Here is a 144,179-nt window from a genome sequence, read left to right as displayed (position 1 = left end):
AAACACACGCCCGACCCATGATATTGTTTCACTAGCAAATATGACCCATATGTTAAAGAAGTCAAGTGTGGATTTACTGCATATACCATCTGTAGTTTAGCGTATTGAGATGTAAGACCTGCTGATGAGCAAAGAAAGTAAAGGATACACACACAGTCAGGGACATCCAATGAGTCCTGTGGTCTGGTTAATGAGACTCAGTAATTACAGCGCAGCTCTCTATCCCTATCTAAACTGATAACTCATTCCCCTCCCTCATTACACCAGCCTCACGTCAATTAACTCTGTTTCTCCACCTTTCTCATGCATATTAACTTTGTCTCTCTTCTTCTTAATTTATGTTGTTAGCTTAGTAATACATACTTAAAAAGCCACAGACATTCTGTTACCTAGCCTGCTCCAAATGCAACCCAACTCCAGATAAGCAGTAGAAAATAGATGGATGGATGTTGTCCAAAAATAATTAAACACATCAGTGAGCCATACCATTGCACTGGGTGATTGTTCCACCATTACCCTGAGCACACACACACTGGATTATTTTGACTCAATCCCACATATATATCGTCCTGCTGTCCAAACTACTCACTGCAGCAGGGGTTCTCAACCTTTTTTGATGTGGGACTGGCAAGCTGATACAGAGTGGTTTTGCAGAGTTGGAGTGCGGAAAATCTACTTTAAAAGATCCTCTCCAGACATGTTTTGAAAAATAATATATATATATGTATATACATACATATATATATATATATATATATATAAATATTCTTCTTAGAATAACATTTTCTGTCCAATTAGGGTTTTCCACATTGTTCTCCTTCATTCAAAAATCCAGAATCTACGAATTTGCAAATGCGTTGGACACCGGATGTCTGCTACTTCACTGAAAAGTCTATTCTCAGAAAAGGTGCACTGAGTCATCCCGTTTTCACACCATAATTGTGAAAATTGCAGGTATTTAAGGTGAGCACAGAGAAACATTTCCCCTTCAGCAGATTAATATGAAAACGAACTCTGCACATACATCATGCGGCACAATGAAGCTAAAACATTACAGTGGAGAAAACAATAAAACCACATTTTTGACTGGAGAAGGACTTTAGCAACAAAAAAAAATGCATTCAGTTAAGACAAGTTATCAAAATAATAAATAAATCCACAAAACAAGTTGAAATCTATTATTATATAATATATTAATTGTATTTCAAAAGTAAATTGATTCCTTTATTAGCTTTGTCTTTTTTCGACATTACAGCTGTCATGATAAATGTGCCCAAACCACCATTAGCAATGGGAGGAGAGAAAGCAACAGAAAACAGGGCACTGGTGTGGATGAGCCACAGCAGAAAAGCACATACATGGACAGACAACCCTGTGTCCTTGAAATTACATTTATATTCCTGTAATTAGTAAGAGTAAATAACGGAAAACATTTTCTATTATAATTATAATAAATAAATAAATAAAATATAATTCTATATAATGAATGTTTATACTGTATCATGAAATTGCTGACTGGATCATGTTTAAAGGCAACATTTCTTTCAGTGAATGAAGCACTACATTTCTGAACTGCACCAGAGTCACTGGAATGTGTTTGGGGTGGATGGCAGGCATACAAGTGCAGACACACCAGAGACTAGGGTTCACATCCACAGTTCCATGGTTAGGTGGTTAGGTTTAGGCAACAAAAACACTTTGGTTAAGATTAGGGAAAGATTTTTGTTTTGGTTAAATAAACACATTGCACCTGAATCCACTGTGGACTTTTTATGCATTAAAGCAGACCAGTCTGTAATGGAAAATTTAAATACTATTCACATTTTCCTATTCACCTGTTAAGGTGTAGTTATATTATCTATGGAATGCACTGATTGCACACTGTTCAGTTGAAAGGTACAGCCTGAACCTCAGGGATAAAACGAACCAGTTGGTACCAGGAAGTTGTCCTTCATCCCCAAGCTGCAATCTATTTTACCAATGAATTATGAAACCAAGTATATGTGTGTGTTTTATTTGTTTGAACACTTACACAGCAACCTTCTCTTCTGTACTCACAAAGGGGTATAAATGCTCTACTAAGTTTTGTGCTTTATGCTCATTGCCATACATTGCTCATTGCTTTGTGACCTTTGATCTCTTTATGCTTGAGACCATCTGCAGATGCTGAATTAAAACTTACAGAAAGACAAGAGTTAACTCTAATTGCTTTATTGAACAGAAATTACCACCACAGGTCTTTCCTTAACTTTAACTAAGTGCTGCTAGTGCCTAAGCATTACCATAAAAAAAGTTTAATAACGATGTAGTCACTACCAGAGGATAATGTACTGCAAGGTTGGACAATTTATCAGAGAGAGAATGTTTTTTCAGTGAACATCTTACTGATATGTTGAGTATGAACATATCTGTTGTATTTGCCAAATACATTAATTAACATCTCCTCATGATAGTCATAGAAGATGTAATCCTATCACAAATTACATTTGCTTCTAAACACATTTGCTGTTGCAAATTAGTTGTATAGAAAAGTAATTTCTAAGAGACAGGGTTGGGACAAAAGGAGAGAAGTGTGAAACTGAAACTCTAGTTAACTACACTAACTGAGCACTTTATTAGAAACAACTTTATACCTCCTTATTCATGCGATTATCAGTTGATCATGTGGTAGCTGTGCAATGCATAAATTCATGCAGATGCAGGTCAGAATGCTTCAGTTAATGTTCACATCAAACATCAGAAGATCTCAGTGACTTTGATCATGGCATAATTGTTAGTATTGAGTATTTCTGAAACTGTTGATCTCCTGGGATTTTAACACATGGAAAACATCTCAGAATGCACAGCAAATCTTGTGGATGGGCTACAACAGCAGAAGACCACATCAGGTTCCACTCCTGTCAGTCAAGAACAGAAATCTGAGGATGCAGTGGGTACCAGTTCACCAAAACTGGACGGTTGGAAAAATGTATCCTGGTCTGATAAATCTTGATTTCTGTTGAGGCACACAGATGGTAGGGTCAGAATTTGGTATCAGCAGCATGAATCTGCGGACTCTGCCTTGCATCAACAGTCCAGGCTGATGGTGGTGGTGTAATGGTGTGGGGAATGTTTTCTTGCTACACTTTGCGTCCTTTAATACCAATCAATTATTGTTTGAATATCACAGCCTGTATGAGTATTGCTAGTGAACAAGTGCATCCCTTTATGGCCACAATTTACTATCTTCTAATGGCTACTTCCAGCATGATAATATACCATGTCACAAAGCAAAAGTCCTCTCAAACTGGACAGACAGGCCAACATTGTTATCCCTAAGGTCATGCTGCTAGCATGGCTAAAAATTACAGTGCCCAGTGGTTTTATAAAAAGTTACATGGGCTCGCTTCAAAAGAAATTCCTGAATAAACAAGCAGAAAATCATAGAAAATTCAGATTCTTCAATAAAAATGATAGAGCTCACTGAATGGTTTGAGTATGAAAAATGATGTGAATTCTATGCTATGGCCTTGACATTCACTAGATCTCTATGGGCTACTAGATCTCTACTGAGCTTCTATGGGCGATTTTGGAGTGACATGTTAGACAGCACTCTCCACCACCATCATCAAAACACCAAAGAACAATGCTCTTTTTTACTAAAAAGCACTGACGGGCATGTTGAAACAAAATAGGCAATTTTTAAATTGACCATGTTGGAAACACTCACCTGTGATAACACGTACATCAAAAAAAAAAGTAGCTGTTTTATCGTAGTTATTACTTATTATTTCATAATAATGACATAGCGGCTTGCCTTATTTCAAGTACATCATATGCTTTTCACATTAGGTCAGTCTGGGGGCAACAGCTTTTAGCTCTTAGTGAGAATTGCTTTCCTTTGTTCACAGTCTGTGAAAGAATCACATCATTCTGGACACATTTATCACTAATTGGACTCTCATGTACTCCCACAAGTCTAACACAAGTATCTGTGGTTTGATCTAACATGGACCTTTAATAGAGGTTTTTAAAAAAAAAAGTTCATTCACAAAATCAACAATGCTAATACTGAGGCTTTTGGAAATATTTTATATTATTATATTTTTTTTTTTGCTATTTTTTTTCTTTCAATTGTTTTTTGGTGTTTTGTCTTTATATGACAGTCGACAAACTAGAGAGAGACAGGAAACAAGAGGGAGAGAGACAGAGGAGCATGACATCCTCCAACGGTCCTCTGAACAGGAATCGAAACGTGGATGTTGGAGTTATGTGGTATGCACCCTAAGCCTTGAGCAGATGATGAACCTCTCCATTCTAAGTAATCCTTGGTCTATCTTTATAGGTAACATGGTTTGAGCAAGCACAAACCCAAAGACAAAGTATCTAAAGACAGTACATACATCTGGACTCTGCACATGACATTTAAGATTCTACATTTGATACATGAGTCAAGCCATAAAGACTGGTTTGTTGATTTTTAAAATTTAATTCATGTTATGTGATTTAAGGCTACAGTGCTAGAACAAGCAGATACAGAATATCCAGGATGTACTTTTATCAGATGTTTTTTTCATGACCATCAAAGGTAAATATTAGAGGTAATTTTTGTAATTTGGGTGAACTGACCCTTCAAGACTTTAATTAAATAGACATAATGATGATTCTTTTTTCACAGACCACCAAGCACCACACTGTTTAAACTTTTTAATAATGGCCATAAAACCTGTAGCACAGAGCAGAGGAAAAAGTATATTACTATATATACTAAAGGGAGAATTCTCATATGATTTGGGAGAAAAGTTCTTACTATATACTATATATGCAAGGAATACAATATGCAAGGAATGGTTCACTCGAAAATGAAAAATTGGTTATTAACTACTTGCCTTACCAGGTCTTTACACAGTCAATAAGCTATGACCTCTGACAAATTTGTGAAGATGTTTGTGTATTTTGTGTTTCATGTTTTAAAGACATGAAGATTTTTTGAATTCTGATCTCAAAGCTGCACTTATCATTATTTTATATGAACAGTGGGTAAAATTACTAATTGTAATGTGAGAGGTGTTGCTCATAGTGCCGAGCCCACAGACAATGATCAGCCAACCCTGCTGTAAACTACCTGCTTAGCACGAAACAGCAGACAAATAGAGTTAGCAATTAGGTGGTGAACATAGTGGGATACTTAGCAGCTAGAAAGCCAAATATTTCTCTCAGCACATGATGGAAACCAAACGAGAGCTAAAAGGAGACTGAATATTGGACTTACTGTAGCTTCCGCAAGTGGCCACTAAAATGACTCCAAATTAATGCATAGTTTTGCACTTGGTTGTTCACATTAAAAGTGACACAAATAGTTCAATAACAAATTAAAAAAGGAGAGCTAAAGAGAGAAGTACTTCTCTCTCTCCCAATCACAGCTTGCAAGCGGTGTGCAGTGGGTGTGATGATTGGATAGTCTCGGAAAGATACAGAAATGGTCAGACACAGACACCAACAGTCCAACGTCAATGCTAGGACCTTTAAAATAGGTAATCATACAATATGATTCAGTGTAATACTTAATAAGAACAATAATTCAATAGAGTTCAAAAACCTCTCTGACAGTACCAAAATAAACATTATTATTGCGAAGATGTCGTACTGCATTGCATTGATGTATTCATTGAATTAAAAAGAGTTCTCCACTGACGTCTCCAGCTCAATATCAAAGAAAACTTTCTCAGGGTCAAAAATCTGCAAAACCTTTGTACTAGCATCCACACAAACTGACCTTTGCTGAAATCTGATGGGGAGTTTGTGAATATTTGACCAAACCAAGTCTAGGCTTTTACCTTTGTTAGGACAGTTTATCTTATTCTGTTCAAGCAGTTTTTTAATTCTGTACGACAGTGAATGGAAGAATGAGTCCTCTTCTGAAGAGAATCGAGTTCTGATGTATCCAGCCATGCTGACTTTATGCCAGTCCCAAAAAAAAAAAATGTTGGTTTATACTTCAAAGCTGAAATACACAATTTTCCAGCAGCCAAAACAGTGTATTTACAGTATGTCAATTAGTTTAAGTTACAGTTAAGATTAAGCAACTAAAATACCAGGTTAAGGCTGGGGAAAAATCACGGTTACAGTTTCAAAAAACTAATCAGAAGTACTAATCATAATCATAAACTGTTGGATTTTGATGGAACACAAACTGTAGTCTCCTGCATGAAGGTGAAGGTCGGATGTCTTACACTCCCATCCACCAACCTGACCTCAACACCCTTAAAGCCTGGTCACACCAGAAAGTGGTACAGCATTTGGTGTCCTCACAAAATGGTGGTGCTAGAAGCTTGGTGATATAGTGACTACTCGCAGGGCTTGTTGATGAACTTCTGTAGCTGATAAGGTAACTTCTAACGCACTTGCGAGCAAGAAATAGGTTAGTGGTAGTCAGTCAGAGTAGCTCTCGATCAGTTCACACAGTTTATTCTAAAGAGGTATTTGTATCATAGACTCCTGTCTCAAAACATTCTTTTGTGGAGGTTTCTACACGAGGAGAGAAGGCAGAATATAAGGCAATGGTGCATACGAGAATCAATCAGTGTGTATTTTGTTTCCTTTTTTCCTAAGGCAAGCGGTGGCATCACTGTTCAAAGGCACTTCATTAACAGTAACATTACCATTCACACCGCCTCATGTTAAGCACCAATTCAGACTGTCTTCAGCTCAGTACTACAGTCAGTCTGTTGTTAGTCCAAGCTGTTCTATATGTGCAGTTAAGTACAAAAATTGCCTATAGAAGCACTGCACATACGCTTAATAGCTCAGCAACCTATTATGTACAACTGAGTTATCAGATTATGATGATTATGTTTTTGTGGCTTTCACAGTCTTTTAATATGCTTTAGACAAGCCGTTGTCAGTCACATACTGGTGACTTTCTCAGTCACCAGTTACGAGCTCCAATACTTTGTAACTGAAATTTTGCAGTTGCTGGCCTTTACTTTTCTCCTTTCTGGACATGCAACTTCCTTCATTAGCGACTGAAAATATAAACATAATCCAATATATTCCAATATAAACTAATGTAAATTTAATCAGTCGATGAGATCTTTTCTGTTACTGCACCATTTTGTGGTTTAAGATGACCAAACAGCTGGATCTTTGCTTTATTCTGTCATTTCCTCCACGTTTTACACAGAAACCAGCTGTTTTGTGAACTTCCTCTAAAAATTCATTTTAATTTTAGTCGTTAAGTCTAGTGGAAGACCTTCACTGCATCAGCAGTTTTCTCATTCTTGTCCTGTGCTGAGTCTGAACTAACATTTTCTCACATTTGGAGAGGCTCAGCTTTTCACAGGAGACAAGATTTGTTTGCAAAAGATTAGGAAAATATTAATGTAATGAAGAGAGCTGTGGAGAAGCAGGGAAAAGCATATTTGCAGTATTACCTTTGCAGTATTACCACCTGTGTCTGTTGGATCAGGCCCTTTTGGTCTGATTTGTGTAGTCTGAAGCCTTTAATCAATCTATCCTAGCCAAAGTACAAAGACCAGCAAGCCAGGCCGAGCTAACAACCATGATTTCCCCCCATATGTTAGACCACCAGACAGGGACATTCCTCTGTAGTAGAGGCAAATATAACAAGTCCTCACTGCAAGACATGTGCTTTGACTGAGGCACAATTCTAAACCATCTCTGATCTGGAGAAACACTCACTCTCTTGCTTTTCATATGCTATCGCTTTTATTGTGTTCAATTAAAATTTTCCAAATAGAATAGAATGAGTCATTTAACAAGCCATATTTCTGATGATGGCTGGCTGCCTACAGCTGTCTAATAAAAAAATGATTTGTAGTAAAGGACCACATATAAGTATTTTTGCATGTTTTAGTACATTTATTACATCTACCACTTATTTACATTATTGTTTTCCAAAGCATGTGATGATGAAGACCGCCCCTCTACAGAGGGAGAATGAGCTTGTTTATCTAATGAGTAACAATGGGATTAGTCTTTATTACTAAATGGACCACATTTATAAGCGTAATTGGTGAGATAGCCAGAAGTTGTACAGGCACTGCTACCAGCACCTAGTGGTCACTCACCAGGGGTCAGCTCTCCTCACTACGAGTCATGCCTTTAGATCGTTCCAGAACCTACTTGGGAGCTTTCTTGCAGACAAGAGGGAGATGGCGAAGTAGCTGAGCTTCACTTGCTAGAAATGTTGAATGAGCTTAGCTACTAGTCACTGAGGAAGCTGTAAGAGAGAATTGAACGTCTAACTATCATATAACTCTACTGCCTTGGGCAGATGAACATGAACATCAGTAAACATTACTTGTGCCTTTAGGCAGATATCAGGAACTGGGAAAATTCTGAAGGATGGCATCGACAGTGGATCTGTAAGGTGTTTGGGGTCAAATGTTTAAAGTTTGAAGCAAAACTTGGAGGAAATGGAGGAGAGAATGTTAAAAAACAGTAAAATTGCTCTACAAAGCAAAAGCAAATGTGCTAAAGCAAGAATGTTTATTTCATGAATGTTCAAATTACACATAACTATTAACAGAACATATCTCTTCAGATTTTTAGCCATGCTAATGGTGTGGCTCTAGAGATAGCAGTGTCAGTTGGTCTATGGGTCCAAAAATGTCCTCCCAAGAAAAACGACAGCATCAGTCGTTTTAGTAAGTCCCCAAAAAACAGCCTCTATACATTCAAGTGACAAAGCCCTCTAGACTGTAAAAAATAATTATGCCTAAAACATAAAGTATTTCACTTACATGTAAATTTTCCATCAAATTTTATTACATAATTTAAATTTAAAGAGTCACATTTAATGCAGTGTTTTTTCTGTCATGTTGAGTCATTATGAATAAATTAAATAACTTAATCAGATTTGATTGAATTAAGCTAATGCAAACTCATACATAAACCTTATGTGCTTCTTCAGTTATTACATATAACGAAAAGGGGAACTTATTATACATTTAAGTAATGCATTTAAAATTGGTTTTCCTATCTCCTGTAATAAATCACAAAACACATACAAGCACAGTACTGCAGATTGTATTGCTAGATCCATTAAAATCTATTACAAACATGGACAGGCCTATAGTAACAACTTTAAATTACATAAACTGTAAATGTATTTGTTCGATCAGAAATTCAAAAGACGCAATGATACATCAGCAAGATCTGCAATTGAAACCTGGGTAATGGCAAAATTAAAGATAATCGCCAAAGAAAGTGCACAAGGCATATGGCGTTCCATATTGTATTCAGTGACTTAAAATGGATTTGTGTGTTTATCTGAGAAACATAATAACATTAACAATGAAAAATGCAAAAGTTTGAAATTCAGTAACACAAAATGGTTATTGGATTGCTCTTATATAGCGCTTTTCTAATATTATTGACCACTAAAAGCACTACACACTACATGCCATCTACTCCCATTCACACACACATTCATACAGCGCTTCCTATACATACACGCACACACTCACACACTGATTATACATTGGGGGGTTCAAGATCTCTCCCAAGGACATGTTGACATGCGGACTGGAGGAGCCCGGGATTGAACCACCGACCTTCTGGTTAGTGGATGACCCACTGTACCTCCTGAACCAAAGATGCCTGAGCCACAGCCGCCCCACAACAATGTTTAGGAACTTGAATTATATTTGCCATTTTACAGTTAGGAAAAATTCAACCCAATACATTCCAGTACATTATACGAATCTGAAATGAAGGCACAATGCTCAGTTATGTATTGTACCACAAACAATATCATTACATAAGAGAAACAAGGCTTTCCAGGGTGTTAATACCACAGAGGAGAATGAAGGCACATGACACGCAGTGGCCACTTTATTAGGTACACCTGTACACTCTATTGCAAGTCGACAGCTCTGCAGTCGACGAGCTGCAAGTCGATTGAGGTCATAGTTAAAAGGTGTTGTACTAGACTAAAGTATATGTAAAAGTGTTTCTAATATTCTGCCCCACTCATGAATGTAAATGTGAAGGACAAAAGATATAAACTATCACATGACCTCATTGTTAAACATATAAGTGGCCACTGAGTGCATATCATTACATAAAGGATTCAACCAAAAAGAACATGGCATCACTAATAAGCAAACAACACATGATTTGGAAGTTCAATGCAGTTATAGGGGTTGCAGTATCCTCCTCAAAACTAATTGGATAAAGGTCAAATTAGCTATTGGGTCATAAAATGGTATAATCAAATAACCCCTGATGAAATTACATTTGCCCATTGTAAACATCCTTCACTGTTTATGGACTGACTTTGGCTGAGGTATCTGAATAGTCACTTAGTAGCATTTAAAGCAGTAATTCAATGATATTTTCATAAAAATAAAAGTCCTGTTTCTGTCACTGCTGAAAAAATAACAGTGATTCATCTACCACTCAGTTCATGAAAGCAGTTACATGAAAAGTTTAGCTCATTCCTCTCCATCACAAATCAATAATTGGGCACAGGGTCCAAAAGCAGTTTCATCAACCAAATGCTCCATCCCTCCAACAGCAGATCTTAACAATCAGCACGGCTACATTTAGCGAAAGTGCCAAAATACAGGGAAAACGAGCTGTTCCAGTGTTTGCTTTTCCTTTTTTTAACCACATGAACTAGTGAACCAAAATGTGGCTAGCTCAACTGTCCAGTGCTGTAATTTCTGAGCTCACTGAAGCATCTTTATTTTAAGTGTTTGGACCTTTAGGGACAGTTTTTTGCCATCCAGGTTCATCAACACATAGCTCAGTGAGTGTGTAAACCAGTCCAAAGGCAAAGCACATCCAGAGGGAACACTTCTCAGGTAATGTAGCAATACCACGCCAACATACTCTGGCTCCTCCTCTTCATCAGCACCGTCTTTGCATATCACATAAAGTCCCATGGTGGTCTGTGCGATCCCTCTCTCATCTTCCTCACTGTTCTAATGGTGAAACACAAGTTGACCATTTTGAAATAAAGAAAACATTGTAGGTTTGATACTGAAAGCTCAAATTAATATGCCATTACTAACCAAGTACTCAGGACGCAGTCCCTAAGGACACAATCCCTCTGTAGTTCAATGTCCTCACTCTTCAAAAGAGGGCACATTTAATATAAGCTTTTTTATTAGGTCACTTTTCAAAACATTCTCCAGGAAATTTATGATAATTCTCTTACTCTCACTCCAGAGGTTACTTTATAGACACTTGACTAAAGAAGCAGCAACATGTTGACGCACAAGGTATCCTACTCTGTTTGAGCTATCAGGTTTTTTTCAGAAATTAAGTTTTTTTCCCCATTCCATTTTTCTGTCTGTCTCTAGAAGTTGAGATTTGCATAAAACTTTGTGGAACTACATTACAAATTTCTAGGTTTTCAAGGATGTGGTAACCCTGTTAAAACCAGTGTAAAAAAAGATTTTACTTGGCCAAATGATGCAACAATTTAATGCACTTGCCTTAGCTGTCTGTGCCATGAGGAATCTAATCTTCCTTCCAGCAGCTCCTCCTCTATTGCTGAAGACCAAATTTAAGTTAGCTGTGTATTTGTCAAGTTCTACGATTTATAACAACTTGTGTTGCGTATATATACTTTGCTGCTTAAAGCCCCTTTTCGCGGGGCAATAAATAGTACTGCTACATAATTGGGGCAGGTTTGCAAAATATCAATATCATCAATACATACTTCGGTCACTGTAAACAAGGCAGGCCATACAAATAAGGCAGGTATACAAATTCAGAGATCAAAGGTGCGTCTCGGACAACCTCCTCACGTCTGTAGGAAAAGGTCCTTGGCATTTATTCCTTGACCACAGCCTGGTGTTTTTAGCTCTGTCAAGAGAGCTACCCTTTCATCCTCAAGACTCTTTTGTTTCACCGCTAAGGAAGGGATGGGAGAAAGTTGACCTCCGCTTTTATTGGTTGTTTGATGTTTCCAGCCGTTTTTTCTTGAGTTTACACTTGAGAGTCCAATCTTGCAAAGTTTGGTGTCAAAATGGCAACCTTTGTCTTTAGATACTGTTTCCATCCCTCATGGCCGGTACGAGTTCCTCTTTCCCTCAAGCATGGATGAGCATGCACCAAGCCCTCAACAGCTTCTTCATTTTGGGAGTCACTGGGACATGCCATGTATTTGAAGAACTGTTCAGCCATGCCTTCAAGGATATCCATTCTTTGGTGTGGTGAATGGGAAAGAACACTGCCCTTTGCTCTGAATTCTGCGTTATCGCTTTGGAGCTGAATTTGATATTAAAAGCGGGGAACAAAGAAGATTGGAGGCCAACAAGAGGTTCTTAACTCTGGAGCTGGATCTAAAATGACAGTGTCTGCACTGCCAATTGAGTGGTCAGAAGGCAAACTGTCTCTGTCAAGAGCTCAATAGCTGAGGGTGTTCAAAGAGGTCCTTCCTGGGGTCAAAGAGCAGTGGGGTGTAGCAAGTGAAGTTATTTGTGTGCTGGTGCTGCAAGGTGATGGAGTCCCTGGAATGCTGGAGCTAGTATATCACTTTCAGAGTATCCCTGTCCCTAATTTTACTGGTTGATATAAGATTGAAATATTATATCCAAAGTCATAGTCCTTGTATTGAAGCCTGAACTGCTGTTTAGGTCCAAAAACAGACCTTATCTCAAGGACAAGCTGTTCCACATATGCTGGTACCACTGACATGTGGGTAAGTCTTCTGGTATCATCTCCAGTAAAAACGATTCTCAGATGGGAACTGACTTGACTTCTTTCACTCAATGTAATTTAGAGAACAAATACAGGAAAAAAAAGTTAGGGAAAGTACTGAGCCCTTACTGCAATTTCATATTAAAACTTCAACTAATGGTTATTTTCGGTTCAGTTAATCTGAGTATTCCCATTGTGTCATTTCTACTGTAGAATTGGAGCCTAGGACTCCCTTATTACTTTGTGATGGCTGTGTATTTGGTGCAGCCTGCAGGACACATTCTCAGTGGTAAATCTTAGCTTCTAGCACTGCCTTTATTTAACATTTAAGCTAGAAACATAAAAGTGCCAAAAATAGTTCTCGTAAATGTTTTTTAAATACATTTTAGACACGAAGCACCTCTGAGCTCTAATTCTCACAGAACCAAGGTTAGCTACATCATGCCAGAAGCATAAGCCAACCCACAAGATTCCACTAGATTTTTTGTTAGGGATTTAAAATAGAAGAAGGTAAGAAACCGATACTAATATAATGCTTTACGAGTTAAGTAACTATTAAGTTTCATATATAAATCATAGAATATGGATGAAAAATAGAGTGGGGCTTTGCATGAAATCAAATGTATGTGCTTGATTATATTAAAGTGCAAATATTTCTCATTACAGTACATTTTGTATGAGGCAATTAGGAAAATTAAAGTTCACTGGATTGTGAATTAGCTGAAATTGTGTGACCACATTGTCTACTGTCAACTTTTTGTATTGTGATTTTGATTGAATTTCTAAAAAACCTCTTATACATTTAAATTATAAACCACAAAAAATGTTTGATTGATTATAGACCAAATTATAGACCTACCTTAATCAATGATATGCCTTTTAAATGTAGCCATCTGTTTCACAACTACAATGTAGTCACAAAGTGGATAAGTTGGCCAGGTCCTGTAACATCCTGTCTTGTGTCATGCATATTTCCTGCTTTATTTTTGTAAAACTTACCTCTCTTGTCATTTCAGTTCCTATCCTCATGTGTTTCCCGCCCCTCATCAGCCACACCTGTTGCCAATTACTAATTTGCCCTGATGTTCATCGTAGTCATCACTGTGTATACATACATCCCTGTTTCCCACACCTCATGTTAGATTTTCTTTGTTCCCTCCTGTGTTCACTGCTTGCTAGCATATTTTATGTAGTGTTTGCGTTTGTGGTTTTTGACTTTGCTAGTTTCCCTAGTTTATGGATTTTTGCCAGCTCCCTGCTTGCTTTGTTTGCCTTTTTTGGACTGCTTACCTGTATATGACCTTGTGGACCATCTGCAATGACTTTGTCTTTTTAAACTCAACTTTGCCTCCAGTGAGTTTCTCTGCATCTGAGTTCCTTCCGGAGTTGTTACAGGTCTTCTAGAGCAACCATTCTATTAGGAGATATAGTCCACTCATAAGCCCTGAAGCAACAATCATGATACCTCAAGCATAATATTCTTAATACAAAGCTCAAACTTTTTTTTTTTTTTTTTTTTTTAGCAGGATGTACCTCATTCATCTTGGGTATTTCTGCCAGCGGCTTGCTAAGGCATAAGTGCATGGCATAATATGAGGTTTTAGTTATATCCCCTCACTTGTATGGCAGTTCAGGATTAATTCATTAAGAGTGTTGAGACAGAAATTTATTGGAAATTAATACACCAATGCAGAGGGCAATCTCAACTGGAATAACACCCTCATATAAGTCATTAACAATGTCAGTAGGGTAATCCTGAGTAACATGAAAATAAGATAAATTCTTAGTAAAAACACACTCTTTTTACCCCACAACAGATGGTTGCATTTTCCCTTGCAAACTTAATGTGTGTGTGTGTCATGTATGTTTTTTGTTTGAAGGTTAAAATGCCCTGACTGAACAGCTTTAGGCCAAATGTCTGATCTCTCACAAAACCTGCAGAAGTAGACGCCAGAAAAGCTTTCAATAAAGCCTGCTATCACATGGGCTCCTAAATTATCTGTAATGACCGACTGGACTGTGCCTTCCACAAACTCTCCAAGGCCTGACATAAAAACCCCATGCTTCTCTTAAATAACTAAAACACGAATAAGGGGTTAAAATTTGTTCATACCCATACACCCATACACGCATACACCTTTGCATCAGTAGTCTTGCATGACACTAAAATTAAAAGGAAGCGGTTCCACAACACGCACACGTGGCTGAACAAGTACCTGAGCATTGCCTGTGCATTGATGTGGTATCAACGTGAGGCCTGACAAGAAGAGTGTTCTCCACTGTAAGTCCTCTGTGTTGGAAGCAATGTTGCAACGAAGCCAGTCCGTTGACTGGTGTCAAAGTGATGCTGCTAACTTGTGCTAAACAAAATAGCAGGTGCTAGCAGGACATGATACACAGCCAAACCTAAATTCCCCCTAAATTCTCAAGATATAAATGTCAAAACAATTATATTCATATTTGTAAAACCTAAAACAAATTTTGAATTAATATACTAAAATAACATATTCCTGCACCGTCACACAACAGATGGCAAACGATTGAACTTATTTTATAGCTTTCCCGGCACTTTCACGCACACTCAGCCACGTCCATGCATGGAGTCCATGGCCAGGGCTCAGTGTTGGCGTCGGTGACAAAATGACGTTTCCTATATTTTATGTGTACTCTGGCACATGCACCTCCTGCTTCCTCCTCTTTTGATTGGCCAGACTAGATGCTACACTGGCATATTGCTACCCTTTACTACACAGCCTCTTTATGGGATCTAGTAAAATAAAGTTTAATCAATTTATTTATTCATTTTATTCTAAGCATATTTGTTATATTTTATTATTTGAATAAATATACCGATTTTTTTTTTGATTTTTTTTTTTTTTGAGAGTAGTGGCCATTGCAATGGGAGCAAAGGAGAGGGTCAGGTGACAGGTCTATGAGGGAGGGATCAGGATTGGTGGATGGGTCAACAAAACATCAGAGACCACTGTCCATTTCCTGTTTTTCTATCAACATCATTTTTTATTTCAAAGCATGACCACCGTGTTCTGTAACCTTAACTGTGTGTTTATTACTTTAACCCTGATGATGAAGTTACCCCAACCTCAACTAAGTACTTATTTAAACCAAAACCATGATCTTTCCCTAAACCAAACCACGTGTTTTTTGTGCCTAAACCTAACAAAACCTTCACTATAGCATTGTGGTTTAATTTTTTGGACTTTTTGGTAAATCCACCACTTTTGTCCAAAATTTAATATCTCAAATATTGAATTGATTACTACGAAATGTGGCATATATGTTCATCCCAAGGGAATAAATCTTAATGACTTTGACTTTCCTTATATTTCATTACACAATGAAATGTCAGCTATTGGATGGATTGCCGTGAAATTTGTTACAGAAACTTCATCTATGGTCATGGGCTTTAGGTAGTTACTAAAAGGACAAGATCATGGATACAAGGGGCTGAAAGGAGTTTTCATCACAGGATGGAAGAAAAGATTGTGTAACATCACTACCACTTCTTGCTTATTGCTTTGGGTCCTTCAACACTCACAAGCAAGTGAGTAGCTTGCTTGTTAGCAAACACTGTGTAAATAAGCAAAATACGACAAAGGCGAAAGAGTCCCCATGGCATCAACCGGACACCCAGGAGGGAATACATATCCCATCTGGTGTGGAATATCTTGGGATGCCCCCTGGAGGAGCTGGAGAACATGAATAGGGACATCCGACTACATTGCTCAGCTTGCTGCCAACATGATCTATACCCAGAAAATGGATGGATAGAAAAAGCCAGTTGCATTGCTGTGACCTCTTAGTTTTGTCAAGTTAAATTACAAATTGGTTTTTCTACAGTGTTTACAAATAATCAGCATCTAGTGGGCACTTGGCCTTAGACCCCTAAACTACCACTGCGACCACAAAAACCTTAGGACCTCCGGGTGTGAAAACTCTCCACAAAAACTTTAATAATAATAATTGGGAAGACATGGGGGGGTGAGCTCCAGAGATTGTACATAGATTGTGCCATGGTAGGTGAGCATGCAGTAGGTTGAAGGGTTCATTTTTTAGAATTTTTGCTTTGAAACATTTGTTTGTGTGTGTGTGTGTGTGTGTGTGTGTGTGTGTGTGTGTGTGTGTGTGTGTGTGTGTGTGTGTGTGTGTGTGTGCGCCTGTTGCACTGTAAATCTGTTACCACCACAGATGGTTCCTGATGAGCAATAGGCAACACAGATTTTCCAACACCAGCCAAAATAAGTCAAGGGCATCCACACACACAAGGCACACAAGTCTCCAAACAGACACACACACACCTACAAATGATTTAAGTTCAACCCCTTTGCTACCACTGCTAAAGTTTTTATTAATGATAAATATTATATATAATTTACAACTGCTTTCGTCATTAGTTATAAGCCATTCACATGAAAACGTTTTTGGTTTCCAGATTGTAAAAAATGTTAGGTTGAAACTAGATGAGATGGTCTTATGTTCCTGTACGTAGCTGAAAGTACAGTATGCCCATGCCAAGGCCTGTCTATCATCAGTGACAATATTTGGGAAACTCAAACAGTGAGAAACTTGTTAATTTAACACTAAAGGATACTGAGAATACCGTTCTGGCAAAATTATCAATACTGAAGTTATACATGTCAATGAAATCATTTATTAAGTGTAACAGATTTCTCACTTTCTAAGAGGCCAAGAGCAAAAGGTAGTAAATTCAAAGATATATAAAGATATACAGTAGCCTACAATTGGCTTTAATGATTATTTTTCTTTAATAATTTAAAGAAAAATGTGTCATCTTACATTTTGACATTTGTTGTTGTGGTTTTTGTCACTTTAGCCACTAGAACAACAACTTAAACTACTTTAACAGACTGTTCATTTAGATAATTGAATAGTTTATTGACTAGTATGTAATGCAAATAATATGAGTGTTTGTTAGTATTGCCCCACAATGACTAAAAAGTGGCCAGGAACTGCCCACTTGATTTGATTTTAGAGCGATGAGTAAAATTCACAACCGAAATCTTTCATACATTTATTGACTGAGTGACAAAGAAACTAATCAGTATGTGATTGACAGAAGCAGTGGGTGTTGTGTTTTTCTGTTGGAGAGATGGATGGATGGACGGATGGATAGATGGATGGATGGACAGACAGTCACACTGAGAGGCTGACCTAGATTGTCTGGAGAGAGAATGAGGAGGAGAAAGAATAAAATTAATAGAGAAAGAGAAGAAACAAACAGAAAGAGAAATAAATAGATCAGGGTTTCACCACTGCTCTGTTGTCCTTCTGTGTGAAGGATCATTTGCTGTTGTCATCTCTGCTGACGTTCTCCATCTTGTCCAGAGGCTGCAGCTGTCAGCAGCTGGGAAAACCAGCGGCATCTCCTATACTTCACCAATCCTGCTGTCTGACACGATCATGCTGTATCACATGAATGTCTGCCTCAGCCATGAACTTAATGAGCATTTGCAAAGCTCCCCCAATGCATCTCTTAACAGCAACCATGCTGCAGTATAACAGCACAGGTTTGTTTCCAAACAAAGCTGTCTCTCTTTTCTTAAAACACAAAATGGTTCTTGATAAGACCCAAACCCAGCTTGTACCCAAGTCTCAAAGACCCAACTCAATTTAATCCGACTACTCTATGTATTTATTTATCTATAACTGACCTTTATTATACTGATTGTAACATACAGTATGGCACTGAAAGACACAGATGACACAGGAAGTTTCGGCAGTCTTTTTTATGCCCTGCATTCTTCTTTGTCAGAACTTGGCACCTACATTACCCACAGTGCAACTCGAATGCTGAAATATCAGCCAGACATTAGGGTGTGTTATTCCAGTAGTCTTGATCTCTAGCAGAAATGAAGAGCAGGCTAAAGAGGTCTGGTCTGTCGTGGTAGGCTGTGCCTCGCCCTCATTCCCTGTGTCTCCTACAGTTTTCCCCTCCCTTGTGTTTCTTATTTGTCCAGTTTGTCTCCTGTCCCTGTCTGTGTGTATGTGTGTGTCTGTTTGGATGTAGCTTTCCGGTTCCCTCCTGTCACCAAGTCACCAGTACACCTTTATACTGCTCGCCAGCAGTATAAAGAACCCGGTTCGATACAGTTTTCACCAGATAGTTCAGTTTGCCAAGTGGTACTAACACATGGCCAAGCTCAGGTTCATTTTACATCACTGGATCTGTTTGTTTGCCTTACCCAGCTCCACCCCTGTCTGCCTTTTCTGCTGGAAACCCTGCCACCACTGCTTGCCCTGCTCCACCGCCCTGGTTCTACTCCACAAAACTTAACCACTATAACTCTACAATAAACCTGCTTTTGAAGCATTGAACATCTCTTGTCTGAGTGCTGTTTTTGAGTCAAAATCAAAACTTCACATAACATGGTAAGCTCTCTTCTTACTAACTCAGTGGAACAGTGGTAACACTAAGAAATAACAAGTACCACAGTTTTATATATATATATTCTATATATAGATATAGATATAGATATATATAGATATCTAGATAGATAGATATAAAGTTAAAATACTATGTGACCTACCTTTATAATTACTGTTTTAGATGTGATGAGACAGCAGAGGTAGTTTAGCAGTTTTTACATTAGAGCTTCATAGATTAATAACTTCTGTTATTTTGAGAGAACAATCTCACCTTTTTTTCAGAATTCATTTACTGCATTTATTTATTTTAATGGTAAAAAAACTTTTGTGAAATTTTAACCATCAGAATTACCATATTAAAAGCCCTGTTAAACATTTCTATTATCCCCAGAATACATGAAAAATAAAACAGGGAATCTTGAAAAAAGTTTGAAAACTATTGATCTACATATCAAACAACCCATTTACAGCCTCTTAAGCCAGTTAAAGGTTGTTTGCTGCATTTTGTCTAATAATAAAAGCAAAGAGCAGTTCAGAACATCTTTACTGTTTTACACAATGGTAATCTTACTGATTTGAACTAAATCCCAAATGAATACAAATATATGCTCAGCCACTTCACTTATTTTTGATGCAACTTCCAGTAGTATCTAAATTGTGCATTATAAATGGTTCACATCAAATTATAAATAATTCATAATTCTTTGCGATCATGCATGTAGGAAAAATGCCTCTTAATTTACTGATGTTGCTTGAAAACCTATATGTATAAATTATAGGAAATTAGAGATACCCTAGTTGGCAACATTTGAACTACTTAATAATACAAATTTTGCCTGATTTGAGTATGTTAATCAGAAATATACCTATCAGCCACAACATAACAGGGACTATATGTAACTTTTCTCTGCAGCCGAATGTGGTTTCTTGCTGAGAGCAGGTGATGGTCGCTTGCTAAGATCTTCAGCCATCATTTCATTTACGAGAAAAGAGGTTAGAATATGCCCTTTGAGCAGCGCTACTTCTTCATGCTTTCATGATGGACTGAGGGCAGACAGGACACTACGGTGAAAACAAAACAGGGACAGCAAACAGCTAAACAAGAGTTAACATTGGTGTTGTTTTTCATTGCTGGAGACAGCGCTTGACAAGTAAAGGAATGAAGTTTGATGCTGAACTCGCAACGTTTCTTTTAGACTCTTAAGTAGACAGCTGTTAATGTTGACATTGGCTAGGTAGCCATAGTAAAAACTTCCATATAGCCCTTTTATAACCAGTTATGGTTCTAATGTTGTGGCTGATGGGTGTATATGCAGTAAGTTTTTAGGATAGAAGACGACGCTGATTGTAAATTAGATGAAAGATTTCATGGGAATTTAGATTGCATATGCATAATTGTAGAGCATTTTAAACGTTTTTTTTGCTTGTTTTTTGATTTTGTATTTTTTTTGTTTTTTGTTTGTTTTTTTTGTTTGTTTTACTTTCAGGCAACTGCTGGTTTCCCTTTATTTCGTTCTAAGTAAACTATCAGTGTGTATGCCTTTATTTTTTGTCAGTTTCCATTCAATGGAAATCAGTCTGCACTGTAGATAACACCATACTATGCCTTTGCAATTGGACTGATGCAACATAAAAGCAATGTGTTAATGTGTATAAATGTTGACAAAAACTGATATGCAGTCCATCATGTTGGATTTGGCCCCCAACAGATTTGGGTTTGGGCCAGAGTCTTATTATTGTAATATTTTTAATCTGCCATATTATCTATTAGTTATGATTGAAATATTGAAAGAGCTCTCCTGCTCTATTTCTAGTGATTTTCTCCTTTGTCTTTCTATCTGTTCTATCTATTCTATCTTTCTCTTTTCCTCCCTCCTGTCTGTCTGTTCTTTGTGTGACACTACCTGTCTTGTTCCAAATGTGTTCATTTGAACTGATTTTAAACTGGGTTTTACTGAAAACTGTAAAAGTGGATACTATTACAATTTTTTTTTCTTTTACATCTGAGCTTTCATTGTTAAGGTTGATTTGGCCAGGTTTGCATTCATACAGTACTACTAGTGGCTGGAGGTTTCAACATTTTATCCATTATTTTTAACTAATCATTTCAACTGTTTATCTGTTGCTTCTAGCTATCTATTTTAAGCATTATTTATATTTATACCTTACTTTAACTATTTCAACTGTTCATGCATTACTTTTAGCTAACTATTTGAACTGGTTATCCATTACTTCAAGCACACTTTAGCTAAACCTACACTGTGAATGGTGCAATGATGGATTTGCAATAGACAAGAATAATACAGTGATTTGTGTCACTAGTTAAAATGGATTCTGGTTGCACTTAATTGTAACTTAGATTCAGATCTGAGCATATTTAAAGGCAAAGTTATACATAAATACAGGTAATTCCAAAGGGCTGACCTACTTTTCTTGCCACTGCATTCAATATGTGTATCAGAGATGCTGCAATTTAAACAGACAAAAAAGGTCGTCACATGCTTGTAGGCCAAGTGCAAAGTAGTTGAGCACTCTGTACGTTTTGGAGTCAGTTTAGGGGGGGGGCATGACCTCTATCCCCAACAGCAATTATGCACTAGCCCTATAGAGTCCAAGTACCCCTGGATTGGAATCACTGAAACAGACATGAACCACTTCTTACAGCTTGTAAATGTTTAAGTCCCAGGCCGCAATGGTGCCCCACAAGCAGTCACGTGATCAGACAGGTTGTAAACAAGCGACCAGTTTAGCCAAATTATCTGAACCATTTTATTTCAAATAATAACTGAAACGTCAGGTATAATCCCACATTGCACAGGAAATCTTTACACGCACACAGAGTTGAAGCAAACTGTGATGGATGTTTACAATAGTAGAGTAATAATTTTACTGTTCGTCTTAGTTTTCTCTTCAAAATATGTTTGGCTCCGCTGGTGGTTTGTTTACCACCTGTGTGATCATCTGACTGCTTGTGTTCCTTGCCCAATTTGACCTATTTTTAGTGATGTAGTACTAAGTGTTTGCCACTAGCCTACTCTTAAATTTAGATGCAAAATGAAATGCAATTATAAGACTGTGATGTTGACCAAATGCTGGCTTACAGAATGTATACTAAATTCTTCTAAGACAGTCATAAGCAGTCATAAGTTACGGTCTAAATATACTCCAAAACCTCAGACATGGACAGAGGATGCACATGCAGTTTTGTACACATTAATGTGCTGTCTGCATAGGCGCATGCAGTCCGCGTAGTCAAAACTTATCCTCAATTATACTTAACACATGCAGATAGCTGCAATGGGTCTGCATGACCAAAGCCCAAAATTCATATACTTTTTTGCTGTACATGGACATTTTTCATAGACCTTTGCAGACATGAGCAGAAGACAAAAAAATTACCTAAAAAAAAAAACCCTCACAATTCTGCTGTTGTGTAAGGTGTAATTTTTGCTTAATACAATCAGCCACTACTCTTGCCCAGGACCTGCGGACCAGGAGCATAGCCATCTGTGGGTTTCACATAATCTCAGAGGACAATCTTTTTTAAATTAGTATTTTATTAGCTTTTGCTTTAATTGTTATTGATTATGTAACATTTCACACATTAGTTTAATTGCTGTAATGTAGGATCACTTTAAAATGGACTTAACAGGGCACCATAACACAAGCAATTAGGTTTTTAAACAGGTTCCCAGTTTAACCAGATGATCTAAACCAGTGATTTGTAATTGAAAACAACAGTGAACATCAACACTGTCATCTCAACTAGTGGTGCATGTTTGTTGCTTTACAATGCTTGGATGATTATAATGGACAGGGGTTCTAGCTGATGTAGCTGTTGCGTCAGACAGACCATTCAGCTGCACCCATCTCGTGCTCAAATATACTGGAAAAACAAACTGGAAGCTGGAAACTCTGGCAAACTACTCCTTCTACAAACTACTCACTCAATAGGTTGTTTTATTGCATTTGAAGTAGATTTTCCTGAAAGTTTGAAAACAAGCTTGCACTTGAATATTTAGACAGATTTTGTCCATATTGCTGACAAAAAAAATCTCATCTTTTTCAATGTCAGCAGCAAAAACTCTCTGAACAAACTTCACATTGTCATGTAATGGAAAAGCAAATTCCATGTTCCAAGGAGCTCTCATTCTAAACCCCTGACAAATTTTCAAGTTCATCACAGTTTTTCTCGTGACAGTGATGTGCTCAGTGGGAACTTTGTTGAGTTGCTTGTCACTTGCAAGTAAAAGTTAAAGCTAGCAAAGTGAAGTCTCTCATAACTTCAGTACAAAATATACTGGCTTTCTTTGGGTGGGCATTCTGCTCAGCTTTGACTACAAGTCTCAGAGGAAGACATCATTTTATTGAACAACCTCTGAAGTTGCCATGAAAGGTCTAGGTTCATTAGCCATGCTCTTAGTGGGAACCACACATCTTACTTAGGCTGTGATCACTAATAAATAGAAAAACTTGCACTACTAGCTCTGACATCTAAGATTTACATTCAGTGAGCTGTGATTACAGAAAATCAAACCCAAGAGACAAACAATGAGCAAACATGTTGCGATTAGGGGTGGTATGAAAGGCTTGTGTCAATTTAGCTGCTTTGTGCAAAAGTTGGTTTTCAGCCAGCTCTAAAAGCTCAGGTGTCAGAGGGTTGAAGGTACCAACAGAAAGAAGCTTTCAAAAATTGACCCTCTTGTTTTCAAAATAGTTGGTTGTCATAAATTTGCCACAATTTGTATTTTTATTTCCAAAACAGATATCCAAGCAGAAAAAAAGCAGATGATTGAAAATGGATTTTCTAGTTAGTTTTCTAGGTGAAGGAACTACAGCTAAACTGGCAAATATAGACAGAATTACCAGTTTAGGTTTGGCTGGACCGCAACTGTAGGGCAAGCCCTATATATGCCAATGTCGCTGGACTGACTGACTATACCATTGGTTGGCCGACTGAGTGTTGGAGTTTCACCATTGGCCTTTGCTCTTAAAAATGATTGCCACGAACAGTTTTTAGTCATCAGGCACCTTTAGCTACTTTTTAACAACTTTAACAACTTTTCTTCACGAAAGCACCTAGCAACAAATCTAGCGACCTTCTGTAGAAGCTAGTTGCCATATTGCCCCATGAGTGCAAGGTCGGGCTTCCCCTCCAAAGTCACACCTCTCTATAAATCTCATTCAATTGCCTGCACAGTAGCTGATTGACATGAATGAGCTTCTAACTTTATCTTTGAGTGATATACAAGTAAATATAGCCGAAATCACAGCACAGCCATTGTCTTAAACTTATGTGTATGGAGATTTTGTCAGATGACATCATGGTTATGAAATCAGGAATTTAGCAGTGCAGAGCAGCAGCTTGGAAATGGCTTGGAAGTGACTGCTGGTTAACATGTAGTCTTAATGGGCCACGTTTCAGTCACTATTTCATATTTGTTCCACTGTCTGACAGCAGAAACAGAAAAACCTATATATGGGAAAACCTTTGGTAATTCGGCTGTATTAAAATACTGTATATGTGAGCACAGAGAGTAGGAAACAAGCAAAAGGATAGAGGGCTGACACTAGGCATAATGCAAATACGACGCACTTAAGTCATGAATATGCTAATTAGCATAATACGTCATCAAGCAACATTTAGCAACTTTTCGAGCAGGCTTTAGCTACTTTCCATTGAAAGTAGTAGTGATGGCCAAATGAACCTTCCTGAAACATGGTTCGCTAAAATGTTTGTCTTTAAACATATTTATAAAAGGTTGTTAATAACGATGAATGACAGGATGACATTTGTGTTGGGATTAAGTGCTAGCTATTTAAAAACAAAACGTTCTTCATTGTGCCTTGATCTTCTTACAAATGACCTCCCCAGCCTGGGAGGGCACTCTCTCACATGGCACTGAGGATCCTGGTGATAATAATAATAATAATGATAATAATAATAATCATCATTATCATCATCATCATAACAAATACTCCACTAAACTCTAGTACAAACTCCACTACACTAACAATGCATGAACAGAACTATCACCTACAGCACCAGGCAAAGTGTTGGGTGTTTCAGACACTTTTATCTAGAAACTGACACTCAAACCAAACTAGTGACATGTCCCATGCAATGCAAGGCCATGTTTGTAATAGGACGTGGTTTTCTGCAAAATGATAAGCCTTGAAGCTGGAATCCCCTGGCACACCCTTTCGTACTCAGTACATGAATCGGAGCCTCTGCTTTCAGATGTCTCACTAGAAACTAGTAGTTTCCACTGTTTTCACAACGGTTTTCAATGACACCAATCAATTTTGCACATTGACCATACACGGTCCAGCCATACACAATGTTTTGACGTAGTCTTGTGTGTTTAAAGCGAAACAATGTAACTTTTGCTCAACAGCAGCGACAGCTGCCTACGTGGCCACAAGTGGTAATTACAGGATGCTGGCAAATTAAATTCTGTTGGGCTCTGAGTCATTTCATACATCATCTCACTACAAACCAGTCAACCATGTCAAGTCAGCATACGGCTAATTTGATTACTGTGACCGAAAACATCCGAACCCACAGCAGCTGTGTGCTCAAATGTAGTTGCTAGGAGCTAGCTTTACACTGACTGAGTGACTAGCAACAGGGAAGGGTCTTCCCTCGGCAGGTGTTGCAACTCAAGCACAACCACAGCCAATTTTGTGAGTTACTATGTTTCACTAATGTTATGATCCACATCATCTTCACACACTGTTGAAAATACAGTCTAGGCTGCTTAGGCTAGGTTAGGCAATTCATTGAGGGAGCTGATAGATGATGAAGAGCAATAAATGTGGTTTCTATTAGTGGTAATATTATGACAAAAATAAACCGTCATGCTAGACTATTTGGTAGGTTGTGTAACTTAGTAGCTATGTATGTATGTTCCAGCTGAATAAAGCTCTAACGTTAGTTTACTTTGCAGCATTCACCTTCCTAAACTTAGGATATTGAATCACAGCCACAAACAGCAAAGAGAGAAACATGTACTTCCCACACCGAACTGCTACTTCAACAGAGTAACCGATACATAGCAGAAGTCAGTGTTACAAGTTATGTTACCAGTCGAGTAAAGCATCTTCGAGTCTGTTCTTGTACCCAGCTGTTGCTTCACTTCTTTCCATCATGTTATTGTTGAATCAAGGGTTATTCGTGTCCTGTTCCATTATATGTTACTTTCTTTTTTCACTTATGGACCCTCTGCTTTCTTACTTCTAACACTCAGTGCTCTGGTTGGTGGTGGCTCTTCAATCTCCCCTGACATGTTTGTTGTGGTCACCTTCTTTTTTGTTCTTTTCATTTTATGGTTGTTGGCAAACCATGAAATGACTCACTAGTGCCACCTACTGTGATGGAGTGTGTCATTGGTGTGTTTGCTTTTATGTCAGAACCTCTGATAACAACTGTTGTTTGGGGACACAGGAATGGCAGATTCTCTCAACCAGCAAATCCAGTAAGTGGTTGTACCACACCATTTTAGAAAAAGTAGGATTTAGCAGCCAAGCCAAAAGTGACGATGGGTTTGATACATTATTTTTGTTTCCTACAAATCTTACTTAGTTTTTAAATGAGAAAGAATTTCCTTTTTATACATTTGTACAAGTTACACAGTTTTTCTTGAAAGTGACTTGATTGCACAGTGTTGTGTCTTAGGTTTTAAGGGTATAATCCTTAAGATTTTAGTCCTAGTTGATTTGGCAACACTCAAAATAGATGCAACTGCAATCTGATTTCGTCACAGGTAGTTTGTTTTAGCTTTCAGCTCTATGTCATTTTGCACATCAACCATTTCTATGTCATTTCCACTAGGCAAAGCAAATACTTGCTGGAATTTGGCTGCTACTTGTTCTATATCAGTAGGCAGGAATGGGTTTGAGACAAATGCAGCAATATCTACCATCACGTCTAACTCACCAAAACACCGACTTAACTCTGTTCCCACTTCGTCCAGGTGAGTAAGTCAATAACTCACTGCAGCACATTGCAGTGACTCAACCACCAAACATCAGCATGGTGAAGTAGGTGTCTGTAAATGGCATGGAGCTCATCCAATAGCCCCCGGAATAAGAGGTGCTTTTGCTCGAATCAAGTTTATCAGTTTGACCACCAGTGTCATTACATGAGAAATATCCACGACCTTCCGAGCCAAGGCCTGCTGATGAATCACATAGCGATAATTCAAGAAGTCAGGCAAATCAGGGTCATTACAGCACTGTGCTAGAAAACCAGCATGCACACCGCGCATTGCCGAGACCCAATCAGTACCAGTACTTTTCTCTTAGTTATTTGGTCACTTTAATGCAGCACCTGCTATGCTGAAATTTTTATTTTTATTTTCAGGAGCTAAGGAATGTCTCAAAGATCAGGATCAACAGGTTGGCGACCAGGTACAACAATGTACGTATACGTTCAGTTTTGATACGTTCAGTACATTTTGCTGTTACTAGTAGTAATTTAGTAGTAATTTCGTAGTAGTGTAGTAATTTAAAATTGTGAATGCAGGACTTTTTACACTGAGGTACTGCTACCTTTACTTGAGTAAAGGTAACAGTATTCTACTGTATATTTGTAAGCAAAAACATTTGGAGGGAACATGTAATGCCACTTTGATCTGGCACCCTAGTGCCCCAAGAGTTTAAGGTGCTGACCATATAATCCCAACAATGCGTGTTTGAGTCAGCTCAGGGACCTTTGTTACATGCCCTCCATGCAGTCTTTTTCTCCCCTTTTATTTCCTGCTTGCTCTGGACTGCATGCTATCTAATGAAGGTCAAATGCCCTCCAAAATACTTGAAGATCTTCTATATATATAAAAATACTTTCAATAACTTGTGTTTGACAGGTTTTTTCTTTCTTTTTTTATGGTCTCATGGTCTCTTAAACTCAGATTTTAGAGAGCAGAAAAATTTGAGTAAAGTCTTCCACTGTCACACTCTGTACATGCATCATGTTGCACAGTGAAGGTCAAATGTCCAAGAAATGTAACAATGACCGAAACACATACACTTTTTAGAGGAGGGGGACTTTAAAGCTGCATCAATCCATACTTTTATATTAAGACAAATTTCAGGAAAAAATCTTCTGATAATAAACTGAAATTAAATCAAATCAAGACAATTAATCAAATGACTTGGTGTATTTGAAAAACACTGCTGTTAGTGATGAACCCACAGAGAATTATTGTTGTTATTGTTGTTATTGTTGTGAAGTTAACAAATTGCTACATATGTGACTGTTTTTGCCATGTGGTTCTACTGTAGGAACACACTTCTTTTGTCTCCCCCAATTTTAATTACAGTAGCTAAACTCTATACCAATCCAATACCAGGGTTTGTAAAAGTCTGTTTTTACTGTTTTAGAATGACAATAAAGAAAATAATTAAATATACTGTAAATGTATACTCATATATAAATGTATTCACTGTTAATTTGCTTGACTGTGTGTCTTGTCATGCTTTATTCTAAGCCCTTTTTTTCCTAAATCTAATAAATCGATGCACCAGGATCAGACCATTCAACAGTTTGAGAAGTTTAAGAATGTCATAAATCAGACAAGAGGATCCACTCCTGACATGTTGACATGTTTGACACAACTATACAAAGTAGATGAAATATGAAGAGGAAATACTTTCAGTTTGCAGTTTTATGGGAGAAAAAAACGCTTATACCAGCCACAGAGAAAACTAAAAACAAAAAAAAAACTTCTGCCCACCCAACACAGTCTAGCAACACGCCTTTCACTTTCTCTTTTCTACTTCTTATTTGTGACCTCATTCACCAGCCATCCACCTACGCATACAGACACAGACACAGACACAGAAACACAAACACAATAAGTGCGTTTGAATTAAGGTAGATTGTTCAGCTCTCCATTGTTGTGGCCAAGGTGGTGAGATAAGGTAGAGCTATCTTTATCAATACATTGTTAAAACAGAGAAAAACTGCATTTATTTTGTTTTCTTGCAGACAGTGACTGGTTAGGCTAAATATAGCAAGGAGATTCATATTATCTTGAGAATGAATAATGATTAAAAAATAACTTTTCTTAACAAAGTTACAAAGTGCTTAGACAAAGAACCATAAGAGACTAATAAAAAAATGCAGTGTATAATAAAAAATTGCTACTATATATGTAGTTTATTTTTTCAGCAAAAACCATTCAAATTCACACGATTCACATTCCCAACATTTACATTCTATAATTACTACTCTTTATAGTAGTTTTCATTGTTAGCGCAGTCCACCATTCCTGCAATGGACTCATATTGCCTTCACAAGCACAAGAAATAGACAAGAAACAATGCAGCATGTAATTCAGCATTACTGTTTGTAATCTGATCTCACTGAGGTCAGCTGTGTTGTAACTGTTCACTCTCTACAGCTGAAACAAAGCTGTAGGGGAGCGTGGGGAACAACCTAACGCGGGGCAAAATTTAACATGCACACAAGTTCAAGAAGCATGTGCTTCCAGCCACATTACCACATTTCCTTGCCACGGTCTCCTGCAAAAATTCAGAAACATTTGACAGTGTTTTGAACATTAGTTTTATTATTAGTCTCATTATTGTTACACATCTTTATGTTATGTCTACTTAACTATGCCCCCCCTCTCTTTTTTCTCTCTCTCTCGATCTCCCTCTCTCTCTCTCGCTCTCTCTCTCTCTCTCTCTCTCTCTTTCTCTCTCTCTCCTTCAACCCCGGTCGAGACAGATGGCCGCCCACCATGAGCTGGGTTCTGTTCAAGGTTTCTACCTGTTAAAAGGGACTTTTTCCTTGCCGCTGTCACCAAGTGCTTGCTCATGGGGTAATGTTGGGTCTCTGTAAATATAACTATAAATAGGAAGGTCTAGACCGACCCCTGTTATGATTTGGTGCTATATAAATAAAATTTAATTTAATTTAATTTAATTTAAATCTGTGCCAAAGAGTGTTTCAGGCCATATACTGTAAGTATTTTTTTTGTTTTTTGTGTGTGTATTTTTCAGTTGCCAAGCAGTGTATGTAAAACACAAAACCCAACCTTAAATTACTTTAATCACCATGAAACATGTGAGTTCACAGCAAGTGTTAGCTAGCCTTAAGAACAACCTCCATACTGCGGGGTTAGTTGTTACATAGCGTTACAACAAAGCCACCTTTCGTGAACAATGACAAGAAGTTATTTATTTCCCATATAAAATAAAAACAACTAATTTCATGGAACTTTGTATTCACAGAATAAGACATCGCACAAGAAAAACAGACAGGGAAGTGAGTAGACAGGTGACATGACAGTATTCATATATAATTTAATGTGTGTGTATCTATTCATTGATCTGTCTGTCATATTGATAGATACTACATAATGTAGTATGGTTAGAAAATATATGTTTCATACAACATAGAATTATATTGAATTAACCTTGTTTGCACTAATTTATCAGTCTGTTCTAGCAAGGCTTACAACTAACCTTCTGTCTGTTTCAACTAATCTACCCATGAGGTAGATTGTAACATTGCACTTCCTTTAGTTTTCAGTGGAATTGTACCGGAACAGTAGGTTCTAGAAACATAGTTCAAGTGCCTGAGATGTATATGTTTCTTGTATAAAAACATGATTAATCCAATTTAAATATTTTTTAAATTATTTCATGAAAACAAAAATGTGTTGCTCTCCCCTATTAAAGTTAATGCTAATGCAAATCCGACATATCCTACTTCTGTTACTTCACATTAAAAACAATCAATCAATGGAGTAGCAATTATGATGCAGTCACAGGAAACACAATGTGTTTGTCACCAAGGTTTGCACTGACCACAATTGTTCAATGTAACTACTGTAAACAGTAAGCGCAGGTGTCACCAAATCAACCAGGGCTGAAATCTTAAGGATTACAACTTTACGTTTTGCTCTTGTACTTATGGGCTTAATAGGTCAGATATATAATTAAGTGGAATTACATTTGATGTTTTAGATGTGGTCAACAGAATCCTACAGAATTAGACTAGTATTACTCTATATTTTTCTTACTGGCAACAATTCTCGTGAAAAGATCAAAACAGCTGTGGGTCACTGGGAATCTACATTAAGCTAGATGTGAGCAGCACATAAGCACTACTGAAGCCTTCGATCCATTTAGTCCACACTGATGGACCAACATTCAGTCCCTCTGTCCTTAGAAGCAGCCATCTGTCTGACAGTAGCAGCTCCTGAGGAGCTGAGAGGACAGTGGCCATACTAACTGTCTTCTACAGGCTGATTGACAGCAGAAATTTACTACATGTATATAGTTTTCAAGTAGGCTGAATGAGGTTTATACCGGAAGAAAACATCATTGTTTTTACATATTGATCCATAGATTTTATTTCCCCACCCACTGTAGCAGGTTGGGGGAATCTGCCTACAATAAATCCACGAAGCTCACAGTGACACCAGGATCTTTGATCAGTCATTACAGATACCATTAAAAAGTCCTAAACATATAAACAACAGGAGATTTTTTGATTTAACTGCTGTAATTTGAGATTACACTTCGCTAAGCATGCCAAGGGAAAAAAATAGACTCAGTACTTAAAAAACGCAGGGGTTCCCATGGTGTTGTGCGTCTCATGCATGTGTCTCGGAGTCAGTGTAGATTGATGCATTTGATAAACTGGAATCCTATCTGTTCCGTGGGAAAGCAATTAACGGACACAAAAACACTTCTAAAAACTCTTTCCATTTTGTTTGATAGTCTGGCTCTCAACACTTTCTGACTTCCCTGCCCTGTCTGTGGCACTCAGTTTCAAAACTATTGGTCCCTAATGAAGCCCCTAAATCTTCAGTGGTGCTTTGAGCTAAATGCTACCATCAGCATGCTAACATGCTCATAATGACAATGTCAACATTCTGATGCTTAGGAGGTAAAATGTTTACTTTAATCACCATCTTAGCGTAGCATGTTCGCACGCTAATGTCTTCTAACTAGCACTAAACACAAAGCACAGCTGAGGCTGTTTTGGAGGTATTTGGTCATAAACCAAGTATTGGACAGAACTATTTTGATCTAATGATGATGCTAGATGAAAAGTCAGAGGATCACACAGTGAATCCTCTGAAAGAAACATAAATGTCTTTAAATTTCATGAAGACACTTCACTCTGAACCAAAAATATCAACCTGCTAGTGAGTGGGGGGCTTCTTCCATTAATTTTTGTAACCCTACAAATCCTACAAGCACGCCCATTTTAGCAGCGGTTTAACTTCTCTCTTCTCTCATTCTTCTCTTTTATTCTTCACACACCGACTTCCATCGTGTTTAGTATGTGCAAATGAGTGTAACACTGTGAATTCCTTCAACAAGAGACTATGCAAAAGTATGCACGTTTGTTTGATAAGATTTGATGGCAATGGGAAAAATATTGAATATCGCCAGCCTTATCCTTGTGATATGTGTCACGCAAACATAGGAGTTGGTGTGGATTGATACATTTGATTAATTAGAGGAAAACGTTGTGAACATGTAAGTTTAGTTTTAGTGAAGACCTAGTTAGACTGTTTCAGTCACACTTTAACAAACTGCTTCCACATTAAAATCCACATGGCTGATTTTACTGTAAAAGAATTGTCACTGAAATTTGGCCACAAAATGGCCTAAGACAATGCGATAACCTTTTCCCCTGCAGACATTTTGACTTTACATAGTAGGAAAGGCACAGGTGTAAATAACATTTCAAGTAATAGCAAGGTTCCCAATAAGTCATGGCAGTTTCACAGATAGCCAGCATGAACAATACCAGGACCCTGAAACTAATGTTGCTAAATGGAATTCAGTATTAGACATTAATTTAAGTCATACATACAGACATGGAACGTGTTCTGATAAGCATATTAATTTTAAGATGAAACCAACAAGGGAAATACTATTAAGAAAATAAATAAATACCACTAATCAATTATTGATGTGATTTGATCTCCTCTGTATTCATCAATATATTATATTTGTTGAAAATATATATAGAAAAATAGGAATATAGAAATTTCATTTAAGTTTTTATTTTCTAATTCCATTATAATCAACTCAGTTTACTTTTACAATTAACTAGAGAGAGTAGAGAGTTAGTGACAGATTTGGATTCGTAAAGTCTGTTCCTTGTCTTTGTCTTTTTCATGACAGAACAAATACACAGTATTTCTCCACTTTTTTCTGCAAAGACTATGCAACATTTTCTTTTTAGGTGAGGCAAATTTACCTGAAAGCAACCCACATGTAAAAATCCCTCACATTAGTCTTTAATACTTAGACAATCAGTAATATCTTCTTTTGTGAGAACAGTGTGCGTTCAGAAAGGATGAAGGATAGGGTGGGGCAATAACGAAAAGCAGACAGGATGTTGGGAGCAGGAAAGGGAAATGGTCTTACTGGTTCAAGGTGACTGGGGGACAGAGGCACGTCCACATGGTTTAGACTGATAGGAGATTTTCATGATTTCACAAACTAAATGGAATAGTTACACAACTGCCTACACATTTACATTAAATAACTGCAACAGTAATCATTGTCATCAATATCATCATTATATGTAAATGTGTGTAACAACCAATGGGATTTGACTTGTCGCTGGTACAAAATTGATCACAGCTTCTTTTCACAGGGTCAACTGGTAATGATGTGAAGTTTTGTAAGTTGGATGTGCTAAGTTGGAGTGCTGTCAGTCTGAATATCGAACTAACAGAAGAAAGCAAATAATCATATTTCCCAAAATTTAAAATAGGACACATACAGTAACTGCATTCTCAAAAATATTACTGACATCTCTTGATTTCTTTGGAAAAAAATAAATAGATATCCAATATATCTGACTCGAGTCATACATTGTTGACTGGCTCCTTTATTGTTCTGATGTCTTGTGTTGTTTGTCTTAATTTTAGCTTTTATATTAAAAATCTCAGCCACCTCAAGGGTTGTATTTTCCTGCAGTCATAGTACTGTCATCGTAGTAACTAACTGTGGTGACACATGTTAATTTCCTCTACCCTGTGTCCGCTGTGTAATTGTGCAGCATACTGTGATACTGTTTGAAGGAGTGCTCTACAGGGAGGTGTCAATACAAAATGAACATACCAGTGCAATTAAGATTCTACAGTAATGTGATCAAGACAGAAGCTATATCCCAATTCCATATTACTAGTATGGAAAATGTACTACAGTATATACTATTGCAATACTACACTGATTTTGCAATTAGTATAACAGAAATCTGAGTATTTAACCATTTAACCATGAGTACCAGAGCCACTGCTAATTAAACTTCACAAAATGAAAGCAAGAGATTAAGAATATATTGGGCAGCTCCTGACAATTTATCGGCAGAAAGTAAGGTGTGGAGGTCGGGATGGTGGATGGGCATGTAGCATTTTCATCGAGGAGACTGGAATTTGCGTTCCATTACATACCTGCAATTAAGTTTGCCTCTTTATTAAACATATTTACAATCCAATCCCTATCATTAGCCAAAATGTTTTAGTTGCCCAACATTAACTATGCCTCAACCATTACTTATGTGCCACAATCTTTCCCTAACGTAACATACGTATGGTTTCCTTGTGCAAATATCGTAGAAAGCAAGAAGACACTGGTATTGGACGTAATAAAACATCAGTGAATGTAATGCAAAGTTTTGCTGAATTTTTTGTCCTGAGTGAAATGACAACAACTATTTGATGGATTGTCATGATATTTGGTGCAGACATTCATTTTCCTTTCGTTCATGTTTCATGTTACTTTTTATTTAGCCCCATCATCAGCTCAATTTTTCCAGTACTTTGGTTTATGACCAAATACCTGCAAAACTGACATTTCCATTAGCTCAAGATGTATCTTGTGTTTTGTGCTAATTATTAAATGTTAGCATGCTAACATACTAAATTCAGATGGTGAACATGGTAAACATTTTACTTGCTTAAGGCAGCATTCAGACTGACTTCACCCCTGCATGAAAAAATGCATCCCTGTCATTCATTTGAATAGAGCCATACCAGCGGCACAGTGGGGGTGTCAACACTGGAGGCACCAGCAAACCAATGCAGTGTTGTCTGCAAAAAAGTTGAAACAGGCTCTGCTTTTGTTGCAGCAGAGTGCAGTGTCATCCAGCAAGGCATTGCACTGGCAAATCACATCCATGCAAGCGCTCATTCCTGGTGGATTATATTGTAATGTGAACAAAGTATTTCCACTGTTTACTATTTGAATCTCGCATTAGCAGTCAGACATTAGCGTTTAGCTCAGAGCAACGCTTTGTCTAAGTACAGCCTAAGAGAGCCGCTGGCATGGCTGTAGACCTTTAAGGTGGATCTGTGTTATGCATGGTGAGTTTTTTAATTAATTGTGTTACTTTTCCAGTATGAGCACAACTAGAAACTGGCTGTTTAGAATCTGGTATGGAATTGGGACAAAGACTATCCTCTCAAACCCAAAATCTCTAATGGAAAGGATTAAAGAAATTCACAAGCGGCTGAACTAGCTTGAATCAAGTGATGATGAATCACTGGACTTCTCTAGATTGGTAAGTGTTCAGCGTGAGCAGTGCTTTAACCTATGCTAACCTTATCAGCATGGCTGAGAGTGTTAAAATGCCTGCTGAGCTTCTCATTTAGGTGTTTAAAAAAAGGATGTGGTAAGCATTCCTGTCTCTAAATTGCTGTCTCTCTCCTGTCTGCCTAGTGACACAGTAACCAAAGAATGGCGTAAAAGCAGGAAAGGAGTCAGTAGGAGGGCAAGGCAACTGGGGAGAGGGACGACTGGAGGGTGTCACAGAAGGGGGAGAAAACCGGGGAAAGCTCTAATGATGGAGGAGGGAAAGAAAAGTTGCCTGGAGGAAAAAGAAGGTAGAGGGTTAATAGTGGGGTCTGAATAGGGGCTTAACCCCCCTGCAGACCCACAAACACACACACATACTGGATAAAGGCTGTACACCTGAAAGGCCCCACATTAGACCGTCTCTTAACGACACTCACTGGCCACAGTCCTTCACACATACAGTATATCATACTTCCTCTACAGTTCTCAAGAATTTCAGGGATCTATTCATTTTATATTACATGTCATAAATCTAATCTCCTTTGGCAGGCTTGTCTGAGATAGAGGATTTTCCAAAGATGGACACAGAAGCAAATAGAGAGGATTCTCCTCGGTACCACTGTCGAAATTCCTCATCAACTTGTGAATAATATCACTTGGCAGTCATGGAAATGGTGGCAGACAGTCCCATGTTTGGTGACAAGCAGGATTGGATTTTCATTCTGTCTTTGCTTTTTTCACAGTTTTTTTGTTTGAGAAATGTCCTGCGGTTGCCCTGCAGTGCCAAAACCACATCTTTTGCATCTCTTGGAAAAATTTGTCATCTGAATGTAATCTGTCCTTGGCAGGGCTGAGTGCCCGAGGATTAATGGCTAAAGCCCAGATGTTGGACAGTCTTTCCAATGCCAAACATACTAAATACCAGATAATGAAATTATTGGTGAAAATATAAGCAACTCTAATAACAATAACATATAATGATGATAATCCTGCTGATGCAATAAATGAGTGGGAACCATGGAAAACTTGATAGTTTCTTAGAGAATAATTATTTCTGTCAAGTTGTTAGAACTGCAATGAATGTGTAGACAGAGCGCTGGCATCTCAAATCTCCACATACACTATATAAATTATTTTATCAAAGCGTATAAATTATTAGATTGTCAGAGCTACAGGTATTAATTAAAGTTACATTCCAGAAATATTCAGCAGTCAGCTAATGGCTACTCAGCCAAAGAACACAAGATAAAATAATTAAATATACAGTACTTTCAATATAATAGCTCCTGTAATTAGGCCACAATGGAATGAAAAATGTGATGATGTTAAACCATTACAACTTAAAGGGAGACCCTGTAACTTTCTACATGGTCTTGCTTCTTAATAGATTCAGGTACATTCGTTGTGTGACTACACAGTACACTGTACACAGTCCTCGTCCCGTGCCAAAATGCATTCTAAAATTCAGCTGAAGCTAATATGAGACTTCAGCTGTCTGAATTAGCCAAGATGATTGGGTATCCTCTGAAGTCTATCGATACTACAGAAACTATATCTTGTTTTTGAAGATTGATTCTAGATTAAATAGGATCGATACCAGTTTTAGTTTCTCTCTTCTACATTGCACCAATTTCACCAAAGAATAGAACTGTCTGTGCAAACAACGATCCATTGTCGTGAACACATATAAGCACATGCACTCTTTGCCTCTCCACTCGCCTGTCATGTGCACTCAAACAGGAACACACACCTTGCTCGCCTACTTGCGCCAATCCAACACACGAATGAAATGATGGCTGAAAGAAAACAGAGCATCATGTGGATCTATTTTACAGCTGTAAATGAAAACACTAGGAACTACGATGTATGTAAGAAGGCTGTTCGCTCCTGTGGCAACACCACCAATTTGTTTAAACACATAAAAAAATTAGTAGAAAGAAAACTGGAAGTGAAAAGAAGGGAGAATGCTGGCAGAGAATTTTCAGAGAGGCAAGGAATATCCAGGTATATTAGTGAAATTAATATTTTAGTCAAATGTGATCTTCAGGATTGGTTTGTCACATTTTCAAACTGCAATTGTTCATCATTAGCTTTTACTTGAGACTGATTAAATATAGACTATACTCAGACATTCAAATAATATATTCAGCCCACTGAAACATGGTATCTAAATTAATTACTTTAATAGAATTGAAAAATATACCTCATGTATCTATTAAGATTTAGCCTATTGATGATGCATATACTTCATTGATCATGACACACTGCTCTCCTCTACGTGAAAGAACATAAGCCACTTTTAATAATAAAAAGTATTGGTATCAGTATCGGCAATTCTAGCCCTGTATTACTTGGTATCGGGTCAAGAAGAAATTTTGCAGTATCGCTCACCTAATCCACCTGTGACAGGCAAACTTACATGTTACTGCCAGGACAAACATACACACTTGATTCAGGGCCTCCCTTTGCCCTCAGTTCTTCGTGGCCTGGATTCCACAAGATGTTGGAAATATTCCTTTGAGATTCTGGTCCATGTTGACATTATTGCATCACATCATTTCTGCAGATTTGTCAGCTGCACATTTATGTTGCCCATCTCCAATTCTACCACATCCCAAGGGTTCTATTGAATTCAAGTACACTGATTCATAGCAATGGTGTAACATCAAGACTAGCAAGGCAAGTGTAGTTTATTAGATGGTGTTGTTGATGTGAAGAGGAGGAAAAGGAGACTCCACTGACTCCGTCTTGTTTGCATATAAAGGTTTATTACAAAGAAGTACAGCATCAAGTCAAGCATCTGCAGATCTGCTTGTGAGAGGGTGTGAAGCCGATGAACCACTCTGAAAATCAGCCTTGATCACCGACTCTTAAATAGGACAGTTGTTTTCCTAAAAACTGTCGCTCACATATGGTTTCAGTTACAAAGCATTACCTTCCTTTTCAAACTGCAAGACCCCTTCTGAGGACCTTTGACCTAGGACCTCTGAGCCATGCCTCTATTTTCAACACATGGTTTCAATTCTACATATATGACCAATCACCTCACTAGCAGTGCTTGGCCAGCTAAAGCTAAAAATAAGCATCAATTAGAACAATACCAAAGTTGAAGCAGTATCTCTCCTTACATCCCAGAACAGCATTCTGTCACATAAATGATCTCATATTGCTTGTTTTCTTAAATCTTGTAATTTACTTCCTTCTTGTGGCCCCAGTAGGCTATTGACTCTGGAAGCTACGTTGACTACCAGCCTTTGCATCTGTCATTTCTGTCATTTTCCTGGGCACGATCGTGTACCGGTGACAAAGGCTAGGGCTTTTCAAGCAGAGGGGGAGGAGCATTTTTTGGACATTTGCATATGTCCATTGTGGATAATCGTGGGATCTTTGACAGGTGACTAGCTATAGCTAGCGACACACACACACACACACACACACACACACACACACACACACACACACACACACACACACACACACATATACATAAATACACATTATAAATACATATATACACATACTGGCGGGATGCCACAGTCTATGTAATTAGTGGGAAACACTGCGTGTCAAATTGGTTTGCCTAGTGTGACTGGTGTCAGCTGTGCTAGCAGCTAGCAGTGCTAACTCTCCAGTTTTGGTGAGCCTGTGCCCAACGTAGGAGTGGAACCCGTCGCGGTCTTCTGCTGTTATAGCCAAGCTGCCTTAAGATTTGATGCGCTGTGCATGCTGAGATGGTTTTCTGCTCACCCTAGTAGTAAAGAGTGCTTATCTGAGTTACCGTAGCCTTTCTGTCAGCTCCAACCAGTCTGGCCATTCTCCTCTGACCTCTCTCATCAACAAGGCGTTTCCACTTTCAGAGCTGCTGCTCACACAATGTTTTTTGTTTTTTTTCAGTATTCTAAGTAAACTCTACAGACTGTTGTGTTGAAATCCCAGGAGATCAACAGTTTCAGAAATACTTACACCAGCCCATCTGGCTCCAGCAATCATGCCACCAGCAATCATGCCACAATCAAAGTCACTGAGATCACATTTTTTTCCCCATTTTGATGCTTGATGTGAGGGTTAATTGAAGCTCCTGCTCCTGCACTGTTACCACATCATTGGCTGATTAGATAATTGCATGAATAAGCAGGTGTACAGGTGTTCCCAATAAATTGCTCAGTCAGTGTATAATATGTACTCATCAGAAATGTTTTAACTTTAGGATAGAGTCTGTGTCCAAACTCCTGTCATCATTGGTAATTCATTTTTCATAACACTAAAATGAATGTTTTGATAGATTAGAATATTTAATGAAAAATATAAAAAATTGAACATTTAAATATACATTTAAATTAGATAAATAAAGAAGTAAATAATAAAATCTACATATTTACTATCCCTGCAATTAATTCTTACACAATTCTTGACCCAACCTTTCCCCTTTATGTTTCTTTGACAAAATTGAGTAATTTCCTCATTTTATTTAGTCAACTCTTTTGACTTAGATTAACAACACGCAAACTGATAATTCAATAAAATGTATGCGTATGTTGAGCATGAATAACATCCACATAGCCAGATTTGTTCAATTTCTACCAATTATAACTATTTTTACATTGAACTTTAGACTGTAATTCTGCCTGTAAAATCTCTTAAAAGGTTTGAGGACATTACTTCATGTACTTTTACTTTTTAGTTTCTACTTTCTTCTGCTTTTGGTTTGATTTTTCTTATTTCCAATACTGTTGTTTTGCTGGTATTGTTATTGAATCTGTAATAAAGAATAACCTTTTTTTTTTTTTAGCTCTATGCCAACATTTAGACCTTGTTTGATAAACTATTATTCAGTATAATTCAGTATAACCATACTCAAAATGCTGCAAAGTTTATGATGTGCATGGAATGTGAATTGCCCACCAAAGCATAACCCTAAAGGTACAATATGTAAGCTCTGGAAATCAAGCTAGTGCTAGGTAGCCCCTCCCTCTCCCTGCTCCATTAAGCTCTAACCATCCCCTCACCAACAGTACATCCTGATCATGTTCGCAGTCCCAGCTAATGCAGGAATCAGGAGCTTGCTAGCCTGTGAGTCAGCCATAACGACATCTTCAAGGAGCTAATATCTCTGCACTGCTGCCAGACTGTTCAACGATTTCCAGCTCAAAGAAGCCTCTGACAGCACAAATCCAAATTAAGATATGTTTTGGAGCATATTCCATAGATGGTTGAGATCAGGTAGAACTTTGGTTTTATTAAAGAATCTGATGGGACTGAAGAATACCAATGCCAATGTTTACTGAAAGCTAAGGTGACTAATAGGACAATATATCAAAAATGGGATTTATTCCTTTAATTCTAAATTAATAAACATTTAATCACAAACATATATTTTTCACTGGATACCAGCTGTAATGTGGCCTTACTACTAACCCCTCTGGAGTGGTTTATAGCTCTACTTTATGGACAAAAAGAGTAGTGTGTGATCTGAGAGGAATTTAATGGCAGGGGGACGGCAGCGTCCATCTGTGGAGTCAGAGGGGGGTCTCTAATCTCTGTATCTGAATCCCCCGCAACAGAGCAGAGATGGACAGAGGAAATGCTGTAAAATGGGAAGAAGAGAGGGGGCTATTATACTCCAGCGGAGAGCCTGTTTTGATGGCTCAGAGTTTCTATGAGGGCTTAAGGATCAGGGTGGGTGTGTTTCTGTATGCCTGACTGGTGTGCAGAGAACAGAATGGTACTGATGTAACTGTATTTGGTTTTATTTCAGGCTGGATTTTTTGGTTTGTTTGTTTTGTTATGTTTTGCATCAAGCACAATAAAGTCAGTCTCTATAGATTTGAAAGGAATAACCTCATTCTCAGACCTTACACTCAATCCAGTTCTGTGGTGTGCAAAATGCATGAAACATGTTGAGTTGCTCTGTACATTATTATGATATGGGTGTACACAATCTTTTTTTGTTCATGCACCATCTTTGTAATGTCTGCAGAGAGGAATAGTTGTCTGAACGCCTAACACTTATTACTAATACATTCTGTTGAACCTGAGGGTTAAAAAAAATAATTCACTTATTCACACTTATATGCATAACACGTATGTTATGACAGTCTTCATAAGTCCAATTTACGACAATTGCATACACTTCAAACTGTGCACAGTGTGATCAAGTAGCCTATTAATACCAATTTCAGACATGAAATGCTATATATGATGCAAGTTAATGAACATGTGTTAATTCTAACACACATACGAAGCAATCACTAAAAAGTAAATGTGGAATTGTAGTTGCATACACATTATTAGTTTTACAGTTTAGTGAGACCGTGTCTACATGAAGCAGTCTAAATTTTAAAACACTGTTTTCATGTGAAAACAATTTGCGTCCATATTAGCATATTAATATTTTCAGTGACCTCTGTCTCTGAAAAGCAACATGAAAATGGCTAAATCTCTTCTTCTTCACCTCCTTTTCACTCAGCAAACAACAAACTGCATTACCCATTGAGTTGGACAGGAAGCTCAGCTGACCCAGTTGTTATTTCATGGTCAAGATGTTGTCTGATAAGATAAACATAAATACAGGTTAACAATACCTGTGCTGTATCATCTGTTATGTCGATGTTTAAAATGCAGGAAGTTTCTTAACTCTTCTGCCACATAGCCCCTATGTAAGCTACACACATCTTGATACTCTACAGAGCGAAGGCTCATTACACCTCTGTTAAGTGTCCTCCTGCTCTCTGTGATCACCTATATGTTTACTGTGTTTTAATGCAGCCTAATTCTCAATATAGTTGTTCTTGTTTACAAATTATTTTTGTTTCTTTTGGTGAGGTATGGTGTGTTGCTTCATGCTTTATGTTTGTGATAAAACTGTACAGATTTCTGTGTAAAACTGCACAAATGTTAGCTGTACTAGCTAGCCGGCAACATATACACTGTGTTTAGGGAGTGTGCATGTGTATGTGTTTGTGTGACAACTCAGACTGAGTGAACTCAGACCTCATCTCAAAATAAATTTGGCATAAAGTTTTGGGGTAAGTGCAGTTATTTTGTTCAAGTTGAAACATTTTCAACTTGTGCGGTTGAGTTTTTTCACACTGTATGGAGCGAATATAGAAGTCTGTTCACATCCTCTCGCATTATTGCATTGACTTCACGCCACTTTTAAAATTTGCATCGTAGTCAAATTTTAAAAGTGGCGTAAAGGGGCATTTCATAGGCATTACTTCAGTAAATATAACTGCTGTGTGTTTTTGCTTTCCGTGTTTATTCGCCACAAACAGCAAATATACCATCTGTAGAGACATAAGTTGTAGCTAGCTAGCAATGTAAGTACCCGCTGTGTGTGCAGTGTGCTTGCTCTGCGTTTGTGACAGCTGAGACTACGACTGATCTCAGGACTCACCAGAAACTCAATTTCTTTCTGTTACTTTCTTTCAGACCACTCTTCATATCCTCTTATCTCTGTATGTTAAGTAATTGAACTCATAAAGCCAGTAAGTTATTTTTTTGCTCAAAATGAAACATTTCCAACTTGTGTGGACATGTCTTCACCTCAAATCAGACTGCCAGGAGAGAATTACATTGTGTTTGATCTGAAAACACCCTGACAGTGGCATAAGTAGAGAATAGTCATAGAGTCAGCAAATGGAATGCTCCTTGCACAGCAAAATCTATTTTACTAGAGTTTACTTAAGTTTACTTATATTACCTAATATTAGACACAACAAGTTACAGTTCACTCCAGACCAAGTAAGGCTGCAGAAGCAAAAACTGAGTGTAATGAACTGAACAAGGATGTGTTTATTGTTTATGAATTTAACATTATATTTTTAATAAAAAGTTATGGGTAAGTTCTTCTTTCATAGTTACATAGTCTCGATTTGAGTAGAGAGGAATTAGTGGATGAGATGGCTTCAAGTCACCACCAATATCTTCTTAAGTTTGACTATAATTCTATAACCCTTTGATGAACCGCAGATGCATGTGTTCACCCTTGGTATCACAGCAGTGTCAGAGGCTCATTAAACCTTGGTCAGGTGCAAGGTCACATTCAGATCAGTGGTTAACATGGGTTTCTCCCAGGTCACTGTATTCCAGATTCAAAGGGGTATTAACTGGACGGAACAATGTGTGATGTTTACCACCCTCAAACAAGAGACCTCTGTGCCCAAGAGGTGTCAGTTAATATCTGGTTATTTTTGAGGCCATATGTACATAGGGAAGGACAAGGCATTTATTGCTAATAAACATTTGGGCAAAATCAGCATGTAATTTGAATTGTAATGGGAAGTTAAAGCTGGACAAACATTTCCCATCAAACTCCTAACTACTGCACAATTCCATCGAGAAAAAGCAGTTTAAAAGGTAAGACATTAAATTAAACCTGTTGTATCATACAACAGTATAAATTGCTTTCTCTCAGGGGATACATCGATGGGGGCTTGAAGCACAACACAAAGAAGTTTCTTTCTTCTTCCTCTCCCAGGGCCTCAGGCAGCCCAACTTCCCTTGAATATGCGCGTGTGTGTGTGTGTGTGTGTGTGTGTGTGTGTGTGTGTGTGTGTGTGTGTGTGTGTGTGTGTGTGTGTGTGTGCATGTGCCTGTGTGTGTGTGCATGTGCCTGTGTGTGTTTGGAATCTCACAGGACATCTCAGGGCTCCAAGATGCTCCACTCAGTGATTAGTTGTGCTCAACAAGCTCCACAGACAGCCACTCAGACACACAAAGTCTCACACAAAGTCTCACACAAACACACACACACACACACACACACACACACACACACACACACACACACACACACACACAGTTTGTCAGGCTGACAGAAACAGGCAGATTGGCAGGCCCACTTGTCACTGGCTAAGCTGACAAACTGACAAGTGTGTACATGTGTGTACCTGTAGTGTGCATGAGAGAGGGTGGATACATTTTTTGTGTCTATATACGCTATGATTTTATGTATGAGTACATATTTCATTTCAGTGGGTGCATCTGACTGCATGGATAATGGCATATACAGTATGCATAGGTGTGTGTGTGTGTGTGTGTGTGTGTGTGTGTGTGTGTGTGTGTGTGTGTGTGTGTGTGTGTGTGTGTGTGTGTGTGTGTGTGTGTGTGTGTGGACATGATCAGCAGGGGTCTGGTGCTTTTTTAGAGACTGGAGTTGACAAAGCCAAAGCCTGAGCAGGATCTCAGCATGGTGAGTTATGCTGACAGACAGACTTAGGACATGAAAGTCTCAGTATTCAGTAGTCACAGTCCAACATTTTCAGCATAGATGTACTGTCACAGGACTAGCACAAGACTTTTTGGAGTCATAAGCAGGATTTTATTTGGGTAGCCCCCTCGCCCACTCCACTTAAAAACACATCAGTAACATGCTTTCAGACCTTGGTGAATCCTTCTCTTGTTGCAGTAGTCATCAAAAACATTGCTGCTGTATTTTCTGTACTTTCAGCAGATAACTAATATCAAAGGAATTTAAACCGTCAGTATTCAACATTAAAACAGTCTTTATGTTGACAACATCTTACTCTCTGTGCAAGGCCCTCATAAACCCCTACAAGAGGATATTAAAGTTACCAGCACAATCTCTACACTACACACAGTTCATACACTACCTCATCCAGATGACACTCAAGGTATTTAAAATACTACTACCGAGCTGTCAGACTTGTTAGCTCTAAACTTGTGCACATTATTCTTAGTGACACAAGCTGACTTAACTGGTGTACACTTTTTTGATACATTACATTTGTCCAATTATATCACTGATGAACTATCATGTCATTTGTGTATTTCATTTTAGTGACTACTTGCTCGGGAATGTATGTCCCTCTGAATTTCTTGGTTTTTTTGAAGAGGCATGGCTATGAGGACTGCAGTCAGTCCATCATTTTGGTCCAGACTGAAATATCATAATAACTATGAGATGAATATCCATGAAAACGTTCATGGCCACCAGAGATTGAATCCTAAAGACTTTGGTGGTTCTGCTGCACCACCAGCAAGTCAAAGTTTTTAATTATCCAGTAAACAGAACATCTACTAGCTAGACTGGCACGATATTGTGTACAGACTTTCATGGTTTCCAGAGGATGTATCCTAATGATTTTGGTGATCTCCTATTGTTGCCACCAGCAGGCTGACATTTATGGTCCAGAGTGAAATGTCTTGACAACTAATGAACTAATTGTCATGAAATTTCATACAGACATTCTCAGTCAGGATGATTGCAATAACATTAGTCAGGCTTTTCATCTAGCACCTTCATCAGGTCAGAATTTGAATCTGTCCAGTACTCTGGTTTGTGAACAAATACCTGCAAAACTAATGATATTCCCATCACACTCTGCTGCTGATGTCGCTGCTGCTGCTGTGTTTGCTAATTAGCAAATGTTAGAATGCTAACACACCAATCTAAGACGATGAACATGGTAAACATTATACCTTCTAAACATAACACTGTCATTATGAGCAAGTTAATATGCTGACATTAGCTTTTAGCTCAAAGCATCAACGTACCTAAGTACAACCTCACAGAGCTGCTAGCAAACTGACCTACACATTATACCAAATGATATACTGTGTGGTATATTGTGTAGATTCCCATCATTGGTCTTAATAATGATCAAATTACCCTGAAAGGTTCATTACAATGTGGTCTTCCTGGTTTCTCAAGCTGCCTGTACAAAAAAGCTACCGCCTTCCTCTTTCTAGGAACACAGAGTTGCGTCATAAAACAAGCTCCCAAGAGCAGCATTAGACTGTGAAACAATTCTGGCACAGTGGCCACATTCAGTATTGCAGGATCACATGACACACTCTGGCCCCAAAAGTCTTTTTTTCCATATAGTCATTACAAAAACAGCAGCTTTAAATTGATGAACATTTTTTCTGAGAAAAACACAACCCAGAGAATGTCATCAGTGTAATCAGAATTTGACCCACTTGGTCCAATAAAATTTGGTCTAGAAGAGCTTTATTATTGAATTATTTAATGTCATTCATGTGTGCAGGGAGCTAAAAGGAAGGCAGCCTGTTAACCCATAGGAAGTCTTGAAGATGCATGCTCTCAACGGGCTTGGGAGGTGATGAATTCTATTGAGCAATGCTTTATAGCCCCAAAAGAGCCGTAGAGGACTTTTTCGGTGGATATGCCGGCTGAGCTTAATAGAAATGAATGGAGCACCATCTTGGAACATGGTATCCAGTTTGTCAGTGGTTTGGCTAGGTTTTACTGACAACATTCTAATATATTTATAAAGTACAACATACTGTGTATCAGACCTTATCGGGGATAGAATGTTGAAGTCCTGAACTTATTTCCATTGTTGTCCCTGGTGTTTACACAAAACTACTTTCTTAGTAGAATATAGCCTAGTTAGCAAGGCTAAAAAAACGTAGCTTACAGATGTCTTTGGCTGTCACTGCATATGACCCTTGCTTTGCACGTCCTAGCAATCCTTCGAGAGTATCCTGCATTGCTTCTCTTGACCTGAGAAATAATATGTTTGTTGTCCCCAAGCAATTCATGTATTGAGATCAGAACACAGACAGAATTAATATGACAATACTTTTAATAACTTAAACTAACAGGCCTTGTGATCAGATGTCATTAATGAGACAATAAATCCAGGTTTAGAGAATATGTAAATACCAGATGGAAATGTGATATATTGGAAAATGAAAAGACAACAGTTCATAGGGGGCAGCTTTGGCTCAGGAGAGCCATGTTAGTGGCTCAGGAGAGCGGGTCATCCACTAGACTGAAGGTCGGTGGTTCGATCCCTGGCTCCTCCAGTCCACATGTCAACGTGTCCATGGGCAAGATACTGATCCCCAAATCGCCCCCGATGTAACATTGGTGTGTGAGTGTGTGTGTGTGTGTGTGTGTGTCTGTAGAAAGTGCCGTATGTATAGAAAAGGGCGCTTTATGAATGTGTGTGTGAATGGGTGTGAAGGGAATTTTTCATGTAGAGCAGGTCTAGACCTAACTCTTTATAGTTATATTTACAGAGACCCAACATTCCCACATGAGCAAGCACTTGGCGACAGCTGCAAGGAAAAAATCCAGGTAGAAGCCTTGAACAAAGCCCCGGCTCATGGTCCGCGGCCATCTGCCCCGACCGGCTGGGTTGAGAGAGAGAGAGAGAGAGAGCAAGAGAGAGAGAGAGAGAGGGAGAAAGGGGGGGGGCATAGAACAGTAGACATATAATATAAAGATGTGTAACAATAATGAGACTAATAATACAAAATAATTATTATAATAATAGGGTGAATAATAGTACTAATAAAAGTAAATATAATAATAGACTATAATAATTGAAGCAGTGGGTGTTGAGCAGGATCATGGGGGCAGTAGGTGGTTTTCAGTCACAGAGCCAGACTCTCTAGCAACAGGGGCAGAAATACAAAGCACAAAACTACGGTAGTCTAGACCTATAGCAGCATAACTAGAATATGGTTCAAGACAAGCCTGAGCCAGCCCTAACTGTAAGCTTTATCAAAAATGAAGGTTTTAAGCCTACTCTTAAATGTGGAGAGGGTGTCTGCCTCCTGGACCAAAACTGGAATATGGTTCCACAGTAGAGGAGCCTGATAACTGAAGGCTTAACTGCTTCCTACTGTACTTTTGGAGACTAGGAACCACAAGTGAGGCTGCATTCATTTACGCTTTCATTCTCTGGACCTCATTGAGGTGTTTGTAAGGTGTTTCATCTCATTAGCTACCTCCTTTTCCAAAATCCCCAAAATATTGGCCCAACTGACCCATGTGACCAAATACTACTGATTAAATGAGATATATAAATGAAAGAATGGGTATTGATGGATACCAACAGTGCCACAGTTCTCAATTTCATTTCAAGAAAAAGATTTACTTAAATTCTCATCATGCTGTGGAAAATGACCTCCCCATTTTTATGTGGCCTCAGAAAGAGCCAAATGAAAAGCTAATTTCCCTGCTTCTATCACAGCATCTTTATTCAGTCAAAGCTCCAGTTTTTCACTTTGTCTTGGCAAGGCAAAGTAAACAGCACTGCCAGAACCAGTCAGCGTATATGGTGTAACTGATTTAAGGCGGATTAGAGATTCCTGTGCTAAGCCTGAGAGAATCCTCTCAAATATTCACAGACGAACTGAATTAGTGAAAGAAACAATAGCCATTTTCAATGCATCTTATGTAAAATGTTTGCATCCTGTAAAACTTGCAGCCATTGTAGGTGGCTGGCTTTAAGTCTCAAGAACATGTGACATGATTATATTTTAAAGCCACTCAAAGCCTGACATGTCTTATAGAGTTTTAACAGGAACAGAATTTTACAATATACATCACTGTCTTTCCAAAAAAAAAAAAGAATGAAAAAAGAAAATCCCTACTATTTTTCCTCAATCCTGAAGTTGTTTTTTTAAGGCTTTTTTCCATGACTGTGATTTTAACTATTTCCTGGAAAAGCTTTTTGCTCAGAGGAGGTGAAATTGTTTCTAGTTTACTATAGAGTTTACTATAGAGAGTGCTCAGCAGTATCCTATTTTTCTTCACTTTTTGGCCGGACCGCAAGAGTCCTAGAATGCGAATGTCCGTGACTGGCTGACTTGGTTACTAAGTGACTGCATGATAAAGTTACACCATTGGTCAGTTGAATGACGTGTGACTGAGTGTTGACATTACACCATTGGTTGGCCGGCCAAGTGTTGGAGTTTCCCCAATGGCAATTGCTCTTTCAAAATGCCTCATCAGTGTGACTTTCTGGACAAATCCTAGCTACTTTCAGTAGAAGACCGTTGCCAGTGTTGCCCCAAAAGCAAGAGGTTGGGCTGTCACTCCACAGGCACACCTCTCTATGCCACTCATTCCATTGACCGCCTGGCAGCTGACACAGACGAGCTTCTATCTTTCTCTCAGAGTGATCATTTTACAAGTAAATATAGCTGAAATCACAGCATAGCCGTCGTCCTTAACTTATGTGTATGGTGATTTTGTCAGATGACATCACGTATATAAAACCAGGATTTTAGCAGAGCAGAGCAGCAGCTTGAAAATGGTTTGGAAGTGACTGGTGGTTAACATGTAGTCTTAATGGGCTCCATATCAGAGGATATTTCATGCTCTTTACTTTTACAACTGAAACAGTGAAACATGCAAATGACATGCAAAGAACAGCTTTATTGGGAATTCAGCTGCATTAAAATACTGAATATGTGAACACAGAGAGTAGGAGAGAAGTAAACAGACAAAGGGTGGTCCAGCTACATACTAGGTTTTGACCTAGTCTTGTTTATTTACACACATGACAAATGCTAATCATCTCTCAATGCAATATACAGTAACTTATAATATAGGGGGATGAGTTAAGAATAAATATTGTATATTTGTACTACATCAATTTGTTTTTTAGTTCGTTTCTACATCAATTCAATCCATAAGTCCTTCAGCTATTAAAAACAGTGAATTCATGAACATGAGCTACAAGAAAGACTCTGGAGGCTAAATACATCTGGGGAAACAGCCTTTTTTTATTATGATTATTTCAAAAACATACACACTGACTATATCTTGAATATATCTCTACTAAACCCATGGTGACAACTGAAACGATTTCCAGGAATTTCCTTGCTTTATGTTTAAGCATAAAGGACAGGACATCCCAGAAGAAGACAGGTGAACACACTGTATACTGTATATCCATCATAAAGGATACTTTTCTCAACATGATGGACTCTCTGCAGGGGCAAATTTATGCTTTCCATGTCCACAACCAGAGAGGGTTCCTATGATGTAAATGTGGGCCCGTCAACAGGGGGGGGCTTTAGGGTGCAATGCCCGCCCATGTCTCTCTCAGTCCCTATTACACACAATGTCTTTGATTTTAGCTTTGAGCTTTGCAGGCTTTCCAGATGGTTTCTTATTTAAGTAATTTGTCTGTAAGCCCATTGACTGTGTCATGTATAAATTTGTTTAGCAAGAAAATCATGTTGAAAAAATACTTTGAATATTGCATAAGGATCATAATGAAGTAATTCATAAATCAATACCTGAATATCATCAAACAATATTATTGAAAAACATTTGAAATAATGATAATATTTCCATTATTTTCTATTATTGTTTTATTATTAAGGAATACAAAAAGGAGAAAAAATCAGATGTACTCATTGAGTGGTGGCACACATTTTCTTACTTTCCTAACTTTGTTTTTATTTAGTTACCACCAGTACCAAAAGATGCTGCAAAACTCTTCACTACACCATACATTATTCACCTCACAAAACATTTTCAATCTTGCCTTCATCAGGGTGGTCCACCATGGCGGTATGATGAGTAAAGCATTGTGTGCTCGAAAATAATTATGTGATGTGTTTTAGTTTTAGGGGACTTGCACTGAAGCTCACACTGGTCTGCACTTTGCTGTATGTGTGTTAAAACTTAAAAACAGCCAACATCTTCCTACACAGACACCCAGAGAAGTATCTGGAGAATTTCATGCACATCCACTGTCTGCAGAGGCTTCTACTGCTATCCACATCCACTGCTGTCCACATCTGTCTGCAGTTGTTTGGGAATACTATACAGCTCTTGGATAGACTCAGCTCAGAATATGGGTCTATACCAGCAACATGCTTGTTTGTTCTGCTCACATTGCCTGATATCACTGTGATGCTAAGTTGTTCGCTTAATGAAACAGTTCGGTCATTGTACATAGTTCTGTTGCTGTTAATGCTTCATTCTCATTATATATAAATGAGTGGTAGACATGAGAGTCATAAATGTTAAACTTTTAGGAGAATTTGAGTTTCCAGTTGTATTTATCATTTAGATGTTAATGTGAACGCTATTTACAAGTTGTAAACTGGTTATTGTGGTAATGATGGTGGTGGGTGAAATTTGAAGCTGTTGAGTGGAACTGTTTGAGTTACCTTGAAGTATAGTTTTAACCTCCCAGCTAATCAGAAAACATCAAGGGCATGATATGTGTAGCCACTTATTTTAGTTCGTTGTAACATATAGTATTCTAAATTTTGTTCAATTTTGCACATTCATAAAAGTTTTAGTGTCTCTCTGAATGAGAATGCTTGCAATTCCACAATTTACTAATGAGTCTGTACATTGCAGAAAGGCGTACAAATCACATTTTTGTATCACTTCAATGCCATTTAGGTGCCATTTTTTCCTTGACTTGTGTTTTTACCAAAGCCTTTAACTAAACATCTGGAAAGACTCACATGAAATTGGATTGTTTTACAGAATCCACCACAAAAATCAAGCAGTCTTGGTTGCAATAATAGCAAAAATAATCCAAAAAATGCTGAAGGCACTTCTTTGAATCCGTGTTTTTAATGTTTTGAGAATTTCTCAGAGTCAAAGTTGCTTAAGAGGCAGAAGTAATGTCAGTGGTTGAGTGAAAGCACTTATTCACAGTGTTAGTTAGCCAAATGGCAAGCTTGGATGGCAGAAATAGAACACTAATCAAAATATGGATAACACATACTGTATGAATGGAATGAGACACAGTTTTGTTTTTTCTGGGATTTTTCTTAGTCTACTAATCAGTTCCAAGAGATTCTGAGTGTCAGACAGTTTTACAGGAAGCTTACAATCCATTTAGACTTTAATGAGTTTGCTGGTCTACATTCAGACGCTTAGCACATACTCACAAATACAAGTACATAAATATATTTTTGCCCTGAAAAGCCCATTTTTCACAGATGAACCAGAACAGACACATACTGGTCCCCATGAGAGCAGTTGCATGCCTTCTGATGCACTCTCAAGGTGCAAAATAATTTAAGATATAGCATAGTGTTCATACTGTCTCGGTGAAATGGCTGTCTTCCCCTTCTCCAGGCCAACAGTGGAAGTTAACAATCTAAAGGGAAATTCTAATGTGACACATTTTTGAAGGTACCTTTTTGATCATGTGGGTTGCATAGTTCTTTTAAAGGTTGAAATGGTAGAGGTACAAAAATTGGTATATAATTTTATAAGCAAAAGATAGATTAAACTTTATATGTATGTACCTGAAAATCTCAAATTTCCACTCACTAATTTCTGGAGCATTCAACCACATCTCACAGTGCTCATTCTGCAAAAGAAAACTGTAAATAAAAGCTGATATAAGACCATGAGATATGTTTGAATGCTTTAAAAGCTAGTTAATGGACATTATATCATATTTTTTGTTACATACAGTATACTTTTTCCCGAAAATTGAGAAGTAATTTCCATGCCCAAATTCTACAAAATCTTGTTTAAAAATATTCTTATTCCCACTGGAGTTAAATTATTAAATTGATGCTTTCAAGAATTTTGTCAATCCATTTTCCAACAGAATTTTAAGTGGTTGTTTTTTCCACTGTCTCTTTTTTTTGATGTTGTTTTATTTGCCATTTTTTGTGCTATTCCTTACATCCCAACTGCCCTTTAGGATTCACTAAACTTTTACCTGAATAATTGATGTGATTCAAAAAATGTTGTCTTTCAGAACTTTCTTTAAAAAGTTGAAAAAGAAATAAGAAAAGCCTACATCTAGTTCAGGAGCATGAGCCCACCTCTGATTTTTTTTCATACCTAAATAAAAGCTATGTAAATTTTGTGAATCAGGATTGTCCATAAATTAAAAGTGCGTTCCAGTTTGATTGTCACTTGCATAAGCAGATGCCTGAATAATCCTATATAAAAGCAGCATCATCACAGCAGTAAACACTCCCAGTAGACTGTTACCTGTGAAAAGCTGTACAATTAAACAATGATACCAAGGAAAGATAACCACAATACAAATCCTGTCACCAGTGCAGTTAATGTAGGATCAAAATAAAACTACAAGTATCAACACAAAATAATTTCTGTCATTTTCTGTGAAGCATGTAATCTATTGTGTGAAATAGGGTGGCTCTTTTAAACCCTGAGACGTCTCAATAACCACCTGTCAAACAAATAATGTAGCCTATAGGTCTCTCTTATGAGACATAAGAGAAAGATTTTAAAAAGAATTGGCAAAATTGAATCAGCAAAGGCTGAGATGTCCTCATGTTTAGTGCCTTACATTGGATCCTACACTTGCCATTATGCAACTCACTAGTATCTTTTGCTGGACCCTCATTTGCTGGTAAAAAACCCTGAAAACATAATCTGCATTAATTCCTCAGACATGTCAAAGCTCCTCCTGAGCCATAGAAGACATTATACAACTGTTAAGTAAATGACATGAATGTGTAAAATGAGGGTGTCCCTTTAACAAGAATGATCTTAAATATAGCCTATGCACACACACACACACACACACACATTCAGTGCTTAGTTGAAGCAGCTTTGGCAGCGAAACGCTGCCTTGAATGTTCTTGGGTTTGACGCAACATGCTTTACACACCTGGATTTTGATTTTTCTGACATTCTTTTTTGCAGATCCTTTCAAGCTCTGTCAAACTGGATGGGGACCATTGATGGACAGCCATTTTCAGAGAGTTGTTCCTCAGCCACTCCTGTGTTGTCTTGTCTTGGCTTTGCATAGGATTCATTGTCCTGTTGAAAATAGGAACCTTCAGCCCAGTCTGAGGTTTAACAAACATATTATTATTACACATATTAAACATTATTAAACATATTAACAAAAACATCACATAGTCCCTCCATTTTCAGAGGAAAGGAAGGAAAAGAACGACTCATGATCCAAAGCATACTGAATCTTCCGTGAAACATGGACTTTCAATAGAACTGGGTCACTGGTATTTATTGTATAGGGCTATACTATCTACTCAGATTCAGGTAAATGCTGGTACATGGATGGATAATGACCCAAAGAATTCTGCAAAAGCAACCCAACAGCTTTTCAAGGTAGAGAACTGGAATATTCTTCAATTACCAAGTCAGTCACCTGACCTCAACATAAATGAGCATGCTTTTCACTTACTGAAGACAAAACTGAGGGCAGAAAGACACACACTAAAAACAGCAACTGAAGGTGTTGGCCCTCAGGCCTGGCAAAGCATCTCAAGGGAGGAAACTCAGCATTTTGTGATGTCCATGGGTTCCAGACTTCAGGCAGTCATTGACTGCAAAGGATTTTCATCCAAGTATTAAAAATAATCTTTACATTTAAAATTATGTTGGTTTCTCCAATTACTTTTGGGCCTCTATAAATGAGGGACTATATATAAAAGTGGCTGTGATTTCTAAATGGTTAATGCAATATTTTAGTTAAAGCCCTTGAATTAAAGGGAAAGCCCTCCTTTCAATCACAACTTGACGACTTTGTTTCAAATCCATTATGGTGGTATGCAGAGGCACAGTATTGTGTCACTGTCCAAATACTTATGTGAATATATATATATATTTATATAAAGCTTCATAAGCTGACCCTTGTTAATATAAAAATACTGATTTATGCAGCTTTAAGGTTAAATTGATGATATTTGGAGATTTGGGGGCGCTATGATCAGGTAGTAAAAAATCTTGCAGTGCATCTAGAATACCATAGTTCTGTGCCACTTTTTGAGTGCCACTCTGCCTCCAAGAAATTTATACAGGCTAGAATAGCTACTTCCAGCCCTGACACCTACAGGCTGTGGTCTGCCAACTCCTGCTTATTAATGCCGAATCAGAAACAACACATGCCATTTCATATGTTCTTGTTGCTGAAAGGTCTTCAAATAACTCAGAGTTCTCCTTTAAGAAAGCGGTCAGATGGCCTTTGAAAATAAAGGCTTATTGAGAGGTGTCTGTTGCGCGGGGTTGGGATGAAGATGAGCCCGTGGTGTGTGTTCCTGTGCATGTGAGCGTGCGTGTGTCCCTTTAATAGGCATTGTAATGACCAATCAGCAGCCATTTCAACTCCTCAATTTGTTGATTTGCTAAGGGGGGGCTGTGGGAACGGCGGTTGGTGGAGCGAGGAAGCGACTGCACGAGAGAGAGGGAGCGCGCTGTAGAGAGAGAGAGAGAGAGGAGTAGGTGAGGCAGAGACAGAGAGAGGACGGGAGAGAGGGGACAGACTGAGAGAGCAGCAGTCAGCCTCCGTCGGATACACTGTTGGCTCTTATTAAAGCTCCATCCTCGGCACACAGCGGTAAGTTGCACTGGCTCTACGCTGCTTTTACCGTCCTTGTAGCGGTTTCAGACCACATGACACAACTGTCCATTTACATTATTATGTTGTTGCCCCGGTAGTCGGAGTCATGATCATTTCGAAGCTATTTTTTTAGGGAGATACTTTATTTAAGTTAGTCATTAACATCCTGGCACGGTGGTGACGGAGGGCACGCGGACACTGAGTTGTGCTATTTCATGGTAAAAGTGAGGAAAAAATCTGGCACTAAGCTAGTTAGCAACTTTATTTAACATTAGGCTTTATTCATTCGCTTTTCGTTCTAGATCCCTGTGAATTCATGAAAACAAGTCTGTTTTTTCTTAAAAGTATTACTAATGTATCCCTTTCCCCCGTTATTCGTTACCAATAGTAGGTGGAAGTTGAAATCTCGTGGACCACAGAATCTCGTTGTCTTAACGTCGAGTGCAAAACAGAAACTCGTATGGAAGTTATCACATTTGATATTTATTTTAAAAAAATTGTGACGTTTTTATGAATTACCGACTACTTTTTGTGTATATCCTGAATATATCGTGATAAAATACGCGTGGACAGGTTTATAGGCTGCCTACATTTGTGAACTCTTATTTCAGCGGATGGTTAAGAAAAGCTCTGCTACAAGTTAATTCCTGTAAACTCTGTAAAAACAACTTTACCTGCACAATTTCTGTGTTTATTTTTGGCGCAGTTTTCTGCCTTGTCAGGTTTGGTGATTTTTCTCCCGTCAAAAATGTAAGTTTGAATCGTATTATCACAGTATACGCAAAAGTAAATGCGGCTTGAATGAAGAGATATTGTGGCTTACTAGTATTGCCTAATATTTTAGACTTCATCACTGAAAAAAAAACTTGAAACAGAAACTACAGGGCAGTAGTTTTCTCCTTCAGTCATTGCGGTTTTCTTCAGTCCAGGGAAAGAGAGAGTCAGAGAGTTACAGAGAGAGTAGCAGAATGGAGTGATGCTAATCCGTTCCGACTGCATTTCTTGTCTTTTTAAACACACACACTCTCTCTCTCTCTCCATTTATCTATCTCTCTCTGTCTCCCCGACTCCATCTTAGTGCTTACGCCGCGACATTAGTGTGTAATTAGAAGATGTAAAGTTTTTTGAAGAAATGTTTTTAAATTTTACATCTAGGTCCCCACGTCTCCTGCATCATCAGTCAGATCGAAATTCAACCATTGTTCCCCGGCTTCGTCTTGTACCTGAATTTGTATTCACTTTTGGCTGTTGGCTTTGTTGGCTTGCTGTATTTAGTGGCTGGTAATGCGAGTCTCTGTAAAATTGGGTTAGACCCAGCTGATAAATATGTGTGTTCTCTCAGACTGGACAGCTTGAATGGTCATGGTAGCAGGTTTGGGGCAAACAGTGGAGGCAAATCTGACTGTTCATTGTTGGATTTAACCTGCGTGGAGAGCAAAATGGGTGGGGTTTGCAACATCTGGGCAACTGTGGCTGCAGTGTTGATTATAAAATTACTGTACAAAATATTTCAAATCCTTTAGTCTATAGTTATTAGAACATGAAAGTTAGTGGCCTGTTCAGGTTAAGAGACAACATCATGGTCCAGTAAAACCGCACTGGACCATGATGTTGTCCCATGATGTTGACCATGATTACAGATTGGCATCAGTAATTTTGTATTTTAACTAGCGGAAATCTGATTGACCAGGTTTGTGTTTTGGTTAGATTAGATTCATTTTCACAGAGTACAAGTATTTAGATGACAAAATGCAATTTAATATCTAACCATAAGTGCAAAAAAGTAGTAAAGTGCAGAGTAATGTGCATATGTGTACAGTGAGGTGTATTTCATGGCTTGATGGCCAATTTTCATAGCAATATATATATTAAATTTGAATATACCCTCTTATTTTACTTTTTGTACAGTGGAACATTTTGTAGAAGCAGCATCTATCAGGATAAAAATCTCAACTGAAATACTAATGAAATAGTTCTGGTGCATTTGAGTCAGAACTTTAAAGCAGGATGGAGCAGGATTGATTGCTAATTTTACAAACTGATACCTCTGAAAGTGCTTAGTCAAAACAACAGGAATATATTTTATGACTTGACTGACTTTTAACAAAACACCAAAATTAGCCAGATATATTTACAAACTAATATGGAAAGATGTGGAAAGTCGCTCTTATTCAATCTGCAAATAATGAATTGTATTCTAGTGAAATTTAACTCTCAATTGAACTGTGGAAACCCTTAACAGACCACTGGAATTCATAGCCCTGGTTGGTAATTCAGAACCCGGGGTGAGTTCCATTTATTTATACTTGATAGGAATCTGGGGTTTCCCAGCATGCACGTAATTGTGGAATTGCCTTAGAAATGTGCATAGCAGTGGCATCCGTGATTCATATTACTGTATGTAGCCTGAGTCAGTCCTCACATTAGACATCCCTCACTGACTCAGATAACCTGCATGCAAACCAACAGCCCATCACTTACATTTTTCAAAGACCAAGAGCCAAAAGTAGGCTGCTGGCTGGTGGGCACATAATGGGTTTACTGTTACTATTAGGCAGACTAGAGACTCAGAAATTAGGTATGCATCCAATCTATTTAGCGGTATTTTTTTTTCCAGCTTGTGTGTTATTCCCATAATCCCCTTCCACCTGTACACTTTGCCAGGCAGCAGCGACCAGTGCAAATTGGTTCTATAAATTATAATTAAATTTAAACGACTGTTTAAATTTTTGATGGATACACCATAAAACATTATACTGTAGTATAGTGAAAATAATAGTATTTTCTCATGAATTTAATGTAATTATGTAAGTTTATTAATTTCAAGTTAATTCATCTTAGAATGTCTAGCTTTACTTTTTAGACCACTTTAGCTTATAAACATGAGTTGCTCTAACTTGAGTTCTTATGACTTGAAATAATGAGTTGAATGAATGAACTACTGACAGTTCACTTAAATCATTAAATGAAGTTTTTAAAGAAACAAAACTAGTATATAAAAGACTTCATTATCTCCTTTTTGTAGTTTGAAGAACCCATTCAAGATGGAGAGCTGCTGTGTATCTTTGATAAATCTTAAATTAAGTCAAGTTTTCTTTTTTTCATAATAAAATACAATCAATGAAAATAAAAATAATGCTAATCACGATGAAGGTTAGTATTGAATTCAGTCCCTACCCCCATACACTAACAATTGAACAAAGTAACAGAGTAGCCTCAGATGTTGTCTCTGTAGTGACTCTGGTGAAAAAAAAAAAAAGGCTTCAAAAGTTTAGCTATAAATTTTTTCATGTCAAATGAATAACTGACATTTTAAAACCGAGAACTGTCAAAGGAAAGCACATCTGTCTGTAATGACTGTCTGTGTGACTAAACAGTCCATTCAATTTAATATCTTAAGTTTATTGAACTTGTTTTCTAAAATTCAATTAACTTAACCTTTGCTAGTTTTACATTTTTACAGGCAGCAAGGGAACTTATATTTCTAAGTTGAATGAAATTCAAATGATTTACAGTGTCTTCTGGTAATATGCCAAATTTACTAAAAGATACTACCAATTCGTAAAAAGCCTTAAGTCCCATTATTCAAGATGCATTTGTCAAAAAAGCAAAAATATTAATAGATTATTTCCTGCTAATTGTGTGAACATCCAGTCAATGTAAGTAGTCTTGTGTATACCAATAAAAGTACTTGGATGACATTGACACCTACTGGGAAACCGGCTCAGAAAGCCTGCTGCATAGTACCTCCATGTACCAGGACGTATTTTTTGTGACCATAATGGGCAACTCTCAGAACTACAATAGGGGACTTTGTTTCTCAAAGCTTATCCTCTAAGGCAACACTGCTTTTCATGCCGGATACAAATCCCAGGGTGGTCGTGACTCTAACCTTAACTGTTTCTAATCTAAGGTTAATCATAATGTGTCATTTGCCGACCTCGTTGGAGGTATATTGGGACAAAAATGCTGTTGTAAACTCTCACAACTGACTGAGCTGGAGTACACTTACCCCAGGCTACCCGAATGTGGAAAAATTAATAATCAGCTCCACCAAACTCCCAAAATTTGGGGGACTTTCAGTGGGTGTGGTCTATGATTAACACTTAATCAGCATGTGCACATTTGACTATTTACGGCTCAACAAATGCCAAAAATAATGCTAGAGCACAATAAAAGAAAAGCAGAATGCATGTAAAAACCAGGAGTATAAAATATTTTTTTTAAAAACAGGACACAAGATAATAAAACATAGTTAAAACAAGTAGGTTCTAAAAGCACTAAACTTTAAAATAGTGGTTCTGCTTTTCATTCATGTTTGTGTGCAAATGTGTTAGTTCAAACATACTAAATTTAACCTTTTTAGTTAGCAAAAAAGTTCACCTTTGACCTTGGAAACGGCTTGACAAAAAATATCTTAACTAAAGATCCACTTACTTGTATTTTCCAGTGCTTTCACCCACATCAAAATTCCACCCAGAAGACTGTGAGAGGAAACATTTTTATTGCTTTACAAATAGAAATAAAAGAGTACTACAATAAAACAAAGGAAAAAAGAGTAGGGGGACATCAAGGAGTAGAAGTAATCAAAAAAATTGATTATTTGAGGGTCTCAAGGAAAAGAAGTGTCAGAAAGAGCTTTATTGAAGATTTTGCCAATGACGGTGTCTGTTGTTGAGACGGGCTGCTCCAAAGCGACAGAGCCATGATGGCAAAAGCTCAGTTACCTTTAGTCTTTAGCATGGACACAGTCACAGTCAGGTCAGTCATGCAGTATGTAGTCTGTTAAGCAGTCAAAAGTTCAGTGAGATAACCTGGAGCCAGGCCAGGAAAACATTTGCACATAATCACTACAAAAATCAGTGAAACCATCAGTGAGGAGAGGGAGATATTTACCCCTTCTCTTTGTTGTAGCTAAAAGCCTTGCTTCAGCACTCTCACCACACTGGAGGTGTTCTCTTTTTGGTTAAGGCAAACAAACAGGGCACTGCAGCAGTTGAGGCAAGAAGAGATAAAAGCAAAAAATCCTCTGTATTGCTGAAAGTCAGCTGAAACTCAGGTTGGATCTGATGACCGGAAAAGTCTTCATTTTTTTAGCTGTGCAGAGAAGACAGTTTACTCTTCAGTTTTTCAGCTATGCAGAGAGGACAATTTATTAAGTTGACTTTACAGGCCATGCTGGGTCTCTTCAGTCACCTAATTTCTCAAATGTCGTGTAAACACTTAGTTTGGAATAAAATTGGAATAAAATATTAGTTAAAGTTGGTTTTCACAACTAGATTTCTGCTGGAGAACTCTCATTATTGGGCCTGTATAAATCTGTCCAAATTCCAGCAGGTTTTTATGTGTACACACTTAAGACGGGAAATAAAAAAGTCAGTTTCTACAGTTCAGCAATACTGAAAAGTTGAACTGTTTTTGCCATTATTATACAAATTGCTTTGACTGACCAAAAATCATAAGAATAAGGTATAGGATGGGGAGATAGGTCTTGTTAGTTAAGTAAACGTACAAGTCACTAAAAAACAGCTACACTCTAAGTCTGTAATTTGGTATATACTGTATAAGAGGCTGAAAACTGGCAGGAGTTGGTAAGATGTTAGAGCTGGACAACAGTCTTGTGTGATTTAACATCAGCCTAAACTGCTCAGTATAAGATAAGATTAGAAAGTGCAGCGAGGGGATGACCTAATTTTATCAGCAGTCAACTTTCCAGAAGACAGAGGCCATGGGAAGAGGATTTCCCAGAGTGAATGATAAGCACTAGACAGGGCTCGACAGTGCAGGTTTTTCACCTGCATTTGCGACAAAAACATAGATTTGTGCAAACTTTGATATGTATTTACAAGCAGGTGTGTGAATAAAAAGTATTACATAATACAGCCCAAGCAGTCTCTTTTATTTTTCAACGAAAAGGTTGATAACAAAACAATCACAATGATGCGGTCACTGCGCTGAACCAATGTCCAATGAAAAAATCATGTGATTATACGTGGAACAATGGCAGAGCTCAAAGTGGATCAGACAGCCTGCTTACAAAAGGTGTTGGACCAGTGATATATTTGTGTGTCTAAATGGACTGAGCAGACTTTTTTTGGCACTTAGAACTAAGAAGAACTACTTTATTATAGAGGTGTTCATACTATTTTCACTCAAATCATTTGATACATTTTTATTGCGCCCCTAAAGTTCTTTATGTGCTCCTAAATTTTTTAACTTGGGAGCACATGTGCTCCTCGGGAAAAAAGTAAGTGTCAAGCCCTGTTAAACACTAGGATCATTTTGGCTTGTTCAGTAGAGTTAAGAGACATATTTTGCGCTTATATCTTCAGTCTAAATATGAGATCCTAATTTGTCTTTCATAAGCTGGTTATTACCAGAAGCATTGTATTTTTAGCTTTCTGTCAGCTTTTTAACACAGTGTTCTTTCAATCTCGAATTCTTTCATCCTTAAAGGGGATGTCCTAATAGCAAGGGTAGTATACTCTGCCTTGCCTCACATTGGATTTGGATTATTTTTATGACCTGGTTTTACTTTTTTAAACCAGCACAATGACCAAAATGACAAGAGTCTTAATATATTACATGTTCATATTGATGTAACTTTTCATCATTCTACATAGTGTTTGTGTCCACTGTGGGAAACACTTGGTGGTAAAACATTAACAATGTGAGATATTACAGGGAGATACTCATGGAAAAACTTGAGCATCAAGGCTGGATTACCAACTGGGCAAAGCACGCTATAGCTCTGAGATACCGGACCCATAAGGGCCAAAAATGTCCAGGTTTGCCTATGTCAAGTGGTTGTTTGGGGTGGTAATTTGGTTAATTGCACACTTAGTATAAATTTTTTACCATTTAAGTACAATATCAACTAAGGCAGGCTCTGCATTATTATGGCACTATTTTTTAGTGGGGCCATGCGTTGATCTTTATCATTGTAGTTCAATAAATGGAAGCACATTGCCACAACAAAAAAATATTGACACACAGAAAACCTGGGGTCAGGCACTGATACTTCTGCGTAGGGGTGTTTTTTTTATCTGTTATTTTTTAGGGAAAAGGCAAATTTCTGCCCAGTGTCCCTGAGCAGCTTAATCCAGCCATATTTAGAATAAAGGACATTGTATTCAATGGAAAAGTGAAGAAAGTAAGAGCTTATGACTAGTAAACCTGTCAGCCTTTTTTTGAAAATATTGTTGTAGCAAACATACTGTAACATTCAACTTTTGTCTGTGAGAGCTGCTTCCCACAAGGCTTCTTGTATAAATTGTATACAACTTATTACAGTAAAGCTAAGTTGCTTGGAAAACTGCCAGTTGCCAATGATCACTTACTATATGCAAAGTCATGAGGGAGTTCACCAGACAGAGCTACTGTCAGAGCAACCAACAGAGAAATGCTCTTGGTGCAAATGTTGTTATCAGATATCAGTTGTAATGGATAGTCTTATTAAAGCAATGAGTATTAAAAACACTGAGTACATGATGTCATCTGACAGAGAAGCCACTCACACACATTTAATTATAGAAGCTCTAGATGCTAATGAAGCCCGGAATCTGCTCTGTGTGCTAATGTACGTTGACGGCCGACAACTGCCCTGACAATGATCTTTTTGCTCTGTATGTGTGTGCGTGTGTATGTGTGTGTGTGGGCGTGTGTAGAGGGTGATAACACTGATTCGGTTCAGGTGCATCGTCAGATACATTAAGTAGATTAAGTAGCAGACGTGTGCCTGTAGTGAAGGAGTGTTTTTGTGTGGTTGAGTGCGTGCGTGCGTGTGTGTGTGTGTGTGTGTGTGTGTGTGTGTGTGTGTGCGTGCATGCGTGTGTGTGTGCGTGCGTGTGTGTCTGTGTGTCTCCTTTTGCCCCTTAGTGTTCCTTTTGTTCCATGGAAAGCCCATTTCCCAACCACTTTTTTCAGACAATTTGCTGATTCAAACAGTGTTTAGGTCTGTTTTTCTAACCTGTAGACCTCTATCACCACATGTGTTTATTTGCATGGAAAGCATAGACTGAGGGAATGTTTTAATACACCGTGGCATGATTTTGATATAAGACAGCCATAACAGTTAGCTATCTCCTCCCTGTCCATAACTCTAGGCAATAGCATATAACAAATTGGTGTGGATGTGGATAGCTGTAGCTTTTAACACACTGCAGAAAGCATTCAAATCAAATGAACAGTCTTCCTCTGACAGGTGTTAAACTTCATCTGTCTAGAAGAGGCTAAAATGTTGTTTGAAGACAATGTCAGCCTTTCTCTCGACTGACCTGACAGTTCCTCCAATTACAGCTCTCTAGGCCCATTGTATTGTTTGCAAATACAGTAGATCGCTGTTCATCAAAGCTGGGCCAGAAAGAATGAAGAATTGTGGCAGCGTGTTGAAATTCTTGAGACTGCCTTACCGTTTTGACTGAAATGGGAATAGAGGTTTGTTTTAATCCTGCTAGCAACTTGCAGGCTATCTAATTAGTGTCTGATCTGTTATCTGAGGTAACACAGAAGAGAACATTGTTGAACATAAAAATGGACCACAGAAAATTAGCAATGAATGGGGGAATACTGGCACCTGACGAGAACACAATATATAATCTCACGCGGGAGCTTTGCCTAGGTAGTCCCTGGTTCTAAGGCTATTTACACACCGATACAATACACCACATTACTGTGGCTTTACCAGAGCCTTTGACTGAAAACAGCTACCTATCACTGCCGGAAATGATTATGATGGTAATTAAGTTATGGAAAACCAAATCATAAAAGATGCTAAAGGCTCCATGATGCAGAGTTGGTGATAATTCTTTCTGGGTTCTCTATGGCATCTTTGACATTATAGTTTTTTGTCCGTTGTTATTATGAAAATATTGGTTAGTGCAACTTTAAAGGAACATGCTACCAAACATCTATCTTGTGGTTATCAAAAACTTGCCACTTGTAAGCTTGAAAGGTGAAAGGTGAAACCTCTCCCTCAGTTCACTTGCTCAGCAGGTTCAAAACAACAGCCACTTAGTCAATAAAGCAGTAAATACACTACTTCCAGTGGAGTTTCAGAGCTATGATGTGGCAATAGCACAACACAGAGGTAGAATAATTAGATATGGTTTGGAGAGCTTGTTTGGAACATGGTTAATATGGAATATAGAGTAGTAAAGGTAATGCTACAGGGGCGTCTTAAGTTTTAGAATCCATTTTAACTCCAAGATGACTACATTTGTACTGCTTCAAAAAGGGATTTAATATTTATAATCACCTTTAAAGCCTACAAGTGGTTAGGATTTTTAACTCAAAAGATAGATTTTCTGTGGTATATTCCCTTAAAGTCTTGTTGTGTTTATGTGATAAGTCACTGTCAACACCCTCACATTTTAAATTCACACTGCAGCTGTTAGAGAAATAACAAGCATCACAGCATTATGGAGAAATGCTGCATCAAAAGTTATCGAGGCAGACACACAGAAAACCTCTAAAACAGAAACAAAATTCATAAAAGTTCTATTGTTGTGTATCATTTCTTTTCTACAACAGAGCCTTGCACTGTCCGGTGTCACGCTGCCCTCCATTTCTATCACCCATCTCTATTTCCATCACAATTAAGTTTTAGAGTAATAGAGACTGAAGACCAGTCATTAAAGCTGGAGATGTGAGAACATTACAGCACACCTGGGATAACTTCTGGTCTGTATGAAGCTAAAAAAGACAGGCTAAATAGTCACAGAAACCCAACATAAATAACATGTAAGAGATGACTGATTAAGAAGAATGTATAGCCTCTTGACCCATATTTACCGACATTTTATTTCACAGGTTGTAAAAAGCACAAAGGGAAATACACTTGGAAACACTCTCTCTATATGTGACAGTCTTATTTGTTTTGTGTGCAGTGGTCCTCATTATCAGGCTTTGTCTGCTTTGATTGGAGTTGAATGATGAAGCAGGAGCAAGTGAGACGAAGTGTATATGTTGGCTAAATGTAGTTTGAAACAGAATAGTTAATAAAAGTTTTAGAAAAACCTCAAAACAGAGTGCTTAATATTGTTCATTTTTGGACGTGACATAGATATGAGTGGCCTGGAAACCAGAGCTGGCTGAATATGAATATTTGATTGTGATTTCTGGAACAAGTCGATTTTTTTTAACTAGACCCCTAAACTGCTCCCAAATTGGATTTATCCCTTGTCGAAGAGATTAAGATAAGAGGAACCTACACTGATCTCCACAGTGAGAAGAAGGATGTAATGTATAGGAAAAAGCCTGGGATGGGACAGCTGCATGTTCCTGAAAAGTAGTGAAATTAAAGTGGGTGATTGGACCATATATTAGATGTTCATCTCAATAGGAGGCTTTCTTTAAACCGAGCCCTGTCCTGTGTGTTTGTTCTTACACTCTTAATCCTATCTTTGCTCCTTACACACTCATGTAAACACACACAGTAGTTTACTTGGGTAGATGTTTGCTCATTTGCATAGTATTGGCCTGTTACATTCCACAGGAGAGTGACAAAAGCATTGTCTCTATGTATTTGTGTTCCTGCTGTTTCTGTACTCTGTGGCAACCATACGACAGGGGTTCTCATGATTAAATGGCAATGTGAATGCAAGAACTGCAAACAGAGTGCTACTACAGACCCTCGTAAACACAGTCACACACAATAAGAAAACACAGTCAAACTCAGACCAAAGCCTTCTCAGCACAGAGTTGAGTTTTCCTGTTGCCACCTTAACAAGTAAATGTTAGTTCTCTATTTGATTTCTTGAAAAATCTTTTTTCCTTGTGTTCTTTGAAATTATTGTCATTGTGTCCAAAAGTGCTCTTCTATGTCCAGTTCAGAGTTAAGTTTCCAAACTTACCAGTGAGCTGGAAGGAAATTTTATTTATTTACTGTCACTGTAAAATCAGCAAGTGTGTCTTTAATGATCCCTGCAAGAGAATGTTGCAGCAACTGTTACTACTAGTGTGAGACTAAAGCATGGGAAAAATAAGATATAAATAAGAATAGGGATTAGTTGCAACATCAGAGCCTGTGAAGGGTAACTGGAAAAGACCATGAATAGCATGTATGAATAGCATGTACAAAATACTGTCCAGGTTATAAGTATTTAGACAGTTACACAGTTACATTTTTGTTCTTCAAACTCCGTGCTTCAGCACATTCAAGCTGAAATAAAACTAGAACTGGAACAGGAACATGAAATCTGCATCCACTGCCATCGCTTCTGGCGATAGATGCGTCAAAAAGAACGTTATCATAGACAAAGCAAAGGACATGACCTTATACGAAAAATATGGGTATAAAAATAATAACAGAAAAATCATGTAAAATCAACCTTCAAATATATCTGCACCAGAAGTAATAGCACCTCTCTCTTAAACATGCTGAACATTTGAACTTTTTGAACCTTGTTTCTAGCTGCAAGTGTGTAAACAAAAAACAGTAACATACAAAATGTTTTGTAACTGGCCACAAGGTAGCGCTATGGTAACAACCTTTGACTATGTGAAGCATTTCACCAGTGGCCAGCCCTCTGTCCAGTATTAATTCTGTAGCCTTTAAAGTTTTTGAGATATTACTGATTTTATAGACTCTTCATGAAAAGAATAATAACTCACTAAATATAGGAGATATTAACAAGCTGTTTAAAAGCTAATTTGGCCTTGTTATGCTTGACATTTTAAAAGTGGAACCATGTTTCTAGCCATCACTATGTGCAAGTAGTAGCAATTTGTATTAAGCAATTTTTTATATTTTCTTATTATAGTGTCCCCTAGTGGAAGAACTGCATGAAACTTTGCAGTCTTATTCATGGCCTCAGTCTGTACACTTGAGCCCAATTTGCAAATTTGTTATAGCAGTTATTTACATTAAGGTTTTAATTGTCTGAAGAGTAAGTTGTGTAAAGAGATGACCATGTGGGAGAAGAAGATAATAATGAGACTCAAAAAAAGCAAAAATCTACCAGAGAGACATCAAAGGTCAAAGGTAGTCAATTTGCCAAAATCAGCATTTTTGTACATTCTACAAAAGCAGATGTACACAGGAAAACTACAGTATAAATGGCACCAAGCTGGTAGACCAAGAAGCATAAGTCTTGTGGATGAACAGAAAATCACTTGCATGGTGAAGAAAAACCCATTTATTCAAGAATTCTCTCCAGGATGTATGTGTATATGTTTCCTCGTCAACAATCAAGAGAAGACTTCATGACTATAACCTGAAAGGATTCACCACAAGATGCAAACCCCTGGTAAAGCTAAAAAACAGAAAATCCAGGCTGCTGTTCACAAAAACACACAAAGAAACCGGTGGAGTTCTGGAACAAAGTTCTATGAACTAATGAAACAAAAATCAACATCTATCAAAAATATGGAAAGAGGATATTGTGGAGAAAAAAAAGGAAGAGCTCATGACTCAAAACCACCACCTCATCTGTCAAGTATGCTGGTGGTTCTGTTATGTCTTAGGCATATACAGTATGGCTGCCAGTGGAACTGGTACACTGGTATTTATTGATGATTTCACTGCTGATGGAAGCAATAGGATGAATGCAGAGGTATATTGAATAATTCTGTGAGCTCAGATTCAGTCAAATGCATAAAAACTCATTGGACAACATGTCATCATTCAGCAGGACAATGATCCTAAACATACAACCAAAGCAACTACAGAGCTTTTCAGGGTGAAGAGGTGGAATATCCTTGACTTGCTGAGTTAATGACCTGATTTCAGTCTGACTGAGCAGCATTCCACTTACTAAAGACCATAATAAAGGCAGAGAGGCATCACAACAAGCAAAAGCTGAAGGAGGCTGCAGTGAAGCTTTGGGAGATCGTCACTGGGGAAGATACAAATGGTCTGCTGATGTCTGTGGGTAGAAGACTTCAGGCAGTCATTGACTGCAAAGGATTTTCCTCAAAATATTGAATATGATAGTTTTCTTTTACTTCATGTCTATCTGTCCATTACTTTTGAACACCTAAAATTTGGGCACCATGTCTTTAAAGGGCTAAATCTCCTACACAGTTATTTCAATTTTAATGTAAACTTACCACTTTAATGATGTATCCAATATTTGTTTCAAATTGAATGTGCTGAAGGACAGAGCCTGAAGAGCAAGAAATGTGTGATTGTCCAAATACTCATGGTCTCGACTTTATGATACCCAGTGATCAGGAGAATCCTTCTGAAAACAGAATTCTTGTTATCACTGCTGTTGTGACCAATGATCTTAAGGTTTCTCGTATCAACAATCATTTAGATATAACACTTTCATGTAAATCTCCACTATCCTCAACAAATTTAATTTTGACTTTTTATATACAAAGATTAAGATAAAGGGTTTTTAATATTGATTAAAGGAAAAAAATAATTAACAGATTAATCAATTCTAAAAATAATCGTTATTTGAAGCCCTAGTGAGATCCAAAAGTGTTTTCTTCATCTGTCCAGAGAAAGTGCGCTCGACCCGACCAGGGATACACTGTGACATCATCTCATATGATTTGGGGTCAACGGACTTTCCAAACTGTCCTTTGCTGTGTTTTGGGTATGCTTTTGTGGATAAAAGCTGCTCATGATGTGTCAGCTCTCTCATCTTCGTCAGTCCTGCTGACCCCCTCCCCAAGCCGTCTCTGTGGTTACATAACACTGTAAATCCTGAAGTACCATCTGGTACCAACAACACTATCCATCACTAATTGTTGTTGATGCACATGGCAGCAGTCATCAGAGCTCTCACAAATATACACACACACAAACACACACACATTGAAATATATCTCTGTGAGGATCTTGGTTCTTACATGCCTAACCCAAAAATACAGACTGAGACGTAATGTGTACACTTTATACTTTGCAAAGATGTAAAATGTGGACTGGGTCTTGGATGGATTGTAAAACTATTCAAATCACACACACACACACACACAGACACATTTCAACATCTATTATCTCCCCTTTGTTAAGATTAAAGCAGCTCAGGTTGCATGGGGGATTATGTTAGTTGGGACTTTGTAATTGCTTGGAATGGGTCACCCAGTGTGTGCATTTGTGTATATGTTTGTGTGTTAGGGTCAAGCACAGGGGGCAGGGATTACATGACCCACAATGTGCATGCGCTGTTGTGTGCTTGACAGTTCCTGTGAACCATTACACTAGACTAAAAGCTGACTTTAGATCAAATGTTTATGTCCCATTCACATCAAATCCTATATGTCTTTTGGTTTGCATGCAAAAAATATTTTAATATGCATTCACTCTGTATTGTCCGAGGTACTACACTAAATACCATATATGTAGGTCATTTTATGGACACACACAAAGTTGAGAGCTTTTGCATGTACAGACCCAACCCCACACACCCATTACATTTTTGCGCCCGAGGGGACAGGCAAGAAATGGAGGGTCTGCAGGTTTGTAAGATGATGCTAATAGTGTAACCCTGTGTGCATTGGGTAGAGACACAGATTACAAACAGTGCTAGGTAAAACCATATCTTAATGACCATTCCTGTAACTTTCTTGAAACGAGGTACAACTGCCAGTTGACTGATTCTAAAAACAAGCCCACTCTCACATTAGCCCCTTTTATATAGCCTGTTTAAGGCGGGACTGTTGCGCAATTTAGTCTGCCTCACTGTTCTGTATAAAAGGTACGAAGACACAATGGGGGGGCATTGTTGTTCCAGCAATAAGCCGGCAGTGGAGGCAGTCACAGAACGAGATCGATGTATCTTCAAAAGGTGGGACAAACACCAATTCTGTTGTGTTATATATCATGCCTCTGATTCCGGAACACTGGCATGCTATCTAAAAGCACACACAGGAGTGGCATTATGCTCGCTTTTTTTGGTTCAGTGTAAACAGGTGAAGCCGGCATAATGAGGGATCCTCTTAGCAAAAATATAGTGGGATCTCTGTTTAAAAGAGGCTTTTGTGAGCAACTCCATCAAAATGTTCATTGATTTCCTGAAACACTGAGTACCCTCAAAACCTGGGCTGAACTCGTCATGGTGATGTGGTTTTGTTGAACGGTGGTTTTATCTAGCATGTATGGGGCCGAGAGAGATCGAACCACTGCAGCTTAAGGAAACATGCAAATAGACAAAACAAAAGCAAACTAAGAAAGCATCCTCATCAATTTGACAACATATGTGCGCAAATAGACAAATGCGCTGCAGATACTAACAACACGGCCAAATAGACAAATGTGCTCCAAATACACACAACACAACCAAATAAACAAAGTAACTTCAAAAGTTAAATTTCTTGCCCTTTGGGAGTACTACAGTCTGACAACATAACAATTGATAGATTAGAATGTTATCAAGTCATTATGTAATTCAATTCAATTCAATTTTATTTATATACCGCCAGCTCATAACGGGTTATCTCAGGGCACTTTTCATAGAGAGCAGATCTACACCGTAGTCATCAGAACCCGGCTCATGGTGGGTAGCCATCTGCCTCGACCGGCTGGGTTTAGGGGGGCATACAGTTGCCTATATACTGTGGCTTCAAAAAGTATTCAGACCCCTTTCACTTTTTGCACTTTTTTAATTTTAAATGAATAAAATTGCCATTTTGCCCATCAGTCTACACTCAGTAACCCATACTGACAAAGTGAAGACCCGTTTTTAGATTTTTTTTTGGCAAATTTATGAAAAATCACTCATTTACAAAATTATTCAGACCCTTTGCAGTGGCATTCTAAATTGTGGTCAGATGCATCCTGTTTGCTTTAATTTTTAAGTGTATATTAAGTGAGGCACACCTGTGTATATAAAGGTCCCATACTTAACACTGCATGTCAGCAGAAAAACCAAGCAATAAAATCTAAAGAACACTCTGTAGACCTCCACAATAAAATTGTGGCAAGGGATAGATGAGAGCAAGGTTATAAAACCATTTCTGAAGCTTTGAGTGTTCCCAGGAGCAAAGTGGCATCAATAATTATGAAATGGAAGAAGTTTGTTTGTAAGGCGTGAAAGCATTCAAATGAATGGGCAGTTTATGCATAGGTTGTGAGGACTTTACAAATGACTATTGTACTACTAGAAACATGTCTAGGCTTAATAATGGAGCAGTCCACTCAGCCAAAGTAAATGTAACCCGAATTAAGTCCATGTTAGTACCAGCAGTCAATAATCACACTGTGCAAGGGCTGTTGCGGCCTGTACCGCAACAGCGGTATATAAAGCTGTGGTATTTAATTCTCCAACTAAGTAGCACAGAATGCCAAGCAGCCACAGCTTGTATCTTTAAATTTGGTTTAAAAAGTCTGCTGATGGCTGTTCTAGTTCCACAGCTGAAACTGGGTGCTGTGCGTTCATGTGTTGTGGGAGCAATTTTCTCAGTCTTGAGAGCAGTCTTTTTAATGGAAGAAGCTCCCAAATTTAAATCTTTTTTGAAGACTAAAATGTTTGCATATAGTTTGATTTCTGTCAATTCCGACAATATAGCTTATGAATACAATGCTGTTTGGCAGCTAAAAACCTCAGAGCATCTGAAGATTAACACAACCACAAACACAGGCATACAGACACAATACTGAAGCTTGACTTCTGGATATGGAGCTGGATGTGACTATGACTTACCATGTACTGAACATTCTTTTACAGATTTAGATTTCAGTCTGTGCTAATAGTTGAGGGTGTTAAATGCATAAAAACTTTAAATTATAAGTACTTCGTAACAATCTGCATTTGAGTGGTGAGCGTGCATTTAGTAAAATAACAATGATTATAGAGCAATTTCGTTAAATTACTGTTATTCTGATCTGAAATGATGCACATTCACTAACCTATCAAGTGCAAGAATCACCATTATTGATTTTAAGACAGAAACAGAGGCAGAAAGGATTCAAATTAGTTTCAGTATTTCTACTTGTAAAAAAAAAAACATTTATTCAAATAAATATTGTAGGGGACAGTCAGTGAAACAGGTCAAAGCAGAACCATATCATACATAGTCAATGACATAATGGTCTGGTTGAACATTTAGTGCTAAAAAACATTAAAACAGTTTTCTATTTCTCTCTTTTCTCAGCAACATCAAATGGATGAACCCAGTTTTTAATGTTCTGCTTTGTAACATTTACACAAGTTTTGTTTAAATTTCCCTCACATATAAAACACAATTTCTTCTAGATAATTGAAGCAACAGTGGTCATTTCTGAGGTGCATCCGGTGATACATCAAACCTGTATTAGTACTGAAAATATAAAAATACCTTCAGGTGAAAAGTAACATTTCAACACAAATGAGACTTCTACACCTTCTTGATACTACTTCGAAGTACGCAATTGTGTTTTTCAGTGTGAGGGTGTTTTATTTTTAATTTATTTTTTTGTAGAATCCGATGTACCAAAATTAATTAATGATGCTAGTCTTTGGGTTGCACACAGCTCCATATTCCCAAAAAAAATGTAATAGGTTAAAAGGATACAGTTCTAAAAAGAGTAGCTGCTTTTTCCCACTAAAAGCTAGGAACTTGAAAGTATGGTCATGCTTTCTATGGTGAAACAGTGTTTTTGCCTATACAGATTGTTTAAATAAATAACCAAATAGATGTCCTAAAGTTATACTCAGTGATCCTTAAAGATGCATTTCTGTTGTGTCCAAAGAAAGCAAAAACTTCATGATTAGAACATATTTCACATTTATTCAATTCATAAATATGCAGTCTGTTGTGTTTCAGAACAAAATGGTTAATGGATTAAAGCCTTGATTGGAACAGATCCCTAGGAACAGAGGGACAGGTTATTAAATTCTGTCTGCAGCTTATGTAGCCGAAGTACAGTCGTCAAACTAACCGCTTAGTTGCAATTCTTGAAGTCTTTAATCTTATAAAAATAAAAATATACAATTTGAAAGTATTTCCAATAAAGCATTGATCTCCTCTCTTTGTTTCTTGATCACGTAAGTGTTGAAACTCACCTGGAGCAGTCTTTTTGCTGCCCCTTGTGGTGGATGGAGTAAAAACACATTCCAACTGTGGTTCTCAGCAATTACCGGAGCCAACAGAAGTTGCAGTGGCTGTTTTTTACCCATTTACCACAGGGGTCAGTAATGAGCCCCTTCCAGCTGCAAGAAAATTAGACAAAGAAGACACAAAACCATATTTCATAAAGCCTTTTCCCTATTTACTTTTACTTAAAGTACATCTGAAAACTGGAGAAAGAATACATTGGGTTTAGTTTGCATTTTGGTCAAAGAGGGTCTTTGTAGATCAGAATTTACAATATCTTAAGAAATAAATGCAAATTAACCAATTTTGTACAATCAGAATATTTTAATTAAATGTTCAAGGTTACTGAACAAAAGAAAATTTAAAGAACAAAACTTGCATTATAGTCAAAAAATACAAACATAAAATGTACCCCAGACGCAATTATTGGCACCCATAACGAATATTTGGTTGCAGTACCTTTGGCAACAATGACAGCCTCTAAATGTTTCTTGTAGCCGTTTATAAACTGTTTGCACCTGTCTGCTGGTAGTTTCTGGCCCTCTTCCATTGCTGTGCATTCAAGCTCTTTTAATTTTGCGGGAGTCCTTTTTGCAATGGCAGATTTCAGCTCTCTCCAAATGTTTTCAAGTGGATTTAGGTCAGAACTCATTGCTGTCCAGTTTAAAACAGTCCATCTTTTCCTTTTCAACCTTTCCTTTGTGCTGCTGGATGTATGCTTTTGGTTGTTGTCCTATCTCTAGTACCAGAGGCAGCAAAGCAGCCCCACAGCATGATAGAACTTCCACCATGTTCTACTGTAGCTATGGTTTTCTTTTCCTTATGGGCTTCATTTCGACGCCTCTAAACAAACTGATGCACTTCATTCCCAAAGAGCTCATCTTTAGTTTCATCTATCCATAGAATATTATCCCAGAAAGACTGTGGCTTATCTATGAATTATTTTGCAAACATTAGTCTTCCTTCTTTCTTTCCATAGTGGTGCTTCGCCCATTTAGCCCTACGTGGTTTAGTGTGGGGTGGATGGTACAGGCTGAGACCACCAGATTGCTCCAGGTCAGCCTGAAGTTATTTAGATGTCTTGTGTGGTGTTTTTTCCACAATCTGCATCAACCTTCGCAAACTTTTCTCATTGAGTTTCTTCTCAGCACCATGTTCTGCAATCGTCATAAACATTTTATGACTATGATTTTATGAAACTTCTCGTTAACATTAAAAATTGTTTAAGCAAGGATTTCAAGATCTTTGGTGATTGCATTGTAGCCATTGGAATTGTAATGTTTTTTTGATAATAGTATTTCTGACAGCTCTCTTGTCTTCGCCATTTTGAAAAAGAAACTGGAAACAATCATCACCTTTTTATCCAAACCATCATTCATTGGTTAATTCAGATCATGTGAAAACTGAAAATTCAGCACAGGTGAGTCTCATTTGTTTTTTTTATTTTGTTTGAGGAACTAATGTAAAATTCATCAAAAGGGTGCCAATTATTGGGCCAAGCGTACATTTTATGTCTGTATTTTTTATTTCAATATATGAAAGCATTTTTTTGGTTGTTGTTCAGTAACTGGACATTTTATTAAATATTCTGATCATACAAAATTCGTTAATTTACTTTTAATTCTGAATATTTTCTAAATTCTGTACTCAATTAGGACTGAAGCAGTGAAAGTGTTTTTGCTCTCAATGCCTGTAAAATGAAGCTAACTATGTAACCAACACACATATATGATCTTGGAGATTTGCAACCCCAAGATTATTTTTAGATAGTCACAATGAGAGAAAAAATTACACTTTCAGTTTCTTCAAATCATAAGTGTAGAAACACTAAAATATACAGATATTGTTGTTGAATATAATATTTCTCCAACCCAAAATGATTGTGTGATCATGGCAAGAATGTGGCATGCTATTGTCATATGTTTGTTATGTAAAAATTTTAGGTAACGGTTAGATATAAGTAAGAAAAGAAATGGAAGTTTTGGGTTACACAACCAAGGCAACCTAAGTTAAAGAACAAAACTCACACTCCTGTGCAAAAATTTATAAAGTTCAACCAAAGGTGATATGAGGCTTCAGGAAATCTGAGTTAACAAAACCAAATCTTCAAATCAAGTATCTTCACAGGTTTACCACCACTGTCTGGCTCACCAAGAAAACAGTCTGTGGCAGCACAAACAGGAAATTTCATACTAAGAATACCTGAACCCTGGATAATACCCATTTGCTTAGTCTAACTGAGACTGCCCTTTGATTAAGGTTAAGGTTAGGTTCAGCTTTAGCAGTTGAAATTGTTTGCCCATGTCTGCACAAGCAAACTTCCACTACACTAAATTCTAATAGGGCTTTAATATGAGTATTGGAGGTCACTGGTTCATGTGCAACGATAAATGTCAAGAGCTGATAGCATTTCAACATTTGATTTTGATGTCTCATCCAAACAAACAAAATAAATCTACCATTTTCTGGGAAGTGATCATTTAAACAGTGATGGGACCATCACTGGAGAATTTTGTATTTAGATAATGGCACTATGTTATCTTGCTGTATATAGATTGTCTTCTAGTTATTGTCTTCTTAACATATCTTATTTCACGACAAAAGGTTTTATATCAGCATTAGTAATTGCTATTTACATGGTAAAAATTGAGACTGGAGTTAATGAGAAGAGAATTATTGTATACAAATTGTACCAAAATCCACACAGCAGCAATTTCTGTCAGGTATCTTTTTTAGTTTAGCTGCTAGCTATAGTAGGGCCCCAAAATCTTCTTAAAAGCTGGGAATCATTGGTATTAATCAAAGCTAATACTTAAACGATAAGGCAAGCTATATTGCATATTTGTTGTATTGTATAGTTTAATTAGGAATTTAGAATATAATTTGAGTCAGTCCTAATTTCCTAGTGCTATAAACACTCAGTCGACATTGTATGAGACAATTAAGGCTGCAAATCAGTGAGCAGGAATGCTTTATGGCAAATTATAATTTTTTATATAATTTTTACATCAAAGTGACGAAGTACTTTGATTCGTGACATTTGAATTAGAGTCTGGATATTTTATCCATTAGGACTTTCATGATATACAGTATATCAATATTATATATAGGTAAAATTACATATACCATGATAGAAAATTCAATACCATTGTCCATTCCTGGTCTCTACACAGGACAAATAAATGTTTCTCTCAGTAGTAATCGTAGTAGTAATACAGGATGCAGGAAGCAAAAGCAGGAAGATGCTTCCATGCCAATGTGTCTAAATTTAAAGGGGAGTTATCTGGGTTTCTCATAATCATAACCCAGTTAAGATGTTTACATACACCAAGCCAAAAACTGGGTTACTGGCTTGCTGGGTTTTCTCTGCATGTTCCCTCACACTGAATATCTATTAAGATGACAAACTGACAGAATGACTGACTGGTAAGCGGATTAGGGAGACATGTATTAACTGTTACTGGGTAACTGACCACCTGACTGACTGAGTAGCTAAATGACAACGTATCTCTGTGTTCTAATATCTGGTCTGTATTAAAGAGAATAATTCATGGCAATGCCATCACAAAAAAGTTGCTGAAAAAGTTTACTCTTTAAAAACTTGTTGTCAAGTGTCTAAAGTCAAGGTGCAGCTCCTGCACCATGTTTATGGTTTATTCATAATGAGACTTCACACCCCCGAACTATCGGGGACAGGACTATCTGACGGCTCTGTGAGTGAGTTTGTTAGTGTCTGGTGTGTGTGTGTGTGTGTGTGTGTGTGTGTGTGTGTGTGTGTGTGTGTGTGTGTGTGTGTGTGTGTGTGTGTATGTTAGAGAGTGTGTGTGTGTGTCTGAGGGAGGGACAATGAGTGTGTGAGTTAAAACTGGACAGGCGGTGAGGATGCTGTTGGCTTCAGATGGCTGGTCTATTCTGATGGAAAGGGGAGGCTGTGTTCTTACTTGTCACACACACACACACACACACACACACACACAAAAGCTGGTTGGTTGCTGACATTCTCCTTTTTTCACCTCTAATTGGTCCTCTGGGAGTTGTCAAAGGTCTCAGTGGCTGTCTGCAAGGTGGCAACACATACACACACAAACACACACACACACTAATACAGCCATGCATCAGGACAAGTAGAAGATGGAGGCGACAGAGGAGGAGAGGCACTGTGATTGTCACCTGAAGGTCATGAACATTTATCACTCTTTGTAAAGACAAAGGAGGGGAGATTAGAGAGGAAATATCACATTGGCCTGGGCTGCTGTTCTAAACTGGGTAAGACTGTTACATGAATAACAGCTTTAATAACAGTCTTACTATGGTTTTGGGCATATCTAGTCATACATGCCACCTAGTTATAAGCCTGTTTAGTTGAAAAGGCAATGGAATTCTAGCTGTAGTGTGTAGGCTACATCCTATGGAGCCTTGCATGTGATGTGTGAATTTTCACTGGCCTTATTGTATTGGAAAGGCTTATTAGGCATTTGCTTTGGACAGAGGTCCTTTGAAGAAGGTTGTAGAAGACTACACACCAAAATTAGTATCTGAATAAATTTTTGGAACAACTAAGGTCATGCAAACATGTAACATGTTAGCCTCAGCGAGCTGTTCCAAACCATCTTTTCCTATGGACTCAAAGTCTAGGTCTGAAAAGATCAAAATAAATCATAAACAAATGTGTGAAGGTCATGGTTCATGGAGTTCAAGGGTCATGTTACATAATTCAATACATTTTTAATAGTCTTTTATGTTTTCTTTAAAACATTTTTTAGAATTAACCTAATTTAAATAAACCTAAGTTTCATTTATTTAAAACCCTTTATTTTTTAGAAACGTTCTAGGAGGATGGCCTAAAAATTCCTCCAATAGCCTTTTCTTCTGTAATCCTAGCATGACTAATCACTGTTGTATCAGTCTGCATTGTTTTCATTCTGCTACTGCAATGGCTGCATTTGTACAGTTAAGCCCTTTGAACAGATGGTGCTCAAGATCAACGTCTGATAGATTGAAAAAACTGTCAAGAGTTCCATTGATATTCGTACAACAACACCCTTTGGACATGTTTAAAAGCTCCTCTGGATAAAAGAGGAAGCAAAGCAGATTATTTGGTAACTTTCCAATCAAGTAACCAGTCTGATAATCACATACAATTAGCTTGCTGGGGAATGAGTAGTGTTGCAGAACATCATGCATCTTTTGGTGTAGCTGCTCTGTATCCCACAGACTACATATCTGTGAATTACTGTTTCCCACTATATATAAGCATGAATACTTTTCGAAGTCTTCTTAGGTTAATGACAGACATATTTGCATATTCATCCTACGTAAGAAAAAAATTATTTAAAAAAAAAAGTGGCAATAACAGTGTGCTGGATTACCTTAGTCACTGCTACTACTTACTACCTAATAGATTGTTTAAAGCTGATTTTCATACCATTCTAAAACTATCTGAATCCTCGGATGCCTGAAAAGACATTTGGAATTATAAAACACTTTGGTATGGTCCGGAGTAAAATAAAATATATTAGAATTTTAGTAACTTGACCAAAACATGCAAAAATAGTGGCGCAGTCCTTTACAATGGTGAACTGTTGAAATTTTATTTTTCCTTGAAGACCTTAAACTGTTTTGTGATGGAAAAATATCAAGTATTTCACAGAAACTGTATGTCAAGGCTCTCCTTTCAGAAGGCTTTCCTGCAGATTAATGCATCTGTTGTTTGGCTGCATATAATTTAATACACAAGCAACCAAGTTATTGGAAAATGTCATATGAGGCTGGTCATCGGTGAGTTACACTGATTACGCTGATAAACACAAAGGACTGAAAAGAAAATGAATTATCTGCAGACGTGAGAGTTAATCTGTTGTGTTTCATGAGGGCTTGGACTTCGTCAGTACAACAGTTTTTTTGAAGAGCATTTTGGTGACTTGACACAAACTCACACACACACTAGAATAACTAGATGATGGGGGAAAATCCCTTTGAACTGCAAAACTTGAAGGCTTCGGCCTCTTTCGAAGCAGGATAATGGAGCAGTGGGGCTCGTTAGAAACAGAGTGAAGGCGTCCACCCAGAATCAATCCATCTCCTGTGTGTTCTTCGTGTGATTCAATTAAAGCCTTTTCATAAAGCATCAACTTAATGGGGCTAGTGCAGTACAGACAAAGAATAAGATGCAGACAAGGAAGAGCGAGAGACAGGGAAAGAATGAGCGACAATGCTTTGTGATTCATTAGTTTAAGGCTTAAAGAACTACAATGACCTACTTAAATAACTAGTAGCTGAACTACTGTTATGTTTAATGTCATGCTTTTTTCAATCCAATTTTTAATTTTTGAGATTTGTTGTCAATATAAAGCAGGATACAAGAATAATTCTGGTGTAAGCTTTAATTGATTGTAATAAGGTGGTTTCAAAGGAATTGAACGGCTTCAACCATGCTGGTGACAGTATCATCACTGTCATATTGTGATGACTGCTGGTTGAAAAACCACTGTTGCATGTCAGGGCTGCACCCTAGTGCTGAAAATGTGAACTGATGTGGTGGAATACCCTTCAAATCAAGCACTGCAATGCCAGTGCACAATAAGCACATTTATTTGATTAGTCACTTAGTCATTCTAATCAGTTCATTCAAGATTATGTCTGTTTTCCTTTGATGAGTAGCCTCAAAGAAGCAGTTCCTCACTCTGTATTGTCCCAAAGTCCTTCTGAATCCTGAAAATGTGGCATTGATCTAGTGTGAACAAAGTGTTGCCATGCCCTGTCAACAGAATGAAATGGGTTATATTTGTATGGAAAGCAGCTCAGATAAAAAAGAACATTATTTTTGCTTGTTGCAGCAAGACACTGACAGACTTCAGTGTGCGAAGATAAAAGCACACTGAACATCATACTTCAGTGTTGTAATAGCCGTGTAAGCGTTTCTTCCATATCTTTCAACATGAATGTGTAAGGATTTATCGATCCAGTGCAGTTTTTAAGTGCACAAAAGCAGTATTACGGTGGTGTTTTTTCGGATGCTACAATCAGTCAATTGTCAATCTGATTTTTGAGGGAAATGTTTATTTATAGTCAAGACCATTTGTCTCTCTGAAATTATGTCAGCACGAGAGAGAGGAAGAAATGTTTACTCTGTGTATATAATGAAGGATCTGTGTTGTTATAGTTACCTATACCCTAACCACTGGTGTACCACTGGTGTAAGGCCTTTCTATAATCCTCACAACTACAGACAACCTCTTCACTACAGTGTTAAGATGCCATATTATTTCCTGTGACCAGATTGTTCCTGCTGAAAGGTAATTCCCAAAGAAAGTTTGAAGTCATGAAGGAGAGGTTAAAGAGACAATGTTCTGTAAATGAGGCTAAAACCTTTCCGCCTGGTTTAACCAAAAGCATTAAGTCAGTAAAAATCACAATTTAAGTTAAACCTGATGATTGAACATTTACATATGAATTGAATCCAAACAAAATGAAATTTAACAAAAGACACTTTAAACTGAGACTAATGAGGTTGAGAAAAAAAAATCAAATTCTAATTGTAATTAATTAATTGTATCAAGCATTCATTATTCGCTAAATTTACAATCTTGGGATCACAAGAAATTAAAACTCAGCCAGTCCCTACAATGTTTGCAAGGGCATTTTATTTAAATCCCTTCAAATTTTCAGCAAAAAAAAATCAAAACTGGAAAACTCCTGCCAGTTTAACCAATCAGTACACTTATCTGCTTTTAAGAAAATCTAATTCACAAGCACATTCATGAGCTAAAATCAATGAAAAAACCTGAATCTCCACAAACAGAATTACTAGTATTTAAGATGAAAGGGGCTTCTCAGAAAACAAATATTATGTTCACTAGGTAGTCTTATATCTAAATTATTGGTTTATGGAACTTCATTGTTAGCCAGGTGACCAATTCATGTAGTTTCTTGTGTGTATCATCAATCAGAAACTTTATGTGTTTACATGTTGAGTTTTATCATTTTAAAATCTGGCATCTTTAGGATGTTAAAAGCACCTACACACATTCGTTGTCAGTGTATTTTTATGTTCAAAACTGGCAGCAACCTTTTTCCCTGTGACTCGGGGAAACTGACAAAGAATTTTTTGTTTGTTTTTCAATACAGTTTCATAGCACTGTATTACTATTTCTGTCAAAGCTCCGAAAACCAAAGCAATGAGCTAAAACAAATAAAATGGGTCTGGAGCGTTATGGGTTATGGCAACAATTCATCACTATGACCAAAACCTCTCACATTACACAGTCATATGATCTGTGTTAGTAGAGAATTGTCCAATTAATGCTGCTTTAAAGAAAAAGGTATACATTTCAGCTCATAAGAAGAGATAGAGGTGAACGACAGCAGAAGCAATTAGGTTTAGTTTCTGAGATAGACACTAGAGATTGTGCGGAAAGGAGCTATTTAGTATTGCCTTCATCATTAAACATAACATCAGTGAAAGTACATTCATTCATGAATAATTCAATTCTCTTACTATGTAAACACACATCTTGATAAAAGGCCTTTTCAAACCTTAGCCTTTGTTAGTCATAGATAGTTAAGATTACATGCCACTTATCTTTCATATTTTTTAACCTTGTCAGTATCTTCTCACTGGCTTCAGTAATGCTCCATGTCTCTGCTGTTATTCCAGCCTTTCTGTGACCTTCTCAGTGGATTTCTGCCTTGTGTTAATGTGAAATGATAGTCTGACTCCATTGCTTTTATTAAAAATCTTTCTCTGTGTGTTACTAATGACTGTATGGCTGGGCGGTGGGAGTGTTGAGTGCATTTATGTGTCGTCCCCATTGTGCCAGGCAAAAATAAATATTTCGGGGAGACAACTGAGGTAAATGGGAATATTCTACATTATCAGGGAAAAAAGAGAAGATTAGGCTTTGTGACTGAATAAAAATTGCTGGGTGAGTTTATGAGTTTATGAGAACTCTTTCTGGAACTGGATGAAGTGTCAGTCTGGAGTTTTCTTTTTTGTTTTTAGAGTAGTTCTTCCATGATGCCTGGGCTGTTTGATTTATTGTAACTTTTGGGGAACTGGGATCAAATTATACATCAAGCTGCATATATAGGTGCTATAACAAAGAATTTATTATATCATATAAATTTGTTACGTCTTAGGCTAAAGTGAATCCAAAGCTGTTTAATAGTGCTGGTCAGAAAATAACTGCTTTTTCCCTGTCTCTGTAATGTGTAAACACAACAGAAGAACTATAAATAAAATGATCCATAGCAACACTTATGTGTCGATCACAAAAAAGGGAGTAATGAAAAAAATCAGGACCTCTGTGACAGGACTTTATTTCTGCTGATGCAGACTCACCACTTCCATAGTATATTGTCTTGAGAAATTCAATATAATGTACATTTCCAAAGCACTAATTGCATCAGTGTAATGACGAGCCAAGTCATACATACCACTCTGCAACTCAGGTTTTTGCTGATTTCATACAGATTCCATTCACCAATTCACTGTTTTTTAATTCATTATTCATTGTAGTCAGTTTCATAACAATGATCAAAAACCAGCAAACAAGCAGAAGCCATCATACTTACTCACTGAACCAAAGAAGTTTTTCTACGCATCAAACACCTGCAGAAGTGTTGAGTTTCATTGACTTAAAGGCTTGAAAATTTAAAAAGAAAAAATCTCATAGAGTAGAAACGACTTGAATTCATTATTGAAAGAAAATAAAGTATTTTCACATTAACCATCTTTTATACCAAAGGTTGACCCACTGAATGAGTGTATAAATATATTGAATTTGTTAATGTAATATAATACTACATACACAGGTACAGTATCACTGTATTAATTATGTTAATTATGTTAACATCATTAGTTTAGTGTGTATTTTAAACTGTTTAATAGTTTTAATAGTTTATCTGTGGAATATCTCCTGCTGCTGTAGTGGCGCTATTTCAGGAAATGCTGTTATGGGTCACTTCGTAGATGTATATGGGAATTTAGGTTGGTAGACTTTTTGGGCCTCACACTACAATCTTATTAAATGTGGACCTTATCTCCGTTTCTCTCCCTCTCTCACAGCCCGTCTCTCCAGTCAGTAAACCTGAAGGACTATGACTGGTAGATTCATCTCCCAATTCAAGGTAATCCAGCTGGAAAGATAGAACATTTGTGACCTGTAGATCCTACACTTCTTTCAGGAAAATGAGGCCTATCTTACTAGGTGTCATATGGCTATGTCTTGGCCTGTTCCTGGATGCATTGTCTTTGAGTGGACGGATGACAGAGACAGTAGATGGAGAGGGAACTCAAGCAGCAATCAGAGGAGAGAAGCTACTCAAAAGAGTGAGACGAGGCTGGATGTGGAACCAGTTTTTCCTGCAGGAAGAGTATACAGGCAGTGACTATCAGTACATTGGCAAGGTAAGAGCTCTGCCACTGCCTCTCAATTTTTGGTTAAACATGAATGATGACATAGTCCCATATGTCATAACATAAAATCCCCTTGATTAGTGGAAAGACACTTATCAGTCATGTTTGTTCTTCTTTCCTAAATTGCTGGCTTTCTTAGTATGAATTTATACTAAAGTTAATCACTCTTTACATATTTTGCTCATGACCCCTGTGCCTAAAAGCATAATGAATTACCACTGCTGATGATCATTACAAGGGTGTTTAAAAGCTGGGGCACATTTAGTATTTAATATAGTTTTTTTATGGAGATTTACACACAAAAAATAAACTGATGGGTTTTTTTTGGCCTCCATGTGCGAATACATAAAATAAAAAAAGAGAATATTTAAAGTGAGATAATGTAACTTTTGAAAGAAGAAGTAACACACTGTCTCTTACACATGAAAAGTTAAATTCATAAGCAATAAAAATACCCTTGCTTGGTTCTGTACCCTCAGGGGTTTTGCTGCTACAGCCTTACCTAGTCTGGTATGACAAGTTTCTTATTCTGGCTGATATTAGATCATTTCAGATAGATATTGCTATGTAACCGACGTTACTGAGTAAGTTTCGATTCTTCTTTTCTTGTGCTACTCGTACACTATGTTTTAGCATTATCATTAAACCACTTGTGCCCACAGTTGCTACTGTTCAGCAAAATTTTACGTTGCCTTGCTTTGACGCTTTATTATATAAACAGTAGGCACAAAGTGTTGCTTGTAATGGCGAGTCCAGAACTACTGTTTAGGCCCACTACTACTGTTTAGTAGAGTCCCAGTGCTCTCATCAACCTTGTTTCGAGCAGCAGTAGCTGTTTTCAGCAAGAAAGTCCTGATATACCCATTGTTTGCTAGCCGCCCAACACCAAACAGACCTTAGACAAGTTAGCAAGTAGTTTGTGCACATAGTGGTGGAAAGATTTTGTAGCTAAAAAGCCAGAGATTTTTTTTCGACCAAAACAGAGTATGAATATTGGAATTACTGTACAAGAAAAACGATCCAAATAAATGCCATTGTTACTTAGTGAATGTACACATAGGCAGCTGCTTAATACGACACACGCATTTGTTCCACTATCCCCATTCATTGATATGTCAATGGGCTAGTGTGCATTCAGGTTAAAGTCTCCACCAAGAACACCACTAAGAACAAGGGACACACACATACACATACACATTTGCACAACTATCCTTTGACTTCCATTCATTGTGGACAATCTACACAAACCCTAACCATAACTTTAACCATAAGCGATTCATGCCTAAACCTAATCCTAACCTTAATTCACACTTTAGCCCCAACCTCAACCAGGACCTCAAAAATGATGTTTTGCCTCATTAGAAATGGGCTACACACACACACACACACACACACACACACACACACACACACACATATATATATTTATATGTGTTAAATAAACAAAGGCCCAAAAGTAGCCATTTTTATACATTATCCTTAATTTTCAGAGGCTCAAAAGTAATTGGACAATTGACTAATGATCAGTTTCGTGGCCAGGTGTGCCCTGTTCCCTAGTTATTTCATGATAAATTGAGCATATAAAATGTCGAGTTGATTCCAAGTGTTGAATGTGCATTTGGTAGCTGTTCATGGGAAGTCTCAATTTGTGGTCCAAAGAGGTGTCGATACAAATGAAGGAAACCATCATTAGGCTGAAAAAACAGGTGTATCATTGTCAAAATCTACAATCAAGAGACACCTTCATGAATGTAAATACAGAGAGTTCACCACAAGGTGAAAACCACTTGTAACATTTAAGAATAGAAATGCCAGGATTGACTTTGCCAGAAAAAATGTTTAAAAAGCAGCCCAATTCTGGAGCAAGATTCATTGGACAGATGAAACTAAAATTAACTTGTACCAGAATGATGGGAAGAAAAGAATATGGAGAAAGAAAGGAATGGCTCATGATCCAAAGAATACCACATCATCTGTCAAACATGGTGGAGGCAATGTTATGGCATGGGCATGTATGGCTTCCAATGGAACTGGGTCACTGGTGTTTATTGATGATGTGACTGCTGATAGAAGTAGCAGGATGAATTCTGAAGTGTATAGAGCTATACTATCTGCTCAGATAGGCCGGGGCTTCCCAGTAAAGATGGATAATGACACAAAACACACTGCGGAAGCAACCCAAGATGCTTCTCAAAGCAAAGAAATGGAATATTCTTCAATGACCAAGTCAGTCACCTGATCTCAACCCAATTGAGCATGCTTTTCACTTACTTAAGACAAAACTGAGGGCAGAAAGACATACACACAAACAGCAACTGAAGGTGGATGCAGTAAAGGCTTGGCAAAGCATGTCAAGGGAGGAAACTCAGCATTTTGTGATGTCCATGGGTTCCAGACTTCAGGCAGTCATTGACTGCAAAGGATTTTCATCCAAGTATTAAAAAGAATCCTTAATTATATTTTTTTATTTTATAATTATATTGGAGTGTCCAATTACGTTTGGGCCTCTGAAAATTAGCATACAGTGTGTTATAAAAATGGCTGTAATTCCTAAACAGTGCAAATGCAATATTTTTGTTAAACCCCTTGAATTAAAGCTGGAAGTATGCACTTTAATCACATCCTGATTGAAGTGTAGACTGACAAAAATTGTGTTACTGTCAAAATACTTATTTACCTAACTGTATATATATATGTGTGTGTGTGTGTATATATATATATATATATACACATACACTGTACATCATGTTTAGTCTGTTGCCATCAAGGGATCCAAAAAAGTAATACAGCTTTAAATCTAATATGTGTAAAATGTGAAGATTTGGAGATATACTAATTTACTACAAACAAAAATGTTTAAAACCAAAGCAATTTAAAAGATATTATAATCACAAAAACATTCTACATACAGCTATAACTTTATATCAACATCGCAGCACAGAGTAACACTTTACACATATATCACTACAACACACTGTAGAAAATGAATTTGAATTTTAGGTGACTGGATGTGTGTCAGAGTTCAGCAGTTGCTGTGGATCAGTGAAAGCACTTCTGCTGCAGCTGTTTCCTCAGACTGTCACTGTGATAGGCTTTCACAGTACAAATAATGGATCTCTAAAATTCTAAGAGTGTGATATTTTTTTTATCATCCAAATTGTGTTGATGTTTGCCCCGCAACTGCACTTTGTAACACACATTCACTACAGAGAGGCAGGAAGGCTGACAGGAAGAAAATGGAAGGATAGACAGAGACAGATTGTGCAAAGTGGAGTGAATATATCAGGAAGGTGTATAGTTTTTTCAACTGTCATGCGGAGAGATGTCTGTACATATGTAACGATTCCTGTGATGGACGTGTTAATTTCAGTCCATCCTTTTTTTATCTCTTACCTAAGTTCTCTCCTTATGCTCTCATTGTTATACACAATTCAGCCTCAACATTAAAACGGGTAACTGGTTTCAATGATCTAATCGCTGTATGATGGATAATACATGAATACTTGGGATATATAGATATATATATATATATATATATATATATATATATATATATATATACATACATATACATATATACACACACAGACACACAAACAGAAACTTTTCAGAAGCTTTTAAAGCTTCCTAGTTTCTGGTGTTTCCACTTTATTTTACAAACCACCACGTTGAGCATTAACATAATTAAAAACACAAACAGGAAGAAGTGGCACTGATATTGTTACTGTTTTTCTCTCAAGTTTATGTGAACCCAAGCAAAAATTATGACAATGGATGCACCCCATGTTAATCTTTCATTAAGTTCCTGTATTGGAAAAGGGCTAAACGTGAATGAGCTCATGCAGCTCCTGCATCTGTGGCTGGGCACGTGTTCTGTACAGTGGGCAAAAGGGCTACATGAGAGGAGTGAATGAGAGGAGAAACATGAAAAATTCAGATGCTTCCATACAGGGCACAAGGTCTCACTGCCTCAACATGTTATTGAGACACTTTATGGTGGTTTTGCATTTAATTTGTCACCCATCCGTAGCCATACTTCTTGCAACATGTAAGTAGGTTTGACACTTTTTTAAGAAAAGTATTTTTTGTTTATGCTATGCATAACCCATAACTGATTGAAGCACCTGCGTTCGGAAAATTGTAATCTAGACTAGTTATTTCAATGGCATCTTTTGCTTGGCAGATTTTAAATGTTGGTGTTTGGCTTTGCTGAATGTGACATATCTGAGGCAGTGTCATGATGTTAATTAATGACTATTAAGATGAATGGTTGGCATCTATCAACATAAACAAGTACATACAGTGAATGTGCCAATACAAACTGTATGGAGAAAAAAACATATTTACAAAATAAGTCTTGTTTAAGACCCTCAGGACCAATAAAGGTTTCATCCGTTCATTCAGTAAGAAAAGCCCTCAGTGAAGCTGTACATGAAACATACTGTTTGATGTTGTATTATTGCAATTGTAATGAGGTGTATAATGTTCGCTTATCTTGTGCAAAGACAGTAGGGTTATGTAGGTATTTCTCATCTAGTGTTTAATATCTAGTAAAGATTCTCACTGGTAGGCCCATTAGTGAAGTTGGAAAACAATGATGATAGTTGCTGTGCTGTTTGATCAGTAGCCAGATGCCAGGAGGTATTGTGCTGCTCTGTATAAAACCTGTTGTCTGACAGCACAAAAACAAAGTAAGCTTTGAAACAAACAAGAGCTTGCCATGATTGAGGTAAATACAGAAAGAAGCAAGACAGAGTCAGCAGACTTTTCCTGCCTGCTAGGGTGTTGCCTTCACTGCAGGGGATCTGCTGGGTTCTTCAGATATGGTTTACTGACAACAATATGGTTTAGAAACAGATTAGCAGGGACAGGGAAGTGTTTAGCAGAGGCAACGATATGGTTAGGCAAATATTAATATCATGTTTTTAATCCTTATACCATAGAGTACAAATACTTAAGAATCATCTTGTACTGAATATTTATTCTATCCTGATGTAATCCAATGTATTAATATTGAGTTCCACAGCTGCACAGAAAGCATTACCTTTAGATGCACTCTGCTTGACATCATGCTGATCAGACAACAAATAACAAACATTACTAGGACTAGGCTGAGTTCATCATACTCCAATCCAGCTCCATGTCTGGGAGCCAGACGCCACTACTCAGGATAGGAAGCCAGCGTGATGTTGTGCATTCATTTGCAGAGTCAACTACTATGTTCATTAAACTGAAACGTATAATGCTGGTCTATTACAACTTTGGTCTAATTTCATAGTTTTTCAATCATTCATATGGGTGATTAATTACATTGCACTCACTCAGTTAATTAATGGGAGTCTTGAAACAAGCCCCCAGGTTACATCCATCACAGTTTACAGACTGACTTCCTGCCTCAACTTAGACTTACTGTACTTATTGTAGTTGTGCACACACAGTTTTCCAGTGCTTGAGGAATTATTACTGACCTTTTAGATGCGCTCACTTTCAATTTTACGTCCAATTATAGTTCTTTAGATAAACTGGATAAACTGTTGGATCATCTGACTGCTGATGTTTCTTGGCCGATTGGACTTTGGATCACATGTTTGGATACATTTGATGATGCATGATGCATCTATTTATGGATGTTGTTATTATTGTTGTTGGTGATCGTCAAATTCCTAAGAAGAGCATTACCCACATGGCAAAAATATTTTCAATATTACTTACACAAAGATTACACTACAACACAAGTGAATCTTACCACCACAAGGCCCACTGCTACAGGATTAAAAATAAAGTTTGAAATAGCAAAGAGCAGAAAAGGTCTTTCTGAGGTACTTAATGAATGTGGTACCACTGTCAGCATGAATGTGAAAAAACATAAGAGACACCAGTATGGTAGAGATATGGTGGCATAGACAGTGATCTGGGACGCATAAGGACTCCAGAAAGCATACTCTGTTCTGAAAATGTGCTGTGATGAAATGTCTGCAGGCTTTGTCAGCTCATGTTAGGTGAAAGCATGGAGGTGTTGCAGCCCTGCAGACTGACAGATCAAATCAGACTGAACACTGCTGGAGAGAAAAGGCAGCAAGGATCAAAAAGAGAGGTGGAGGCAGAAAGGGAATGAAGGGCAGAAAGTGAGGGGGAAGATAGGAAAAGAAAGGGAAGCCAAGGAAAGTAGGGAATAAAAGGAGGAAATGTAGGTTTTGTAATGTTAAAAATATTCACAGAAAAGTTGTTGTTGAAAGAAAACTTAAGATGAGGACAGGTAGAACAAAAGAATAATGGTAAAGAAACAAGGCAACAAAAAGTCTGCTATAAGAAAACAAAGAAGTGAAGAGGAGCAGAAAGGAAAAGGATACAGAAGTAGAGAGTGAAAAGGTGAAATACTGCAGGTCAATTTAAGGAAGAAAAGTGAACGCATAAGCAGAGCTTCCATTCACAGCTAAATAGAAACAGCAACATTTAGTAGTTTCTTAACTGCTGGACACATGTTTTGAGCAGAATATTTGAAACAGAAATAATATAGTGATATATGCCTATAAGATGTACAGAAAATGGAAAGCTGGATGGACAGATATTCATAAATGTTTTTTGTTGTATTACATATTAAGTGTAAGCCATTGTTTTTTAGCTGTCAGTTGATGATGATTAGAATCTCTGGCATGTTGTGTCTAATCTGTAGTGCTAAACACATATATGTAGTTATGTATATGTAATATTTAGTTGTCTAAACAAATCTGATACAGACTGTACATATCATAGATGTCTAACAAACTCAAGGTCCACTTAATAGCTTTTTCTGAGGCTTTCAGCCATATCACACAGTCTTAATCAGTGGATGGAGGTGCCCAGTTGTCATTAAGATCGTTCTGATGAAATGCTAGATCAGTAGCTGTTATGAGTTTTAGCTGTTATGACAATCCCAACTTCACTTAGACTTTGTGATGTGGTAGAAAGCTCCAGAATAGCTACTAACTGAACTTTGAGGTGGGATTGGTTTGTCAAACTACTGTTTCCAAGGTCAAGAATGAACTTTAATACTTATCATATATGCTGTTTTTATGTAGTTTGTCTCTCCATTTAACAATTTTGAATGATGTCCAGTTTACATGATGCTAAAGGTTCAAGTCACCCATGTTAAAAAAAATCATGTTCATTTCCTAATTAGTCCTAGCAGTATAGTATCTTGACATGCAGACATTTTTGGTTTCATGTGCAGAGCTTTTGAGATATGGCCCTAAGTTTTCTGGTGGCACCCAGTACAAAGGAAATTCAGATGTTGTGCTCACAGCATCAAAAAATCATATTTTAACAAACTCAACAGCAACATCTCTTTCCAAAAATTGCCCCCCTTGCTCTGGATGGATAAGAACAAGAACAGAACAGAAAGTTTAGTTTTAAAATAAAAATAAATTTTTTCTACAAATTAATTCATCTCTATGAAAACTGAAAGACAGAGCGTAACAAAGAGTTGGTTTCTAAAATTACACACTCAGTGTGTTATGCACACTAATACCCTGGTTATGATTAGTTTTTTGGAGTAATTTGGCTGTGTTTTCGAGTATTACAATAGAAACCGGGATATGGGGCATCCTGGTGACCCTATTTTCTGTCAACTCTCCCTTGACCACTGTCAAGTAAAGGTAAAAATGCCCCAAAAATACTTTTAATGTCATACTGGTCTTCCATTACTGGTGATAAGATGGAGAAGCTAAACACAGCAGAGTGGTAAAGTCAACAGAGTCCACACAGCCAGAGACCAAACTGAGTTTATTCTCAACTGCTGAGTTAGCTCAGTTGGTAAACAAACAACATTGATTTGAAATGTTATGAGATTTGCTGGATTTTGAGGAGACAAAGACACACCTACACCACTGCAGACATTCACAAAGTATTATTATAATCATATATTAAGTGATCTGAATAAGCATGTTTCTCTGTTCCATGTGAACATTATGTCCTGAATATGACATTCCTTTCACCTCTGTCGTATTGACATTTTACCAGAAGTTTGATATCTTAAAAGATTGAAAAACTGAGACTATGAGCAGTGAGCAGTTTTTTGTCATTTGGCTTAATTGAGGCTTCAAATTAAAACCAGTACATTAGAGCTAAAGCAATATTGAAAGAAGACAAGAGGGAATAAGAATAAGAAAAGTGAGAACATTGACATTCTCACCTTTGTGCTTACTGCTCTTAAAGTTGGTAGTGTTGAATTTGTTTGGCTTACGGACTCAGGAAAAAAATAACATCTGAATTTTCCAAAATAATTCCTCTGAGGTAGAGAGAAAAAACTGCACAGGACAGATCAACGTTCATGAAGACACAGAAGATTATCTCTTTGTTTGACTCAGTGACACAGGTTGAGACCACACAGCTACAGCATCTGTTTTTGATGTTGTGTGCGTCAGTGACACAATTCTTCCTGTTCATAAACCAGAACCAGTCAGATGAAGCGGGACCCAGCCCTCCACACTGCTGATTTGCAGTGTTGTCTTGTGTGTGTGTGTGTGTGTGTGGTTAAGTGGGGGGTTATCAGCAGTGAACCAGGAAGACCCTGAGGGGAAAAAAAATGCTTTTTGCTGTCTCCTAAAAGTAGTGCAAGTGTAGGAGAGTCTAACTATCCCCTCAGTTTCATCAGTTGTGCAAAATTCTGTTTAGAGTGGTTTAGTTGTTCCTAGAATCATACATCATGCACCAATTGGGCATGTCCACCCTAACCAGAGACTAAAGTCTTATTAAAACCATTATTCTCCACTAGAGGAATCATTTTAATTCAGTTTAGTGCAGCATTTAAGTATTTGTTTCATACATGCAATTATAGCAATTCATTCACATAGGATTTTAATACTTGAAATGAAGGTTTATTGGCCACTGCTGCTAAAAATCTGCTGTAATTTCTGTAATAATGGAAAAGACTAGAGAGTATTAGAAGTAAAAAGGGTGTTGAAAAACATCAATGGGAGGGGAGTTTTTGGTGCAAATAAGTATGGATACATAATGATGCTTTTAAAACCCGATACAGACAGGTGACAAATTAAAGGTTTACTTGTTTACTGGTCACAGCAGACCAAGACTGTAACAGCTCAACCAGTGAGTTTATTGGTCTGAGTAAGGTTGCATTTTGTTGTTGTTTATAAATGTAATGCTGCATTTGTAAGAGGAACATTTTGTTTTTTTCTTTTTGGTTTTACAAAAGTTACATAGTCTTGCTTTAAAGGGAATAATACTGTGTTAGCTGCTCCCCAGCACTACACTCAAAACACCAAATATCTATTGAGAGTGGTGTTTGACCTTACAGTGAAAGTCCAGTGGCTCTAGTCTAAAAATCAGACAAAACTGCCATTTAATTAATCAATCTGACATCACGGTTAAGCCAGTTTTTTGTTTGTGTTTTTTGCAATGTTGCCCACTATCCTGCCAACATCCTTTTTGGTTAACATGTAAACTATATTAGTGGCTGCTAGGAGCAATAAATTAAAGAAATACAATTATTGTGGATGCTTGTCTCTATTTTTGTCACTATCTCTCTGGTTCTGACACTGGCTGATGACATTATCTTAATGGCTCAGTCATTTTTTTCAACCACGGAAACAGCTGTCAGTGAGTACAACAAGAGAACTATTTCCAGTATATTGCTGAAATAATTGGACATATGGATAACTTTACATTGACCAGGACCCTGGCCGTGTGGAAATTATGCCAAGGTGTATTGAAGTTTGTGTTGGCCTAACATCTCAGACATTCTGTTGGTTTGCCTTTTTATTTGTTACCCATCTGTTGGGCATAAAAACCAATTAAAATCAATGTCAGCCTAAGCAGAAGAACAGGCAGGGCACCAAGGCACAAACTACTTAAATTTAACACCCAGAAAGGTGAGGAAGGGTAAAACCTTCAGTATGTTTGGAAAGATCACGTAAGTATTTGGAACAGGCAGTACTCTGAAATTCAGTACATTTCAGAGGGTTTCTGCATTGTAATAACATCAATAGTTTGAGCAGACTTTGGACTATTTTATGCCTCTGCACTGGCGACAGCTGGGGCGCAGGCGTTATGTTTTCGGGTTATCCATCCGTACATCCGTATGTCCCATTCTTGTGACCATGATATCTCCATAACACTTTGAGGGACGGTCTTCAAATTTGCCGCAAATGTTCACTTGGACTCAAGGATGTACTGAGTAGATTTTGGAGATCAAAGATCACAGTCACTGTGACTTCACGTATGTCCCATTATTATGACACAATATATCAGGAACACCGGGAGGGAATTTCAAAAAATATGGCACAAACGTTTACTTGGAGTCAAGGAGGACCTGATAAGAATTTGGTGGTCAAAGGTCAAAGGTCAAGGTCACTGTGACCTCACAAAACACATTTTTGGCCATAACTCAAGAATTCATACACTAATAATGATAAAATACACTATATACCTATTATTGAATTCCTTCAAAGTGTTCACTACATATAGGAGTCTGGACAGACATGACACAGTACATCTGTGGGGAGAGAGATATTAAGTTGAAAGGAAAATCCTCTCATTGACAACACAGCAAAACTTCCAACAGGCCAATTCTGCAGATTTGGATTTTTTTGTGGTGGAGGAAGAAGAAGAGACTATGAGTCAGCACTCATTTCCCATCAAGGTTCATCGGTATGGGCAGGAAAGTGAGTTTTGCAGACCAGAAAGCTCAGAAGCTGACCCAGTCATTGAGTTATTGGTTGTCATAAAACCCCATGCTGTGAGATCTCAATTATTTCTCTTTTTAACAAAGTCTCAAATAATGAACTGCAGATTCTTTAACATGTAAATCCACTGAAAGAATGAAACATGAGTCTGGTCCTCTTGCTGTGGTTGATGATCCTTTGATCCATGATAACTGATAGATCTATGATCCCTTTTGTGTATGAGTGAACTGATTCCACATACAACCAACGACTACTATCTATGGATGATATACAGTCCTTATACGTGTACAGCACTGTAGGGCTGTAGTGTTTCACCAGCTAGATGATGCAGAATGATGTCTTTTACTAAAGGTTTTGTGGAACCAACAAGTCCTCTGGTCCCTCTTATAATCCTGCAGAAGTGAAGCCCCTATTGTCATGATCAGCCCTGTTCTGATTGTGTTAAAGGAGCATTTCAACATGTAACATAAGATTGCGGGCAAATGCAGAGTCAGAAAAATCAGTGTAATTTCATCTGTGTTTTTAGTGCAAAAATAGGTTGGGACCCAGTTTAGCTAGCTAGCTAACTAACTCTAACCCTAGAAGCCAGGTGACGCTCCTTTCATTTCAAATGCTCAAAACCGTTTCATTTACAGCATTAGCATGCCGTCAGAACAAGCAATGGCTAGCAGCGCTTGACCAATTAAAGCTAAAAATAGACCAAAGTGGAAGCAATAGCTCTCCTTACATCTCAGAACAGTGTTTTGCTGTTGTGCATTTTAGTTATCATATAAATGTCTTTTCCTTTCTGTTAATCCAGGTGTAGGGCTCTCTGTGCAAGATCTGCAGTAAATTTGAGAAGTTTGAGGCAGGAAAATGCAAGATTCAGCATGTCATTGTCACTTAACAGTATATGTTTTGAACTTTACCATAGAAGTGATTTGTTAGACATTTTTCCTCTATGCTGCACATTTACTGTAAAAGTCACTGCACGCCACTGAATTACAGTAGGTTTTATGTTATTACCTGTTCACCTATAACGGCTCTCACACACACACACACACACACACACACACACACACACACACACACACACACATACATATAGTCAAAGTCTTCAGCCTAACATCTGACTTAAAGGAGTAAAGCAGGGATGAAGGGATGAAAGGTGAACGGGTAGCCACTTGAGGTCGAGAGATACAGACAAAGACACGAGCTAGAAAGAAAGAGCCAGGTTATTGCTGCAGGAAATTAGAGTAAAATCAGCAGATCTCACGGCAGATCCAATAGATGCTTACTCCTTCAGGCGCAAAATAAACTCTGGCTTTCTGCTGCTCTCTCTTCAGTTTCAACCACAGTATTTGCCTTCAGAGGATCCTTTTGTTTCTTAATCTGGAGCTGACTTTTGTGTTTCCGTCTTTTCTCTTTTTTGCTCCATCTTATATAAACCTGTCACCATCATCTACTGGCTTATCCCTCCTCTGTATATTGCACTTTCTATACATAACTGGAAGGACACTATTTTGGAGAGTTTATGAACTGAACCAGAAAAGGCTAAAACAGCATGTCTGTTTGGTCCATCCAGTAAAAGAGGCGTAGAATTACACGTGTTTCATTGGCACAGGAAACTGAAAATGTCCAGAGATATTTCTAATGAGCATTGGCTCATTGCATTGATTAATTTAATTGCTACAATGCTATCAAACTACCCAGGGTAACAGTGGCTATATAAGGTGTATGATAAATAACGTCTGACTTCCCTTCCCTGTCTGTGGCATTCAGCCCCAAGCTCACTGGTTCCTACTGAGGACATAAATCTTTAAAAACAGCTCACATACAGTTTCATTTTTTAAATAAGGCTCAGTAGTTTCCCAAAACAGGTGGTGACTGTAGTTTTTAGCAAACATTACTCAAACAGGAGTAAGTAAGACATTTGTTGGGAACTATTTTCAGCAACAGATTAATCCACATTTGGGGCTGTTGTGAGTATTTTGGGCAGCCGGACAGTGTACTCGTTAGAAGGACATATCAAATATCACCAGATTTATCCTTTAAGGTCAGCAAAAGATGTTGGTAAAGTAACCGACGTTAACTGTCAGTGGGAAGTGTGAAAACAAACCACATTTTTTGTTCACCCAACAAATAACAATGTCATGCTACTTTTGTTTTTGCTTCCAACAGACAATAGTTTGATCTACATAGCTACAAGAGGTCGCTCATTGGTGATGACAGTCTCTCTGCATGTTGGAGGCCCATAAATACATTGGGGAAGGGTTTTCTTAAATTATAAGATTCTGAGAATAATCACAATTTTGAGGGAAAGAAAATATTATAAAATAGTATACCATTTTGTCAAAAAATTGGAGCTTTTATTTTCAGAATCTCAGATTTTCCCTTTACTCATACATAAGTGACATGGCAAAAATAATTATAAGTAGTTGGGTCCATAACTACAGTGACACAATTTTTGTAATTTAAAACTTAAACTTTACACCAACAGGATGTATTTAAAACAAAGCCATCAAGATGTGATACCTTTAATTCAAGGGGTTTAAGAAAAATACTGCATTAACGTTTAGGAATTACAGCCATTTTTATACATAGTCCCTCACTTTGTTAATTGTACAATTGACAAATTATCAGTTTCCTAGCCTGGTGTGGCCTGTTCCCTCGTTATTTCATGAAAAATTAAGCAGATAAAAAGGTCTGTAGTTGATTCAAAGTGCTGAATTTACATTTTGTAGCTGTTCATGCGAAGTATAAATATACATTCCAAAGACGTGTTGATGCTAATGAAGGAGGCCATTATTAGGCTGAAAAACAAAAAAAACCTATCAGACAGATAGCAGAAACTTTAGGAGTGGCCAAATCAACAATTTAGTACATTCTTAAAACGAAGGAATGCATTGGCGAGCTCAGCAACACCAAAAGGCCTGGAAGATCACAGGCGACAACTAAAGTGGATGATCGCAGAATACATGTATGCAAGAAAAACCCTTTCACAACATCTAGCCAGGTCAAGAACACTCTCAAGGAGGTAGGTGTATCCTTGTCAAAGTCTACAATCAAAAGGAGCCTTCATGAATGTAAATACAGAGTATTTACCACAAGGTGATAATCACTGGTAACACTCAAGAGCAGAAAGGCCAGATTAGACTTTGCCAGAAATAATATAAAAAAGCCTGCCCAGTTCTAAAACAAGATTCTTTGGACAGATGAAACAAAGATGAACTTGTACCAGAATGATGGGAAGAGAAGAGTATGGACAAGGAAAGGAACGGCTCATGATCCAAATCATACCACTATATCTGTCAAACATGGTGGAGGCAGTGTTATGGCATGGGCATCTATGTCTGCAAATGAAACTTGGTCACGGGTGTTTATTGATGAGGTGACTGCTGATAGAAGTAGCTGGTGCTGGTAGGCTGGTGCGTCACAGTCAAGATGGATTATGACAAAAAACATACTGTGAAAGCAACCCAAGAGCTTCTCAAAGCAAAGAAATTGAATATTTTTCAATGACCAAGGTCAGTCACCTGACCTCAAACCCACTGAGCATGCTTTTCACTTACTTAAGAGAAAACTGAGGGCAGAAAAGACCCGTAGACAGCAACTGAAGGCAGCTGCAGTGAAGACCCGGCAAAGCATCTCAAGAAAGGAAAGTCAGCATTTTGTGATGTCCATGGGTTCCAGACTTCAGGCAGTCATTGACTGCAAAGGATTTTCATCCAAATATAAAAAATAATCCTTATTTATATTTTTTATATTTATAATTATGTTAGTTGGTCCAATTACTTTTGAGCCTCTGAAAATAAGGGACTATGTATAAAAATGACCAAAAAAAAAAATTAAAGTCAACACTTCAATCACATCTTGTTGGCTTTGTTTCAGATCCATTGTTGTGGTGTATAGAGGTAAAATTACAAAAATTGTGTCACTGTCCAAATACTAATGGACCTGTATATATGCACACTAAATTAAAATTACATAAATAATGAAAGAGCAAAGCTAAATCTTAATAAATTGAGAACATTATACTGCATCATTATACTGCAATCTTTTTAATCCAGCCATTACTGCATGCTTTTGAATAATCTTTAGCTCTGTTAAAACTGGGAACCTTAAAAATTGGCTCTGTATCCATACTAAAATTCCCTATAATTTCTTTAAAGATTGGTGGTATAACCCCACATAATCAACATACTGTACAGTAAATCTTGGGTTGTATAATTACCTTTAAATGAAGTTTACATTTTGTGAAAGATAGAAAATTAAATAACTAAAAAGGTCCAAGACAATACATTGAGATGTTTACAGATTGCAGGACTGAAGCACTGAAATACTGAGGTCTGTTATGTAACAATCACTCGTTGGATGATAATTTGACACTTAGACATTTGTGTGTTCCTCTGCAGCTACAGTCAGACCAGGACCACGGCAATGGCTTAGTCAAATACGTTCTGTCTGGCGAGGGGGCCGGCACCATCTTTGTCATCGACGAGAATAACGGCGATCTGCATGCCACCCGCCGTTTGGATCGTGAGGAAAAGGCTTTTTATATCCTCAGAGCCACGGTGGTCAACAAACGGACAGGTCAAAAGCTGGAGCCAGAGACTGAGTTCACCGTCAAACTCCATGACATCAACGATAATGAGCCTCAGTTCAGCAAAGAAGTTTACACTGGCAGCGTACCTGAGAGGTCTCTTATTGGTAAGGGCTCTTACTGGATTTTTCACTGCAGGAAGAGAATAGGATGCTTTTACTTTATGTTCTCCTAATTAAAAAGTAATACTGCATAATTTTCTAAATCACTGAACCATCATAGGGATAACCTAGATCTTGTGATATTTTTCAATAATAATTATGTGAATGTGTATCTCTCAGGTACATCAGTCATCCAGGTGACAGCTACAGATGCTGATGACAGTATGTATGGGAACAGTGCCAAACTGGTCTACAGCATCAGCCAGGGAACCCCATATTTCTCTGTGGACCCAAACACAGGTATTTTTGACAGAATCATCTTTTAAATCCCAATCCCTGTGTTATATTTTATTATAAATGTATATAAAATAAAATAAAATATAATATATGTATATATATATATATATATATAACCTCACCTCTAATACTGAGGTTATAAGTTTAAACTATAACCTCAGGGTTATAGGTTCAAGGTTTGTTGAACCACAAAAGCACCAGTCTTCTGTAGCTCTTTGTCCCATAAATTCACATGCTTCATTTTTTTCACTCCTCCCATGAAACATTTGAATTAATCAACCAACAAATAAGCATAGAAAATTGTCTGTAATGTAGATGTAGAGGGTATAATACTGGTTCCCGTACAACACAAGTTTCTGTACTGGTACTAAAGTTATTATTGTTTTCTTATACCAAGCTTAATTTTGAGGAACAGACATGTTGTTCTACCAATACCAATTAGTAACAAAAAAGTATTAAGGAATTAACAGGCGAATGCTGACCTCAAGTAAACACTTAGCTGCCTCAAATTTAAAGTTTAATAGTTTTGCCAGCGAAACAATTAATGTGAAGTAGCAGCAGGAAGTTTGTGGCTCAAAAACGAATGGCAATTAAAGGAACGGTTTTTAGGACCAATTTTTTGCTTTCTTTCTGAGAGCAAGATGAGAAGACAGATACCAGTCTCATATTATGCATTAGCCTAAAGTTGTTATCCTTAAGATTTCAGTCCTGGTTGACTGGGCAACACCTCTGGCTACCCTGGTAACAGCAAATGTGTCTTAATACAATAGGCAATACTGGCGACTCTCGCCTATGGGAAGTAGTTAAGGTTTGTCCAAAAAATTTGCGAGATTTGGTCGCTAGGTGCATTTTTTTTTTTTTTTTTTTTTTAAAAAGCCTCTAAAAGGGTCTAAAAAGTGGGTAAATGTAGCGACAAAGGTGCTATGCATTTTGAAATAGCAATGGCTATTGGGGAAACTCCAACACCCGGCTGGCCGACCAATGGTGTAACTTCATCGATCAGTCAGTCAGTCAGTGACATACATTTGTGTTTATAGAGCTGGCCCTGCTGTTGCGGTCCAAACAAAAGAGGTAAATCTTAGTTTTAATTAACTGAGATGTCATTTTTTTTAAGTGTTTTTGTTAGTCATCAGTTATCAGTCACTGCTTGCTGAACTTCAGGCTTTGTCAATGTCTATCATACTTCCCTAAGGAGAAGAGGGGCTATTTTAATTCCAACTTTTCATTGGGGAAACCCCCCAGTGCTACTAAAAGTAGCACACATTATCATAGGTCACCTAAAACCTACCCACCCAAACAGATAAAAAGTAGCCCAATCTGACAACACCCTACAGCCCAAGACATAATTCTGATAAAATCTCAAGTTGATGTTACTACATTTCTGTTTATGAATCAGTGTTCTTTAGAGATGTTGATAGTTGTATTTTTTTAACTTTCTACAGTGCCAACTTTAGCTGTTTCCCTGTGTTTCCAGTCTGTATAAACTATGCTAAACATATCCTAACTCTTTCTCTGTACTTAATCCAGATATTGATATTCATCCTCACAATTTCAGTATCCTTAATACAAGTCAAACTATTTATTTAAGAGCAAATTCCCTTCTGCTGTGTCCCTCACTTTTTGAGTAGTTTTTGCACTAAATGCTTTGTAAATCCTGACACAAGTACATAAGATCAATGGTTTTTTGGCATCCCTGGCAGATAGTTTGAAATACCATTCTAGATGTATCTGATTTATCTGCAGAACCTGTTTAACAAGCTGTGTATTGATTGGGGGGAAAATAACAGAATAACTGATGGCACGTTCAAACAAGAGCAAAATACACCTGTTTGGGTAGAGAAAGTCACCCTGATCACACCATAAGAAATAAATTTTTATTGGAAACAGCAAGATCTGTGATTGTTCTAGGAGCCTATGAAGTTTAGCATGGTGTAGAATTCTGGTAAAAGGCAGCTGAAGAAGAAAAAGTCTTTTGAAAAGAGAAAATGAAGAGCAAAACAAAAGCATCTGTGTTACTTTTGTTCAGGTATGATCCAGACAGCCTTGGGTCCTGGTGACATGGACCGTGAGCAGAGGGAGCACTACCAGGTGGTGATTGAAGCCAAAGACATGGCCGGACAGAGAGGGGGGCTCACAGGGACCACGGTGGTTAACATCACTCTCACTGATGTCAACGACAACCCTCCCCGGTTCACTCAGAGTAAGTCAACAGCACTGAAGGAGCACAGATTGCATCCAAATGATGAAAGACTGAGTCACAAACACGCATTAATTAGGGTGTTCAGAAGCAGAAAAAGGAATGATAACTGTTGTTTTTCGATATCTTGTTAAATATGAACAATATTCCCACAAGAATCAAATGCATGTAATCATTTTGGGTAAAGTTTCTGTCTGAGATTGTTTCAGTTAACCTTTAACATGTACTGTTAACTTTAAATTGAATAACACTTACTTGGCTGGCAAAAATAACAGACAGAATGTGGAAACGCACGCAGCAGAATGACTGAAATGTCGCAGAGTTTATATCCACAAATCATATATCCCCTCAGGAATCAATAAGGTGTCGCATTCAAATGGCAGCACAAGCAACATTATATTAAAAAAATGAGCACTAGAGGCAAAGTAACAAAAACACCTTTAACACACAACAGGCCACCTCTGAAAAAATTTGATATCTTACTATTCAAAGAAAAAAATAAGATTGTATGGATTTCACAAGGCCAGCATAATGTGTACACACTAATGGAAATCTTGCCTAGTGAGTGAGGAGCGACAACTGGTTTTAATCACATACAGTGAATGTGGTACATACTCACTACTTATGTAAGGGGGCAAACATTTCTTAAGATAATGGTGCATGAGGGAATTTCTCTTTGTTGATTTTATTGATTAAGAACTTTTTAGATTCTGACAGCTGCAGAGAGTGTTTAAAGTCATGTTAGTTCAAGTTGAAATAGAATAAGCTGCTTTGCTGTCATTTCAAACTTGCCAAAACATAAACACAGAAAAAGTCCGCTGCAAATCTCAGTAGGGATACTAAGTTCAGGAAGGAAAGTTGGTCATAAACACCCCCAAAAAGCCCATCATCTCTTAAGTTGATAGAGAGAACTGAGTTAAGTTATGCAAACAGTGAGCAGCTGTGAACAGTTTGCAGACGCAGCAAGGAAAGAGAAGGCCGCTACTATTTGCCATTAAAAAATGTTTTGACATTAATATGTTTTAACAAAACTTTGTATATTAATCAGGTCATATTGCTAACTATTTCATATATTTTAAGGTACAACCCGTGCTAGTTAGTTACATGATGGGTTTAGAGTAGGTAGATGTATGTATGTATGGTACACATTATCGGGGGTAGCCAAGAGCTGCTGCATCCAATTAAAAACACAACCCCTCAGTGTCTGAAAGCAATTTAGTGTTAGGTTACCGATGCTCTATTGTCTACCTCACCGAAGTTTGGAGTAGTGGACCATAGGTAAGTCATAAGCTGACACATGTCACTCAAAACTATTTGTACAAGATTCAGGCAGGAGGAGAGAGATGACAAACAGAGAGTAACAATGGGATGTCTAAGGGAAACCTGGTTGAAGTCCTGCATCCATGCCCACATGGTTGTGATTAAGAGGACAGACCATTGGTCAAGAGATAAAAACCCAGGGCAAGAACGAGACACCAAGATCCAAAAGGGCAAACGTGTTACAAGATGAAGATGATTAATGTTTGAATTAACTGGTGATCAAGGGGATAGAGGGTGCTCTGGATTGGGAATAGCTGTGGAGATGAAGTTAGTTAGGGTTAGGCATTCAAGATGAATGGTTGGGGGTAGGATAACCTTTTGGTCAAGGGAATAGGATCCAGAGGTGCAGTGAGAAAGTCAATGAGTCAAAGAGTAGTCAGTTTGAAAAGACACAGATGTTTTCAAGAAACTGACCGTTTTCCTGATGTGTAGTTCCTTGTTAAACTGATTGAATCTAGGATCACAATATGTCACTCAAAAGAAAAAGATACATGCAACATTCAGCATAAACTGCAAGATTCTGCTTGCTGCTGACTTTTCTACTGCTCCCAATGACTGCTCACAGTATTGTTATGAATCAGTAAATCATTGTGCTCAGCTCACATGTCAGAAGCCGTAAACTGCTGCACTACAGACGTAGCAGTAGACTTAATGAAGTTTCTAACTAACTCTATAACTCCTGTCTATCACAGCAGGAGCACCATTCACCCCCAACGTGTCTATCTATTCAAGGTCCAGCCCTTTCTGCTGGAGAAATTAAACACCTCTGGAAAATGATTGCACCAGCTGTGTATGTCCTTCCCAGGGAATTATTTCAAGCAACATTAATTCTTCCTGAAAGCCTTCCAAATTAATTAAACTTAATTAATCCCTAATAACAGGAACAGTCGCACTGTAAACATGTTGGCTTTGTACCAAGAAGCCCAAACTCTCTTAAGACCTCTGCTGTACTGTGTTAGTTAGAGACAGGCACTGTCTATTAATAATATGCTCTCCATATCTGGCTTCAAATTAGAGTTTGGACTGCCACAGTTTAGGGCTGCAGCTCACAGGTATTTTCATTACTGTTTAATCTGTAGATTATGGTTCAGAATAATCAGACAATCATTTAGTCTACAGGATGTCAGGAAATAATCAAAAATACTCATTACAACCTTGAAGTAACATTCTCAAATTACTTATTTTGTTTAACAATCAGTGTGTCTAACAGTCAGTCCTCAAAACTTGGAAAATATTCAGTTTACAATGAAATAACACAAAGAAAAGCAGCAAATCCTCACATTTGAGAAGCTGGAATGAGCAAATGTTTGCAATTCTTGTATTTAATTCTGGTTAAAAACAAGTCACCTCATAATATGAACACTAACTTTTTTATCCTCCATTCATGGAAGTAGCAATTAGTAACATGCATATAAATTATAGCAAATTAAAGTTGGGTTATTCAAGACCCATAGAGCCATTATGGCCATCTCCAATCCTTAATACAACGCTCTTAAAGGGGTAATCTGGCAGCTTGTATTGCATTTCCATTTAGTTGGGGAGGGACATAAAGTCAAAACAGAAGGGGGTATTGTGATCTTTAATCCCTAGTAAGGGTCAAAACACTGTATCTTACATTTCCATAAATGCACCTTGATATCTTTCATTGGTCTATCTGGTAAATTCCCACTTTTATGAAACTTCACACCCCAAGTTTTCTAATGCAGTTTTTCTGTTTAAAATCCAGTGACAAATCCTTGATCGAATTATCAGAGTATTTTTTTCAGACTTTGGAGTACTCCCTCCAAAGCAACACAAGACTTTATACAACTGTTTTAAAAGGCTGAGTAGTACTCCTCATGACTAATACACTGAACTTGATGTGTAGAATTGGTCAACTGTCCCTTTAACGTTACATGTACAATGTCTTAACAATAAAATGACTATGCCATCTCCCCTTCACCTATGAGAGAATGACTTTTCCTGAGGAGACTAGAGAAAGCTTCAGGGAGGCAAAAAACAAATCATCTGAATACTAATTCTGGCACTGATTCCCATGGTAACAGTCCTCTGTGGTCAGTGCATTGTACATTAATAAATAAACGCATTTCTGGATCCAGAATAGTTAATTAATTAAAACTGGTGTTAAGAGTGAGAGCAGAATAGCCTGTCCAATTTTGCCATCTAATGTTCATGATTGGAATTTAATCTCTAGGCCTTACTAAACGTGGGATAAATTGTTGAGTCAAGTATATGGCAAAACTCAAATCTGTAATGTGAGATTGTTAGATCAGTAACAGCTAATCCAATAATGCAGATATAATGCTGCACAGACAGGATTGCCTGTAATAGATGTAGATGTAGTAGTAGTACATGTAGCCTGTCATGTCATACCAATTGACCAATACTACCAACTGAGTGTTTTTTCCAAATAGTCTTTAAAGGGGCATTTCACCAAAATTACAAAACAATGTATATAGCTTTATATAGCCATGCAGAAAGCTTTGGGTTTGGTTGGTTTGGTAACTCTGATCAATTCAGAGCATCACAATAAAAAGTTTCAGTGAAACTACTTTTGCTGAAGACACAGTCCTTCTGAAAACTGACAACATGTTCTGTGGATTATCCAGAGTAACACGAGCACTGAAAAAGATGTTGATGCTGAGTTTTGTAAATGTCACTGTTCAGTGCTGTGTGCCAAGACAGAATCAGGGCAAAGCAGGCAGCTGCCCTGAGGGTCCCAGACCTTCTGGGGTTCACTGTGTAGAAGATTTGGGGATATGCTTTACTAAAGTACAATATAACGTGAAGCAACAAGGGCCTTATGGCTAACCCTGCATTTTTAACTAATGTTAAGGGTATCTTTAGTTTTAATACTTTTTTATTTCAGTTCATATTATTAGATATTATTCAGATAATTTATATTATATATTATAGGTCAGATATTCAGTTGATATGGTGCATTAAAAAATAAATTATGTATTTTGATTATGTATTAATCAAATTACCATATATTATACCATGGCCACTAGCAGATCTCAGTTTTGATTGGCTGGCAAGTTTATAAGATTTGAGTATAAGTATACTTATAACCATATAGTATAAGCAGTATAACCACACACCTGTGACTCTGGTGTGCGATTGTAGTGTCATTTAAACAGCTAAGAAAATAATCATATTTAATCGTATCACATGATCTTCATATGCAGATTGAATTTGCCCAGTTGTCATGAAATAGTAGATGTTAAAATTTCTATTTTTTTTCTGAACAGTTTTCATCAACTGTGGCTTATACAATGAGGTTCAAAGTTAATTTTGATGATGTACTGTTAAATATAATGCTTCATGATTTAAAGGTATACAGAATCTACTATCTCGACACTGTGGTGAAATTGTTCTAAATTGTTGTTTCCAACATTAAGAATGAATATTGGCCTTCATCTTTTTAATCCAACATGGACAAGATATCTTTAAATGGCTAAGAAAAAAAAGAAAATAATATGTTGCACTGTCATTGTTCTTAGTTGCCAAGATGACAGCATTTCATTGGTCGTTACCATTACTCAGCAGCACAGACGTTACATCTGTCAAAACTAGTTTGTGAGGTACAGTTCATCTTAACTCAGTGCTAATCTCACTTTAGTAGAAGCATTGTAAGAGTTGAAGTTTGAACATAGCAACAGCTGTTGCAAATGTAGCAGCTTTTCATCAAGAGGCTGTATCGGCATGTGGTGTAATGTGTGTGTGTGCGTCTGTCTGTGTGTGTGTGTGTGTGTGTGTGTGTGTGTGTGTGTGTGTGTGTCTCTGTGTGTGTGTGTGTGTGTGTGTGTGTGTGTGTGTGTGTGTGTGTGCCATCAGCAGAGTTTCAGTGCACTTAGTAGTCTAAAAGAAATGTGTAAATTGCTTCTCTGTTGGCCTTGATCACATCATTCTCTTGTCTAATCCCCATGAATTGACACGAAGGCAGAACTTCTACCCCTTTGTTCTCTGGATTTCTGTATTCACTCATTTTCTAATTGTTTTTCCCTCTCCCTCTCTATCTCTGCCTTGGTCGATCATAGTGCAACCTGCCGAAAAGATTGCATGTGGCATTATCATGCTATTTAAGTCACCACACTTAGCACAAACACATACACACACACACACTTGTATTTCTATCAATACGAGGAATATCTGTTGATTACTATATGAGATACTCTATATTTACTGTCTGCCAAACCAAAAACCCGTCCTCAGTCTGAAGGTCAGAAACTGGTTCTCACAAAGGTAGAGCATACACACAGTCATACACACACTTTGGTCCACACATGTCAATTCATTTCACTTCACACCATGATTCCAATCAGTGTTGTCGGTGTCAGAGCCAAGAGGCAACACAATCTCCAATCAGCCAGAAAGAAAACTGAGTGAAGATGAATTCTGCTTTTTCTGTCTTTACCTCTGGGCTCTTCAGGGTTTCACCAGGCCCCCACTTGTTTGTCTTAGTATTTTGCTAAGACATACAGTCAGTACGTAGATAGAATGCCAAATGTATTGGAATAGTAAAGTTAAATTGCTTTGGTGGTTACATTGTTTCAGTATTGGCATGTGCCACTCACAGAGCACCAAATGGCGTTTTCTTTGATCGGACAGTGTCACACAGGCTGTACCCTTTAGAGACAGTAATATTTGAAGCTGTTGGCTAAGTTCAAGACAGTCTTTAGTCTTTTTGCTTATCTCTTACTTATATGTATACACGTACAATAAGTATCTGCTAGCCACTAGACACCATAACCTCAAGCCAATCAAATAAAAGCAAAAAATAGGCTTCTGATTAGCTGCCTGTTACACCACTCTAGCATCAAATCTTTGACACACTTTATAATACTTAACTTTTTTACAAATTAGGTTCAATTATTTACAACGAATTCCAATGATATATTAAATAAGAAATGATGTGTCCTTATTTTTCTTCCGTATGTTTGTTTTTGTTGCCGTTCTGTTTGGTTTGGTTGAGTTTGGTTTTGCTATGTTTGCTTGATTTGGCACTGACTAATGATTAGTAGTTGGTTTACTCTGGTTTCAGTATTTTAGCCAACACTTCTTACCACACCATTACACTCACTAATCGGAAACACAGTTTTCATGAGTCCACCATTGCAGTACATTTGTTTCTCACTGTGGAAAGTCAGCTGGACAGCTAGCCTGATTCAGAGATATGTTTACTGTACACGTGCTATGAAACGATCCTTTGTTAAATAAGATACTGGATGTTGGCAGCTGCAGCCATGGCAGTGTTTCCCCCTCCCCTGATAATATTTGTGTACTGTATATAATTGTGAGCACATCCTTTATCTCATTTTCTCTCTTTGGCTACACACACAAACACACATAAATATACCAAAACAGTGGCAGATTGAGTTGTGTATGACACCTCAGCAGCATATAATTACTGAAGTGGTTTATACACACCACTAGTTCTCTGAAATGGAATTTATGTGCGCACGCGCGCACACACACAAACATCCTGAGTTCCTAATTAAAGGACGTATCCTGAAAAGAAACTGCCTCAGGTTTATATAGCACAGTGACATCTCATTTTCATTCATTTAGGTGTGTTTGTGTACTATTCAGTGACTCAGAAGAGCTGCCTTTTTAATACAGGCCAAGGCTGTTTTTGTTTCACATTGAGGAGGAAAATCTTAGTAAGTAATGGCCAGCTCTTCTCAGCAACAAACTGATGGCAATTGAAAGTGTTAGCACTTATACCAGAGAACAAAGGATACAGCACACTCATAAAAAATATATTGAAACGCTTTTTTTAATGATTGTCAGCAGTCTGGCAGAGAGAAATTGTTCCAGCGCCTGGCTTCCCTCAGCATTAACAGTACTTTTTTTGGACTGAGAATGCCTCTTTTGTTCTTGCTGTCTACCCGTCTAACCTTCTTAATGAAGTTCTACAAAGATGTTTCTCTTTTCAGAATTTATGGTGTCATATGATTTTTTTCAAGGAGAGACAAACTTTCTCAATGTATTTGTTACAGCTTATGTGGTGTATCCACACCACATAAGCTGTAACAAATAAAGGGATTACATGAGACAAAACTCCTCTCCAGGGTTAAAAAGTAACAATGAGCAAATGACAAGGTAGTGCATCACTGACACAATTAGATATACAGCATAAATATAAAATCTGCAAAGAACAAAAGTCTCAGAGGATGAAAACACTCTATAATGAAGCCACACACACAGATTGCTTTCTAAAAGTATACCAGACTTTTGTCACATTATAAAGACTTATACACATATTGCAATAATCCTGTTACATTGTTCCCCTCTAACCCGAATACAGAAGCATCTTAATATACACTTGCTGTCAGAGGATTGCTTTGAAAATTTTGCATCAGAGCAGATGAACTCTGAAAAGCAGTGTTTCACTGCCCTCCCTGCTTGAAACTTTCTAGACTGTTGCATCTCTGACCATTTTGTTGGATGTGGTCAGAAGTGTGCTCTGTTGCACCTTTAACCACGCCTAACAGTGATGGCATGGTTTACTGACACAGTTTAGAGTACACTTCTACATCACTTCAGCAAGGTGAGAAATTTAACCACTGGAACAACTACCTGGAGCAAGAGTACTATAGAGTAGAATAGTTTAGATATTATAATACTTTACTTTTACATTTATTTGTGTGTTTATCATTTACTTTTTCTATTTAGGTAAAGCTATTTATAATGAATTTTATTGATATATTAAATAAGATTCTATTTATTTAATATTTAGTATAGACATTTTATATGATCTACTCCTCAGAGCAGTTATGACAGAAACTTCCTTGTCCTTATATATTGTTTGTATGTTTGTTTTTTGTTGCTGTTCTCTTTGGTTTGGACGGGTTTGGTTTTGCTAGGTTTGTTTCATTTGATTTGGCTTGCTGGTAGTCATTGATTACTAGTTGTTTTAGTATGGTTTCAGATTTTAACCCACCCCTTCTTACCACTAGGGTTGCAGCAGTATACCGGTTTTGTCGGTATGGCAGCTGATGGCTATTATTCCATGTATATTTGCTTATTTCCAGTATCGAAAAAAAAAGCAACCAAATGGAGAATCTCACCTGCGCATGCGTAACTTCTTTCCTCCTTGACTCCCTGTTGGACTCGGAAACTGGCAAAGCGCACACACAAATGCAGCGCAGAAAATGAATGATTGTGTGATATCACCAATCTCCATCCCCCGAAAAAGAATTTCAAATCAGCAGCAAGAGATTACTTTGGATATCCCAAAAACGGACATGAGGTTGTCCTCAAGGACAGATATCCAGTTTGCAAAAAATGTTCGTGCAAAGTGGCTGTCAGAGGGGGAATCACATCAAACATGTTTGGCCATTTTTGAGAACGCCATCCGTCGGTGCAGATCAAAGTATGTGTCCCGTTTAATACTTTATTTCCCTAACGAAAAAACGTGTGAAACGTTAAAAGTTGATCGTATATTGCGCTATCAAAATTATTTTTCACATCCCGGCTCCCAGCTACATCTGTATTGTCTGTCTGTACGGTAAACTTACTTACAAACTTGAAGTACTTGAACTACTTGAAGTACGTTTTCGTGATAATACTTACATAATTTTATTTAACGTTTTCAATGCAGGACTTTTACTTGTAACAGAGTACTTTTACAGTGTTGTATTAGTAGTGTTACTAAAGTAAAGGATGTGAATGATTCCTCCACCACTGGTGCTAACATGCAAACTAACGTGCTTTTGTTTTCATTCCTTTAAGGGTCATTGTAACTGATAATAATAAAAATAATTGTTAAATAACCATGATATTTTCTGAGTTGGTTATCATACCATGAAAATCTCATACCGTTACAACCCTACTAGCCACACAATTACACTCACTGATCTGAAATGAAACATTTGTCATGAATTCACTGTTACAGTACTTTTGTTCATCAGCTGGAGAGCTAGCCTGATTCAGAGATACATATACATATGTGTTATGAAGGCTACGAAATGATCCTTTGTTAAATAAGATATTGGATGTTGGCAGCTGCAGCCGTGGCAGTGTGTTTCTTCCCTCCCCTGATAATAGGTGTGTATTGTATATACACTTGAGCACATCAAGCTGAGGACCAACTGCTGTTAAGTAGCTTTTTAAAGGTATACATTAGATATTACTCAAACTAACTGACATGGCTCAGTGGATTTTCCATTTAGATCGTGTGGACATTGCTGCTTCCCCCATCCCTATACATGAAGTTTATAAGTCTACTTATAGAATTTAATTTTCCAAATTACACTGAGAGCATGCTACTCAAATCAAAAGCCACAAAATATGAATATGAACACAAAGCAAGTGAGATGCTTGCGCACCAGCTCAGTCAGTTATTACTGTCATGACAGACAGTGGATTCAAACTCCATCAGAGACAACATCTGATCTGTCTATACACTAAACAATAGAAAGAATTTTATGCTTCATCATACACTTGAAAGACCTTAACACTTCTCAGCCCTTGATACATTCATTGATACAATCAGTGTACCCACATTGTACCCATTATGTTATAATAAATTTGATGTACCTCTTACTAATAGACTGTTAATTCAGTCCATAAATGTATTCTAATCTGGGAGGTGTCCTGGCCAAGATGGATTCCCAAACAAATAAATGTATCAAGAAGCTTCTCCCTTAAATGACTGACACGTTTAACAAATCATGTGACTGTCTCTAACTGATCCAGACTGTCATACAGAAGATGATACCCTAAGTTATAATAAAGACCCTTTGCACTATGCATTATCAGTTGTCTGTATTGATTGTAGCCCCTCGTGTCTATTGTCTATATGCAAGCCTGCACATTTAATAAGAGAAATTCCCTGGATCCTGTAACATACAGTAACATATCAGTAAATTCCCCAGTGGTCGATTTTTCTGCAACCATAATACTTTGCTATCAACATTAATTTGAAAGTGATAAATCAAGGTAAATATTTTACATGTAGGGTCTTTACACTATAAATGCATTGACTGACTGATTGAAGTCTCAACCCAAGATTTAAAAAAAATACACATATTTAAAAAACACTCATGACGTGATGAAATTGATTGATTTTGATGAATGGTTATATTTATGTGAAATAGAGTGTTGTTGTAACACTAACATATTAACAGGTCAACATGAGACTAAAAAGAAATATGACTTGTGACATGTCACTGAAATAGAAAGTTAAGTACACCTCCATTACGGTTCATCATATGGATGTATGTAATATGATATCATCCAGCTGATTGTCAGTGTTGTTTTCTGTGTTTTCAGGTATTTACCAATTCAGAGTTCCTGAGTCATCCAAGTCTGGCACTCCAGTTGGGAGAATTCGAGCCACTGACAGAGACATCGGGAAGAACGCTGAGATGTATTTCACTATCGTCAGTGGAGATGGCATGGACATGTTTGAGATCTCCACTGACAAAGATACCCAGGATGGAGTCATCACCGTCAGCAAGGTGAGAGGGAGCATGACTAAACTGTGATCTCAGAGCACTAATTGCATTTAGTACAGTACCCACACATTGTGAGTTTAAGCAACTGAAGTCTAGACCAACAAGCATCTAGCCTACCAAAAGCAAAAGAGGAAAAAGAGTTCCAACAATCATAGCACTGGATTCGTTCTTTCACCCATATTCACAAGCGGGGATAATTGACAAATACATGATGACAGTAGCTGGGATCCACAAATCAATAGCAACACTTTTGACCTTGATTTTATATCTCTCGTTCCCTCTCCTCACTTCGGCCAGCTGGTTCCCCAAGTGAGGACCATTCTTTGAGATCTTTTGCAAAGGTAAACGGGGGGGATGTGGAATGTTGAGACCGTGAATTGAGTTAACGTTAGCCTGATTTTACCCATGTATTTGCAAACTAGCTTGCTAGTTCACCAGTCATTTAAGTTGGCAAAGTAAGTGTTATTTTGTCCATGTGTCACAGATGGTTAAACGGGACTTCATAGTATTCATAATGTTAGTTTTGCACCCAAACCCTTAATCATAATGACAGGAGCAGTTAATGACTCCCCCAGCTGAAAATAAGGCAAGTACACGCACCGCAGATTCCTAGAAAGTTACTGGGAGAAATGGCCATGCCTCCGCATCTTCAGACTGTTTATTTATTGGCAATTATGAATTTAAAAAGATAAAATTATAACAAAAATGGCAATACTAACGTATTCAGGTATATCCCCAGAATGACAATAACATGAAGTGCTCATGTTGGCGTAAGATGTTATGAGGGAGAGATGTGTTACGTTAATTCATATATTTTCTCAATATGAATATAACAGTAATGGATAAAAAAAAGTAATAATATTTATCCTGTGGTTGTTCGTGTCTATGATCCCAGTTTTGGCAAAGTTGTAGTAATGCTGCTCAAACTTTTTGAGATCTACTGGAGAAGGCATCTACGATCTTGACCTCAAACTCAAAAAAGGAGGAATGCCATGGATCAACTGTTTTAGCTTTGCAGCTGACTATGCTGCAGTAAGGCAGGGCTTAATGAAAGGAATGCAGCATTTATAAAGGAAGAGAGTCCCCATATCTACTTTTTCAGTTGTGCATGCCACGTCATGCACATGGCTGCCGAAAAGGCAGCAAGACGACTACATGAGGACCAGCTTGTCAAAATATATTACTACAAGAGCAACAAGAGCTGTGCTACGTGACAATCAAATTCGGTGTGAGGCTGATGTATGAAAGATTCTGAAGTTGTCCTCTACAAGATGGCTATCTCTTGGACAATGTGTCTGTCGGCTGCTCCAGCAATGGGAAGCAATGACTCAGTTTTTTGCAGAAGAGACAGAAGGGACGAAAATGAAGCCACTGCCTCTAAGCTCTGCTAAGGGAGATGAACTCCAGCTTACAACGTCAACTGGTCCCACCCGGAGGACAAAGCCCTCAACTGGTCCAACTCTGAAGACCAAGCCCTTAGCTGCTCCCAAGCCCTCATCTGGCCCCAAACACAACTGCTCCGGAAAGCTAGCTGACCTGAAGACCAAGAAGTTATCCCCCAGCTTTTTTACAACCAGAATCTCCAATCCCATAAAACAATAGAGCAGCAAGTCAGTAGATGGAAACAGGCCCTCACCATCCAACCCCACACAACTAAAATCAGCATGATCATGAGGCCCTCATTCTCCAACCCAAAAGTGTTTAATCTGAATGCATTTGTCTTTCAGCAAATGAAGGTGGGTAAAAAATAGAGGAAATTCTCTCAAGGTAGAGAAAAATGGAAGGAAGAAGAGAAAGAGATGACAAAACCAGAGAAGGTTTACAAGTTTTTGATTGATCCACAAATAAAGTGTTATGCTTTCTTTTTGAAACAGGCCATTCCCCTGTTTAAAACTGCAAGCCAAACTCTTCAGAAGAAGGAACGTTGTATCCAAACTTTACTTCTGACAGTAGAGCTGCAACTCCAAATAATTCTGCCTGCCCTTTACAAAGCTGAACATGTTGTAAAAACGATGGATGAGGTCAAGAGAGGATGAAAGCCTGCTCTTTACAAAAACAGAGAATACCAGCTGACTGACGAGGAGTTATCCATTTGCTACGAGACACATGTATTCACTGTGAGCCAGGGTAACCTTCAGCTAGGAGGATTCTTCGGTGATGTGGGGAACTACTTGACAACAGCAGCAGATTACATAGTCTCTAAATTCCCCAATGGGGACGGACTGCTGCAACACGCAGCAGTGGCAGACATTAATAGACACCAAACTGCCACATTCTCTTATCTGAGGTATTTCATGGGCAGGTTCCCTTGTCTCTTGCCCAAGGAGGTGAAAATGGATGATGATGAAGATGAGTTCTAGCTTTTTCAATCAACAAGCCTGGATGTTGGTATCCTTTCCAAGATGGCTGATGAAGTTTGGAGAGAATTGGGTCTGATGGCAACAGGAGGACAAAAGCTTTTTGCAAACCCTTCTACTGTCATGCTGGGTGGCCTTGTCATTTTTCACAGTAATGCAGACTATGAAACAGTCTTCATCTTGGTGACCAAAAATAAATCCTAGTATCATTTCATCCTTAGCACTGATATGCTAAATTCAGTTGTGACCAGAAAGGCCATGATGGCTGCCAGACAGCGTGTGTCATATGGAGAGTTGTAGTGACACTTGTGTCAACCAAGTAAAACTAACAAACTGAAACCTTTTACTGCCAAACTTAATAATAAGTTACTATAAATGGGTCATGAAGGCTCAAAGTCATGCATACAGTCAGAATTTAATTTATTGAACCTTTTCCTGCCAGAGTTTATATTGAGCTACTGTATATGGTTCAGTTTTAATTTTCAGGTACACACTTAGTCCGGATTTAGATTTCTGACATTATTAAATGAGTCGGCTATCCAAAATATACTATGTGTTATGTCTGTTTTTGGTCGCACGTGTACATTAGCCGAAATTTTTTTCAGCGTAAGGTAGTCCTCCGAGACTGTCTTCAATGTTATCAGGTCTGAATTTGTAGCACTAATCTGAAAACCAGATTTATAAAGTACTTTTAGAATAAGGCACAAAACAAGAATAAATAGGAGGAATCAAAAAAGCAAGAAAAATAAATAGTACAGTAAACTTCTGTAGCTGTACACTGAATACCACTGAATGAAAGTCTGCATCTATTGTAAATGATGTGAAATCTGTTGCTTTCCTGATGCCCTCAAATGAGGCTGGCATTTAATTATCTTGAAATTTTCCTCACGGCATTGGTTAACTCAAATTATTTCTAAAGCAGTGATTCAGCACATTCCACAGTTTCGAGGATCCTGCCCACGTAGTCTGTTTTACACTTACTAAATATGCAAAGCCTGGGCATGCTTGACAGATGAAAGAAACCAAATTAAACTTATTCATCTTTACCTTCACAACCCTCAGTCCTAGCCATGGCAGCAGGCACTAATACCCTAGATTGGAGCTTTTTATGCTGCTGAATCTAGAAAATGATTCACAAACTCCTCACAGAGTATGTTTACTGATGTAAAATCACAGTTGATATTTAGAAATTCTTTTGTTCCTCTTGCTGACACAACCTAAGAAAGTCTGCGGGCTTTAACAAAGAAGTAATGATATTCTGTCAGCAGGATACGAGATGAGGACATTATCAAGGATTTCTTCAAGGAATCAAAGGCAGTGATTGCAGAGCTGTTCAAGTAAATCTTTGAAGCTTTGTTCTTGTTATAAACAACCATGCAGCATTGTCACATTTCATGTCAAGGAAGACATTTCATCAAAATTATTTTCACTTTGAAAAACTATTATCATTTGTCATCAGATTGATCTGTTAGCTGCTTTATATCTCAATGTAATTAATATGTTATTTTCCACTGTAACAGCATCTGCTGTTCTTTTCACTCCTTTATCATTGAGACAGTCAGCAGCCCTGATACAATAAGACATGCAGTCTTACACTCCATACATCCAGGCATTGATGTTCAACGTTTCAGCTAACAATTAAAACACTAAATCAACTAATTCCCTTGCTTGATTACAATTAAATGTGGTGTTCTACATGGTATCAAGCCTTCTATTACTATGAATTAGTACAGTATAAACATTTTACTCCTACGTAGGAAATATTAAATAATATAATAGCAATTTAGTCTGGGTTACAGACTACTCTTGTTCATTATTTGACATGTTTTGTCACAATACTATGAAGATTCAATAATGGTACTGTATACCATAAAACCAGTTCCAAAATGACCACTCATCAAGTACAAAAGGTATAAGAATTTGCATTTGCTGGCTAAATCTCAATATGGGTCATGGATATTTAGCTTTAGCTTCAGCAAAGTAGCCCAGATGTCCCTCTACCCAGTAACATTTTCCAGCTCCTCATTCTGTGGTTCACTACCCAAAGCTCATGAGCATAGGTGAGGGTTGGAACCTAGATTGACTGGTAAATCAAAAGCTTTGCCTTCCGACTCAGCTATATTTTAGGTGGTTAAATTCATATGAACCATTTTTGTATCCATAATTTTTCGTGGCTGCCTTTGCCACTTCAACCTGTCTATAATATACATACAATAAGTTGAAATTCCACTTTTCCATGCACTGTTAATCTTAGCTTTATCTTTACCAAAATACCATTACTGCATCAAAAGAAAAAGTCCTCTAAAGTGTTGTTCAGATTTCCAGCCCAAATGTGTTTTGTGGCATATCCAGATTGTATCCAGCGAGATTTTAGAAAGTCTGGACGGCAAAAAACCACATGAAATGTGATTTTTGCAAAACAGACCCAAACCACATTTGGAGGTGGTTTGAAAAGCGATTTCAATTGAATTTCTACATCTGCATCTCAGTCCACTCAAATCAGATTTCAAAGTCTCGTTTGTGACCCTTGCGAAGTGACAAACAATGATGATGTCAAATCCAGAGTGACGGAATGAGCAGAATCCATGCTGCTACTAGCAGAGCACTATCAGAGAGTATAGTTTTTTGGCACTATGAAGGACAACGAGAACAACAGTCCATGGACAGACGCCAAATAAATTGTCTGCTGGTGCTTTTGGGGGTAGTCTTCCATGTTGGATAGCTGTGTCACCAGCCTGGCTGTGCCTATGCCATTACCACAGTAACCCATGCAGATAGATTGGTGATGTCTGGACACACAAATCTGATCTGATCACTTGCAAATCAGTGTGGACAGTCTGTCCTAAAGATCTGATTTGAGAAAAAAATTAGATTTGCCTACAGTCTGAACAAAGCCTTAAATCTCTCCTGTATTTTTCTCTTTGCCTCTGCAGCCTTTGGATTATGAGAAGAAGCATTCATACACAGTAGAGATCCAGGTTCAGAACACTCAGGTGGACACTCGCTTCATGTCAGCAGGCTCCAAAGACATGGCCACAGTTCGGATTGGCGTGGAGGACGTGGACGAGCCACCACTGTTTGACAAGGCTAGCTATCTAATGGAGGTGAAGGAAGACGCTGAGGTGGGCGTGGCGGTGGGCGCAGTCAGTGCCATGGATCCCGATGGCACTCGCAGCATGGTCAAGTAAGTTCAAACCTCAGTCTAATTTGTTTCATTTTTTAAATAATTTTAAAATAAGTTATGAACTAAGAAGGCAAGAATATTAACCAAGAACAGAAAAACCTGGAATCTATTAAAGTGGCATCAGTGAACTACTTTTAACTTACTCAATATTCTTTTAGGAGATTTCAAAGACAGTTCCAGTCTCACTGGACATTAGTTAATTATCTGTACTGTAACTGTAAATTAGATTTACAGTGTTTTTATGACATTATGAAATGTATTTTCCCATGACCAACTGCACAAAGTTTTAGCAAACTCTACTGTCCAGCTTTAGTTTCCATTTACAGACTACAATATATTTAGTGCTTTGGTTTGTCTGGGGGACTTAATGGGTACTACCTTGTAAACACAATCCGTTTATTATTTAAATTACCACCAACTACTTCATTTTTTTTTATTACAAAGAAGTAACAGACAGCAGAGTAGCCAGATGGGATCCTTTTTCATGTTAAAATTTCTCTCCAGTTTAAAAAAAAAAGGGGGCTCAGTAGGTCACACTTGTGGTACCAATTTTACTTAACTTGGCCCAGCAGTTTCTTTTTCTGCTAGTGGATACATATCTGCCCAGCTTATACTGAATGCCAACAGAAGAGCCATAGATTTGAAGAGAACGGTCTCCATTAGCTTTTTAATGAATGTCTCCATCTTAGCTACATATTTTCCTGGGATTTAGCTTGATGAACAAGCTACCAAAGAAACATCCACCAGGTAAAGCTGCACAGCTAATGTCAGTTTGCAGACTAGATAGCTGATTAGCTGTAGCACACTGAAAATCCTAAAAATTAGCCAGCAAATATCAGCACTGGTCAGTTTAGATGCTAAATGGTCGTTTTTGTTCAATAATACTGCTAACAACACTGCTGCTTATGGCTGGCAAGCTACAGTAAGCAACACACATTTGTATGCTTGGTCTATTCTGCCTCTATCGAGGCTCAGCCTGCTGGCTCCGCTGTCAGTCAAACTCACAACCCACTCATAAGGTTGAGAGAAACTGATCATTTCTGATATTTCCTCATGTGATTTTTCTTATTTTTCAGTAACAAAAAACAATTAACAATACATTTGCAAATCACTTTTCAACTTATTGTGATTTCAATTGGACTATAAAGCAATCATTCCTTATATCACTGAAAACAGGAAGCCTGTTTCTGCAGTGCAGGGCTGTTATATATGAAAGTTTGCATATCTGCACTTCCTGCTCTGCTATTTTAGAAATCTCAGCAAAACTACATTGAAGTTGGATGAGGTTTGACTTCAAATGTACCTCGATTCTCTAAAGACTTGTGAGGAGTTCTGATAAGAGTTTGAAAGAAGGGAAAACAGGAGAACTATGAAGTAGGTTAAAAGGTGGTATAGCGATCACCGATAAGATTATAAACCAAGCTATCTTGGGGGCTATATAGCTGTGTGTGAAAACTGCTGAGTACATACACAACAGAAACCTACACCTACGGGCTTTATTTAAACCCCACTGCCTCACTGCAGTACTGTTCATTGTTGATGCTTGGCATTAGGAGTGTTTGCGCTCTGTTGCTCTCCTGTTAGTAATTGTCCATTGCTCAGACAAGATCAATACATCCTGGGAATTTTCTGATGATTAGAAAAAATAAAATGCCAAAAGGTAGATTTATGACGCATCCACGAGGGTCTGTGTGGCCACAGTGAAGTCACACCAGCACACACGCAGTTTCCGAGCGTCCTGTGCTGCAGGTATTCACCTTTCCACGGATGCATGGGAAAAATTGAGAACTTTGCTTTGTTTTCCTGCGAGGAGCAACCTGCATGGAATAAAAGTAGTATAAACGCTCCAAACGTTTTCTCATCATGATTCTGCTTCAGCTCATGTCTGTGCAACCGTCCGTGCAGAAAGCATAACCGTTCCTTTAAGCTTTTAATTTGCTCTGTTGTAGTAGGTGTTGATCAGGAGTTACAACATAATAGGACACAGCCATAAAAAATGTGAATTTAGAAAATGGTGCAGTGTAAACAGAGAGAAGGATGAGTTTAGATTAAATAACCGTAGTGTAGGATAGTGTAGAGTAGTGTAGTGCAGGATGGGTTAAAAAGAAATAATCATTACGTATGTATGACAGCAGCATGAGTGTGTTAAACTGACAGGAGATGAACTGTGGCAGGCAGGAAAGAGCACAGTTGGAGACTGGAACTGAGTCTTTATTTCTCTACATTTAAAGCAGGGGAATTGATGAGGAACATATTCCAATTAAAACAAGCATGGGACCATAGAGTGCTGTCAAAGTGGTGTGTCACAAGGGGGAACACATTCAGAAACAATTCCAATTACTCATGTGTTTGTGCATTTGTGTATGTTACTGTATCATCTATGCACAATGTGTCAGCGACCTAATATTTTACTGTTCAGTATTTTCTAATTATGATCAAGCCTGGATGTACTGAGGCAATGTTTTCTTTTTAGATTCATATATTTCTTTATGGAAACAATAATTAACATTTAATGGTACATAATTAACCGCTGATAGCAATTTAATGTTATATTTTTGAGTCGATAGTAGAACTATCCTTTATCAAGGCAATGACAGTGTTCAAATACAGTACAATATGTAGATCCTGTTCACAGAGCAGTTTGCCACCACTTTGACAGGCAGGCAAAAAAGACAGAAGCAAAGGCATCTCAGTTCTATTATCTTTGGAGTGCTGTGAAGCTGTGAATGGCTGCATTCAGCAACTAGTTCAAAAATAGAGAATGCTCTCACAGTCCATAAACAGCAAGAGATTTTCAAGTAGCTGTGATGTTTTGAACAGGCTATAGTAAGATTAAATAGGAGGAGAGAACAGAACGCAGCAGCCTCCAGTGCAACACAATTATGTTATTCCAGCTCATATCAAGGTTGGCTGTTGTACACAGTCAGCATTTTTCCTCCAACCTTACGGATCAAAGTTTGTACATCATTTTATGGTTTAGAATTCACTTCCAAGATTTAAAGAGCATATGATTTCTAATTGTGTTCAGATTGAAGGGGAAGCAGATTTTTTTTATCAGTTACCAATTACACCAGGAAGTTCAGTGTGAGGAACAGATCCCTGAGTTTGAAGGTTTATCAAACACCAAAACACAGCACAGTGCTTTGTAACACTATCAGGAAGGATTTTACAACTACAATTACAGGTTATTACGATGAAAATTCTTTTATCCTCCATCCAGAAAGGTATTAATAGTAGAATTAGGCACTGCATGTTAAGTAATCAACCAGAAATGTGCCTTTGCACATATTGTATTTGATTAGCCGATTAAGCGCCTTGCAAACTGATGCCACATTTTGTTCTGACTTTTTTGCCGGACTTTTGGGAGGACCTCCAGTTCTTTCTGTTATTTCCTTCCAGGTTCTCTCTCTTCTCTGCGCCTCCCTTTTCCTCCTCAGGATACGTGCAATTTTTTCATGCTTTGACGATACATTTTCAACTTGTGCAAACACATCTTCACCTCAATTTGTGCCACAGCAGAGTGAAATTCATGTAAAATTCACTTTGCGTTGTTTTACTTTCCACCCTGGACATTTTTTACTTTTTTTCTAGTTTAGTTTCTCTGTGCTTCCTGTTTTACTTTGAAATCACTTACCTGTGTGTATTTGTTTGTTTTACTTCCTGCCTTTGTATGTTTTCTGCCCCAATTAGTTTTACCTGTTCCCTATTACCCTTGCCTTCCTTGCGCATTTAGTCTCTGTGTTTTCCTCATTCTTTTTCAGTTTGTCAAGTTCCCTTTTGCTTCATCTTTTTTTGGTTTGTCAGTCTTATTCTAGTGGTTTGTCTCCCATTCCCATTCTGTTGTGGTTTTTTTTTTTGGACTTTGCCTCTGCCAGTAACAGTCTGTAACTTCTTTTAGTTCTTCAGATTTGCTTTGTTCCTTGTGTTTAGAGTTCCCAGTGTTAGTCTCCTATTTTTATATTTTTGGATCCTGGCCTTTTTGGACTCACCTTCTGCCTGCCTGTAAGCTTGGACATTCTTTGTTGTTAATAGAGGAACTTCCCCTCATCTACCTGCCCGCCAGTCTGTCTGCTATTGGGTCCTCTAATCTGTTTCTGTGCAAACATGACCGCGTTGAATCTGAGGACACCTTAGAGAAATTATTCAATATTTTCAGAAATACTTATTTGGAGATCAATCTCATGCACAAAGCTGGTGCCAGGGCGGGGTAGCCTAACTAGCTTACCATGAAGACTGAATGCAGGGGGTGAAAAAAGAGGCTTGTTATGAAATTACAAAAAAAATAAATCAGAATGTTACAGCACAAAATTCCCCTTAAAACAACGGGTTGTTTCTGCATTACTGTTTATTTACAGATTAAATAAATGTAATGCGTTAACTATTGAGGGGTGTTAAATGTATTGTTGAACTACGCTTGGCTAACCACCTCCTGAATTTAACTCTGTACTTAAAAACACAAACGTGACTTGATAGCGTTTCCCTCAACTCACTCTGAGAGAGTAAAGAACCTAATATCCCAAAGTGTTGTACTGTTTTTTTTTCTAAGTGAAGACAGGCTAACTAAGAATTTTTTTCTTTTTCTTTTTTTTTTAAACGTGGTGGTGTTATGGCAAACAGTGTTTGTTATTCATAAGTTCACAGGCCTCCATGTAAACATTTCTGTAACTAATACAGTTTACTTTGAATAGTTAACATTGTTCCCTTTTGCTCCATCTGGCAACAAGCCTAATGGCACATTTTAAATCACATACTCCTGTGGGAAGCAACAAACCCGCTTCATACAGCAAATCAAGCCAACAGTAATGTAAAGTTTATGGGTTCACACTGCATCTTTCACAGGTTTACATAATTAAAGTTATCTACAATATATCCACAGTAAACCACATCGCTCTTCACTTGTCTCTATCACCATGTGCTCGCCTCCATCATAGACTGAGAGAAATCAGTTATTCTCCTTACTGTGGCGGTGAGGCTGCTCAGATATAGAGGTTACTGTAACTTACCAACTTCTCACCGTCTTGCTTGTTACAGGTACTCTGTCGACCGTCGCACTGACATGGACCGCCTGTTCAACATCCATCCAGGGAATGGGTCTGTGTTCCTGCTTAAAACCCTGGACAGAGAGGAGAGTGCCTGGCATAATATTTCAGTCATTGCCACTGAGTTCAGTAAGTCCAGCAGAGGACAGGACTATTAGCAGATATGTGATGTATTGTAGTGTACGAATGTATGAAGCCAGACAGTGCCTGGTGTCGCAGTGTATCAGTCAGTGACTTATCATAGAGGGAATGACAAGTGGTACACCACTAAATACGAATTTCATTCATGCTCGTCAGAGAAACTGAAAATGACATTTAAAAGCAACTTGTCTTCTAGAAACAATGTCCTGGTGTACTCTGGATAATCTACAGACTTAAGCATGAACAGTTTTCACTGGAACTAATTTCTACAGAAGAAAGAATTACCTTTTAAATTTGACCACAATAAATTCTGCAGATTATCCAAAAAGCATGGACACTTTTGGAAAAGACACTCAAGTTTTACAAATGTTACTTTTCAGTGATTTGAGCAGCAGAAACAAGTCCAGTCATTGCCATTGTATTAGGGAGGAGGCATACATTCAAAGCAAGTATTTCAGAACATAACATAAAAATGAAACTGCATATTTGGCCAGACACCATGAGGAGGAATATTTTGTCTTGTATTCCTATACACAGAGTGAATATACCCCTTCACACCAATACTAGGAAAAAAATGAAGCTATGGGCACCTCTGAGACACTTTCATTTGATATGGAATGGTTCTGCTCATTATGCAGCTGCCTCTACAATATATCCTGACGAGAAACTGAATGTACAAAAGTACAGGGAGATAACTAATAGACTGCATGCACAACTGTCAATTTTAGCCTATTGCTCTTTATTTTCACTCACAGTCAATGTAAAGAAGAAAACAAATCTATATGTATTTGTTGATACAGAAGAAGCCATGAAGTTTTTGGTCACGCTGTGCTGCTAAGTGTTGAGTCACTTTAGACACTGAATTTCTGGTAATTAATGAAGAAAATATTCAAGCCCTTAATTTTTTTTTTTACTTTTTTTTTTTTTATATATAAATATAGTTTGAGGTTTCATTATCATCAAATAACCTCAGCTTCCACAGTTTGACTCAGGCACAAGTGTGAAGTGGAAGCTTTATTGGTTTCCTACCTTGAACTGAGACATGCTGTGAAAAATTACAGTATTATATAAACCAACTGCTTGACATGGGCTCAACAATATGGCAGTTTTTTTTATGTATTCTATCTTGAAAACCTATTTTGTTTCTTCATGTTTTCATCTTTCATCTTTTTATGTTCGTGTGGGCTTCAGAGGTTAAAGAGACAGCATGAGAGCAGGAGGGAAATAAGGGAAAACATGGCTAAAAAAGGTGGCTGACTAACACTCCTTCCCTCATCAAATGCTGACAAGGTGCTCTTAACGCACTGAGCTGCTCTGTGGGAGCCATCAGTAGAATAGTTGAGGTTGTACTGGATAGCTCAGAGTGAATGTGTCAAAGTGTGTGAAACTGGAGCAGGGTTTTGTTTTCCTCAGTATGAAGCCTTTCCTTTGTTTGCCCTCAGATAATCCCCGTCAGAGCAGCCATGTTTCCGTCTACATCCGCCTGCTGGACATCAACGACAACGCTCCCACATTTGCCACAGTTTATGAAACCTTTGTCTGTGAGAGAACAAAGGCTGGTCAGGTACTACAGCTTTATCACTTCACACATATGGAAAGTAAAAACACTGCATCAGTTCGGCAGTAGCAGCGATCAAGTCACTATGTACTAGGGTACAATAAGTCATCTTTCTGACTGAAACCAAACTTGATCAGGATTAAGCAGCATCAGGATTGGTTGTTGTTTGACCAATCAAAGATGTTGATGAGAGTTTTAGAGTATTTTGAATCTTTTGTTGGCTGAAAAGGTGGACATAGTACCTTTTTTGAGTGGTAACCTAATTAATATTCACACCCAGATACAACCTTAGAATGAGTTGAAGAGCAGGTGAATAATTTTTATAAACTGGTTTTCCACATAGCATTGCAAATCCAAGTCTTATACCTGGAACTGGACTCCAAAAAGGAACTATTTTTACTACTACTACTACTACTATACTATTTTAACCCTATCAGTCTTTTGTCTGTGCTTCTAGTGGCACAAATAACAGTAATGACAGTTTTTAAAATAAATAAATAAAAAAAATTTTAAAAGCAATGTCATTACATTCTGTGTTTCAACACGTTATTTCCTCAGCATTTACGTGATTGATGTTACTGTGGCTGCTGAGGATTTGTGGAGAAGCTGCTAATTATTACTTCACCTCAGCTCAGCTCTGTCTGTGGAGAGAAATGACAAGCAGGCCAGAGTGGGACAGGACTGCACTAATGAAAAAGTATATTAGATTTTCAGTTAACATTTCATCCCATATAAGAAACACTAACATCATATTATAGGCTCTAAAAATAGGCTTTAGCGCTATAAACACTTTGCTGTAAGTCTGGATATTTGGTTAGTGGAGGACATTCTGACTAGGAACACTGTTTTTTAAGCAGTTTTCATATTCAAATGAAATGAATGTTCCTGCTACAAAAATAGTTAATCAAACTCTTCTATCAAAGCAACCATCATCCACATACAGTAGCAAGAAAGTTTGAACATTTCTTTTCTTTTTTTTTTAATTTAAAAAACATTGTTTTCTGCATTAATTGGTCATAAAATTTTGATCTGATCTTATAAGTCAAAAGTGTAGAAAAACACAACGTGCTTAAGCTAATAATGCACAATTACAATCTTTCATGTCTTTATTGACCACATACATTAAACTTTGACAGTACTGGTAGAAAAAGCAAGTGAACCCTTTACTTATTAATTGTTGGAACCTCCTTTGGCAGCAATAACTTCAAGCAAGCAGCTTCTGGTAGCTGCAGCTCAGACCTGCACAATGTTCAGGAGGAATTTTTGACCATTCTTCCTAGAGAACTGCTTTAGCTCAGCCAACTTCTTAGGATGTCTGAGTGGCCCTCTTGAGGTCATTCCACAGCATCTGTATTGGGTTGAGGTCTGGGCTCTGACTGGACAACTCCAAAAAAAAAATATTTTTATTTTTTTTTTAAATAGTAATTCTGTTGTAGATTTACTTTGATGTTAAGGGTGTTTGTCCTGCTGCATCACCCAACTTCTACTGAACTTCAGCCACAATGACATTATCAAGTAGATACCTTGATAAACTTTGGATTTCATTTTCCTCTCTAATGGTGAGCTGTCTAGCAGGGTTGCCAGGTCTGTGACAAATTAGCATATGTAGCTATGTGGTGTAGACCAGTGGCTCTCAACCTTTTGTAGTCTCAGTGATCCCATATGAGACTTAGTTTTTCCATAACTGTTTATACTATAGATTGGCAGATTTAACAGTGAAGAATTTTAAATCTATGAACAGATTAGTCATTCTTATACAATCATTGTATAGTCAACGAAATTATAGTGACATTGAAATATTAGCCGTTTTTTGGGGGGGGGCCCCCTTGGAATCGAGAGGCGGCCACTGGAGAGCATTACAGCATGTCATGTTCTGAAATACTTGCTTTGAAAACACGTTTATGGCCATAACTTAAAAAATTCATACACTAATTATGACAAATACACTTAAAACTTTTTTTGTTTTATAGGCCTGAAGAGAGGCAAATCTGGTGTCGAAGGTGGGGAACAACATTAAGAAGTCTAGTTTCATTAAAACTTGTTTAATTTAAAAGTTGTGGCCATCATCTCTGTCAGTTATCATAACACTCCATTCACCAAGGTAACTGCTGAGATCTGAGAACAGAACTAGAAAATTAAGTGAGTAAATAAACACAACCATTCCAGTTAGTCAATTAGACAGGTTTTTCACAAGCCCCAGGTTAGCCAAACTCAACACATCCACCGCCACCTGGCAACCAAATTGAAGGTTTCTAATTTTTTTTTTTATTTACATTTTTCATATTTTATTTATTCAGTTGTGTTCAGTTCTACTAATTTTTCTCCCAGCATGACTAAATTCAATTCAAAGTATGTGGTTGGCATGAAAAGAGTCAAATTTAAAACAGTCTAGTTGTTTACTGCTGATTCATAATGGTGCAATTTTGTGATATTATTTCAGTGTGGAACACTGAACTTGGATGACCTACTATACAGAATTTGAGCTGGCTATACCACCTGCCCATAGCAGGTGGTACTGTAGTTATTGTGCAATGATGCTTTTGAATCACTTATGGGACTTGCCAAGTACAAGAAGCTAAACTGAGCTGGTAATCCCTTTTTTACCAATAGCAAAACACAGCATTTGCATGGAATCAGCATTACTCCCAGTGACTCTTGTACTATCTTTGATGAATATAGGCCAACATGTCTCCCGGTTTTATTAGATTTTTCACAACGGAAGCATACAAGTGCATCACTGCAATATTTTTTTTTTTAACTCTAAAATTGGACAAAACCAAAATAATACACTAATCTTGCTCAAAATGTTAAAGAATGTTTCATCCTTAACTTTATACCTTTTGGGAGATAAGTTTATCTTCTACTAAAATATTCACAGTAACAAATTTTAAACAGGGATGCCCAGACTTCTCCATGCCACTGTATGGTCACCAGATGAGAAATGAGAATATACAGCTCCCCAGGATCCAACAACAGGATTTGTTGTTGGATCCCCGGGATTTTTTTTTTTTTTTTTTTTCATATCACCACCCTCTAAAGTAATTATGATGGCAGTTTAAACAGTTGCTTATTTACACTTCAAGCAGACACAAAGCAAATTTAGCATTCATTTGCAGTCATGTTTGTGTCCACCTGATCAAAGTCCAACATTCCCTCTCCTTTTAGCTATGTTTTGGTCTTGTGCCAAAACAGGAGACTATGAAAAATATCTGGCGCTTTAGCTGCTTAATACTCCACTTGGTTCACAGCTCATGACTAACTTTGTCTGCTGTGTGATACTGGGCAGTGGCTTTATCAGAGCTTTCTAACTGAAAACAGCTGCCTGCTGCTGCAGGAGATAAGGTTAAAAGCCAGGTTTGTGGGCCGGAAAACAAAAACTATAAGCTAAAAGAGGCTAAAAAGCTTTGTAGAGCTGAGAACGTGTCTGTGTGTCGGTTGGTCAGTCCCTTTCACATTAGTCACTTGATCCATTGCAAATATACACATTTTGATTAGTGCAGCTTTAACAGCCAAGTCAAACTATCCAGTGGTCAGTAAAACCGTACGGAGATGGAGTAATTTATAATTGTTTCATTAGTATTAAGGTTTAAAAGTCATGAAATACTTTAGCAATCTTATTAGAATAATCTGCAAGTCATTCTTTGCTAGTCTTTGGATCGATATTTGGACTTGCACAAGAAGCTCATTAGCAAACTTTAGCAGTTTGTGAATGGCCTTTTTTAAAAGTTATCAAAAATTTTAAGTGTATAGTACATTTAAGATACTCCTAACCTTTTTCGGGTTAAATTCTTCATTTTTAAAGAAATTCAAATTTCAAAGAAAATAGCACTGACATGGTTATGTAACCATTTCAAACTGAATTGTGTAGAACAGCAACATGTTAAGAATAATGACAGGAAAGAAAAGTGTTGATTAGAAGCATTATGTGTAACGCAACAGCACAGGAACTTGGTTAACTGAAAAAATAGATACAGTAAATCAAACTCAACATAGGATATAATTTATCAAATTTTGTTTCATTGAAGTGGTGTGTATGATTTCAGTAACTATCCTGCAATGTTCAGTTTACTAGCCTATTTGTTGTTGTTGGCAGAGAGATTCCTAGTTATTGTTCAGACAGATTAATGGCTTATTTGGCACAGACATGTAATCCTGATAATATAAATGCTTTTCTGTTGGCAGCTTTACATTACAGACAGGGAGGACAGCAGTGTGTACTCACTGTGAATGGAACTTTTAACTGCCTGTCTTTTTCCTTTTATTGACTGCTCTTAATTCACTTAACTCCAATGGGATGTTTATGTTAATGGATGTTGGTGTCTCTGACAGCGGATCCAGACAGTAAGTGCTGTAGATGCTGACGAGCCAGCCGCTGGACACAAGTTTTTCTTCAGCCTGGCTCCTGAGGGGACGCACCGCAGCAACTTCACTGTCCGAGACAATGGAGGTAGGTAACAATTGGCCAGACACAGGCTTACTGATTACTGAAATGTGATGCAAGTGTATTAAATTAATTGTATAAAAATAATTGAAAAGGCATCAAAAAGAGGCAATTACTTAATGTGAACTGCTTCAACAACATTCAGAATAGAATAGCATTTTTAGCTTTCCCATTGATGTACATTGGAGGAAAAAGTACTTCCTCTCCCAACCAATGTATTAGCTGCACCATTGTTTACAGTACCTACCATTATCAGCATCATACGTACAAAGACTGGCAGGTCACTCATGATCTAAATCCATTTTGTTCACACACAATATTAGCTATTGTGATACTACAAATTTAGTGAGTATGATCCAGATACCTGTGACTGGCTATAGTTTCATATTAATTCAATACAACTTTATTTATATAGCGTAGCACAGTACACTTATAACATAAAGATGTTTAACAATAATGAGACTAATAATAAAACTAATTATTATAGCGTGAATAATACTAATAAAACTAAATATAATAGTTGATCATAATAATTGAAGCAGTGGGTGTTGAGCAGATCATTGGGCAGTAGGTCGTTTGCAGTCACAGATTCAGACTCTCTAGCAGCAGGGGCAGAAATACCTACAAAGTGACAGGAGAGAGAGATGACAAAGCACAAAACAATGGGGGATATTTTAGAAATGACCATTGATGCCGTATGAATGCATGCAGATGGAGAGGAGGAGAGGAATAGCTTAGTGCATCATGATCATCTTGATCTTTGACTTTTTACTCCACAATAGCATGTGGAGTGTTTGGCTAACTCAAGTATGCTGTAGGCTGTTACTAAAAAGTAAATTAACACTAAATGCACTTTTGTTTATACTGTCAACTCTGGTCCTATCCTTGATGGATTTGATTAGATTTGTGATTTAAGAGGTGGAAAGTTGCTGTTTTCTATATTATTGGTAAGAAATGGCTTTGTTTCTGTGATTGGCTGTGTGAGCGTTGTCAAGCAATTTACCCTAACAGTTCATCAAAGTTTCTTGATTTATTACTGCAAACCTTTTTTGTACTGAGAAGTGAATATGTTGTTTCTTTTGCCCAGCCCTGCTTGATGGGGCCTTTTCCTCAAGTTGTAAAACAGACATATCCTCATGCTTTGTGTCCTCACTGAGGTAGAATGAGTGACTAAAGCCTTGTTGCACCCCATTTAATAAAGTGTTTTTTTTGTTTTTTTTTTAAATTCATACCTCAAGGTGATAAAGTGTCAGACACACTGTTCACTGCTATTGTGCTACAATGATCTTGTAACAGGACTTTTTCTAACTCAGATAACACTGCCGGCATCCTGACACGTCGAGCCAGCTATAGCCGCCTTCACCAGAGTGTCTACCTCGTTCCCGTGGTGATCACTGACGGTGACTACCCCATGCTGAGCAGCACCGGGACCCTCACTGTTGGGGTGTGCACCTGCGACCGCGAAGGCAACATAGAGCTGTGTAATGCTGAGGCTCTGAGCAGCTCTCCTGGCCTCAGCACTGGCGCACTCATCGCCATCCTCCTGTGTGCCATCATACTGCTGAGTAAGTATGGGAAAATGTCTGTTTGTGTACATCAGTATCCACCACAGTGTTAAGCTAAAACATGAAACAACCAAAAAATCATTTTTATGTAAGGTAACATGAGGCCAGAGATTTGTATTGCACAAAAAACTGAGTTGGTGGCCCATGGTACAGTAGCAAAAACTCAAAATTTTATAATGGCATTTGCAAAGAAATTGTATTTAATGTGGATCACCCACATCATTTGCCCTAATAAGGTCATTATTGACCCTGATAACAATACAGATTGGATCACTGTATCCGTAACTTCCTTAGCAGATGGAATTTGCTTAGTTGTCTCAGGAAAAAAATGATGTGATGGAGCTATCATGTCATCTTTGTATTACATGGTAGCTCTGAAATTTTTTTTTTTTTTTTTTTTTTTTTTTTGACCTTATGAACCACAGGTCAATATAACATGAAATATAAATATAACACACAAAATGGCGCGCCTTTTTTTTATGTTTCAAAGATAGTTTGTTTTTGTTTTTTTTTCCTCCCATTCTGAAGCAACCTCATGTCAGTGACTTTTTTTTTTTAAATAGCAACATATGCAAAATGCACAAATGTGCACAAAATAAAATTTTAAAAAATACAAATAATGAAAATTTACAAAATAAGACACTCAAGCTTTCAAAGCCATATTCCCTTCCCTCCCTCCTTTAGGATTCCTATTGGGGTCCCCTAATCTGCAAAGCTCAGCTCAACCGTTGATTCCTTTCCGAATGCTAAATTAATCGCTGCGACATTTTTTCAGATTATTTAAGATAGTCATTCAGGATATTTGTTCCTCTCCAGATGTAAAGCATCTGTGCTAGTTTGCTTTGATGTAGTTTGCAAGATGTCAGTCCAAAACTGGTTTAGACAGATTATTTTAAAATTGTACTATTTACATATTACAACCAGCTGAGCCTCCTTCTGTGTTGTGGTAACTAAAACGCCAATACCAATACTCCAATACAAATAAGACAAATAACTTTTTCCACTCCTGGTCCCCCTCTATCCAAACAATGGTACTCCCACGATGCTACAAAAACAGAGAATTCTATGTGGTATGGGGAGCCAAAATGTGCGAACATGTAGCATGCTTGATCATGTTTGCATCGCACCATGTCAGTGGTTTCATTTGTACAGCATCGTAAACACAAGCAGCTGTTGTACTTTCTCATTTGCTGTAATGGAAAAACAATTTTGGTTCAGAGCTCCTGTCTGCTGCTTGTCAGAATCAAACCCCCCATGGAAGTGAGTGCATCTGCCACCACATCCACACTTATCCTTTTATTCATGCAGCAGTCACAGTCCAGTGGGCTGCTGGGAAAATGAATATATATTTATGCTTCTGAAGGTGCAGTCATTGCAGCCTTAGTGGACACACACTCTCACCGTGACAGACGTGTGAAGAGACAGAGACACAGGAGGCAGGCTGTGCTGTAATGTGTGTCCACACTTACATGAGAGCAGCCAGCCATCAACACCCTTCCCCCTCACACTCACATCATGAGTAAGTTTTATGTACAATAACTTCTCAACCTGGTTGAGACAATACTCTAAAATAATCAGATTAAGGCATTTGCATGACAACTTCTATAGTAGTCAGACAAATGTTACAATCAGAATGAGCACACTCCAGTTCAACACAGATTTCTGCTCATGTTATTTATCAGGGTATGTTTTTTTTTTAAATATATAAATTAATTAATAAAGTGCAGATTAAAAACATTAATGCTTCAGTTTAATATGTAAAGCTGATGGCATAACTCAGTACAATCTTATAACAAGTGTTCCTGGAATTCTATCGTTTCCATTTTTGAAGCTATTACATACAACATACTTTATAGAAAATATAGTATTTAAGAGTTTTAAAAGCATTAATGGACGATAAAACTAAACTAAAGCAGTACTTTGTGAAGATGAAAACAATATGGAGATACAGCTTTATCACTACAGTGCAATGAAGTAGAAGTGGTACATTTTAGAGTAAAGTACCATATATTATCACACTGTGCAGTACAGTATGACAGTACAAAACAGTATAATGCAATATGATGCAACACAGTGCCATGTGACATAACACAGTACCACTTGTTATAACACAATACAATAAGTTACAACAGCTTAAAATACTACTATACTATTATGGTATGACAATACAACACGGTACAGTGTGATACGATACTGTATGATGCAATATAATATGACACAATTACGGCAGTAAGACAGGACACAATGCTATACAACATGATATGATATGGCGCGGTACAATACCACACCACAGGACACAATTAGACACTGATACAACATGGTACTGTACAGAATGATATGATACAATACACACCGTAGGATATGATACGGCAAGGTATAGCCTACACTATAATACAGTATGATACAAAATTATACAATACAAGAGCTTGAACTGAAGAATATAATACTATACAATACAGCATTTTTGTGATACCATACAAGACATAGCATGATACAAAACAACATAACATGATATGAAATGATACAACATGATACACACGACACGGTATATCATTACAAGACATGTTATGATACAGCATTTTACTACTATGGTATGACACGATACAACACAGTAAGACACAATACAGTGTAATGCAATATGACAGATATGACACAATTCAATATAATATACCAAACAGTACACTACGGCCTTGTAGAATACAGTACTGTACTACACCATGTGATCCAATACGAAACAGTACGCTGCAATATATTATATACGTGATAAAATATAACACTGGCACTATACCATTCAGTTCAATATGATACAGTATGATGCAATATATTACAATAATATGACAAGACATGTTATGATACATGACACCACAGCATATGATTTTAGTATTATACAACTCAATACGAGTCTGTCATGATATGGTATGATGAGGTACGATACAATGACACGAAAAGAAAATACCATACAATATCATACAAAATAGTATTTTTGTCTAGCTTTATCAGGGGCACAGTTAAAATTGGCACATTTCCTTGTTGGTTTTCCATGACAGCATATAGTATTATCAAGAAATACAGAAGGATTAGTTCTCACCAAAAAGATAAGCCGACATCAGCTCATCTCTTGGGTGGTTCAGTGTTGACATGAGAACAATACCAACTAAAATGAGGTGACAACAAAACACCACACTGACATCTGAGTTACAGATGTCCCCAAGAATTGTGGTTTATTAGGAATGGGTATCAAGAACCTTTTCAAGTTGGGAACTGGTTATGAGTGTCTGAACCACTGGAATCGCATGCTTCTGAGCTTATCAATTCCTTTTATCGATGCCAGCAGGTTTTCGACAGCTGCACATTGGAAACAATGACATCAAACTAATGCATCTATGTTGCTTAAAACTTGCAACAAGGATTCACGGTGGAAAGGAAGAAATGGTACAAGGTGTGGCTTCATTTCACAATGAAAGATGGCGACATTGCTAGTTATAATGTCTGTAAAATGGTAATTTCAAGTAAGGGTGGAAACGCCTGCAATATTCTGAAACATCTTTCTATGCAACATGGGCTTAAAATTCCGGGAATGCCATGTATTTGAGACACTGTGCATGAGTGGCACTGCTTCCCAATCGAGCAGTACATCCACTACCAAGGGTGAATATCCTATGTTGTAATAATAGCGCCACGCAGGCAGGCTTAGCAGATTTTTTTTCTTATAAATTAGCATACATAGGCTCTACATGTGTGGCCCTCCCAGGTAGATAAAATAATAAAATATGTGGTAACTGAGTGGGTACTAGTTGCTTCTTTGTGCGAAGCCACCTAGCTAGCATCTACCTATAGTGTGCATGTGAGAAATTTACGGGAACATCTGTATAATTGTACCTATAGAAAATAACCTTGGTTAAACTCTGCGCCTCTAAACTGCATGAGTTGGGTTTGCCCCCACAAAGGGCAAGCCCATCATAGTGCTCATGGGATAATACTGGCAAGTCTCTTCTACAGAAAGTAGCTAAGGTTTGTCGAAAAAGTCGCTAGATTTCTCACTAGGTTTTTTTGAGAGGAAAAGTAGCTGAAGGGGTCTGAAAAGTCGGTTCATCTTGCGACAAAGGCGCTAAGTTGGCAGCACTGCCTGTAAACGACCCACTGATGACGCAATAGAAACTGTTTGCGCAAATTCATTATGAATGAGCAACGGCCAATGGGGAAACTACACATTCCTAGGCCAACCAATGTTGTCACCTCAGCACTCAGTCAATCACAGACATTCACATTTATAGTGTTTGCCCTGCTGCAAAACAGCTGCACAGACAATGAAAACCTGTGTAGACCTACTTTTTATCCACACAGAAAATTGATTAAGGAATCAATCATGAATCAGACCAATAAGCAGAATTAACAATGCTATTGGTATCAAAATCTTTTCGGTTCCCATCCCTATTTATTAGTAACAACATAATTTCCACCAATGGCCCCAAAATAGTTTTTGATATAAAGGGAACAGATGTGGATATATAATAGCCAGCAGTTTCAGAGTGAACTGAGGGCAAACTACAGTGCGGAACGCTGCTCATATTCAGCTACAATACCACTGCAAGTGCTCTCAACTGAACAATGAACACCAGAGAAAAGAAATTACAGTCAAGAGTGCAGACAGGTCCATCACATCCATGGTCCTGTTGTGCTCGACACTGTGTAGAGTGGACTCAGACCAAATACAAAAATACATCAGCTTTTCAATTAATGTTCTCACTCTCAGAAAATGTGTGATTATACATGTAGATCGAAAATATACAAAAGCAGAAAATAGTCATGTATTTACACCAGAGCAAATAGTTCGGTTTAGTCTGGTTCCTCAGAGAAATCACATTGTAGGGAACTATAATTATTTTTAAAGTTAATTAAGCAGCTATAAGCTGCAGTATTTTTGTAGTGTTGATATGCATATGAATATATTCATCTTCACCTCAACCATCACATCACTATTTTTTTTTCCTTCTCTGCATCTGTTCATCTGTCTTCCACAAGATCTGTCTCTCTCCCCTGTCTATAATATCTGACATATCTTAGTATCTGACATACACTCAGATACATACAGCTCATGCTCTCTTGCTCCTTTGCAGACATTTCATGCTGTGATTTTCAGTGCTACTGTGTATGCATTGTTATTTCAGTTCCCTGACTTTAACTTCATCTCTGCCCTTTCTTGTTGCCACTGTGCTCTTGGTCTTACTTGATTTAAATTCAAACTACCCTGCATGAGCTGAGCCAATCAAATTATTGCTGAGCCCTCTCTGAAATCAAAGGCTTCCTGCGCAGCCTTTGTTTTTACACTCAATTTGGGGCATAATGCACCTACACCTTAGAGTTCCATGTGGTGGTCTGTATCAAGATGAGCTATGATGCACATATTCAAACCAAATCATACTGTTTTACTTGATCATCTTTACAATTAGTTTACTATTGTGCTTTCTATTACTAGCTGGAGATCAAAAGACTGTAGTTTATCACAAAATTAAGCGAAGCTGGTGAACTAGTCGAGGCAGCCAACTCCAGTCTGCTGCTATGCTCCCATGGCATATTCTCCTTCTTCTTCACTGCCACATATAGCCAGCGCACCCTTTTAATGTACTTAAGCTGTCAGTTCTGTTCATGTAGCATTTCAAAAGCGTAACCTCCACATCAGCATCCACCTTTAGGCTCTAAATCTTTGTTCTTCATTCGGGAAGATATTGTCACTCTCCACTCCCTGCTCGGTGCTACCTTTAGTGGAGTGATGTGGTCAGAGCCTACACATCAAATATTAACGTTTTATATATTTTACATTCACATAATCCATTCACCCATTCATCTATGTGTGAAACACATTGCTTTGTAAAATAACTACTTATTTGTGAACTGGCAACATGAGAAAATAACCGCCCAGTCAAAGCTGAGTATGTAAAATACGTGCTCAGTAGATACACATTTACAAGCTTCAGGTTTGCGAAAGGCAAGAGCCTACCACACAGTCTGTATATGTGAACAAGGTACTACCACAGTAGTGCATGCACATCAATTTTTGGTGTTTTGTTTTTTTTAAACTTCTCACAGTGGTATAGATAATCTAGCAAAACTGTTGGGTCATTTGCACCTGTCTGTTTCATGCTCTGACTTCATTGTAGTGATGTTACCATGTTCCCAGACCTCAGCAAATAACCTGAGTACATATTGTCACAACAAATAAAAAAGCCTCCAAAATGAGACCCATGAAAGCAACCCAAAATTTCTTTTGATTCATTATCTGTCCACTGGCTGTATATTCCCATCAGTGCTGTTTACTGTAAAATTGTCTTAGTCTGCATTTTTCTCCTGCTGTCTCTTGTAGTGATCGTGGTTCTATTCACGGCATTAAAACGCCAAAGAAAGCAGGAACCTCTCATCATCTCCAAGGAGGATGTCCGAGACAACGTGGTGAGCTACAATGATGAAGGCGGTGGTGAGGAAGACACCCAGGCTTTTGACATTGGCGCACTGCGACACCCAGATGCTGCCGCCGCCCTGGAAGAGTATGCCAAACAGAGGCGTGACATTATCCCCACTGACACCCTGCTGTACCCACCACACCGCCGACCTGCCCGCAATGCCACTGGCCTCATCGTGCCACCGGTCAGCTTGGCATCACGGGATAACGGGGACGTACGTGAATTTATCAACCAGAGAGTTCTGGAGAATGACTGTAACCCGACAGCACCGCCATATGACTCACTGGCCACCTACGCCTACGAGGGCACAGGCTCAGTGGCAGAGTCACTGAGCTCACTAGGCTCAGCTTCATCTGAGACTGAGCAGGACTACCACTACCTGAGTGACTGGGGGCCCAGGTTTAGGAAACTAGCTGACCTGTATGGGGCTGAGGACAGTGACTTCTCCTAACAAAAGAGACCACAAACACACACGTCAGGTTCAGTAATATTTTGACTAATGCAGGGCTGAGACAGCTACGTCGAACTACAAACTCAATATGAGATTGTAAACGTTGCTGATGAGCTTTAAGAAAACAAGAGAACTTTATAAATACAAAAATACACTCCACATGAAGAACTAATAGATGTGCTGGCAGATGTTAATTTCATTTAATGGGATGTTCAAGAACACCACCTGATATTTGACCTGCCTTCACTGTAAATGGATCCAAAAATGGAGTTTACAAAGTCTTTTTTTTCGAAATGGGACAAAAGTCCTAAATATGTTTTTGAGATCAGTAAAATCAACCAGCTCAACGGTGGAGCCAAAGATCTTCAGTTTCACCAGTGTGAACCTCTTCAAAGACTCTTTTCAGGACTGAATAGAGTTGAAAATCAAAATTGGACTATTTTGTATTGGACAGGTTTTGCTTTAATCTCTCCTGGGTTACCAAATAACCATTTTGCAGAGTGTTTCTTGTGGCTTTAAATGTGTCATTCACGGGAGACTGAATGGAGTGTTTGAAAGCAGGTCAGTCGACAAAACCCCAGTACAGTTATTTCAGGACTGGACCAGACACGTTTACCGCTGCAGATATGAAGTGAAGAGTGTGGGGAAGACACTTTTTTTTTCTTTTCTTTTTTTTGACTAAGTGCCCTTCTGCTGCCCTTCAAGCTGAACTGTGGATGCCTGTAGGCTGGCTGAGACTGGAGGGGGCTAAATACTCTTACATGATTGCTTTTTGTTGTTTTTGCTGTCTGTACAAAATGACCATTCCAGAGGATCTGTTCTGAAGGATCCTTGCTTGAAAATCGCCTTCTTCGGGACACAAAGTAAAAGACAAATCATATGACTAAATGCACTGATTTCTTTGTTCACGCAGGTTTTTAGATTTTTTTTTGTTTGTTTGTTTTTCGTTTTTTTTGTGCTGCACACAAACAGATAACATCAATTCTAGATTTTTAGCTTAAGTGTATATTGTGTCAGAAGTGTGGTTGAACTGAATTATATCGGAATTTAACTAAATTCTATAAATCGTTAATTTTACTATAGTTTTTTCCCTAAAACATTATATTTAAGATATCACACAGACAGTTGTTTAACAATGTTAAAGTATTTTCAATGGGAATATGCTTTACGTTTACACAAAGGAAATGAGGAAGCCTTACCTTCACAGTAGGGCTGTCACTTTTTGTTTGAAAATTCAGACTACCGTTTGAGCATGAATTCTCAAAACTCAAAATTACCAGTGTTTATTTCATCAAGCCATTTGTAACTGTACTGTTGTTCGAAAATATTACACCTGCACTAATCATTATTTTTGTTATAATGGATCAAATGACTATAAGTAATATGAAAGGGGTCACTTTTAGTGACGACCCACCAGAATTATCACCAACTGAACAGTTCTCCTCATTTCAATGGAGTGTTTTAACATCTTTCTGGTCATTGTTTCTGGTTTTCAGGCCCACAACTGTACTGTTCTCATTCAGCCTATCAAACTCTCATTAGCCTCATTTTCAGCAGCAACAAGCAGCTGTTTTCAGCGGAAACGCTGTAACAGTGACTAGCTGGTGAACATTAGAGCATTTAGCAGCTAAAGAGTGAGTTTTTCTCAGGAGTTAGTGGAGACCAAACCGGAGCTAAAAAGAGTGACTATTAGAATTATATTCATCAGATAGACACAAACATAACTCCAAATGGATTAGCCAAGTTAGCCACAATATTAACGTGATAATATGTCAATGTTTTGTTAAAACAATAGCTGAACATTTTGGGAATTAGGCTTATTTACTTATTGCAGAGTAAGATAAGATTGATACCACTGTTGTGTCTGTACAGTAAATATGAAGCAGCCACTTAGCTTATCATAACATACTGATTAACACAATGTATCTTTTTTTTTTTTTTCAATACAAAAACCGAAGTGTAAAAACTATTTTGTAGCTGGATGCAGTCATTTCCTAGAGTCTGCTGGTTGCCTGACAACAGGTTTAATGAAACCGAGGTAGGTAGCAAGACCTGCTTATCATGACAACAAAACAAGTGAGAAGTAATGTGCAGAAGCATTTTGGATTCTATGCCCTAGATGGAGAAGTTAGGGATAAATGTAAGGCTGTTGATACAACTGCCTTACCAGTAACTTTACCACGACAAACCAAGAAATTAACCCCAGTTCTCTGAAATATGAGTGGGGTATCTCATTATGGGACACACTTCCTGCGCTGTCCCCAAATAGCTATTTTACACTAAGCCAGTCTTGACTGGCAGACAGATTTGACATCAGCTCCCCAGAGGAGGGACTTCCTCCGGCCTTAAGAGTCTGATGTAATATTATCTCTTCAGTCTAGTAAGCAAACCTCTTTCTCGCTCCAGGTAACCTGAAGTTCTTTCAACATTTGTTTCATTATCTAACTCTGGGATATAGACTCCCTTATTGCCAGACAAGTTTACATTTGAGACTGGGCCCTAACACATAGCCAGTTTAGATGGTTTTGGTATTGGTATTGAACCCACGCTCGACATATGAGACATATGAGACATAGGTGCAGTAACATCCAATTTGTAGAATCTGGTTAAAGTGTGAGGCGTTGCCAAGCTGGCATCTCTTTTCAACAGAAACACCATGAAACAGTGTCCACGACGTGGCCATACCATAAGTGGAATGAGCACGCAAACCTACATGGGGTTGCAACCCCTTGCTATTATAGGCCATGGCAATAGCCCCCACGATCCAGTGTGGCAAACGTTGCTCCTTGAAAGGTTTCCCCAAATGTGGTGTAGCCCATGACACAAACAGCTACTCTTATTTTCTGAATCCAGCAGTCTTGTCCATATAGGTGCGTAGTGTTGGAAGAGCACGTTAAGCCATTCATGCTGCTGGAAAGGAGGAGGATAGAAAGCCAACAGCTCAATAGCGTAGCATGATAATGCGGGGTTAAAAACCTTGGGCCAAAATGCAAGGTTAGGCTTTAAGTTAAACCTTAGACTCCCTGATAGAATGCCGGGTTTAAGTGGGGGGGAACCTTCCTTGGAAAACACAGCTGTAGTGCTTCACCCTCTCTTCTCATCGCAGTGTTTCTGCATGGTGGCTACCACTGGGCTGAATAAGCCTCTCAGGTCCAAAGGAATGTCGAGGAGCTGGGTCCTCCTTCTGAGAGGCTAGATAGGTTAAGCCACCTAGCTCTCTTGAGCAACCAACAGGGCCGTGGCTCTTCCGGATGCCTGCACAGCTGACCTATGCAGACGCAGGCAGAGGTCCACCATCAGTCACATTTTGGCCCACAGGGCTAGGTTGGGTGAGGTTTAAATGTCGACGTCTAATTCAGGCTTCAAGCCCAGCAGCAGTGACGATGTGCTCAGTGCCTTCACCAACATGGCTAGCGCCTTGTAGCCTTTTCTGAGTCAGCAACAACTGAAAAAAATCGGCTTTGGAGGGCAGGACCTGCCAATGTCATGGTGGATTTCTGTGTGGGGTGGAGGTGAGATGCTAGCAGACGTTCGAACAGAGGCAGGTGGGAAAAACATTTTTCTTCCATGTCGACTTAGTCCAACATCGACCCTCCCTGGATGGAGTTTTTGGTGGAGAGGGGATTGCTCCATGAACAGGTCACCTCTTCCAACAACTTATGTAAAACCAGTAGTAGCTTTTTGGTAGAGAATTTTGCTTTAGGAAGACTTTTTCCTCATAGCAAGACAAAGTGGTTTCAGTGAGGACTTCAGGCCATGCAATGCTAAACTTTGAAGCCACTCTTTTAAAGGCTTTGTATAGATCCATATTGGAAGTTGAGTTTGAAGAGCCACTGCACATGCCACCCTCAGCCATCAGATTCGCAGCCGTTGGGAGGAGAAAGGGCTCAACATTCTCCTCGAACCGACGCTAATGGAATCATCCCCTGAGTCAGAGTCAACCCCGTGTTGTCACCAAGCCCATCAGGCTGGCCTCGTGCTCTTCGGGGCGATGTTTGGCCCAGCTAGCTCCAATGGGGATGGTGTGCACTGGGTGCTCTCCGCTGACTCCTGTGGCAGGGGGATGGCTACCCCATCATAGGATCCACAGCTGACAGGCTAGCTTGCCTTGCTAATAGATGGGGATGCTAGCGTGTCCTGGGCGTGTTACAGCCCTAGACATGCAGCACATACAGAATGGGTGTCTGCCCCAGTAATTTTGCTACCACTTGTGCATGCCTCAGCCAGTAGATTGCCCTTGTCCATGGGAAGAGAAGGTTCAGGCACTGTTATTGGGTTAGCTTCATTAGAAATGGGAAGCAGTGAGCAGCTAGTATGGTGGTTATCCAACCTAGTATGGTGGTTATAGCAACTTCTGTATTGTGACATCCCAGTTACTAAACTCAGATGGCTATGCAGTGCTGGACATCAGGCGAGTGGTTAGCTCGCTCTATGAACTGTTTGCCTACACCGTTACCTACAAGTCTCATCTGATGATAATGTTACGTCAAGCTCTTATAGCAGGAGGAAGTCTATCCTCTGGGGAGCCGACGTCACATTTGTCTGCCAATCAAGACTGGCATAGTGTAAAATAGTTTCTGGGGGACAGCGTGGGGAGCGTGTCCCATACTGAGATACCAAAACGAATGTTGAAAGAACTTAACCTTGTCAGTTTTACAGTGTAACATTACAATAGGATTAGGTTATGTGGGTTGCATTCAGATTAATTAAATGAATATGAATAAATTAATTGAGCAAAATAAATTACCTTTCCTTATAGGGTCAAACTAGATTTTTTTTTTTTGAAAAAGTGACAGACTTATTTCACAGCTAGAATTGCATCTTGAATGTCTTTCAATGACTGGTAACCTCATTATCATCTTCATATTATTTCCTACTCATATCTGTTTTCTCCCATGTATTCACATAGTTTTCAGATATGATTCAAATGTTTTTGCCCAAAGGTAGTCTGGCACAGATTTCACTCACTGCTTTTAAGACAAGAGAAAAGAAACTGCTTTCTTTATTGGCTTATTTGCTTAGTTTGAATGAGACAAGGTTGGGCTGAACGAAGACATGAGGTTTTGTTGTAAAATGTTGTAATTAACCAACACAGGAAGGCATTGTATTCATTGTTTGCTTTTATGTCACACTAACTGCTGAAGCAAAATGTCAAAATCACAACAGCCAACCTCAGTGCCATGTTAAAATATATATATATATATATATATATATATATATATATTACTTTCCAAGTGAGTGATGAAACTATGAAGTCAGGATCATTTACTGTTTCAGACATTTTTGTTGTTCGGATTTGATAGCAGGCTGTTGTGTTGTGTTTTGGCAGTTCCAGTAAAAGCAGCAGTTTGTTCTCATTGACTGTAGTCTCCTCTGAAGGCTAAAAGCAATGTCCACATTTTTCTTTATGTTGTAACTCATTCTTTTTTTTTTGTATCAAATATTTACAGGACACAGTGATATTCCTGGAGGGGGGAAAAAAATCAAAATAACCTCCAGCTACACTGTTTTTTATTGTAATTTTGGAGGTGTGAAACTTGCTGTAGGCAGTCTACCGTCTGTATATGATGTATTATCAAGTTGTTTAATTTTATCAAAATAAACTTTTACAGTTATTTTTTTATGTGATGACTTACAGCCAAAGAAAACCATTTCCATCCTTGTTACATCTGCCTCCTCTGCTAACCTCTCATTAAATGTGCCTGTTCAGAAGGAAAAATACAGAAAATATCACCTTCTGCTGCTACTCCAGTTATTTCTTCCATATCCAATTAGGAGGAAAAAAAAGACTGATCTCACATCAAGTAAAAAGTATTTTCCATGCATCATTTAACAGCTTCAAAGCGAATTAGGGACTAACATGTAAAAGTTATAAAAATGCATGTAAAGATGAGGATTTACTGGTTTCCTTTCATAATTTGGTATCTTAACTAACCATAAACCAAAAAAACTGACATACAACAAACTAGGTGGATACTTGATGTTGTGTCTCTAGGCAAAATATAATCCACAGTTGGCACTTTGTGCATTGTGTATGTGGTCATCCACAAATGAGCATAGAGAGCAGATTGTAAAGAAAGAAACAGATTGTAAATTTGGGGCAGTTGTGGCTTAGGAGGTAGAGCGGGTGAATCTGGCAGTGGTGTTAAACCCTTTCAGTGGTCAATTAAGACTAGAATGGTGCTATATAAGTGCAGTCCATTTACCATAAAAAAAAGGTACATTATTTTTCCCTCTAGAACCCCATAGTGACTTAATGCACAGACCAGCCTCTCTCTG

General features: G+C 37.9%; 1 protein-coding gene and 1 long non-coding RNA gene across 2 annotated transcripts; both read left to right on the top strand.

The window, feature by feature from the left end:
- Nucleotides 1-13,810: 13,810 nt before the first annotated feature.
- Nucleotides 13,811-19,013, top strand: LOC120799299. Its single transcript, XR_005708802.1, has 3 exons — nt 13,811-14,010; nt 18,022-18,203; nt 18,883-19,013. It is a non-coding gene; the product is annotated as an uncharacterized LOC120799299 (long non-coding RNA).
- A 36,569-nt stretch (nt 19,014-55,582) lies between these two features.
- On the top strand, nt 55,583-138,803 carry cdh6 (cadherin 6). Its single transcript, XM_040143584.1, has 12 exons — nt 55,583-55,679; nt 83,716-84,057; nt 99,140-99,434; nt 99,609-99,728; nt 101,752-101,925; nt 112,522-112,709; nt 117,997-118,247; nt 123,279-123,415; nt 124,870-124,991; nt 129,315-129,432; nt 130,740-130,991; nt 137,353-138,803. The coding sequence occupies exons 2-12, from the start codon at nt 83,839-83,841 to the stop codon at nt 137,898-137,900; spliced, it is 2,424 nt and encodes an 807-aa protein (XP_039999518.1). The 5' UTR covers nt 55,583-55,679; nt 83,716-83,838; the 3' UTR covers nt 137,901-138,803.
- Nucleotides 138,804-144,179: the final 5,376 nt, after the last annotated feature.

The sequence above is a fragment of the Xiphias gladius genome, chromosome 14, assembly GCF_016859285.1.
Source record: "Xiphias gladius isolate SHS-SW01 ecotype Sanya breed wild chromosome 14, ASM1685928v1, whole genome shotgun sequence".
In the NCBI taxonomy this organism is placed as follows: domain Eukaryota; kingdom Metazoa; phylum Chordata; class Actinopteri; order Istiophoriformes; family Xiphiidae; genus Xiphias; species Xiphias gladius.
The sequence above is the reverse complement of the archived record's forward strand: the minus strand, read 5'-3'. Positions and strand labels throughout refer to the sequence as shown.

Bases quoted from the DNA above. Each gene is read 5' to 3' on its own strand.
- cdh6 (XM_040143584.1), top strand. From the start codon at position 83,839: ATGAGGCCTATCTTACTAGGTGTCATATGGCTATGTCTTGGCCTGTTC. The intron at 99,729-101,751 runs GTATTTTTGACA...ACTTTTGTTCAG, and splicing joins CTCTGTGGACCCAAACACAG to GTATGATCCAGACAGCCTTG. The intron at 129,433-130,739 runs GTAGGTAACAAT...TTTCTAACTCAG, and splicing joins CACTGTCCGAGACAATGGAG to ATAACACTGCCGGCATCCTG.